Source organism: Odontesthes bonariensis, chromosome 4 (genome assembly GCF_027942865.1).
Source record: "Odontesthes bonariensis isolate fOdoBon6 chromosome 4, fOdoBon6.hap1, whole genome shotgun sequence".
In the NCBI taxonomy this organism is placed as follows: domain Eukaryota; kingdom Metazoa; phylum Chordata; class Actinopteri; order Atheriniformes; family Atherinopsidae; genus Odontesthes; species Odontesthes bonariensis.
The window spans coordinates 23962637-24076913 of record NC_134509.1 but is presented as its reverse complement, the minus strand read 5'-3'; the positions used below and the strand labels follow the sequence as shown (position 1 = coordinate 24076913).

At 41.2% G+C, this 114277-nt stretch overlaps 10 protein-coding genes and 1 pseudogene across 13 annotated transcripts; 4 read left to right on the top strand and 7 right to left on the bottom strand.

The window, feature by feature from the left end:
- The first annotated feature begins 10913 nt into the window (after window positions 1-10913).
- On the top strand, window positions 10914-16859 carry LOC142379346 (uncharacterized). The gene is made up of 3 exons (XM_075464490.1): window positions 10914-11546; window positions 12209-12490; window positions 14837-16859. Exons 1-3 carry the CDS (start codon window positions 10994-10996, stop codon window positions 15412-15414), a joined length of 1413 nt encoding a protein of 470 aa, XP_075320605.1. The 5' UTR covers window positions 10914-10993; the 3' UTR covers window positions 15415-16859.
- Window positions 16860-18766: 1907 nt separating this feature from the next.
- Window positions 18767-31178, top strand: zfyve27 (zinc finger, FYVE domain containing 27). 3 transcript variants are annotated; one of them, XM_075463553.1, is made up of 14 exons: window positions 18767-19063; window positions 20289-20526; window positions 20637-20707; window positions 20816-21002; window positions 22049-22144; window positions 25292-25404; window positions 25494-25612; window positions 26071-26142; window positions 26629-26649; window positions 26874-26894; window positions 28982-29123; window positions 29276-29322; window positions 29442-29523; window positions 29642-31178. In XM_075463553.1, exons 2-14 carry the CDS (start codon window positions 20297-20299, stop codon window positions 29710-29712), a joined length of 1272 nt encoding a protein of 423 aa, XP_075319668.1. In that variant the 5' UTR covers window positions 18767-19063; window positions 20289-20296; the 3' UTR covers window positions 29713-31178. The 3 variants fall into 3 exon arrangements, with proteins under 3 accessions (XP_075319668.1, XP_075319669.1, XP_075319670.1); XM_075463554.1 differs by lacking the exon at window positions 26874-26894; XM_075463555.1 differs by lacking the exons at window positions 26629-26649; window positions 26874-26894.
- A 1457-nt stretch (window positions 31179-32635) lies between these two features.
- golga7ba (golgin A7 family, member Ba) lies at window positions 32636-35807 on the top strand. Its single transcript, XM_075464489.1, has 5 exons — window positions 32636-32705; window positions 33715-33840; window positions 34218-34370; window positions 34477-34578; window positions 34658-35807. The coding sequence occupies exons 1-5, from the start codon at window positions 32658-32660 to the stop codon at window positions 34739-34741; spliced, it is 513 nt and encodes a 170-aa protein (XP_075320604.1). The 5' UTR covers window positions 32636-32657; the 3' UTR covers window positions 34742-35807.
- Window positions 35808-39019: 3212 nt separating this feature from the next.
- crtac1a (cartilage acidic protein 1a) lies at window positions 39020-44004 on the bottom strand. The gene is made up of 14 exons (XM_075463571.1): window positions 43809-44004; window positions 43074-43279; window positions 42767-42963; window positions 42525-42661; window positions 42268-42424; window positions 42048-42182; window positions 41269-41405; window positions 41038-41174; window positions 40850-40932; window positions 40650-40750; window positions 40372-40540; window positions 39623-39768; window positions 39354-39393; window positions 39020-39219 (listed from the first exon to the last, which is right to left on the bottom strand). The coding sequence occupies exons 2-14, from the start codon at window positions 43268-43270 to the stop codon at window positions 39212-39214; spliced, it is 1644 nt and encodes a 547-aa protein (XP_075319686.1). The 5' UTR covers window positions 43271-43279; window positions 43809-44004; the 3' UTR covers window positions 39020-39211.
- Window positions 44005-44209: 205 nt separating this feature from the next.
- Window positions 44210-51357, top strand: r3hcc1l (R3H domain and coiled-coil containing 1-like). 2 transcript variants are annotated; one of them, XM_075463578.1, is made up of 7 exons: window positions 44210-44324; window positions 44676-45198; window positions 46267-46460; window positions 47062-47132; window positions 47460-47555; window positions 47879-48019; window positions 50225-51357. In XM_075463578.1, the coding sequence occupies exons 2-7, from the start codon at window positions 44686-44688 to the stop codon at window positions 50275-50277; spliced, it is 1068 nt and encodes a 355-aa protein (XP_075319693.1). In that variant the 5' UTR covers window positions 44210-44324; window positions 44676-44685; the 3' UTR covers window positions 50278-51357. The 2 variants fall into 2 exon arrangements, with proteins under 2 accessions (XP_075319693.1, XP_075319694.1); XM_075463579.1 differs by having other exon boundaries at window positions 44319-44398.
- Window positions 51358-56770: 5413 nt separating this feature from the next.
- On the bottom strand, window positions 56771-78461 carry LOC142378722 (lysyl oxidase homolog 4-like). Its single transcript, XM_075463552.1, has 15 exons — window positions 78362-78461; window positions 77216-77492; window positions 76457-77127; window positions 75534-75745; window positions 68109-68147; window positions 67796-68003; window positions 67179-67359; window positions 65609-65763; window positions 65347-65514; window positions 64665-64827; window positions 63297-63540; window positions 62058-62173; window positions 61620-61756; window positions 57971-58082; window positions 56771-57847 (listed from the first exon to the last, which is right to left on the bottom strand). Exons 2-15 carry the CDS (start codon window positions 77481-77483, stop codon window positions 57777-57779), a joined length of 2745 nt encoding a protein of 914 aa, XP_075319667.1. The 5' UTR covers window positions 77484-77492; window positions 78362-78461; the 3' UTR covers window positions 56771-57776.
- A 1242-nt stretch (window positions 78462-79703) lies between these two features.
- tekt4 (tektin 4) lies at window positions 79704-83570 on the bottom strand. The gene is made up of 7 exons (XM_075463574.1): window positions 82962-83570; window positions 82359-82429; window positions 82111-82254; window positions 81925-82011; window positions 81706-81841; window positions 81478-81632; window positions 79704-81398 (listed from the first exon to the last, which is right to left on the bottom strand). The coding sequence occupies exons 1-7, from the start codon at window positions 83487-83489 to the stop codon at window positions 81185-81187; spliced, it is 1335 nt and encodes a 444-aa protein (XP_075319689.1). The 5' UTR covers window positions 83490-83570; the 3' UTR covers window positions 79704-81184.
- Window positions 83571-90577: 7007 nt separating this feature from the next.
- LOC142378721 (CMRF35-like molecule 3) lies at window positions 90578-92488 on the bottom strand. Its single transcript, XM_075463551.1, has 3 exons — window positions 91684-92488; window positions 91205-91531; window positions 90578-90609 (listed from the first exon to the last, which is right to left on the bottom strand). Exons 1-3 carry the CDS (start codon window positions 91718-91720, stop codon window positions 90578-90580), a joined length of 396 nt encoding a protein of 131 aa, XP_075319666.1. The 5' UTR covers window positions 91721-92488.
- A 31-nt stretch (window positions 92489-92519) lies between these two features.
- Window positions 92520-92672, bottom strand: LOC142379560 (U2 spliceosomal RNA; annotated as a pseudogene).
- LOC142378720 (polymeric immunoglobulin receptor-like) lies at window positions 92565-98226 on the bottom strand. The gene is made up of 9 exons (XM_075463550.1): window positions 98114-98226; window positions 97943-98031; window positions 96283-96609; window positions 95744-96061; window positions 95313-95606; window positions 95027-95101; window positions 94580-94657; window positions 94306-94419; window positions 92565-94027 (listed from the first exon to the last, which is right to left on the bottom strand). Exons 2-8 carry the CDS (start codon window positions 97977-97979, stop codon window positions 94352-94354), a joined length of 1197 nt encoding a protein of 398 aa, XP_075319665.1. The 5' UTR covers window positions 97980-98031; window positions 98114-98226; the 3' UTR covers window positions 92565-94027; window positions 94306-94351.
- On the bottom strand, window positions 98121-105671 carry LOC142379125 (CMRF35-like molecule 1). Its single transcript, XM_075464262.1, has 6 exons — window positions 105630-105671; window positions 105141-105470; window positions 103337-103408; window positions 103176-103228; window positions 102348-102369; window positions 98121-98218 (listed from the first exon to the last, which is right to left on the bottom strand). Exons 1-6 carry the CDS (start codon window positions 105667-105669, stop codon window positions 98121-98123), a joined length of 615 nt encoding a protein of 204 aa, XP_075320377.1. The 5' UTR covers window positions 105670-105671.
- Window positions 105672-114277: the final 8606 nt, after the last annotated feature.

Genomic DNA, 114277 nt, shown 5'->3' with positions numbered 1-114277 from the left:
GGAAATTTGACTTTATTAGTAAAATGAAATGGGTTTTAGAAACGGTTATCTCATGTAGGAACACTGGTAATAAAAGTTAGTATGTATGAAAAAGCTTTTTCTGCCCTGTCCTCCACGACTCAGTCTATTTAGCCAAAACATGGTGGGACCTCTCATTCATTACAGTGTGTGATAAAACCAAATAAATACATTTGAGGATTTCAGAGCTGGAAGAGAGGTCGCCTGCCAATCGGAAAGACAATGGATCAGCTTCCCCAACATTGCCTCTGATGCGTCCATCTGCATGTCAATGTGTGTCATAGAGAAAAAGCACTTCAAAGTCTGTAACACTGTATGGGGTGAGTATTGTACAGAAGAGTATTAGGGCCAGGCATAAGAAGAAATATTTATATTTTGCCTGTCGAGATTAAAGTCCACATGTCGAGAATAAAGTAATTAGATGATGGACCAGAGGAGTTGACTTTTTTCTCAAAAATTCGACTTTATTCTCAACATGTTGACTTTATTCTCGACAGGCAAAATATTATTATTTTTTATTATGCCTGGCCCTAATACTCTTCCGTGGTGGTATTGAATAAAAATCTAAAGTGGGCTGGGATGAAAATCAAACCTACTAAGTCTAGAAGTATCTCAATAATTAGAGGGAAATTAAGTGATAGAAAGTTTGTAATAGATGAAGAAAGCATTCCAATAATTAGGGAAAAGGCAGTAAAGAGTTTAGGCAGGTGGTACCAGGCAGACATGAATGATGGAAAGCAGTCAGTGCAGTTTCGGGAAGATGTTGCTGAGGGACTGGATAGAATAGATAAATCAGTGCTTCCAGGAAAGTTGAAGCTGTGGTGTCTGCAGTTTGGATTGTTTCCTAGGTTGATGTGGCCACTGTCTGTGTATGAGATTCCATTATCTGTTGTAGAAAAAATGGAAAGATTAGTTAGCTTTTATATTAGGAAGTGGCTAGGTGTTCCTAGATGTTTAAGTACTGTGGTACTGTATGGGAAAGGCATACTCCAGCTCCCAGTATCTAGTCTAGTAGAGGAGTTTAAATGTACTAAAGTTAGGACAGAGCTCCTGTTAGCTGGGAGTAAAGATGTGGTAGTCAGTAAGGTGGTTCCAAACCCAACCAAGGGGAGGAAGTGGAAACCAAGATTGGCAGCTCAGGAGGCAGAAGCAACTCTTAGACATACAGAGATTGTGGGTAATGTGCAAATAGGCCGGGGAGGCTTGGGGCTTGGCCCCGGCAAACCAGTGTGGAGTAGAGCAGGTCCCAAGGAGAAGAGAAAGCTAGTTGTTGAGCAGATTCGTAGACAGGAAGAAATGTTAAGGGGTGCAAAGGCAGTGGCTCAGGCTAAGCAGGGACGGTGGGTGAATTGGGAAGGTGTAGAAAAGAAAAAGCTTAGTTGGAAAGAACTGTGGAGTATGGAGGAAAGGAGTATTAGATTTTTGATAGGGGCAACATATGATGTATTGCCAACTCCCCAGAACCTAAAACTCTGGGTAAATGGAGACCCGTTATGTTCGTTATGTTCAGGTACTGCAACTCTAAAGCATATTTTGTCAGGTTGTAAGGTTATTCTGTCACAAGGCCGATATACATGGCGACATGACCAAGTATTAAGAAGTTTAGCTGCAGGTATTGAAGATAAACGAAGGCAGGTAAACTTAGGAGGGTCCAAGGTACAGAGAGTTGCAAGGAGTAGAATGAGAGTCTATTTCATAGAGCTGACTGTTCCTTGGGAGGAATTAGTAGCGGAAGCATATGAAAGGAAAAAGCTTAGATATGTGGAGTTGGGGGCAGAAGCAGAGCAGCGAGGATGGAAGGTTAGAATCTGTCCAGTGGAAGTAGGATGTAGAGGATTTGTTGCAAAGTCTGTTGTCTCATTGTTGAGGGAGCTGGGTGTAAGTGGACAGAGTGTGAGGAAAATAGTGCAGGAGGTTTCAGATAAAGCAGTAAAATCCAGCCAGTGGATTTGGATTAGAAGATGCAATAGCAGCTGGGGGGCCCAGCAGGGGGGGCACTTAGGGTAAACAGAATTTTGAAAAAGCAAAGAAGAAGTTCAAGCTATTTAAGTGGAGGGTTTGGCACATGTGATCCTTTTGAAACCAGGCGGCCATTTTGGGTGAGTTGGCTTGGAGTGAATTGGCTTGGAGTGAGTTGTATGGATTTGTTTTTGCTGGCATTGTTAGTGATTATAGGATTGTTTAGGTGAGTTTGTCTGCTGAATCTGCTAGTGTGTCTTGTCCTTCCTCCACCTCTGGCACCCTCTATACTTTCATTACCCCTACCCGAACCAGGGTTTGAATCCCATTCCTGCTTTTCTTACCTCTTTTATTTCTTCCCCTACCCGAACCAGGGTTTGCATCCCCACCCCGCTGTAACTGGTGTGCAGTTGGTGAGAGGCTGAGGTAGATTATGGTTGTTGTGGTGTGAGGGGCAGTGTTGGTTGGCATTAGGGGGGTGACTCTGGGACGCCAGTGGTCATTGTCTAGCCTCCTGGAGGTGTCGTGGGCCCAACTAGACGAAACACTGATGAAAGGAGGTTCCCACCTGATGACCCCAATGATATGTTGGTCAGCACTGCTCATTGATCTATATAATACGGAGTGTAGGGAATTATTCACTGAGTCTGGTCCTTTATTTTATTTTATTTTAATTTTCTTTAGCACAAGTTTCTTGTGTTTATATTGAAGTGGTCAACTAAAGTAGAAAAAAGCTACATAAATACAGTTAATTTACCCTTTCTTTGTGATATAGTGAAACTCACCATTCTCATGAAGCCTGCTGATGCCATGATGTTGGTGGAAGATTGCTTAATCACATCATCAAGCCAACCACCTTGTTCAAAAAAGGGTTAAAAAGCCAGTGAATACAGGTTTGAAGATTTTTTTAATTGTTTCATTGTTTTAACATTTAAATTCTAAGTAAAGGACATCAGAGGCTCTGAATGCTCTAAAAACGTTAATTGCTTTAAAACCTAAAAGCGTAAAAGCTTTAACTTTAAATATGTTATGGTAATCCTTTCTTTTTTGTAATGATAATGTATCACAAATTCAGAAGCTTCACGTCACGGCTTTCGAGCTACTCTTTTAATGCTGCACATCCAAAACAGGAAACGATTTGTACACCAACAGTTTAAGCTCAGGGTCACACAACAGGCAATTTCTGTCAAACACAACTGGTTTGATTTTGTTGTCACTCACAGTTCGAAGCACACTTAAATTTCCTGCAACAGTTTGTCGAATTATCGCAAAGCAGAATCCCAGCACAAACACAGGCATATGCATGACAGCAGAAGCTCCAAACAGCAGTGATGCAGCATGTCCTTTTTCATGCAAAACCTTTTTTCTTTAGAATGCCAAGTCTTCAAATTCATTTCATCGTCCTCAAGTGTGTGTAATTTTCAGTGGAGGATGCGGTGAAGGTAACGGTCAGAGTCCCTGGCACCCTCCAGCCTGACGCCCAACCTCCATGATGATGGTTTGAAGGGGTTTTGATTCTCTGGAATGTCTTCCTTAGTCGGCAAATGAAATTCCTCCAGACTTTTTGTGAGATCAACCTCCTCATCTTCAAGAGTGTAGCCAGATAGAGGCTCTTCAACCCTAGAGACAGAGAAGTTACCCTAGTTTAGATGAACTAATGCCAGCTTACACATCAAGCCACAGTTTAAGCATATTAACACATTTTTCAAATAAAGATGGTTGTGTAATTGGATCAGTACAAAGTCACAGATGCTCCTTTATGGTCCTAATTTCCTTAATGTAGAGCTTGTGGTCAGAGATGGATGTGTCTGACCTCCATTACGTCATACAGCAATAAGAACCTCATGATTTAAAGCTGCAGTCTGCAACTCTTTTTCAAGCATAATGCCTGGAACTGTCCGGGGATTCTGAAAGTAGTACATTAAATACCCCAATACAAAAAAAAATGAGTTCTCTAGGTCCCCTATATGTCCCGCTAGGTCCCTCCAAAGCCAGCAGGTTTGTTTACAAAATTGCAGACCGGACCGGTAAAAGGTAACCAATCAGGTTTACGAGCTGGGCTCTGCTGCCTGTCAATCACCGATTGTGCACGCGCGATACAAGGTAGGCTCGTCCCCACGCTTATTTATCTAGACTATTGAACTTCATTACGGGCTAGTCTACTTACTGTGTCTTCCATGATCGCAAATGACAGGTGAGTTGATGAATGAGGAGTCGTGTAGGCGCATCTGGCGTGCACGTCTACGTGCACGAGTTCTCATGTGTTTTGAAGGGGCGGGACAGGAAGTTGAATAACTTTTTATTTTTCGGTAAAAAAATAAGCATTTCTTGCATTTTGCGACTATGGAGGTCACCGTTTTCAACTTCAAGCGTTCTGATAGATCATGTAAACTTTTAAAATGCCAAAAAGTAGGACTTTACATATGACAACAACAAATCTTGCAGACTGCAGCTTTAAGACAGGGCAATCGTATAGAGCAAAGAACCAGTGGGCCTCATAGATGCAACATTAGGAAGCTAAACAAAACTTTAATCATAACTTTACCATGGTATACTGTAAGAAAGCAGAACTAAATTATAGATGTCACAATTTTATTTTGTTTTTCAGGAGCCCATCTGTATGTTCAAACAGAGCTTTAATTCACAGTCAAAGAAATAAGCTGAATAATTTTGGATCTGAAGCAGTTTTTGTAGATGTGAGAATAGTCTGAAATATGCTAAGGCTGCGGCTACACGAAAACGTTTTTCACTGTAAACGATACTTTTTCTTATCGTTTCGCTGTCGCGGCCACACGGAGCCGGCGTTCCCACTACCCCAAAACGATAGTTTTTGAAAACGGGTTCCAGAGTGGGAAAGTTTGAAAACGGCCTCGTTTCGTTTCCATTGTTACAGCTAAAACGTTTTTGCGTCAGTCACACGTTGACGCTGTGAGCCAATTTTAATACTTCTCTATTGTCTCACAGCGTGGCGTGACACAGTGGCGTGTGTACTGCATCGTTTCATCGTTTTCATCCGTTTTCGTCTGGACCTGAGTCTTTACAGCAGCGCGTTTCCGTGTGGTCGCAAGAATTTTCGTACCCGTTTTAAAAAAAAAACCTCGTTTCGTTTTCGTGTAGCCGTAAGTTGTTGTTCCTGAGTAAGATGGCGGAGACTTTTTAAAATGTCTGTAAAGGCTTTTTTTCCTCTTCTTCTTTTTTTTATTTTAAATCAAGTGTTCAAATCTAATCTAATCTCCTACTTTAAAGTACCGGGTAGGCTAAGTCTACTTTACCAACTTGTAAAATTTTGGCCTGATAATAGTGGTACATTAAATAAGTGTTTTTATGTAGGAACAAATTTAATAACAATTCAATAGTTGCTGAGATCTTTCAGTGTATGATCCAAATAAACCTCTCGAACAGACTGACTAGCCCACATTCCTCCCAAGTTGTGCTGCGACAGTAGCATAGCAAGAAAAACTGAGCTGTACACTGCTGTTAATGCTGCTCCGTCTTGTAGACGCACTACAACTACACAGCGGCACTTCATCACAACTCCAACAAGACTAACTTCATCTAAGTGAGGAATGTGGAGAGTGAGCGTGACACTTGTGTGTGTGGTCTTGATTTTGTTACCTCATTAGGACCTTTTCTGGTATAATCACTGACCTTGTCGGTACCACTTGTCCTTATGGGAACCAAAGTTTAGTTTCAATGAAGTCTTTTGTGGGGCTAGGATAAGGGTTGAGGCTAATGTAGTGAGTTGAAGTAAGGGTAGGACGTAAACTGGTAATGGGTATGATTAGAATTAGGTCAGGTTTAAGCTGTACACAGTGAATGGAAAACAATGTGTTGTTCCATTAAGGACAGCCGCACAAGCTTGTGTGTGTTATGGTGTGCAGCGTGAGGAGGACACGGTCTTGTGAGGGCATTGTGAGTTTGTCAGGGACTTAAGAGTTTGCACACTGCATTTCAAGACACAAACTCTGAGCCCATTCTAATACCATCCCACTTTCACATACCTGAGATATTCCGATGCTCTGTGCCACTTGTGCTCTCCGTGTCCCTCCACCCTGACTCCTGCCTTTTTCCTCGCTCGGACTCTCAGCCCCACCAAAGCCTGGGCCAGCCGTATTTCATCCTCCACCTCCTCCTCTTCCTTCTCCTTTTCATCGTCTGCTCCTTCCACATCTACATCCATCCTTTGCCACACCAGCTTTGCCCTATGTTCAGCATTTCTGTCCCCTGCTGTTCTGAATAGCCTGTGCAGCTGATGCAGGTTCACCCCTGAAAAGATGTTGGAGTACCCAGACTTCCTGCTGCATCGACTGGAGGATTTCCACTGCAGCTCGTCCTCAGTAGAGCTGGGTTTCAGGGCCTCTGCCATGCCACGGAGTCAGAGAATTCGGATAACAATAGGTGTTGAGGATTGCAGTATGAAGGGACGTTAGAAGTAACCTGGAAGGTTAGATGAAAACAAATTGATCAACCAAAATGTATAGTCATCTTTTCAAGAATGTGAACAAAAAAAACTAATTCCAAAAGCCATTTTTTCTCATGTGGCACAGCTTGTGCTAGGTCCACTATAATAAATAATTTAATCAGCTTGGAGAGATGCATGTGCAGTGATGCATGCTGTCATGACAATGCAACTGCTAATGCTGCATTTTTCAGTTTTAAGTCATATTAAAAAAGGATTAACTTTGTCTCATTTAACCTTAAACTAACATTTCCACTGATTAAAATTCCTTATCCTAGTCAACATTGTCTAAAAATATTAAAAAATAAGTTCAGTTTCTGCTATGAATTATTTTAAAAATGTAGTATGTAGTATAATTATAGTGCTTACCTTGAATGAGACAAGTTTAAACTTGTATTATAGTCAGACAGACAAACGGATTACTGAGCCAGCATCCAGAATGCAACTCTCACACCAGCTAATGCCGAGTCGACCCACTTCTAACTGCAACATCAGTGGAGCGCAAAGCCTCAGGGGGAGGGAAGACGAATCCATTTTTTGACGTCAGTGCCGAGGTTCTCCCCTCAAAGAGTCAGTCTGGCTGTTTGGTTGTTTTTGTCTTAGTTTGGCTGTTGCTCTGCAGAGGACTTTTGGTCGCACTTGTGTTTGAAAGTTATAGCTATATAAATAAAGTTGAGTTGAGTCATAAAGTCAGCACGGCAGGATAAAAGATTTTAAAAAGAAGAAAAATAATACACTGAAGTAATAGTAAGACCTTTGGGAGAAAGGAGCACTCATCCTCGAGCTGTAGGACAGGTATGGAGAAAATAGAAGCACAGAATGTCCCATTATTACAATACATATATATGTAATATATACTTTGTATATCCAAAGTAATCAGCTGCAACAAATAAAAAACAAACAATCAGATAAATATAATTGGGTATAGAAAATTAGATTTATTTTTAGATGTATTTGTGAAGAGTTATTTCCTGGCATTCCTCCTGACAATTTTTCCAATCTACGATTCAAACTCTTCAACTGAATACTTTTTCTGTGACTAGTCGTCTTTATATCTCTGTCTTTCAAACTCCAAGTAGTAAGAAATTCGATTAATAAAGTCGAGGCATTCGGGTACAGCGAGCATCTGCCAAATTATTCACTGTATCACTGTGAGGATGGGCATGTAGCGACTGGATATGCAAGGTAGGAGGCTTGAGGCAGAGGTCGTGCTGAACCAACCGGGTGTTTTATTCACCAACATTTATATCAGACAGACTTGGACATAGACACATACTCCGGTCCAGGAGCACTGTGGTCCTAGCAGCATTACTAACAATTGGGAAGCTCTCTCGAGTGTGGTACAACTGGCCGCCTTATATTTTACTCAGGCTCTACCACCGAAACCCCTAGGGGATTCCTGCTCCTCCCATTATACATCCCCATAAAACAACACACAAAAACCTTAAAATACATTTCCCTCTATTATAAAAAACAATTAATTATACTTCCTAGTATGTTGAAACCATAGGACTAAATCAATCAATTATACTTCCTATCATTGATTCTGGTGCACTCCCCCCTACACCAATCAGCACATGGTATGACCCGGATCGTACAAATGCTGCAGACTGCTGCAGGGACTCTTGCCCGAGCACCCTGGAGAGGAGACATAGGTGAGTGACTTACACACATTTCAATTACAAGACAGCATATTCACAGTTTCACATCCGTCAGCTAAATGTATACTCATTAGAACCTTCAGGCTACTAACAAACTGGATGTTTCCCTTTTACAGGCCTGGCCCCCCCTCCTTCCCTGCTGAGGGCAACACAGGACCTGCACACCCACATGTTGTCAATATACATATTCAATAAAACATGACAATTTGTTTGTGCCTCGTTATTTACACATTACTCATGTGACCCAAAGTCAGTAATGAACATTCCCTTCATTACAATCACTCAATCTCAACCAAAACAGACGACTTCTTTTTGCAGCTGAAAGCCCTTCTCAGATCCTTGTATCCAGTTTCTGTTGAACTTTAGATTGAATTATGAATGATGTGCAAAGGCGGCCACCACGGGATCTAGTTTGTTTTGGTTTAAAGCTGAGAAGTGCTTTGCAAAAGTGGACATAAAGGCACAACACTGACTATGGTAGGTGTTTGGCATTTGGGTTAATATGGTGGAAGTCTAGGTTGATCAGTAGGATGGTCGCTGGTGGAACAAAGAAGGTTGGCATACAAGGTGGATCTTGGCAGAGAGAAAAGCGGATTAGTACTACAATCCTTGGCAAAGAATATAGACTCGCTGCTCTTGGAGCAAGTTTACTCAGCTGTTTTGTAACATTCTGAATTTTGTAAAACATACCTGAAAAAAAAGTAATAAAGCTGTTGTGATTAATGAATCTTTTCAGATCAAGCACATGAAAAAACGTTGGAACCATGAACCCAAAAAAAGTCATTTTTTATTGCAACTCCTCTTACATTTCTGACAGTTTTAATTATTTGATGACTTTACGAATAAAAAAAACTTTTTTCTTCATCAATCAGGTTCCAACTTTCTTGCATAACAGCTGACAGATCAGCTTTGCAGGATGGGACTCTTTGTTGGCCATGTCACTGGGATGTCTTTACACAAGAAAAGTTTTGAACACTCTTTGGCAATTGAATTATTATCTTTAAAAATGCCCAAAGCATCAGCAAACCTTCTTTTAATTAATTGACAATAACTCGATATGATCAATGACTGTGGAAATATGCTTGTTTTCTTTCGACAGTTGTCTTTCTTTTGTTTGAGCTGTACCAAGTTCCAGCATCATGTCCTTGTCTAATGCAGATTGATTCGTCACTAAAGATCACTTTCATCCAATCATCCACAGTCCATGACTGCTTCTCTTTAGCCCACCGTAACCTTGTTTTCTTTTCTTTAACCCACCGTAGCCTTGTTTTCTTCTCTTTAACCCACCGTAGCCTTCTTTTCTTTTCTTTAACCCTCTGTAACCTTGCTTTCTTCTCTTTAGGTGTTTCTTTTCATTTGGTTTCTTAGAAAAAGCTGACTGGGAACAACCAACATCGTTTACCACATGTTGAATTACCTTCTTGATGGAATTTTACAGTAATTTCCATTGTTTCAACCATAAATTTTATATATATATATATATATATATATATATTCCCTACAAAATGAAAGCTGCATTTTCCAAGAGGGTTAGTTCTATTTCAATTTTAATTCTATGGTCTATTTGATTTTATATGAATAATTTCAGCAATTAAAATTCACAGTTTTTTCTGTGCTCTGTCAGCATTATCATGGATAATGTAACAACACTGCCCACCTTCAGAAGAGAAAAGCAACAATTCTATTATCATTTAAATACTTAAGAGCTTTATTTTGCTCTGAAAATCACAAAATGACACCAGTTAAAATTTCTATTGACCACATTTATTACATTTAAGTCATTCAGACCTACAATAACACCACAGTACGGCTCAAAATAACTCAGGACATTCAGTCAAAACAACATCAACAACAAAAAAAAAACTCTAAATGACTTCTTATAACTGCCATTATTACCAAGAGACCAAAAATATCACACTGCCCCCATAACGTTTTTGTCCTGTGCCACCTGAAGGCAGTGTAGCCTAATCAGAATCAGGTGTGGGAGCCAATTTAAAGCGCGCGCAGGTCCCACTTGGCTCCATTTCACGTGTTTTCTCTTTAACCACAGACCAACATGCCTGGACTTTTTGTTGGATTGCTGAAAACTCGATGGGCTCAATTTTCCAGAATTTGTGTTCAACAACGAGCAGCGTACATCCGTGACAAGCCACCCAAAGATAAAATAGGCGGCGCGGTGAGTTAAATGTTAATATATTATTATTACAATATGTTGTTTTAAATTAGATGCTGGGAAATGTTGAGAAAAAGCACGCCATTAGCCCCCGACGTATTTCTTAATAAGATTGTAACTGAAGTGTCATGCTGTCCTGCAGGAATCCGGGTTCGTCCTCACTGTGATGTTTCTGACCATTCTCGGACCCTCTGGTTGGATCCTCTCTCAGTTGGACCATTATAAAGGCCAACAGTGATGGATGAAGGGCCGCCATGCATCATTTAGGCTACAACCAGTCCGCCTGCTGCTAAATGTGCCAGTTGAACCACTTCAGATGTTCCGTTTATATAATAAAACTTGAGTTGATCTTCTTTGTTTACGTTTGATATCTTTTAATTTATCTGGACTGTTGCTTGTTTTAAATTAATTTAAATTATTTTATTTGTTTCTCTTTATATTCTTTTATGTATTTTTAATGCTTCTTATACTCCCTTCTGCAATGCTTTTATTTTATCTGAAGTACTTTGAATTGTTTTGTACATGAAATGTGCTACTGTAGCCTATACAAATCAATTTGATTTTGATTTATTAACTGGTGTAGTTCAACTTGCACACCAGTAGGTGTCGCGTGTTGTCGCCGGAAGTGAAACCATTCAGTTTGCAAACAAACAGCGTCGACGTAAGGTGTCCACTGATGAGGAAGCTTAAAATCAGCAGATAATTGCATCCACCTAAAGCACCATGAAGCCTCAGCTGACCGGGACGCGGAAGGAACCGTGGGTGACCAAAGCATCCGGAGCTGAGGCTGCGCTGTCTTTCCAGGAGGAGCTTGTGGCTGTGATCCATGGAGCTTTTGAAGTAGCTGTAGAGATCGCAGTTCGGGAGGTGAAAACGCTGGTAGGGCACGCAACGAGTGACATTTGCGGAGACCTGCAGCGAGAGAACGAGTCTCTTAAAGAAAAGCTACGGAGAGCAGAGGCTGTGCTGGGCTCTGTGCGCAAGGGGGAAAGGGAGGGTGGCTCTACTCCGATTGGACTCTCCAAAGCTTTAAAGCATAGCAATGAACCTCTCCACCACAAATGTAGTCAAAGAAACCCGAATCCTGAGAGGCGCAGCGTGGATAGCGCCGGAGTCAGAGGTGATCTTCCCAGTTGTAGCGGCGCTAATCCTGACCTCCAGGATAAATACGTGAGGGGAAGTGAAGAGCGCGAATCGAGCCGTGACGCGTTGACACAATGTGACAATTCTGCAGCGTCAGAGCCGGTGAAAGAACGAAATAATGGATGCTCTGAAGGTGTGTGACGGTTACATTTACTGTTCTTTAAACCACAACGCCTTGAAGCTCACATAGTGCAGAAGAGTGTTAAAAATCTAGTTACAAAACCGCAGCCAGCTGTTGGTTCATGAACTGTTTTCACACAGGGAGATGTGAAAGTAACATGACTCACTGATTGCAACAACCAGCGTTTTACAAACCTCGCACATTAAACCAAAGTTTCAAATGCATTCAATCTCCTTTTTCCCATTTTCAGTTTGCACGTTTTTGATCTATAATGTACTCATCTGCAGCTGAATGTAATTAAAAAAAAAAAAAAAAAAAATCAAACGTCAACTTCATCCAATGGCACAAATGGATAAGAATGACCCCCTTCTTGCACATTCAGTCTGCATAATATTTCCTGTGATTTTAACCGGTTTAATTTTTACTTTGGAATTCTGAGTGTCTGAACAGCTTTCCACATTAATGCCATTCCTACAGCAGATTTAAAGGAACATTTTTTTTTTTAAGATTGCCTTTGGTTGGTCTCTTAGGGTAAAAGACACTTAAATGTGCTCAAGATTCTAGAATTGATAATGCACTATTTAGATAATACTTCTGAGGTTGTAGTAAATGTTAAAGATATAAACTTATTTTTAAAGGAACATATTCCCGTGCTTGCTTTGTTTCATTTACAGAAGTCACTGAAGAGATTTCCAGTGTGTGTGCAGTGAAGGCAGAAGGCATGAAGCCCGTATGTCGAGACCCACTTGCTCAAGACTCGACACCGCCTTCCATGATTGACGAGTCTTCCTTGCAGCAGGTCGCTGTAAAGCAGGAGGCTCCAGAGGAGGAAACGGATGCCACATCTTGCTGTCTGGACTTTATTAAAGAGGAGGATGTATGCTTGGAGGGCATGAAGTGGACACCAGAAGTGGCAGAGATTCAGAGCCAAGATTCAAAGACTCGCCTGGATCAGGGTATGTAATAAAAGATGAGGCCCGGCAAACCACTCCGACTATAAATATTCCATGTTCAGGTATTTGTATGTCGTGGAAATTCTTTGAAAAGCATTTTGGCTGTGTCAAAAAATCGTAGACGATTCAAAAGCACAAAGCAGGTTTGTAAATACACTATAGACAATACTACTATGAACTGTACTTGAACTGTAAGGCCTTCAGTAGTGTTAGTTACAACACAGTTTGTCTTTCACTTGACATCACTAAGAATTTACCCTATAGACATTTGAAACCAGGAGTCTTAAGTACACAGTCAGTTTTGCTCAAAGTGATGTTGACAGTCTGTGAAGGTTCATCCAGAAAAATGTTTTCAGGAGTTTCTTTCCTGGAAAATTTGGACGAGAGGGCCAATTTCAATCATCTCTGCAAGATCTTCCCAGCTCTCCTTTCTCTTTTTCCCCCCTCAATGGGATTCTCATCAGTGAATCGATTAAGCTGGACTTTATCAAACCTAACAAATCATTTATCAATGGGGTTGGCTTGGCTGACAGGTCGACTTTGAATGCAGCATTTTGATTGTAAAAGGTTTTGACCATATGAAGCAGAATATTTCAACCCAAACCTTTTTTATAAAAAAAAAAAAATCAGTTTAACAAGTTCATTGTTGTCTTATGAATATGTTCATCGCTCATTGCTAACATTCGGCTTCTGTGCCACTTTGCAATAACAATATTTCCAAGGTATAAACAACCGTTATTCCAGTTTTCTTTTGTATAATGAACTGGACTACATTTGGTTTTAAATAAAGAAATCGAGGTTAGGTTCATTGATAAAATCTTTTTGTAAACTTTCACGGTGAGCTAGAAGTTTTAAACACAAAATAAAGCGTGGCTTTTTATTTTAGCCAGTGGAGGAAACGAATCGGGGACCCAGCAGTTGCAGTGGTACAGCTGGGATGTCTGAATGTTATTGTGAGCTGAGCATTCATCAATCCCCTCTAATAGTTTCAAAAAGAAATGTTGACCCTCTATAATAAGAAACACAAGCATTATCTGTTGCAGGAAACGCAAGAATTTTAAAATCATGTTGGTTTTTTTTCTTGCCCATACTGTCTCACTATACTTGAAGGTCAGCTGTGTAGGATGTAGTGAATTCTAGCAGTGCCTTTTCACGCTCCATCCTTCCCATTAAAATTAGTTCAAAGTCACCACAGCCCATCCCCACATTCAAACTGTCTGGAGGAAATCAATCCTGGAATTCCATCTGTACTTACTAGTAGGTTTTGGGGTTTTTCTAACGATTAAGATCAACATGTTTCTAGAATCGACCAAGTATTTTGTTATACAGTTGCTGCACCGTTTTTAGATCTTCTATTTAAAGCTCATGTTTTGTTGTTCAAATGCAAGTTTTAATGACTTGAACAGGTCAGAACAGGTTCCTTACAGCTGCAGCTATGAGGAATCCTCCCAGGCAGAGAGAGCTATCAAAGACTTTCTAGAAAAGGCACCAAGCAGGAGTCAAAACTGGCGGGGAAACATAGAGAAGTCAGCGAGGGCCATTAAAGAGCAAGTTGTACTGCAACAAGACAGGTGTGGAAGAGGCACACTTTGTAAAATGTAAATGAAAACAAGACAATTCTTTACAGATATCACAAACCAATCATTTATCACAGTTGAACATAGAAAACATGTCAAATGTCGAGTGCAAAACATTCCACTATTTGATGAAAAATAATGAGTCATCTTAATTAGATGGCATCAGCATGTCCCCAAACAATTTGTGACGGGGCCATGTTTACCACTATGCAGCATCCCCTCTTCTTTTTAAACAATGTGGAAACTGATGAGACCAGATGCTGGACCTCTGGAAGAGGAATCTTGTCCCACTTATGTCTGAAATAGGATTCTAGTTTACCTTCTGTTTATATTTGCTGGGTGTGTTTGGCTTAATGTTGCTGAAATTACGGCAGCGACCATGAGCAAACGATCAGAAACTTCCATGTGGAAGAAAAAAATGGATCAATTTCGTGCTTTCAGGTTCTGCAGTTGTTGCTTCTGGACTTCCAACACCAGTACAATCTCATAGCATTCTGAATGGCATTAAACTACTTTAGTTATTATAGATATGATAATGTCCAAATTTACTGCATTAGATGCTTGATATTGTAATTTAGTTCAGTTTCAATGTATTCACACACAAACACACATCAATGAATTACAGTATGTATGCAGTATAAATTGAACTCCTTTATGTCTTGTTTACACAAAAATGTTTTGTGATTAAAGGCAAAGTCACTAAAAAGCCAAAAAGGGGAATGTTTTTCCTATTTTTGCAAAGTCTAACCAAACCCTATGTATTATTCAACAGCTCATCTTCCAAACCCGATCACGAGTGTCCCGCCACCCACAGATCTTCAGTCTGTCTCCTCAGAGTTTCCAAACATTTTCCAGTTGGCAGAACCACTTGTCATATCACAAGCCCCTCCACAAGTCTACGGAGTCCAGGTCCGCGCTAGCCGCCCCGTCGCCACCCTCCACACCTGTAAGTTCTGCAGTCAGAACTTCCACCTGCCCAGCTTGCTGCGGCGGCACTACGGTCAATGCCAGCAGAGGCTTCAGCAACGATGTCCGCAGCCCGTAGCAGGAAGCAAAAAGGCCAGACTGCAGATTTACCCACCGGGCTGCAGCCCCTACCGCTGCACAGTGTGCAGCCGAGAGTTCAACCGCATGGAGAATCTGAAGACCCACCTTCGCATCCACACAGGAGAGAGACCTTACACCTGCTCTGTCTGCTCCAAGTGTTTCCGTCACTCTGGAGCATTAACTCGGCACTTCCGCATCCACACTGGAGAGAAGCCGTACATCTGCGGACAGTGTGGGAAGTCTTTCAGAAACTGTGGTGGGCTCAAATTCCACCAGCGTTCTCATAGTAAGCAGCTGCAGTGATGTTTCAGTTCCTCATGTGTAACAATATCAGTGCTTTTATTTTTTAAGGAGTATCCACAATGTTTAAAAGCAGGCCTTTTTTTTATGTAAAATAGGCACAAAAAAAAAACAACAACTCTATTTGCCATTTAGTAGAGTTTAGTGGAGAATTTTCCTTATTCATAGCTGGACCTCTGGCACTGGACATGAGTAAAAGATTACATAAGTCTGAAAAAATCCTCCCGAGGATCAGTTCTCAACATTTCTGAGTGATGGCTAATATAAGAGTGATTTCATATAAATACATTTACCAAAGTATTTCCTTGGGAGTTGTACTGTCTTAAAATCACAGCAGCATTTTAACAAATTAATGGAACTATCATGAAGTTATCCTAACTGCCTACCAATAAGTCGCTTAAACATAAACTTAAATCAGCACTTGCCAAACAATAAAACACTCTGTGGCTGGACTATATTAGAACAGCTTTAGATTAGAAGATGAACAATGAGTTGTGATACTTAGTAACAATTACTGAACAGTATTTATGACACCTCGTGACATTCAGTGTGTGGAGCCTTTCAACGTCATTCCAAATGCCCTTTTTTCTTTTTAAATTGTTGGTTTTTTCAATTTAAATAAAATCACTAGATGAGCCATTTTGGGTTTCTTTTTCTAGCCATTTTTGAATAGATAATGTTTTACTTGTACAAATAGGTGTAAATGAGCTAAATAATAAGCTTTCATGATGCATGGGTATTGATGCTGGCAGAAAAGGACCTCCTGGATATCTCATAAACAATTATCATAGCTGAACTATGAAAAGTAACATGAGTGGGTCAATAAAATGCCTGGATTCCATGGAAAACTATGAATTTACTGATTAAATGATCAAGAAGAAGATTCATTCAAACTGTGCGTGATCATCTTTTTAAATAACTTCATCTCATCAAGCATAAAAATAAAGATGGCTTCGAGACGTTCAGGTTCCCATTAGAGGACGATAAAGAATATACAGTGACACTGGGAATGGACATCAACAAAAATCTTGTAACCAAAGACTTGTAGGTGCTGTGCAGTCAACTGTACTGTATGTTTAACACAAACAAAACATATTCTTGTGTTGAAATACAGTTCTTTCAACTATAAATGTAGCTCACAAGATGATTATTGTCAGTCAAAAACATTTGTTTCTGACGTGTTCTTTTATCATTCGCCTGGCTGTCCCCATCAACAAGTTTAGATTGAATAAAGACTTCCAGTGCTGTGCAAAAGAAAATGTGGATCTTTGCCGAATTGTTTTTCATACGTAGACACCATACTGGTTTATTTCTTGAGTTTTAAATATCTTGGATCAAAAAAGTAAAGAAATAAAGAGTGACTCAAGGCTTTTGCTCAGTACTGTAGGTGTGAAAAACGCATTAAATACGCACACTACATAATTTTGAACTTACTTGTCTGGTTAATCTATAATAAAACTTCCTTTCTGCATTACTAAACAACACACTTGCATCGTTGTGTCATCAAACACATCGCACTTAAGACAACATGTACCTGTACTTCCCTCTGTAAGTACTCTATATATCAGTTGCTGTAGCTGCTAAAAATTTGATTTAATACTTAACTGAATCATTCCAGTATCTAAATAGATAGTCATGCCTCATCACACCCAACTTATCTGGTGTTGATAAGAAGGAAGGCCAATGTAGGAAGGGGGCCGATGTGTCATGATGTGCTGTTGGCTAAATCTCACTGAAGTGAGAACACTATGTTCAAGGATCAGGGAGCACAGTACAACAAAGTACATCAAAGCCTTTGCTCCCAAGTAGCAGTTGTGTGTTAATTGATAGTCTACTTCTAAGTGCTCTCCTCCATTTCCTCCAATAATTCCATCTTAGTGGTTCTTCCTCTTCTCATTTTGTTTCTTTGTGTTTGTTCTAATATAAATACAAAGCTCAGCTTTCGTCCAGAGGAACACAACTGTTTGATCACCGCTGTGAGAACAGACTTACTCAACAGATCGTTAACAGCTGATTATTACATTAGATGCCACTAACACTGACTTCAGTTCCCCTGCTGCCTTCTCGTCTTGGTATAGAGTTACTTGATGGAGTTCCTTCTTTACAGACAGACAGACAGCAGTGTACACTCCTTCCATTTCTCATCATCTTATTTGCAAATAGAGGACTCTGACCTCTCAGTGTGATAAGCAGATCAATATGAACTGATTTGTGTGTTAAATGAGTAATGTCATTTTGTAAAAAAATGCAAATTTGACAAGATAATCCTTGATTTTCATATTCAAGCACATAATTTCAGAAAGTTTGTTATTCCTGCAAAGGGGACATCAAAACTCTTACAATATCTTACAATCAAATCTTACAATAAGTATTTTTCAAGTCTGTTTTCTCAACATCGATTTTTTTTCACCTCATACTTTGAGCCACATATGAACACCAAACTTTCCAGTTTTAATCCCAAATTCCCCAAACTTCTGAAGATTTACTCTTGTGTCATTCAAACCCTGATTCATATCACATTTCATCAACAATTAATATTCACGGGCTATTGAAAGTCTTTTCCACTGTTCTGAAAATGTACAAAACTCCATGTTTTCAAAAGTAAATGCATTATCTGGATAAACAAGGGTAAAGAGCAACGTTTAATCAGATGATCACGCCTGTTCTGCTGCACACACTCGAAGTGTTTGTACCTGAGAATAACCATAATCAGAAAAATAAGCATTTGCATTATTCAAGTACATTAGAAAGTTAACAAATCAACAAATACAACAAACAATTTGGGAAAATACACATTTTGTATTGCTGTTAAAAAGAGAACGAGCATGACTTTCATATAGTAACTAAGATAAGTTGTCGGATGTATGACTGTTCATATGAGGTGTACAAAAGTAAAGTTTATAAGTCATCTTGATTTGTTTGTGTGAAAAAAAAAAGTGAATTAATGTGGCTTGAACAAAAAAATTGGTGAACAGGACTGCTGACCGGAGGCCTAAAGACCAGTTCACAAAGAAGTGAGATGTTGTTTTGTGACATCCATGTTGAGTTTAAATAGAAATATTTATTTTCCCCATCTGAACAGGTAACAAGAGACAAAGGAAAAAAATATGGGATTTCAGGTTAGCTGACCGAAGAATCCCAAAGGCTCTTGGAAGAAACTAGACAGAATTGGTAATTTATGTGATAATCACTATGTTGGGGATGGATATAATAAGCTCTTGAATGTGCAAATATTGACATCTTTATTGGTATTATCTATCTATCTATCTATCTATCTATCTATCTGGATGATGATCCTCCCACTCTGGGATCCACTGTCTTGGACTTGTTCCCCTTCTCTGCTATCAACTGTTCGTCCTGGATTAGACAAGGAAGCCGACGTTCTCCGAAGAAGACATTGCTAGCGGAGATTTCTTGTTCCATAAGCAAACCAGCTGGTGTTTTCTCTGCAGATTAGCCGCTCTGTTTGGACAGGTTACTGCACACGCAGGGAGGGAGGCTGCGGTCATGTTGACCGAGCCGGCCACATCTGAGGGCTCTTCCTTCCTGCAGGCTTATGATGTCGGTGGGACTCGCTAGTTTTGCCTGATCGTCTCTCAGCTCCTCCGCTGCTACATTAAGTTTGGCTGTTGTTGGACTCTCTCTGCTCGGAGTAAGTTGTCTTCTTCGCCTCCGGACGCTAATTTTCGCAGGACTGCGGTTTCTGTGGATGTACAGTATGTGCAGGGGTCTGGCTCTGCTGTTTGGCAGCAGCTCTTAGGCCACAGTGGTGATTAGCACCAGCTGGAGGAGGCTTCTTCCAGCTGTGGCTATTCGTGGTTAGTTATATTTCCTATTTCACTACAAAGTGAGACCTTGAAGAGGATTAACTGACTTAGAAGTTAGCTATTCAAATAGTAACACAACGTTGAGAATGGATTAACTTAAACAAAACCAATATATTGTGTAATCAGAACAGTCCCTTGTGAAATGGTTGCTTTCTTCTTTCTTCTTCTTTCTTTAAAGAAAACTCTTCTATTCGCTACTCTTGACTTTGATCATCAGATGTGCTGATATATTTAGCTGATGCTTAATACTTGGGCTGATTTTTGGGCTGACTTGGCTTCTTTAAGGACATCTCAAAGCTCTTCTTTGGATTACGGCTGCCTTTAGTTCCGTTCTCTGTCAGGATGATCCCACACTGCTTCAGTAATGTTGAGGTCCGGGCTCTGGGGAGGATTCATCCTTCCATGAGACCTGTTGCCACTGATTTTCAGTCCACTTCTTGTGTCATTTGGCATGGCTCAGCCTTTTCTCAAGAACTGGACTGAAAATGAGGAAAAAAGCAGCCAATGTCCAGAAAGCCTGGAGAACTGTAAGCCTTGACATAGCTCATTCTTTTCAAGGGCTGGACTGAAAGTGAGTGACTTTAAAATACCTTCTGAAAGCCTGGAGAACCATTGCTCAAGACCACTTTATTTCCAAAAAAAAGCAAAATCCCTCCTTGAAAGCAAAATATAAAGGAAAAAAAACGAGGTGCTTAAAAGACATTTTTGCACTGTGTATGTTCCATGTAACATATTCCAACAAAACTAAATGTTCTGTATGCTGGTGCTGTGGTACATCTCCACTTCTCAAATAATCCATTTGAGAGTGATTTGTAATAGCATACATACATTGTATATGATCTGTGCCTGAAAATGGATTAGAAATTAGCATAACATCGCATAAGGTTACATTGCTTTTGCTCGTTTGAAGGCTTTAAGTGCTGAACTCTACTATAAGAAAGTACATCTCCTCAGTGCGTGGGTGACATTTACAAGTCAAGTTTTTTTTTTTTAGCCTTTTAAATTGCTTCAGCTTTTGAATCCTCTGCTGTCTTTTTCTCACTGTGTCAGGGATCACGATGCACAATACCGGAGCCTTCCAAGATCCTACCCAGGGTTCAGGTGAACGGGGTGAGCTGGTCCATTCGTTATCTAAAGAGACAACTGGGTCTCCAGATGCCTCTGAGTTGGGGAGTCCTCGCTGTGCACCGAACTTTGACCTCTTCAACATGGTCATGTCCTACAAGAGAATGGCTCTGTTCCTCGAACCAGTTGTAGATGCAGTGGAGCTCATTCGCTACTTGCTCGGGTGTGTATGCGTGTTCGTCGCTTGTGTGACCATCTTGTGATTTCCATATTTACACTGAAGTATTCATAGTCTTCTGCTTTTTTTTTTTTTCTTTTTTTAAAATCACTCAGATGGAAGATGCCACTGTGCTCTCTGCTCGTTTGCATAGTCCTTAATGTCTTCTTTTGCACAGTCACTGAAGGTACGAGTAGCCATTAGGCATCAGTATAGATGCAGCTGTCTTCTAATGTTCTAAAAGACTTGTGAATAATTAATTAACTTGTTGCTCTGCTTGCCTGTCTGGCAACAGTTGGGTGGTTCACAGTGGGTGCGGTTGCCGTATCGGCGCCTGCTGCCCTGGGTTACCTGCAGGACAGGTGTGGGGGCAGAGCCTCAGAAGCTGAGCTCCAGAGGAGGCGCTATCATGCTGTGCACCGCCGAGACCTGCAGACGGTCCATCTCACCAAACAGGAGGCCATGCTGGAAGTCAAAGACCTGTAAGATGAAAGCTGCTGGCTTTTATTAATCCTTTGCTGATGATCTTCTCAAAAAAAAAAAAAAAAATATGTCGGTGACATCAGGGCAAGTTCAGTCAGCTATTACCTTAATGGCCTTAATGTTTCAGCGCTAATGTACTAAGAAAGCTGCCCGTTTATGTGTGCACTCATCTTTGAGGCTTTCTTTTAGCTGAAGACCGTTCACATTTGAAATGTAACTCCTCTTTGTCTCCTAGAAGACAAGCTTGTAGACCAAGTTCTTAATTATCTGCTTCTTTACGATCTGTCATCACCACCGCACAGTAAAATAAAAGAAAAAAAGCCATGTTTGGTGCGGGGCCTCAAACACTATCCGCTGTTGCCAACATATACACGTGCTTTAAAGCATTTATGTGCAAGACTCACCGGTTTTCTAAGGCTTTTACTTGCACCTTTTGTGGAGAATTCAATCTGTAATTATCTAATTGAAAAAATCTGTCAAAGTCTTTTAACAAAGACAACATTACTACTTATCCTTGTTTTTGGCTGGACTGTAGTTTTCTGTCCAGCACCATAAATTCAGTTGTCACTGATAAAGTGATGAAGTTACACGCCAGCTGAGTTTTGGCCATTTTCCACTGGCTCCTGCTCTTTCAAACTATTTTGGTGTGCACTCTCAGCAAGCACACATGCAGAGCCACTATGATATGATAATCTTGGTGAGTTCTAAACACTCAAAATTATTAGTCCACTGCGCAGTGGTGAAGCTGACATTGCGCAGCGTCTACACATGCAACACATGCATACAACTGTGAATACCTCTAGTGTACCAGATGCAGGTGGAGAAATTCAGGATTTCACTTTTCAGGCTCTTGACAGGCCCAGTAACAAATTTCTCGCACATCCACAGTCCTGCAATATGCTTAAAGTTCAGCGTTTTGCTTGGTTTTACTTGTGTGCCTGCCTGTGCATGCATATATAACATTTCTACATGGTATTTGTTCATGTGCTGGTGAAATACATCTTACATGGTTGTTCTTACACTGTGTGTGTTTTTGTGTCTTCAGGTTGAAGCACCTGGATGACATGCTGTCCTCTGCTTGTCGGTCAGCAGAAGCTGTTTACAAGGTTGTGTATTGGGATAATCACAGCACGTCATCAAGGTCTGAATGTACACACACACATGCACAAAAAAAGACTAGTGTATGTTTTTATATCCCTATGGGGATTCTCTATTGACACAATGTGTTCCCTAGCTCCTTGCAGGGGTGTTTTGCAGGGTATTCAGGGGTATATAGATTATACCCACTTATAAATCTCCTCTTATGTACAGCTCATTGCTAAAAGTAAATTTTTGTTTTGACCTGCCTGCCTTTGCATTTTATTGGATACCATTTCAATTGATGGGTTTATTAGGTTTACACATTTAGGCCACTAATTTTGTGCTGATACTTGAATGATTTTTGGTTGAACTCATTGGTTGTTATCATTTGTAACAGGTGCTGCTTGAAAAAATTAGAAAGTATTGTAGAGAATACCCACCTCCTCTAGGCACCACTACACCACTGCCTGAACATAACTATAACCAAGTTTTAACCCTCAAACTTAACTTCAAACATGCGGGGAGTGCCATGGGGAAACCATGACATATATACACTGTGATACCACGAGGGGCAAGTTATCAGCAGGGCAGTTCAAGTAGTGCGAGGACACCAGTTTTCAAATAAATTTCACGTTTTAATTTTGTACTTGGGGAAGTTAACAAAGGGTATCAAAGTTCAGAACTTAAAACAAAGGTCTTCTTTGTAAACATTCAACATAAATCTTGGCCCGTGGCTCTTTAAAGGGGAACTTAAATGAATCTTCTTCAAACCAAAAGTCTTTTCAATAGAAATCTTCAATTGCTCAGTCTCTCTGGCAGTGTTCAACAAAGGCACTCACACGTATTTCCAGGTAAGTAATTCCCAGGCATTCCACTGTGAAAGAAACAGTCCATAAGAGTTTCCACAGTGGAAGGATCCGTCCACAAGCAAATCTCTCCCCCCTTGAGCTCAAGCAATCATCAGCCCTTAGTGGCCACAACTGTGTTGAGATGCCTTGTGGAGAGGGGTGCAGTTCTCAACTCCACCATCAGATGGAGCCATGGCGAGTTGTGGTTGGAGCCATCTCACTGGAACGTAGCACCCATCCACGATGCAGCCTCTCGTGACATCACAACACACACACACACACACACACACACGCACGGGCAAAACCCGGTGCTGGTGCCGCCCAACCCCGCCCTCACCCTCTTTTTTTTTTTTTTTTGTACCCCACCCCCCCCCCCCCCCCCGCGATGCCGGCCCGGGCGCCTGCACCTCTGTGGCCGAAACGCAGTCGCGGTCCGACACTGAGGCTGGCGCCCCCAACCCCCCTACTGCTCACAGAGACATGTTGGACTTCACTGTGCGTTGTGGTGGGAGCATCGGTGTAATGTAGTGTTAGGTTAGCAGACTGACCTGTCATTATTTCCTTCTCTGTCCGTTTTCACCCGTTTGGTCCATCACCACCTGTAGCCTAATACTGTGCTGCCTCATTCTGTCTTCTTCACTTTCCCATTAGTACTATTATTGATACCACGTTCGTCGCCCTCTGGCACAGAAACACCTCCAATATCTTTCTGTCCGTATCCATCAGGAGAACGAGCCCAGTACAAATGTTTTGGTCAAAATCCTCACTTTAGGTCCACCAAAGGCATGAATATGCAGCGTAAATGTTGCTGCATCGAAATAACACGATGTTTCTTTGCGTAATTAATTATTTCCATCCACACGACACGAAATGCCATCAAACATCCTGTTTTCTGTGTTTATTTGAAAGCCGCACGCATTCATCCCCCTCACTAAACATGTCCCGTTTCAGCAGTCAGGTTGCTGGGTGATTTCTACAACAGCTTCAGCCAATGATGGCCAGGCCCTGCGTAAAGCGCTTCCCCTCGCTCCATCGCATTTCTTTCCTATTGGTCAACGGAGCCCAGCTCAAAGAGAGGCTTCCTTCAAGCCATGAGGAAAAGGCTCATGTGTAGTTTTTCCTGTAGAATAATCTACAGTGATCGTTTAAGAAAAAGTGCAGTTTGCAGGCGTTGCTTCAGGCAAATCACCAGGAATGCTAAGGGGTTAAGGCAGTTAAAATACAATCAGGTGCTACGGTAAAGTACAAACATTCAAGAACAAATCATAGATATATATATATTTTTTAATACTTTATTGTGTCATAATGATTACACTTGACACTTTTTTTTGTTATCACCCTGTGAGTGAATGAAAGGCTTGAAATCACAAATGACCGACCAAGCAGTAGCGGCTCGTGGTCTGGAAAATAGGCGGGGCAGATGATCTGCGTTATCAAAATGCAAGCTTTTATGGAGCATACGCAATAGGCCAATAGTCTATGCAACCATACGTAGGGGGCGAGGGGGGTGCGCACTCGCATAAAAGTCTGCCATACAACACAAACAAAAGCCACGAAGCTGTCAACACATTGTTTACTGTCTCAACATTGCTTTGCTCATCAAGCTAAGATATTTCATTAAATCACTCCCAGTTTCCCATTTTGCAAAGACTTCGTTCACAATCACTTAAACTTTGTAAGATAGCAACTATAAAGTAAAATCTTTACCTGCCACAAACGTGAATCCGGATTAAACAGCCAATATCCTTCATCAAATCCGACATAGTTATCCGTTTTATCCAACAAGTTTGTAGGGGAATTTGGCGGCACTGAAGTTCCTACTGGCTAGATGGGCGGAGTAATATATTTCTTAAACCCTTTGAGTCCTTTCCATGTCCAGGGAAAGTCATACATCATATCAGGGCAGATCATACACCTGCACCAATAGCATCTATACAGGCGCGCTAAATGTAACATGATATTATGCTACGTAGGGGCCTACAGTGATTCTGATTGGTAGAATGTGCTCGAGAGTTCGGCGGGGCCGGGCTTAGCTGAGAGCAGACCAGGCATCTGCCCTGGCCAGTGGCCATAGATCTAACGTTAAGCAGCCACACTGGAGGTAGGCTATATTTCAGCGAAAATAAAAACAGATTCCACTCGCAAAGTCCGTCACAAGCCACAATATGGTGTAATACGATTCCCACTGTGATTGAAGTTGAAATAAATATTTTAATTATCTTTTTTTTTTTTTTTTTTTTTTTTCACTCCCCCGCGATGCCCACAAGTATAGTGGGCTCCTCTTTTTGGACTTTATCAATATCTAAATATACCACAGGCTAATCATTCCCTTACGTGGTCTGGATGTGTCTCTCTTCCAGGTTCTACGGGGGCATGCTGATAGTGGCGTGTCTGCTCTACATCGCTCCTGTGGGCTGGGTGTTCGCTGGGCTCAACAGCGCCATCTTCCTGTGGAACAAAGACTTCTACAGAGGTTTGTTCCTTTTGTCTCAAACAAGATTAAAAGTAACAGTTGTCTCCTAGAACAGAGTGGAGTTTCTCATGTGCTGTCCTGCTCTCCAGTTTTATTGGACCTGAGGAAGCTGTTCCACATGGGTCAGACCCACTCCTCAGAGGGGGTGAGTGAAGAACAGGAACAGGGCAACTTGCTGGACAGGACCCCTACACCTATTAGCCTGGAGGTAAGAGAAATGACCGCGGTGGAGGCAAACGTGGATGTGAGTTTCCATGCTAAAAAATTCATCTGTTGTGATTCACATTAAAACCAACGACAGCTGTAAGCCTCTTACTCCATTTATCCCATGAGCTGAACTCTGCATTTATAGCAGTATAAATCCATGTGTGGACTTGTTCCTCTCATCTGTGGTACCACTGTCTTTGTTATGACTTTATTTTCCATCAAAGAGCTGGACAGGGGCTCAATTTAGTCCGGCTTAATGTGTGACAGCAAGGCAACAGTAAACTGAAAGCCTTACTGTTCACATTTATTTGTGATTTTGGTTTTAGATTGTTTGTTCAATATCCCAGTTGTTTCCATGACTGCTGTCCAGGGTGCTGATTCTGGGACCAACAGGTTTTTGTGAGCTGTTTGGCTTGCACTTGAGTATTCATGTATGAATCTGTGTTTATTTGATAACAGGACTTATCTCCTGGCAGCGTAGAAGAAGCTGAGGAGGCTGAGCCAGATGATGAATTTAAGGATGCCATTGAGGTAAATAAAGGCCTAAAATTTGATAAATTTTGTTATCAAATCTGTTAGATATTCATAGTCACAGACCCCCTGCCTTAATCTATAATTCCTTAGTCTGACCGTACAAGCCAAATTAATTCATCTTGAAGTTCTCAGCTAATTTTTTACAGGGTGTAATGAGCAGGTAAAGCTTGAATTGCCCCAGCAAAGTGCCTTTATGTCGCTCCTCTAACTGGATCAACCCTGCCTGTAACTCCCTGAAGTCGTTCTTTCTTTTCAAGCTAATGTCATTTCTTCCAAATGGTGTGATGGTAATTACAGAAATGTATTTTTTTAGATGACTGATAAGTGATTTTTGCAAACAACGTCGCTCGAATGCTACATTACACATTTAAAAGACTGTTGTTTACCCATCACAGTATTGGAAAATAAAGCCACTCTATGTTGATGATACACCTCCCGTTTTATATATCTATATTTTTCCCTTCTGCTGTCGTCCGAACTCAGGAAAATCCAGTTTCCCTGCAGGTGAGTTTTGATTAGTGGAGGCGGTGAATTTGCACTTTACTTTCACTACTTTACAACTACTTGACACATGAACTTCATGTGTTGTAAGCTAGCGTGTGGTTACCTTGTAGTGTGGTTTCTTTGCTTTTTGAAGCATGGTTATGTGTATTTTCATGGACAGTCATCCCAAATGTCGGTCCTTGTGTGTAATATTGTTCTTGTGTGTTGTTTTGTTTCCTGACAAGGAAACCCCTTTGGTCTTATTGGTAAGTGGATTCTCTCCATCAATCCATCCATTCATCTTTAGGTTTTGAATTAGTGAAATCAGCTTTTGCTTCCTTGACCCCTTTCTAGTAAGGTGTCCTCATTAAGGATTCTTTGTGTTAGTGTGTTTTGATTGAGAGCATGTTGTGAGGTTTCACTTTTTGAATCATAGCATGTGGATAGATTACTTGGAGCACAAAAACAAACATATTTCTAAGGTTTTACATATCAGGACATGATGAATAAAATCATCTGGTGCTTACCAGGTCTTAAGTGAGATCCATCCAACCTCAGATGAACAACAATACATATACAACAATAATAATAATAATACATTTTACACTTTAATGAACAAAAACTAAGCCAAAATACAGAAGTTGTGTGGGAAAAACTAAGTAACCCCATGATTCAGTAAGTTGTAGAAACTGCCTTTAGAAGCAGTAACTTGAAGTAATATTCTTCTGTATGACGTTATCAGTCTCTCACATCGTTGTCGGAATTCTGACCCACTCTTCTTTAAAACGTTGTTTCAGTTCTTGAGGTTTGCAGCATCAGTTGATGCCCTTTTTCACACATTCTGTAGATCTGCTTGCTGTGTTTGGGACCATTGTCCTGTTGATGACCCAGTTTCAGCCAAGCTTTAGCTGTCAGACAGATGGCCTCACATTTGTCTCTAGAACACTTTGGTATACTGAGGAGTTCATGGTGCACTCAATGACTGCAAGGTGCCCAGGTCCTGTGGCTGCAGAACAAGCCCAGATCATCAGCCCTCCACCACCGTGCTTGACAGCTGGTATGAGGTGTTTGTGCTGATATGCTGTGTTTGGTTTTCTCCAAACGTGCTGCTGTGCATTATGAGCAAACATCTCCACTTTGGTCTGGTCTGTCCAAAGGACATTGTTCCAGAAGTCTTGTGGTTTGTTCAGATGCAGCTTTGCAAACCTAAGCTGTGCTGCCATGTTCTTTTAAGAGAGAAGAGGCTAACTGAGGCCTGTAGAGTCTGAGATGTAGCTCTTGGGTTTTTGACCTTGCGGTGAACTTGCTGGGACGTCCACTCCTGGGAAGATTGAAAGCTGTCTTGAATGTTTTCCACCTGTGAATAATCTTTCTCTCTGTAGAATGATGGACTCCAAATAGTTTGGAAATGGCCTTATAACCCTTCCCAGATTGATGGGCAGCAACAGCTGCTTCTCTAAGATCATTGCTGATGTCTTTCTCCTTGGCATTGTGTTAACACACCCGAATGCTGCAGACCAACAAACTGCTTTTATAGAGGTGTTCAGACCTCACACACAGCCTTGGTCTTTTGGCTTATTTTTTGTGAAATAAATATTGACACATGGTCTAATATGCCAAATGTTGTTGTTTTGTAGTTAACCTTGTAAGGACCAGATGATGTGTTTAATAACGAACCATACCCGATAATGGGCGTTACTGAACTAACCATTTATTGAAGCTTCATGTGTAAAAGTCAGATAAGAGTAACTTCTCATCTGTCTGACAGCAAGAAAATTAATTAATTTCTGTCCCAAACTGTCACATTCTTCATTTCAGTACAACAAACATAAACTGGTTATCTTGTTCTCCACAAGCCCAGTTTGTTGAGGTGGTTTTCTCCTTTTATGTCCCCATACCTTCTGGTCCTTTTGTGTGACATTTTTGTTTCAAATACAGTTGTAGATGTGCCTTTTTAATGAGTTATGTTGTACAAACCCGACTGCCTTGCCTTGGTTGACAAAAAGTTAGTATAAACCTTCACTAAATCCTGTTTTTGGTACGTATTTGTTGTTAAAGAGATCAAGACGAAGCAAATTAAATAAGGGAGGCTGGTGGCCTTGTTGGCTGTTAGATAATGTCTCACTGTCTGTCCTGCTCCTCTCTGATCATCGCATTAGTAGACATAGTACTTAGGGTCACCTTAGTCAATTTATACCTACAGTATCTAAAAAGTTCAGCATTGGTAATCAGGTTTAGATCGGTTTCAATCCTGAGTTCCAAACCCCAAAAGATAATCTCAGATTTCCTGAGGAGTTTGTAACCACCTTTTCTTTTGTTTGTACCTCTCCTCCCTCCTCTTTCTCTCCCTAAGGAGGATGACGATGGGCCTCTCGGTGCTCCAGAGTATGACACCATCTCTGAAAATGGTCTCCTGAGTCGCAACGAACCAATACGCAGCAAAGTGTCCAAACTGACAGAGAAACTGCGTAAACGCTACCCGACGGTCAGCACGGGTCAGTCTGCTCTCACTCATCCACTGATTTCATCCTTTTTTTAAAAATTATTTTTAAGCCTCAGTGATAAAGCAAATTTTTCTGTATGTTTTCTATCTTATTCTCCACATTTTTCCATCTCTCTTGGTTCAGCTCTCTGTTTGTCTCCACAGGCAACTGTTCTAGCTGCAATGCCGTCTTCTCAGTTCTGAAGAAGAGGGTGAGACTGAAAACACATTACAAGAATTTGGAATATATTCACACATCACCTGAGTATCAAATTCAATTTTAGCTTTTTTAATGGCACCAGCTACAGACAGTTTTCTCTTTGTGTTGCAGAGGAACTGCAGTAACTGTGGCAACAGCTTCTGTTCCCGATGCTGTTCCTTCAAGGTGCTGAGATCTTGCATGGGGGCAACGGGTAAGAATGATTTGTTGATGTGGATTGATGAAATTGCTTTAGAGCAGCATAATGTAACATCATACTCGTTATTTCTTGGAGTTGTGGTCCCATTTTCTCATTTTTGTTTCCTCCTCAGCCCCAGAAGCACAGAGAGAGACTGTGTTTGTGTGTGCTACATGTAATGCCTCTCTTAGCAAGTTACAGTGAGATGGCATGTTAATTTTCTCCCAAGAGCCCTTCACTGAAACCCAAACCCACCTGCATTCAAGTAAAGGCACACACATCTGTCAAGATTTCACCCACACGGAACTCCAAACCTCCTCCTGCCTTTACCAGCCGCATCCCTCATCCGCCTCTCTTGTGGGATTTCTGCTGTAATGTGTTAGATATTTCCTGTTTGAACTGTCAGTGACTGGACCTTTTGAATCAGGGAGGTTTAATACAGAACAGAAAAAAAAACAATCAAAGGACCTGCTTTCTTTCCCCTCTCTGAGCAGAGAGAAGTACAAATCCTGCACAGTGGAGTCCCGGACTGAGCCAGTTGTGTTTGGTATAAACGTAACGGATGTCAGTACCTCAGCACAAAAAATCTGTTCCATCTTGTGCGGCAGATAAATTGTACAAAGGAATTCTCTAAGAGAAAAAAACTTAAGGCTCCTCTGTAAATTTGACATACTTTTAGATTGTTGCTGAGGTGAAGGTGTACCCCAATTTAAACAAGTTGAGTTTTGCACTTGGCCTTTTTCCAGCCAAATGAGTCAAAATGTTTGCACAAGTTTACTGTCCTAACACATTGTGACTTTGAGCTGTCAACGGTGTCAGGTTATCAGGTTACTTCAACTATCTGACTTCCATTTGGTTTGTAGACTAATATTTGACATTTGCGACCGGAATACTCCCCCCGGTGACTCGAACTGTGCTTTATCCCTGCCTGTGTTCTTGCGAGCTGAAGGAGCAGATATGCAGAATAAACATGTAAAAAATAAAAAGTTAAAAAGCACGAGCTGCTGTGAATTACATGGAAGACAAGAAGACGGTTATCTAAAAGTCAAATTGTTGAATCTTTCCGTTTGTCATATTTGCTGTGTGAACGATTAATCTTATTGGAGTACCGTGGCAGCCCAGATGTCTAAAGGTCCCAGATGCTTCTCCTCTAACTGGATAAAATGGTTTGAATGGACAGAAACCAGCTGAAACTGTCTTAACAATCTCACTCTCTTGCAAGCAGGACTTGACTTGAAGAAGCGATTTGGAGGCATTCAAACCCAGGAAGTTGATCCTGGTGGCAAAGTCATTTTAATCATGATTCAGACACAGATGATTGTAACTGTTTGCTTTGCTTTTATGGTAATCTTGTATTCACTGTCCCTGTAAATTGTTCTAACTGTTGTATATCAAATATATTTAATTTTAATCTCCATAAAGTGCAAGTTATCATTTGACATGGTGATTATTTCTGTATATACAGGCTCTTATGTTAAAGTTTAAAAAGTTCCGCAATTGAAATAAACTGAAGATTTAATGTACTGAAAGTGAGGAGATAAGTATTGTCTTTTTGACATAGCAAGAATTTTATAAGCAACTAAAAACACAATTGTAACCACATTTTAATGCTTTTTTTTATTTTATTTTAAATTTTAATTTGATAACCTCTCATAAAAGTTTATTTTGAATTCTGTTTTCAAAGTATTTCTTTTTTCCCTAACTGAGCATGGACATGATACATCCGGTCAATAATTTAGTCTTGATGGCTTGTTTTTGGCAGCTTATATGTGCAGGGGGCACACATATGTGATGTTAGTTTATGAAACCTAAAGTAAGTAACTTCAGTGTTTTATTTTGGTCAAGTTCGTAGTGCAGGTTCAATCTTTAAAGCTTTGGTATGTCTATTAAGTTATTAACAATTGATACATTATCATTGTGTAATGGGAAGTAGGTAAATCCTAATGATGAACCCAGAGAGAATTATCCGCTGACACTGCAGGTCTTTTGCTGTCTTCAGAGGGTTTTACGTCTCTTTATTTCAGACCTACTCTGCTGATCCCTCACAGGGGCGTGGCAGGAAACCACGTGAAGAGGGGAACAAACCTTCACAGCAGACCATCTTGAGTTGGTGGGAGAAACACAAATATAATGAATACTACTAAATACCTCGGTGTTATGTTGGCTTAACTCTCAATTGAGAAAGCTGTTAAAACAAAATCTTCAAAGAAATATTTAAGTTTTATTGACAAATACACATTAAGCTGCTTATTTTTTTTACACATAATATTAAACAATTTCTCAAAGCTCATCACCTGTATACAACTGTATACTTGTTGATATGATCTAAATTTCTCTTTCGATTGACTATTTCCATGTCTCATTGGACCTGCACCAAACAAAAGTTCCAGCATCATCTCCTTGTCCTGTGTAGATTGCTGAGTAAGCGCTGAATATCACTTCCATCTAATCATCCACAGTCCATGACTGCTTCTCTTTAGCCCGCTGTAACCTTGTTTCCTTCTGTTTAGTTGATGGTTTATGTTGAATTTATTCCTTCAGCCAGTTTCTAATATTTTGGTTACAAACATTGACTCCTGTTTCTGTTAGTTGGTTTTTCATGTCTTTTGTTGTGCATTTCTTTTCTTTTCCGTCCCGATCCTTTGACCTCTTCCGTGGTCTCCCTGCATGTCTCCCTTTTACAATCTTCCCATTTTGTTTGTACTTGCTGGGACTGGGAACAACCCTCAACTTTTGCCACACTCCAGGATGAATTGCCTTGTTGAAGGAGTTTTTATAATTCTTTCTATTGTTCCGGCTGACAGCTCTTTGATTGGGACCCTGTTTCTTGCCAATCAACCTGGTGCAACAGCTCCATAAGCTGTTTTTTTTCCCCAAGAAAAACAAACTTTTACAGAGCGAACATGTCCAGCGGATAAAATAATTTTGTTCATATCTATGAGTGATGGTTTCATACTTTTGGCAGAAGATATAACAAGTGTGATTTTCCTGCCGTGTAGGGTTAATATTTTTTGCTATGATAAATTAGTCCCTCCTCACTTTGAGCCTGTAAAAAAGCTGTACGATCGTAAGCCCCGCCCATCCGGCTCATCCACCAATTTAACCCCGCCCTCCCCCTCCTCCTTGTCCCACTAAAGCGATTTCATTGCATGCAGGGACTCTCCCCCACGGCCACGGATGGCAACATGGCGACAGAGGTAAGACCAACATTCCTGCCTGTTTTATTCCTCACCCATGTTTCGGTGCCCAGCCTGAACAGTACCATTATCATTAAAAGAGAAACAGAAAAACCGGCGCGGGTGCAGTTAACACGGTCAGTGAGGGCATCGAGCCTGTGTCACCATTCAGTTCCTCCCCCCGTGAACGTGGATTGACCGTGCCCTACATTTTCAGGGCTAGTAGTTTTCTCACTCTTTTTTTTTTTTTTTTTTTTTAAATGAGAAAAAACAGTACATTTGGGATCTTGAAAGTCAGGTGCGCGACATGAAGGCAGAAATGAATCAGAAACTGCAAATCGACGCGCAGCCCCCCCACTCCCGCGATGTTAAGCTGTTTTGGTGAAAGCAGATCTGTTTTTGTCTGTTGATCGTTAATCTGCTGACAGGCCACCGTTTGACCACCGTCCACACACAGGCACGCGCAGGAAAAGCTTTCAGCACCATGGACAGAAGCCACGCCGCCGGCCTCTTTTGCCTTCATTGATGCTAAATGAATTTTTAATGCACTACTCTGGTTCAGCCAACACACCCCCTGATATAATCAAGAACAGCAGCATATTTGTTAGTAATCTGTAATGTTTGGATGACCTCCATCAGTCTGCCTCATCTTGTTTCCCCTCATCGATCGGTTGTGAGCTGTAGTGAAATGCAGGTAATTCTTCCCTCTAAGACCAGAGAGAAAGAAGAGAAATAATCTACGTGTGTGTGTTTGCATAAGATACTATGTCTACTACTGGGCTCTGCTCCAACAGTCAACAAGGCAGGAACAATTGTAGACACTGAGCCACAAAGTGATTGATCACATTCTGTCTGCTCCCACTCGATCATCCTACACCTCCAAATCAGCTTCAGTTTGTACACATTACAAGTGAACAGGAGCTCAGAGATGTGCATCAAGGGATAGAAGTCTCTCTCTGAGGGCTTATTACACAGACACTGTATTTACCCTTGCTGTGTCATTTCCTTGTGTTTGATTTGTCCTCCTCAGTTTCACAACCTGCAGGATTTGAGGCACAGTGCATCTCTGGCCAATAAAGTATTCATCCAGAGAGACTACAGCGAAGGAACAGCATGCAAGTTTCAGACAAAGTTTCCCTCTGAGCTGGAGAGCAGGGTGAGGAACCCCCTGTGTTTTTTTTTCATCCATGCTACCTCCTCTTAGTATCTATTTTTCTCTGGTAGAAGTGCATCCACAGATTGGAAAGTAATGTTTTCCCCACTGCCATCTATGGAAATCAAAGTTAGACACGATCAAAAGTGGCATAATCATCCTTTGGATAACAGATATCCCCTTTTGTAATGTTGCTCATGTGTGTCTCACAATGACTCTGCAGTGACATCCATTCTCATTTACTGTAACAGATCAAACCGTATACAAATATTACTGAACTTGCAGCCGAAATAAAGCTCTATGGCATGCACCTCTCCCCAGATAGTTTCTGTTGTTTCACATCCCTCTGTTTATGATTGTTTGTCTTTTTGTGTCTCCAGATTGAGCGAACTCTGTTTGAGGACACTGTGAAGACACTGAATAACTACTATGCAGAGGCAGAAAAGATCGGGGGACAGTCCTACCTGGAGGGCTGTCTGGCCTGTGCCACAGCGTATCTTATATTCCTCTGCATGGAGACGCGTTACGAGAAGGTCAGACTGCTCGTCTTGGATTGAACATAGTTTGAAGATCCAGGAACGATTGGCTCGACTTGGATTCCATTATATTCCCATTTTATTTGTCTTCTCTGTGTGTCAGGTGTTGAAGAAGATTGCCAAGTACATTCAGGAGCAGAATGAGAAGATCTATGCTCCAAGAGGTCTGCTCATCACGGACCCCATAGAAAGGGGAATGCGTGTTGTATCCTTACTCATTTTCTGCATTTGCAGTTATGTTTTCTGTGCAATTCGCATTATTGGTCCTGAACTGCATTCACCAGATCGAGATATCTATTTATGAAGACCGGGGTTCAAGTGGGTCCAGCTCAGGCAGCAGCTCTGTTTCCGGCAGCACTGCCCGATGACTGGATACTTGCTAAAAGTCCCCTTGAAGAAGAACTTAGGACAATGATAACTCTCATTTTCCAACAGGCTATACACCTCGCAGCTATGTTCACACACAGGACCCACCAGCTTTTTAAGATTCTTTTGCTCCTGACCTGTCATCACAAGCTTTTTTTTTACATTAGATGCTAAAAACATGCACTTTAATAGTTTGTTGCACAGACATGTGCAAGCCATCAATGTTCAGGAGACATTTCTATATGCAGCTAGATGTACTTGGTGTGATCATACCTTTTTCGTTCCTTTTTGTTCTTTTTGATTTTAAAAGAGGGGGAGGAGGAAGGTGCTGGGACAAAAGTGAAAACCACAGCCTTCACCAAACCTCATACCTCAACCAACACAGCTGCACCACACGGTCCAGATCACAGCAGAACCCTGACCAACCAGGAGACATACACAAACTAATTCCCATTGACACTGCAAATTAGACACTGGCATATTATTGTTATCTGTTGCTTAACGTGAATGTTCAGATTTTAGAGAATGATATAAGGTCACACAAAAGTTCACCTGCCATAACCTGAAATAAACAGTATTAAGCACCTCTTCCTCTTTCACCTCTGCTGTAAATCACACTGTTGGTTGCAGATGAATGTTATTCGACCCATTTAAGTTTATAATGTAGCAGATCTCTCATATTTCTCACATGAAGCCGCTATTTGATTTGTTAGGCATGTAGACACCTGCAAAAACCTAAATACCAACCTCTTGGTTTTACGGCGTGAGACCAATGCTTCCTAAATTTTGATTATGCAAAGACTCACTGTGCATCACATGCAGCAGTAAGTAGAGAAAGGATGGATCAAAAGTCTTCCTGAATTCTGACTGTAGTATTTTAAAACACACCAACCCTTCCTTGATTCATGGATAAACTTCCAAAGAATAGTAACTGCCAAAAACTGGCTCACAAATGTGAATGTGACTTATTTAGGTGACATTTTGTGCAAGAACAAATTTTCATACTGCTTGTTTGATACACGTGGCAATGAGGTATATACTGTACAACTGGTGTCAAATAAACAGTTTCATCACAGCTATCATTTATCATTAGTTATTGTTCTGTTACTTGATTGAACTGGTGTTTCTACTGGCATTCAATTAGTCACATCGCAGCAGGACCAATGCACTTCATTCTGGCTAGTTGGATGAAACCAGAAACCTCCTTTTTTTTAAATCCTTAAATATGCTGAGTTTGACTTTCTTTGTCTAGATAATTTTACTTGTTGCGAGCAATCAAGTCTAACACTACAGTTTAATCAGACCTTTAGTAATGATGACAATGACCTTTGTGGTATTTAAATATGTAAGGAAGCCATGACACTTACCCTACCTGCACTGTAACAGGGCTGCTAAATGGAATGCAGCCAATATTACAGTTGCCATGGCGGTCATTTTCATATAAATGACTGCATGTAACGTGACAGTCGAATAATCTATACCGCCCTTCATTTTAGCTCTTAATTTTCCATTTAGCGGATAAGGTCCAGCCAGCAGGGGAATAAATGATTTTACGTTACATTTGTCAGTTGGCCAGAAAGTTGACAACAAGTTACTGACAGAACTGTCGTGCAGTGGCTGAGTCGTGGAGTTATTTTAGCACCTTTAATCTGCAATCAAAAAGAAACGGGTCCACAATAAAAAAATTAAAAAAATAGATTTGAGAACTAAAGTATAGACAGAACACCAAAACATGTTTTGATGCAAGTAAAATAAGTTTGTGATTAAAAACTGAATCCAAGCTTGCTTGTGAATCTCAAAGTTTTTCCTGCTGTAGAGCTGACTCTTACTGGTGGGGTTTATGCTAAAGTTCATTCTAAGTTGACAGTAATGATTTGTTTGAAATGGTTCCCTTTGGACTGCTTTTACAGTCTGTGATGTTAAAAATGTGGCTCATTTAAATGTTGGTGTTTGGGAATAACAAGGCCTTAGCATGATGTTCCCATGTTAAGCAAGTACCTGGCAAATTAAGCTAAGATTGCAGCTACAGTATACTAAAAGGAAAGCAGCTCAGATCAATAGTAAGTAACCAGCTACATGCAGTGACACAAACATAACAATCTTGCTATTGCTAAGATGGAAGTTGTGTGCTAACACAATTGCGATCCTTCTTCTCCATTCTCCATGGGGTGGTTCGTGGCTCAGTGGTTAGTCGGTCGTCCAATAACCGGAAAGTTGGCGGATCGATTCTCGACACTCAAGAAAGACTCTTTGTCACAGCCGAGGTGCCCTTGAGCAAGGCACCGTACCCTCATGCTCCCTGGGCGCTGTGAATGGCTGCCCAGATTGGCATCTGTCTCTATGAGTGTGTGACCCTGTGAATGTGTGTGTCAACAGGTCCCAACCTGAATGGGTTAAAAGCGGAGGATAAATTTTGTGTGTATGCATGACCAATAAATCTAATCTAATCTAAAAAATCATGGTCTCCTTCCATAAACTGGATGTTGCCAAGATGTAACTTCAGTCAAAATGGGTGAAATAAAAAATTGTGTATGTAAAAAAAAAGACAACATTCACACATTTTATTTGACCTTTCACTTACTATAAATGGGCACATTTTAATAAAACCATGAGACATTTACAAGAAATTGGAACAAGGATATTTATACCTGTAGCAAACACTTTGTTACCATAGAAGGAAAAACAAAGGTGAAAAAATAAAAATAAAATCATGATTCATTGATAACATGTATTTGCATCATTCCAGCATTCTGGTATTGAACATACGAGTTCACTGAAACATATTCATGGTTTATTGGGACATGTGTTGAAAACTAATTACTAGGGATGCACAGATATATTGGCCTGACATTGGTATTGGTCCATATTCAGCTTGTTGACTGCAATTAGCTTGTCAACAAACAGGGTCAAATCAAACTGATGGCAGTCGCCGATGTTTATTTGATGTCACATTCGCTTTGCCCTGAAACTGACAGGATTTGCCCGCAGCTGCCGATTCAGCACATATCCATAAGGTGTCAGTCTAATTCCACAGCAGGCTCTGGCAGGACACTGGCATGAGGAGGGAGGGTTCTGTCTGTTTCATCCCCCCCCCCCCCTTTTTCTATAAAAAAAACCCCTACAAAAACCTAAAAATGTCAGTCATGTATTCCTCTGTTTCTGAGGAAGATACGTGATTATAGTCTGTAAGACACGCTCAAGTAAAATTTAGGCACTACATTACAACTCATAATAAAGGCTGGCAAATACATTTGCATAAAACAATTGCGCTCTTTCAAAGATAGTGCGATGAAGAGCTGGAATACTGTTTTTTTTGTTTCACTGATATCAAACAATCAGTATCTGCCCACAATTTCACAATCAGCACATTCCTTGTAATTTTTTTTTTCTATAAGTGACTAATTAAAGTTTTTGCTGTGCTGAAAGCTTTCTGTACATAATGTACACTCACTGCATGCAATATTAGTACAATGTTGTAACAAACTGTGTTGATGCAAAGTCCCCTATATTTGCATTCATGCTACACGAATGGCTGAAAAAACATCTTTGGTCAACCACATCATCAATTCGCCACCACAAAAACAACTTCAGCCCATTAAAGTAAATTGGAAACATACACAAAGAAGGATGTCAAATATGTCTGACCGTAGATCCTTTAGGCTGATGTTTGTTCTAAGCGTGTGATGTTGGAGGACAAACTGTCCTTTTTACCCTGAAGGCAACTCTCACCTCTGATCAGTCAGTGCAAACAGCACTGTGACACACAGTAGGGAAAATGTGTTTAAACAGGAAGCTTCGACCGTTGAGACTGAAGAACGAACACCATAGTAAAATGGAGCCAATGCTGCATGGATGGAGGGAGAGAACAAGAGAACAACAGAAATGGTGGATGAATCGATGAATCGACAGACTGATATCAGATTACACCAAAACAGTGTGAGTGGTCCACACTGAAAACAAGATCATCCGTGTGGAGTGAAGACGAAGAAATGCAGAAGAAGCGTGCTCAGGGGAACAACTCAATTTGTGTCTTTTGCAAAAAACTGTGATTCTTGCCGATATGTTTTCACTGAGTCTGCATCAGTCAAATTCTAATAGGTTTTGTTTCAGCAGGTCTAGGAGCAAACTCAGCATACATTCCATTACTTTTGCTGCTGTTGTCGGTCTAAATCATTGTAAATGACAAGGTAGTAAGAGAGAGCAAAGACCAGAAGCTCACAGTGCAGAAGACACATACGACCTATGTGTATCCATGAAATGATAATCTGACTCAGCCAGCGTATTGATATCAAACAAGTTTATTTAAGGTAGTGAAAATGAAAAGTTAGTTAAAATAAACTACTCATAGAGTAAAGAAAACAAGAAGGCCCCTCTTCCAAAACACAAATGAAAAGAAAAGAATTGAAAGCCTTGTTCTTTGTAGCAGTATTTCATACCACAGCAAGTCTTTATGGCATTTCATGCGACCTTCCTCAAATACCTGTTGAAACATAAAACTAAAGTAAATTTCAGAATACTGTAAAATCATGAAAATAAATTAAAATAAGACTAATTAATTATAGATCTTAAATAGTTGCATTAATCTTTCAGGCTTTTTATTTTAAAAAGACTCACCTGCACAGCGACCTTCCTTGACAGTGAACCCACTACCACACTGAAAAAAATACAAATAAAAATAAAAAACAGCTTATTTAAGTCAAATATATGGAGCAAATTGCAGTTTTTTCAGATTTTTTGTTGTAAAACAGTTTCTAAATTAAGTGTGATAACAGTGTAACAGAAGGAGAGGGATACAGATTGTGATGTCAATTGATGTCACTTACAGACATTGATGGGAATAATTCAAATGCTCATAATTCATGCCGTGAGTCCGTGCTGTGTACCTGCGTGTCATTGGCAAGTACAGAAACCTCCCCTTCTTTAGGATAAGCTATTTCCACCACAGAGTTCATTTCACCAGTCACAAGAGCTCGGGTGAAGGTAGTGCCATCTGGCCAGGAGACCTCCAGTACCTTTACCTCGTCCGATCCTGGGAATCATGGGTGAAAAAAGGGAGGTAGAAAATATCACTTTTAAAAGCTAATTCTAAGTTAAATACAAGTTGATTGCATGTGCACAAAGTCAGGCCTGTTTCCCACTGATTCCAATTCTTCTTCTAAGCTAACCGAACTGCATGCTGGCAGTCACTACATTTGGTTTATTCTTCTATTAGCAGAAACTCAAAATAACTTGAACTCTTTTTGTGTGTTTTTTATTATCTTGGAACAAGCTATTTATTTTGGCAATGAGAAGAAATAAGAATTTTTAATCATGGTAATTTGCATGATTGTGAAGTTGACTGTGATATATTGGCATTTATTTACATATTATGGTGTATAAAGACCCAGGTGATGCAAAGTTATGACGTTGACTCGAATTTTCTGACTAACTGCAGAGTTTCTCTAAAATCTATAAGCTATGAGTCAAAGAAACAGTAGTTAGGAGAGGTGGTTTCTGGAAATTCTACAATAAAAACGCTGCTACATTCTAGACACTGGACCTTTAATATGCTGACATGACAACTGTGGCAATGAACACTATTGTTTAGTTGATATAACTCCCCTCAGTATATTTAACACGTAAAGAAACGCACCTAAACCAAAGTGGGCAACAGGTTCCATCTCACACAGGTACCCGGAGCCTCCATCAATGATGCGAGTGAGAGCACCGCTCTGACCGGTGAAGGCCGTTACCTTGGCACCACGAGCGAAGGCTCCAAACCGGGTACGAGGAATGACTCGCAGCCAGCTGTTGGACAAGCCCTGCCAACAAGGATGATAAGTTAGGTTGTGAGTAATGAGAGCCAAGTTATTATGAACAAACACACACATGCATAAGTACACACACACACACACACACACACACACACACCTGTGTGACCTTGAAGACAGAGATTGGCTGCTGGGCGCTCTCGCCATGTGCCAGCAGCAGGTCCAGCTTTCCGTCTCCATCGAAATCTGTCACGGTGCCGCCTGTCCAAAACACACACAGTGCTTTACTCCAACAACTGAAACAACACGCAAATAAAGGTTTTATGTTACAGCTACCTGATCAAGAAGCTGACAGCCTACCTGTTCCTCTCCCCTCGGGCTCAGCAGCATCTCCCACATTAAGTTCCTGGATCAGAGGGTCTGCGTTAGTCCTCCTTGAAACCCTGCAAACAAAACAAGCTTTTCAAAAATTCTGATGTCAAAATCTATTCACAGCCATTTACAGCCATTTGTCAGGGTGTGTATTCAAATAACAATTGAAAGATTACCTAAACAGCCTGTTAGGGGCGTTTCCTCTGTAGGCAATATTGTTAAAAAACACATCCAACTCCTTGTCATTATCAAAGTCAGCAGCGATGACAGTGCGGATAGGCGAGGGTGCAGCAAATCCCCCAGTAGCAATATTCTGCACAAGACAAAATTCAACCGTCAAGCCATGCTTCATAAAATTTAAAAAAAAAAAAAACCTTTAATCACACCAATTTCTTCGCTTTTCTTACCCGAAATTTAGAGTCGCTGGTCTGCAGGTAAAGTCTGTGTGGGCCGTTCCAGTTGCCATAGACAATGTCTGTCTTTCCATCGCCATTGAAGTCAGCTAGTGCCACTCCTCTGCCATGCTGGTACTGGTCCTCCACACCTTTGTGGTGGGCATGACGAAACCACATAACTCTTTTTAATAAAATTCAGCAATGAAAGACTAATGCCTTCATACTATTAATCCAGTCACATTCTTACTCAAGCCTGTAATGTATAAATGAAAACTTGTGGTGTAGACATTGTGAGGTTGTCATATAACGAGTGGCAACTTTGTCATAGGTCAAGCAAACAGGATGCTTGAGAAAGCAGACACGAGAGTGGTTTCAACCTGCAAGTCAGTCCAATGTACTTAAATGGTCGCATTTTGTAGAAAGTGCATTATCTGGATAATGTTTTTTCTGGCATACACAGCTCATCTCCTATATTTGCCAATAATTCATAGCACCAGCATGATATGGCCAGCAGCAGCCAGAATATGTTGCAAAGGAACCCAAGACAATGTCATTAGAGGGAAAACAGATAAATAGATGGATATTTGATTTTACAACAGCAGTGTTACATTTCACAACTGTAGGGAGAACCAAAAAAGTATTTTTGTTATCTTAAAGTGTTGCTTTAAGATGACTGTTAAAGACACTTAAAACTAGGACCTTAAAATACATCAAATTACTACAAAATATAGAGACACAGTTAGTTCTATTCCAATCACACATGATTTTGTCTTCTCCTGTCTTTTTCCCACCTGCCTGTCGTGCCATGTCCACAAAAGTCCCATCTCCTTTATTCTTAAACAGGAAGTTGGGTCCGTTCTCATTGTCGCAGAACACGTCAGACTTCGCTTGGTTCAGGATTGGTCCGACAACCACACCACGACCACCTGAAAGGCATGACGACCGTAAAGGCTTCAGGTGCTTTTAATTCCTTCACAACATGGCACGTTTCAGTTCTGCGGGACTTCTAACCTGTGAGCTTGTTGACGCCAGCCTCAGCAGCTACATTAGACAGAGCAATGACTCCCTTGGACAAGTCACTAGCGGTCTCGTCCATTTCGAGGAGAACGTGGGGGCCGATGCTGCCTTGGGCGTAGTTGGCCACGTAGATGGCATAACGACCTGTTCCCTGCAGAACAGCAATAGTTTTAATGGAGGGAAAATTCATTTCTAAAATACAGAGGGTGAAATGTGTAGAATCCAACGATGAATAATGTGGGTTTACTGACCTTTCTGTCGATACATGCAACTGAACGTCCTGCCATGTGATTAGCAACACCACGACGTATATTGAGTTCATCACCGAGCAGATCCTCATAACGACCATTACGAAACTTAAATAGCTTGTCTGAGTAGGTTGCCCGCCCTGCACAAAAAGTCATATTTTATGAGGAGAAATCATTCAGTCATCTGAAATTATTTACAGGAAATTGTCATTGTTGTGCCCTGTTACTGAGAATACTATATTTACCAGAGTAGGCATTGTTCGTATTGAGGAAATAGATCTCCTCGCGTCCATCTCCATCCACATCACAGGCAGTAACTCCAATAGCATTTCCTCCTCGGTCCCTCAGTGCATAGTACGGTGAGTTACTGTCATCAATAGCAATGTTTACCAGCTTGTTTTGGGTGCGGTCGTACTTCAGCACCAGGTTGGGTCCGTTGTACCTGAGAGCAAACATCACATATGTTTGTTTGACCCGCATGGTTTTGTGTTGAATAATAGAATTAAAAAATAAAAATGACATGAGTCATGATTTAACGATTTTAGCACTCACCCTGCCACCACCACTTCCAAGTCACCATCACCATCCACGTCTGTCACAGCCATGCCATAGTTGAGTTGGGTGGGATTGTGCACACTGTCAGGTGGAAGCATAGTCTGTGTGACGACCTTGAGCATGGGCTCAGAGTTCTGGGCATCAGACTGATACCAGAGTGTGACCAGGAGGAGCAGCAAACCTGAGCCCCACATGACTGCAACCTGATTAGACACAGAAGAAAACCTGTCAGTGCAACTCAGCTCAATATGCAACCTCTCTTGTGCCAAACTGGTCTGATACTTTGTAAATGAGTAAATCACAATTTACACAGAATTTGTGAAACTGTGAGGCATGTGAGGTTATAAGATGGAGAGGAAATAAAGTTCAAATCAAAGGATAAGCACCAGTTATCATTTTAGGCTTGCATCTATTTTTGTTATCAGTCCATCAATAAATGTCATAACTTTCCAATTGTAAGAAAGCAATCCTCTCAAATTTCTACATTTTGTAATGACACGAAAATCAACATTTCTGCAGCTGCACTATGAGCACACAGCGTCGTTTTTAATGCGAATTTCAAATTGTATTTTCTATATTACTGTTTATCAATAAAGAAATAATGGTGATGCAAGAAATGGTCTATAACTTGATCTCCGTAGTTTGCACAACATCCAGCTTTACCGTATGTGCCCACTGTGCAGAGTCGCACGCAAGTTTTTTACTCCATCACGATGATTATTACCCTCTTACCGTGTCAGTGAATAAAGATGCAACCGATCGGATTTCCCCGCAATAGAGTCAGTCCTCACGGTGATGGTTTATATAATCTGGCAAAGGGATTCCACCTTACACAACTCGTTAGATAAAAATTTATGAAACAGCTTGTGTAATGTGGAGGATTCTAGCCAATCAGCAAGAAACTAGCCGAATAATTAGAATGTAGTCCAATGTGTAAACTGATCATGTATGTGGGTGTATCCCTGAGACCGAGAGGTTCCTCCATGTGATTGCTGTCGAAACAGATACCATCGTCAGAGAATGAATAACTTCTACCGTATGTTATTATGTCACAATGTTCGAGACATTGACTTGGAAAGCCAAAAAACATTTAAAAAAAAAAAAAAGTCAAGACACAAATGTACTTCTCGTTTAGAGTGATTCAGCTTTACTGCCGTGAAAGGATACCATCTCCCACAATGCTGTGCGCCGTCGTTCACTTACGTCAGTTGCGCGACAAAAAGCTGTTGTTAAACAAACTGAACACGGGTAAGCTGAAATAAAAAAATAACTAAGGTTGACGTAGTTTGAATGGAAGTACATGGATGCAAATACATTTAATGGTGAATTTAATCTATTTTGTATTGTGTTATGCATAAACAATTATTACTGGCTAAATGAGAGCAGATTTAGTTAGCGAAACAAGTAAGCTAGCTGTAGCTAACCCATTCTGTTAAATTTTGTGTATGTAATGTACTACCCGACACGTTTTTTTGTTCATAATTCAATTTCAGTTATTAAAGATTCTTGTTTATCTATTTAGTTCCGGTAAGATTAGTTTTTAAATTAAATGAATGTAGAGGAAGTGTTATGAAAATGAATGCTTCTCGTTGTATCAAGTTGTTTTGCCATGGAGGAAGAACAGCCAAAGGAACAGCTAGAAGAACAGCTAGAGGAACAGCTAGAGGAACAGCCAAAGGAAGACTGTGCTACGACCCAGCCAACACCAACACCCCACTCTCAGTCAAAGAGGCCAAATCAGGCGCTGTACGTCCCCAAACAACGACTTCAAACCTCAAAAGACAAACCTCAAGCTCAGGGAGAAGTTAAACCAAGACCCAGACCTCGGTACACGGACAAGGCACGAAAGAACGCTAAAAACAGGAAGGACAAAGCTGGTGGAGCAGAGAAGGCAGCGCCTGTTGGAGGAGATGGAGATGATGCTCAGAACAATGACGTCCAATCTCTTGTGAAGGAGAAGCAGTTACAGGATGCAGAGGTTAATGGGCAGTCCGGCTTAAACAAGTCGGAGGAAGAGGCTTCTTCACAGCTGAAACAAGATGAGGAGGAGCAGGAGGAGGAGAGTTGGGACACCTTGTTCAATGATGATGGAGACTGTTTGGATCCACATCTACTTGAAGAGGTGAGAACTTGGTGTGGATTCTGGTGTTATTCAACCTGCCTTGAGATTCGTAGATACTTAGTTTCCAATATATTCACGTTTAGCTAGAAATGCAGTGTATAGAACTACTGTTCAACGTCATCACAAAGGGGGAGTCCACAACTAGGGAGCATTAGGCAGTGTTCATTATGCTTTGAAGGGAAGTGATGGCCTCTTGAGTAAAGTTGACAAGTAAGGAAACTGTTTCCACTTCAAAAAATCTAGAAACTTACAATTTTACCAAGGGTTAATATCTCTTTGGCAAGAGCAGAAGAAGATGTTGTGTCAAGGCAAACAAAAGAGCAGACTGGAGCACCACAAGTCCCAAAGCAGTGACATGTCACGTCATATCTTAAATTACAACAGTTTAATTTTTTATAATATGTCTTCATTTCTAGTAACTGCACTAATGAATTAATTGTGAATCTTAAGATTTGTTGCATTCTGATTTTCCTTTGTAAAAACACTGGGCTCGTCTAACCCTTTGTTGTCAAAAGCATTGTCAAGATCGGGTGACTTCTTATCATATTTAATAAGAATTTTTTAGTATAATCAGTGTTTCGACCTCATATACCAGTTCCAACCGCTATCCCAGAAAAATTTAGCAGCCACTCGTGCCTAACACAGCATGACAGTAGGTGCAAATTCAGAAATGAGTAACACTAACTTCAGCACCAAGGTGAGGATGTTCTCCGATGAGGAGAGCAAAACAAACACACAAACCGCATTAAAACCAGGTAAGAATTTAGATATTCTACAAGTCTATATTAAAACTCTGAACTGTGGTATAGCATTTTATGATTGAGAAATTGAACTATTCAGAAAACAAGAATTTAATGATGATGAAATTGTGTGTTTGTTAAAGAAGTTTATTACAGTGTCGGGGCAGCCAACTGCAGCTCCTCTCCATGGATCCAGTGCACATCCAGTAATGTTTGCTAGAAACAGGTCGAAACAACTCAAGACAAAGGCAATACAAAATTGTTATTCAAGTTTAAAATTTCTCATTCTCTTCCTTCTGTTGTCAATCCTACTGCTGTACCTCTCCAGCTGGCTTTAAAGGAGGGTAGGAAGAAGAGGTCGATCCAGGGACCTAGGTTCAATTACTACAATATGGACAGAGACGACGACGATGATGAGGACATTGACCTCACAGAGGATGAACTTTCTCATATTGTAGAGATCTACGACTTTCCTCCGGAGTTCAAGATTGATGACCTTCTCAAGTTATTTCAGAGCTACCAGTATGTATAGGTCAATCTAATGTCTACCAAGTGTATCAGAAACACCTATAGCTGTTGAAATCAAGTCATGATTGTTTGTGAATAATTTAGTAGCGCTAAGGCAGGATTCACATAAACTCATTTCAGCTTCAGCTGTTTTGCTTCTCATTCAGTTTGAATGACAAAGGAAAGTCTGATTCTGTCACTGAGAAAAGTTAAACTTTTTGAAGTAGCTGTGCAGGCCCCAGCCAGACAGTTTCAATGATCAGGTGCACCTGCCAGCAAGCACTAACGCATCATCTAAGTGAGAATCCAGGCCAACTCCCGCATTCTTTTCATTCCCGCAGTATACTCTTGTTTTTGTCCTCGTACAATAAAATCTCAAAACCATCATCTGATTCACAGCAACACAGCCAAACTCATAAAATCCAAAAAAAGAGTCAATTTGCTCCCAGTCCCATAAGAGAGTAATTTTTCCAAATTTTAATGATCAATTTTAAGGCTGTAGAAGGTTCGCCACGGGATGGAGTGGTGAGATCTCTGATGGCGCCTTTTTGTACCTGAAAGGTGTCAGTTGTTAAATAATCTGTTCTGACTTGATGTGACTGCGGACTTTTTTCAGACAAAGAGGCTTTGACATTAAGTGGATTGATGACACACATGCCCTTGGCCTCTTCTCAAGCCCCATAGCAGGTTAGTGAAACTTTGCAAAGGATTTGATATAATTACATGATGTAATAGTAAGTTTGCCAGAAATTGTATTTAATTGCTGAATGATTTTGCCACAACACTAAAGAGTTGTTTAGTATAGAGAATCACTAGATATTAACTGATCCCTAATTATAAACTCAACACTGATAATATTGAGTAATTATTTGCTCCTAAGCTTTTATGTTATGTTTAAAACTATCATCTGTAAACTGAGTAAACAAATTTGAACATGTTCTTAATTTTGTCTTACAAATGTGTGCTTTACAGTTGTGATCAGATACTGAACAACCTGTTCTTTTCCATTTTTAGCTCGTGAAGCTCTAAGATCCAAACATCCACTCATGAAGCTCAGACCACTCTCCAAGTCATCCCCTGCCACAAAGGCCCAAGCCCGTAGCTGCTCAGGTACCGGTGTACCCATCTTTCTTTTAAGAATTTATTTAATAACTTCTTTTCTGTTGTACAGTGGAAAAAAGGAGGATGCTTTCAAAAGTCTTTTCACAAATGCTTTTTTTTTTTTTATCAGTTCCCTTCAGTCACAGTAAAGTCAACACATCTTTTCAGTTTTTCTGTAGATTCTGTGCACTTCACCCATCTCTGCTCAATGCTGCCTTTTTTCTTTTACTCTTATAGGATGAATATCATTATCCAGTGTGCTGTTATCTTTCACATGTAAATACTGATATGAAGTGGGTCCCCCGTTTATTCTTTCTTCCTCGTATCCACAGACTACCTCCTGCCTGCTAAAGAGAGACCTCAGACGAGTGCAGCACTGGCTCGGCAGCTCGTGATTGGTGCCCTTGGTGTTAGAAGCAACCAGACGAAGGAGCAACGTGAGGCAGAGAGGAAGAAACTCCAGGAGGCAAAAGGTACGCTATACGCATTATGCTCCGCTTATGATAATGGCGTGTCGTCAGCAGAAAAAAATGTTCCTCCTTCTCAGGGTTTTCTCTTTCTTCTTCGATTCCTAGTTGTGCTCCACTTGTGTAGTGATAATGACAATGATAACAAGGTTTTATTTTAGGTGTGGGCTGCTGCTGAATCATAAATGAGAAACACGCAAGGTGCCCAGTCAACCTGAAATCAGCCCTGAAATAAAAAATGAATGAAATGCATAGTGGCCCATATCTGACAGTCCTAGTGTTCATGTCCCAAGAGTTCCACCACAAGTGGGAGCTGTTTGCATTTCTTTACAGAAGGAAATGGAAAGTTGCAAACTGATGCCAAGAGAAGTCCATCCATTGCTGAGCACATCATAGCAGGTCTATAATCAGTACAGCAGCCATTTCCCTTCACAGAGAGAACATAAGTATATAGGCACAGAAAACCACAACTGCTGTCCACTGAACAGTCAGTCCAGGAAGTCAGAGAGCTTTGACAGACTAAAAACAGCTCCTTTGTTCTTAGCATAGACACGCTGCTGTGCTCTTATGTAAGATCCCTGCACACTCAGTAAATGCAAGCGTAGAAGTGCATCATGTGCTAAACCTTGTGTTCTTGGAAGAGATGCCACACGCAAAGATTTATTTTGCCGCTGGCTCTTCTGTTTGCTGCATTTTCAAGCAGCCACATAAACTTAAAAAGGAGACATTACTCAAGTTTACACATTTTCCTAAGATGTTCATGAAATGTCTGTAAAGTGATCTAAATTCTAAAAGGTTACTGTAGCACAGTAACAGTTTTAGGGGGCTGGAGTAAGCTGGACTACTCTTCACTTTTGTCTTCCATGGGGTGTGCCACTTTTGAGATTGATATACAGTTTTATGAAGCCATGAAAATGTATTTCTTAAACTAATTCCCCATAATAACCCTTGAATCATGCTTTTACCATATGAGAGAGTATACACTACAGCTCACACTACCACACTCCAAACTGATAGACAAACACTTGACTGGCAGTTTCCTTCTCAAATGCTTACATTTCCCTCATCTGTAGTCCTTTAGGCACAGTGTTGTTGTGATTCATGTGTTAAACTGCCCGAGTTTAGAGAAACATGACACCACAGATTGATTCAGATTGTCACAGTTATACAGGTACAACACGCAGTGAAATGTATGTGGTGTGGAAGGCTGAAGAAACAGTCGGCTGTTCAGATTTCCTAAGTCACATAACAGCTTGATAAACCCTGAGCTTCGCTGTCAGTTCATCCCCTCTATGTTAAGCTTAATTTTTGAGTGTTCCACTAAAAACTGTTGCGTGAATGCCTACGACAAAGCCAAAAACACACCGGCGGCGCACTGCTGTGGGTAAGTCGTACGATATGTTAATTATTTATGTTTTTAAGTGCCACAGCAGATATGATCACACAAATAGTGAGCTGTGGTGACTTTTATTTTACATTCCAGATCGTAGTGACAGAGAGTAGGTAGGCTACCTTAAGCCAATTATTTTCTCACACAGAGCCTAAACTTACTGGGATATTCCTACATTTTAACTAACAAAAGTGGAGGTACCGGTTGACGTCAGCGGGTGGCATAGTTGTACCATTGAGTGGGACTTAATACGAACTTAAACTATAAAACACTTTTACAATAGGCCTACTAAAATTATTTGTATTAAATCATAAAACGTCTACCACATAAATGTTTTCAGCCAGATTCAGACATTAGTTTACGCTTCTGTTTGGATGCACACTACCTAAACTTGGATTCTTACCTCAGGAGGAATATGTGTCTGATGGAATTTAATGGAGGTAGGTCGTATAGTTCTGGTTATTTCTCGACTTCAATAGTTCCTTATAAATAAATAATAATAAAAAAAACAAAGTTTGACACATGACAGTGCTGCTTAAAAGCAGAAAGGTCTTAGTAAAAAAAACTCCTAAAGCACCATAGAAGAGCTGCAACTGGATGGGATCAGGATGTGCTTGCATGGAGTGGCTATAGTGTTTTTTCAGGAGTGGTGATGCTTGAAAATAGGACGGAGGTAAAAAGGGATGCAGAGTGGCGCGTGCGGCATGCCACCGCCAATTTTGGAGATTATAATTGAAAATGATAGGAGTAGCTGTTGGGTTGCTTCTGTGTCCTTTCCCTCACTCATGTGTTGAACTATCTTTGTGTGATTTATCTTTTAGAACAAAAACGTCTGGCAGCCAAGCAGAAGGAAGACGCTTGGGAAGGGAAGTGAATGGAAGCACTTTTTTTTTTCTTTTCTTTGAAGACTACTTGATGCAGCAGAAGCTCAAGATTTCTGTTTCTTCCCCGAATTCTCCGTTTTGACCACTCCCTCCTTCTACCACAGTGAAATAAATGGATCCCCTCCACTTTTTTTTTTTTTTTTTTTAAACCTTCATGCTACAGTCTGTCTCATCACTCATTGCCCAGAAGCCTGCGGTGTTAGATTAGGTCACAGCATCCCAGTACCCCCCCCCCCCCCCCCCACACACACACACACACACACACACCGGTACTCGGTGCGGTCCACGCAGAGACAGACTCATGCCAGAGCTTATACCACAGCTTTCTTTCATAAGGATGCTCTGTATCGAAGGACCGAAGCTTAGGATTTTCAAATGTATTTACTGAAAGAATTGTTTTCTGTAGTCATTCAGAGGGCCACATGTATGGCTTTAAATGGATTAATTTGAATGTTTCTAAAGATGAGCCATGATGACGCAAACCCTCCCCGTATTCTGTATGAAGGCATCGTTGAGACTTAAATCTGTTTGACTGGTTGAATCATGTTTTCACTTTAAAATAACACTGCAAAGTTTTTAATTTTTAATGCATTATGTCAGGTGGTGTGCAGTGTTTAAACTCATGTTTATGAATAATTTTTTAATCGGAGCCTCTGCTGTTGTGCTTGTCCAGTGGACAGACTTCGGTCTGGTAAAACCTAAAAGCTTATGATGCATTATCATGGAGGTTTTTGATGTATTCTGAGGCAAAACGTTGAAAACAAAGTTGTGTAAGCTTTGATAGAGACACTCATCACTGTTGTCCCAACCAGTTGACAGAAACGGTCATCTAAAATGAAATCTCAAAAATTAAAGTCCACGTCAAGCACCACGTCGGTTTATAGATCTTTTTAAAAGATTATGCTGGCAGAAAAAAAGATTATTGGATATTCAAGAGGCTGCATAACTCATCCCCTCTGTTTTGTGGAATTGTCTGTTAACATTTTTCAGTTCTTCACAGTTTAGTTTGTTGTACTGATGTATTATTATTAGTAATAAATGATTTAAATAAAGGCACAATTACAAGTTTATGGTGATATGTTTTCACTTTTTGCTGAAATGAATTGCTGACACAACTTTGTCAAAGTGTAGATTAAAGAAAATGCTTTATGTCAGTGTAATCTGATTGAACTTCCTCAGATTCTGGCTCAGCTTTCCTGTTTGAGCTTACTCAGACGCACACTAACATCTCAGTGTCAGGAGGCTTTTCTGGCAGCTGCAAGCAGTCGCCCCTCTGTGGCTTCACCCTGCTGACCACAGACCATGTGGCACTGTGACTCATTCACTTCCTGAGCCAATAATCACACCACACTCAGCCAGCCAGCTTATAATAGGAGCTGCAAATGTGTTATTTGTTCTTAACCTTCATATCAAACTCAAATTTGGTTTCAAATTTTTGCCTTGTTTGGACCCGACTACTGGAGAAAATGGAAACAAAAATACATCAAATAGTTCTGAACCTAAATGCTTAAAACATAATGGTACCTAGGGTCAATTATTTAACCAGAATGACTGAGTTGAATTCAGTCAAACATCAAATTAGCTTGTGTGAGAAAGCTGCTTTCGTCGCAGTTCGTTGGCCCGGAGCGACATAGCCGCTCTGTAGTTGTGCCACGTAGCTCTTTGAGAGCTAATTGAAGTGCTGCAACCGCAGAGGAGGCATCACTGCATCTTCTTTTAAAATCTGTGGTTTTAAATGAGTGCTGAGGAATTCATGTTCATCATGAGATTCCCTGTTTCCAAAGATATTTTTGTGCAGCGGGATCAGTTAATTCAGCGTTCTGAATGATTCATCTAAGTTGTTATCTGTCAGAAAGAGAGCGCACAGTGCTGAGTAAAGCAGAGGAAAATGCTTTTATTTCTTTTGAGGGTTCCCATGACAAAACAACACAAGATTTCAGTTTTTGAGAAAAGTCTTGCTTACCTTCAATGAGACTGTTTCCCTCTTTGTTGTCGTCTTTAATGATGATGCAGCATTTGTTTGGGTATAATTTGCCCAAAAAAACTTAACAATGACATCAAAGTGTAAAATAAAACCGAAGAAGTGGAATGATTTAATGATAGTTTTGATCTTAATTTCAGAATCTTATCTTTGTAAAGTTATCTTTGGTCATTTGATTTTTCTTCTAATTGCAAGACAAAAGACATGGGGTTTGATCATGTGATCTGACGGCTATAAACCTGTCTTATTCATTTAAAAGGTACTTGCATTTTTAGATCAGCACAAACCTTTTCTTATGTTCTATAACTGATGAGTAAACAGCAGACTGTGTGTTGATGCGTCATCATTAAGCAAGTGAAACTTTATTGGAGCGGCTAGGCCTCTGTTACACATGTGGCCTCTTCTTTCATAACTACCTCACAAACTTCCAGTGTGGGATTGCTGCAAATGTAGACAAATTTTCACAGACGACCTCCCCGTGTGTCGTTGTCCCTGCAGCTGAGCTGCATACGGAGCCTGTAGCTGTGCTTTACCGTCATCGTGTGAGATCTGAGCCCTGCCCATAATCTCATGCTTTTCTGTGGCTTCACAAGGAGCTGATGTACCGCAGAGCAGCCTACTGGGAGCCCCATACACAATCATTAGATTAACAACACAAACATAAACCACTACTGAGCAAGTGGTGGTTCAAAGTGTCAACTCTATTGCATAGACACGCTGCACAGAAACACTTGATGTTATGGAGCAAATGAAGTTTAGGGCACGGTCCAAATGAAGGAATAATCTAATGTCCCAACACAATAAAGGACCGCAATAAAGATGGTGGGGAATGGTGTGTATCCTAGCAGCAAAAACTGTCAGAAAACATACCTTACGTCAACCTCCTCCCTTTGACTTTGCCTACTTTTATTTATCCATTCATCCATTCATTCATTAATTTAAACAGCAAATAAAAGCTGTTAAGAATTTAAATCTGTTTTCCAAGAGTGTGCTTTCTTTTCCAGGAGAAGCAGCATCTGAGGTCACAGCAAGAAAGAGAAACAAACATATGCATGGGAAATATATAACAACACAAGTTAAAACAACAAAAACTAAGAAAATGTAATCACGGTCATCACAGGCTTAATGGGTGCAGAATGGTCAATCACAGCATTTACAACCAGACATATCAGCTTTTAACTGTCATGGTCCGTGGATGTTCGGTCCTTTGGGTTCTTAGTCTTGTTCTTTGGTTTAATCATTTTCAGAGTCTTTGTTTACTCTCTGTTCTTTGTTCTTGGTTGGAATTTTGTTTGTGCTTATCCATTGTACTCTGTTTTAGTTCCAGTCCTCAGTGTTTAGATTCTTGTTTCTTTTCATTACCCCTACTTGACCTCAGTTCCCCTGTTTGGTCCTCAGCTCTTCAATCATCTTGTTTGTTGTCAGTCAGTCACAGCTGCAGCCACTCGTTAGTTCCCCACAGTATATATGCTCCTTTGTTTTAATTTTGTTCCGCCCTGATCTGGGGCCCGTTGCACAAAAGTAGGATTTAGACATCCAGGATGAATTACTTAGTCAGGTTCAAGGAATCCAAAACATGGGCGCCCAGGCTTAGTTGGTTGCACAAAGGCCAAGCCAGGATGAGCAGACACGGATTCATTAAGCCAGTGAAACCGATCCCGGATAAGTGCTGCACACGGCTTGCTTAAATAGACCCCACGATCGATCATAGATTCACTGATTCACCATGGCAACAAGGGCGGCGTATTTCTCCCCAGCGGAGCAAGAATTATTAATGGAAACCTATGAAGAGGTGAAGGAGAAAATAAAACAAAAAGGAAATACTGCCACAGTTAAAAAACTAAGAGAGCAAGCGTGGCAAACCATTGCTGAACCGCCTGAATGCGTAAGTAGTGCACAAATCACACTCACCACTCCGCTGAAACTATCACAATTAGGCGCCTATCACAAGGTGAGCCACAGAACCTCTATTGACAACCACTTTTAACATAATGGCTGTGTTAAGAATGTCACTACTTATGAGGTTGTGATGGTAACATTTTGTATTCACAGGTGAATTCCTGGGTGTATTGCTGGGTGACAGAGGGTATGCCTGCCAGCCTTTTCTGCTCACTCCATTTGCAGACCCTCTGGAGGCACAACTGGCATACAACCATGCCCATGCCAGAACAAGGGCCCGGATAGAAATGACATTTGGCCTACTGAAGGCACGCTTTCAGTGTCTGAACCACCTGAGGATCAGCCCAGACAGGGCATGTGATATCATTGTGGCCTGTGCTGTCCTCCAGAATGTGGCCTGCCTGAGAAAGGAGAGGGCCCCCAGAGTGCCAGCTCTCATAGACTGGGACAATCCTGCCATCTTCCCGGATGACGACTGTGGTCGGCTGGTCAGAGACCAATATGTGTTAAATTATTTTAATTAATATTGCATGTTTATTTAAGTTGGGCCTGCAATGGCAGAGGAATTTTTGTTAGGTTTTTGTGCTGTTTAGGCAAGGCAATTTTATTTGTATAGCCCATTTTTACAAACAGTTTGTCTCAAACTGCATGCTTTGATTCTGTGCTTTTTGTCTTGTAGAGCACTGTGTGACTTCAGTTTTGAAAGGAGCTGATGGTTTACTTGCTTTGATTCGTCCTTGTTCAACAAAGGAACATCATGGTACTCTCTAATGTGTATTTATATTTATATGGTGATGTACTTTATGTGTAGTCTGTGGGAAACTATATTATCTAGTGGTTCATCTAAAATCATCAGTTATCTAAAATGATTGTAATTAATGATCACAAATGTTTCAATAATGATAGTGGGTATAGTTAAATATTTTAACAATATGTTCTAGGCAGTGGAATAAATATTGGTTTCCATTTGTGGCGACCGCTGACTGAGATAAGGAATGAGATTAAATAGATCCTGGAACTTAGCCTGGTCTGGAGCAGGCTAGCTTCACAGAATAAATCTCCATGGTAACTTACGTCTGAACATATCCCACTTCCCTCTATCCCACTTTTGTGCAACCGGATCACGGATAAGTTGATCCAGGATAGCCAACATATCCCGGCTTAATCCCTCATCCTACTTTTGTGCAATGGGCCCCTGATTATCTCCCTGCCTGGTTGTTCTATTATTCAGTCCCAGTTTAGTTCATGGTTTCCCAGCTCAGCCGTGCTTTTGGTTATTGTTAAATAAAGACTGAAGCGCCGTCATCCGTTGGCCTCCGGAGTGCTGATCCCTGAATCTGTATCGTCCATAACTTTCCTCCTCTTACACCATTACACTAATATTTTTAGACTTGTTTGAATTTGTTCGGTGAAAACAGCTCCTTAAGCTTTTGATGATTTTGCAATTTATTCCCAGGAACAGGAGAAGCATACTGAAAAGCTTTATTTTTTTTCATGATTCAATATTGGCATTGGAAATAGATAACAGGAGTAGGTCAAAGGAACAAAGTTTTATGAACAAGAATATACCAATGTTTGAGTCCATGGGAGGACAAAGCAGAACATCCAACCAGAGCATACCATATGGAGTGGTGTGTAAGGGTTTAAAAGTTTGTTATGAGCCTTGGTGCTCCACGATACATGTAAATGACCTCGCCATAATCGTCTACAGACAGAAAAGTGGCAGCAACAAGCCTCTCTTAGACTTGATTCTAAAGAAAGATCCTAGTTTTGACATCAGATTTTATTTTACCATTTGATGATTTTTAGGTTCTAAAGTAAGAGAACCATCAAATACGAATCCAGAGATTTGTATTTGTAAACTGACTGAATCTCATGGCCCTGACAGACAGTGACAGACTCACCACCAGCTGAATAATCAGTGGGCATTATAAAAGAAGTAAGAATAGTTTATATCTTTAAGGAAAGAGTTGAGGTATGTGATCATTTCCTTCTGTTTGTTGGCTTGCTTCTCAGTGAGACTACACAAAGACCAGGCTAAATTTAATTGAACTTGGTAGACAAAAACAAACAAACAAAAAACCTCCATTAGGTTTAGGCCAAGATCCAAATAATTTCTTTTGAAAATGAAATGGCACTGGCATTGATGGAGGAAACAGTCTTTCCGTCTTGGTACCGTGATTATTTATCTCTCAAGAGCAAAAACGGAAAAGCAAAAGTAAGCTCACCATTATGGAGCAAGTTACCAATAGACAAATGATAGGTCTAATAAAAGGAGGCGGCCCTCACAAGCACGACATGTTCAAGGAATTATTTGTCACCTCAAGAAAGTTTCTAAAATTTACCAACAAGTAATTGCATTAATGACCAGAAAAGAACAGATGAGTATTGTGATAACTGACAGCAGAGGCTTAAGCCTTTTACTGTGACTGAAACTTTAAGTCCACAAACTCAATATTTGACTTCAATATGTCAGTCTCCTTAGCTCAGGTTCATGAGGAAAAAATATGAAGCTCAGTCACTTCAATCTTTCTAGATCTTCCTTTTAAATCTGCTGGAGAAACTCAAGGAGTTCCGATGTAATCAGCCTGCCAAATTTGCAGATGGCACAGAGTAAAGAAAAGGAAATTCTTTTAGCTGATAAGCAGATCTCCTGAATCCTCTGCAGAAACTGTAACTTTAGTCATTGTTTCTCTTTGATATCTGCGTTTGAAAAGTCTAAAGTCAAATAACCATTCCTCAAATGACCAGTTTGTCAATCTGACTTTATTCTTCCATTACCGTTACCAAGTACTGTTAAGCGCAACGTTGTAGTACAACCAGATCTCATCTATTTTTACCGATGTTTAACAGGTAAAGCACAAACAAAATAGAAGAAGTTATGATAAAAATGAACAATACAAACATGTTTCATCTTCAAAGTACATTAAAATTCTGCATAAATTAGAGACCTGAAGAACAATATTCCAGAGAGGTAATATATAAAACTGTACATGACAATACATGTGCAATACAATACAATATTTATTTAAAAAAAAGGCAAAATAGCACCATGAGAATAAAAAAAAAATCTGATTCAAAACCAAAAAAACCCACAGTTTTGACAGTAAATACTGCATTTTGTAATGTGGACAGTAAAAGCAAAGAAGGCATGTACAGAGTTTTGTACATAATTTACCTGTGTTAGTATTACACATGGACAGTCTGGTGATGCACTGTAAAAGTTCTTCTCTTTTCTGCCTTCATGTCATTACGTTTAACTGTGATTATGTTTTAAACAAATTTGTTAAAAGAAAAAGAAAAAAATCAAGACAAGTTTTATGAATTGTAAACTACTCTACGTTTCGTAAATCATGGTGACAGGATGCTTCCTCTTTTATTTTCTCTCCGTTGCAAGAAAAGCTGATCACAATCAGCCACAGGATCCTAATAAGACATTTTTGCATCAAGTCCCTCCACCCCTCTCAAACTTTCTCACTTTTTTTGCCCTTCTCTGACCCATATTTCATTATCTGTTGGCATGCCATTGTCATTCACTCTCCCTCCCCTGACGTTTTGAGGTGTGGTGAGGAGTTGTACAGTTGCTCTTAAATCTAGGTGCTCCTTAATTCACAGGAAGTTGCTGGAAATCTGACGCTGGTGGTCAAACAGGTCCTCCACCTCAGCGCTGTAAGCATCACCTGATGGGAACAGATGAAGACATAAGACAGGAAAAATAACCACAGAAACAGACAGGTTGAGTAATCGTAAGTTGTAGAAACTGAGAGGATTTGTGTGCACCGAAAAAAAACGCGCAACGGTACCTGCATGGCAACCGAAGAGGTAAACCCGTGCTCCATCGTACTTGCACCGGCAGCGCATCACATTGTTCTGGAAATCGGACTCAGCCATGTCTAAGGAAGGATTGACCTCCACCTGTACAGGAGTAGAAACAAAATATAAGATGAAGCAAGGTTAGCAAGTTACTCCTTTCTGAATCAGATTTTATTGAGAAAGACACGTAAAGACATTTTATGTAATAAATACAAAAAAATATTTGATTTCCCCTCTAAAATTACTTTAACATACTACAAGAGCTTGTGTATTAATAGGCACCTCAGTGACCAGCTATCATTCATCCATGACTAGAAGTTCTACTCACAGCTAACCTCTCTGGCAACCTTCTCAAGCTTTTTTAGGGGAATATTGAAGCATTCTTGGTCTGTCCCTGGTTAGTAAAAAATCCAAAATCCAAAGCATGACTGACTCGTACATGGTGGCGTTTCTGACTGTCAGTCTCCCACTCTAACTCCTCTGCAACTCATGAGTAAAACCCCATCATACTCCAGAGTAGATGTTATTTTTCATTCCAGCTGCACCCTACTGCAAATAGACTCAGTGCAAGCTGGAGGTCACAGCTCTACGATGGAAACAGGATCATATAATCTACAAAGAAACAGTTACACTAAGCTATCCACCATCTGCCACTTTAACTTGATGTTCTCTCCAAAAAAGTTAAGAAATAAATCAGTGACCGAGGCACTGATTGAGGCAGGCTTGGTGGCTTGGTTCAACATCCAGTGGTAATAAGTCTGGCTTAAGTGATCCAATACAAACCAAACTCAATCATTGAATACGGTGGGCCCTACAACCCATGTTCCCACAGCATCCAGAGAGACCATAACCTAAATGTAGACTAGATCCCAAACCTCTCTCTTTCATTTTCCCTGTTTATGTAGACAAGTCTCTCCAGACATAACAAAGGCAAACATTTAATTTTTCTGAAAGTCATTGATGTTTCATTTTATTTATCAAAGTTAAAAATGAAAATGTAAATCCTCAAGGCTTATATTTCAAAACCATCCAAGTGGATGAAAAGTGGATGTTTGAGAGGGACTATTTCTTGTCTTCCTGGAGGCTCCTGGCAGTAGTAGAAAGTGCAGTAACTTTCAGTCTGGGCTAAAAACTCTGCAGAGGGTGTCTTTTAATGAAAAGAAAAAAACTTTTTTCAGACAGTTATGAAATAACGTTTTTTCCATGGGACCCAACTAAGAACCCACATGCCTATTCTTTTCTCTTCTGCTATATGATCCATTATGTTTAAATTCAAGCAATGTATGACATCAGTTTCCACTGTTATCTGTGTGCAGAGGAAAAAAAAACTCAGAGATGCAGATGACAGTTTGGGGTTTGGAGCCTATCATTAGACTGTTGCCATGGTTTGTTGTTTTCCACCCTGTCTGTCTGCCTGCCATATATAAGAAAAGCACACAAATGAATTTTCCTTATGCACACATCAAACAGATAACTGGACCACATATTCAATAAAGCAACCCAGTTTCATTTTGTACATACTGTTTAAGTTTTGTGGTTCCAATTATATTTACAGCCAAAGATTTAAGATGAAAAATATTAATAACTGTGATTCTTTTTCATTACATTTTAGGCCAAATTTAGTATCAGAAACTTCTCCTATATTTTTAAACTGTAACTTGAGAGTAGCAAGTGATTTCAGCCTACTTTATAGTCCCGGTGTAAAACATCACATTAACTTGGTGGCAGCTGATGCCCTCTTAAAAACTCTTGTAATAATGTGAAACAAAGGGCGCACGGTTGGTTTTACAGAACAATGAAAGGCTGTCACTGTCATGTAAAAGTCTGTGAGGTTATGCAGCGGATTTTTTGATGCAATCAGAGGCAATCAAGCTGAGCTGGACGTGACTCATCAGCCTTAATGTATGGTCCTAAAAATGGCTGCCTCCCTGCGATGCGAAGACACAGAAACGCCCAGCAGCATGCAAGGAATACAAGGATCTACGCCCGCTTTCAGCCTCTCACTTCTTACAACAGTTTATGAAAAGCTCATCTACTGTTACACCACAATCATGACCACAAAGTGCTGCTGGGTCACCATGTCTTGGCTATGCATGACGATATGCATATCACATGTCGACAGGCTCATACAGTGAAGCCATACCACTCCTGTATGTTGTGTAAATACAGTCCACGTAGGCACGCGAGTCAAACATAAACATTTTGATTTCATGTAAACACTCAGAAAATAATTAGAAACTGTAAACACTATCGTGTTGCTGCCATCAGGCTGACAGGAATAAATAGAACAAATGACAGAGAGGGAGGACAGATGAGAAGATCACAGCATGTTGGATATCCTGGAACAGGCAGGACGTGGACAAGTTAGGCTTTTAAACAGAAAAGTTGTGCAAATGCAAAGGGCTGACAGGACTTTTCCACTGCCAACAGGTCGCACTCTGAAAGGGTGACTAATAGCAGGTCTACTTCCTATATAAATCCAGACTAAATTCACTTTCCTTAAATACCCACACACCCTTGAAACTACATACATACTATACACCTGAATGACTGGAAATACAGCCAAGGGCCATTTAGCTAAAATTACAGTCGTTTATCACAGCTTTTATCTCATGTGTGCTTTCAGATGTTGAAACAACCCCTGAATTTACTGCTCTTTGCTTCAATTCCTGATCTAAGAAGTTGAAACCAAGAGCAATGGTATTACTTCACCATGAAGACTAAATTAGAATTACCTATTTTCTGCTTTTTTTTCTTAGCTAAACTAACAGCAACGTGACTGCGTTTAGATAGCTGAAAGCTCAGTCTCACGAGAAAATGTGTGATAGGTACAAATGTAAGAGTAGTGTCACAATAAAAGGGAAGAAATCGTCAGATGGCAACGTATTCGTTTTGTATAGGTACATGATACAACTAGATCTGTGCTTTTATTAATATTCAAGCTTAACCATGTGTTTTTTAACCCTAACCATGTTTTTATAATAATCCCAACCAACCACTACTGACCACAAAGTAAAAAAGTAAAAAGTCATTGTCCAGTCTTGTATTGGATTGGGCTCAAACTTGGTTCTGTTGAAACAACAGTCTGCTTTATAACTCCACCATCTACACTGTCCTACATCCCTGTAGTTCTGTGATATCACTTTTGTTACACTCTCTAACATTTTTAAATTAAAACAGAAAATAAAGTTATTACGGATTCTTAAATAATAAGTTACAGTTTTCACATAATGCCATCTGTAGACCGACGGGCTGTCATGTTACTATTGTGATATCAATATCAGGCTTGAAAATAAGATTTATTTCTATCAGACTACTTTCTCTTTTATTTGTGGATGTTTTTGTCTGATCTTTTTAGAGCGACTAAATTACACTCCAAGTCAGAAACAAGGAACTTTGAATATTTTTACACGTTTTGATTTATTAGCTGAAATCAAATCATAGTATTATCATATGTGTCTAATCAACATGTGTCCCGTATATCAGGACACTCCTAGTAGGCTTGTTGAAAGTGTAGTAATTTAGTTTTTTTGTGAAACTGCTATGTTTACACTGTGGATCATCATAGTTGTTACACATTCAGATGTTAAACTGCATTGATGATTTACTTTATTTGACATTTTTTTGTAATAAACTGACCTGAAAGATGTATTCACCGGGTCGCACGTCTGTGACGTCGATCCACTGACAGTCAATGTCATGACGGTAAGTGTCCCAGCAGCCAACTGAGATACCCTGTTGTCCCATGTTGTAGCAGGAATATCGCTTGTGTATACCTGGAGGTACAAAACAGTTTGAAGCATATGAGTGGACATAAAAAAGCACAGTCTGTGGTGTGTACATATTGATCTAAATTTCTACCATGGTCAAAATAATTAGAAAAACTGGTCTTTTTGGATTTTTTTTAAATGAATATATCCCTTATGTATTCATTTATATATATATATTCATCCATGGTGAATTTACAGTAATACACTGAGTGTTCATTAAAAAGATTTCACTTTTGCATTTTCATGTTATAAGTCTGTTCTCATTTACAGTACTGACTTGTATACTTCATGTATAATCACGTCTTACCCTCGGGACAGTAGGTGTCCTCCAAGCAGAAGCTGGCTTTGTGACCTTCAGCCACCTTTGTCCCATTGAGGGTGAGCAGATCATAGTGGGTGAAGACCTCAATGCTGTGGTAGTGTCTGAAAATAATGCATGAAAAAAAGCATGAGAAAGATTTCCATCCAGCACGCTGCTGTTTTTGTCTTCATCTGCATCACATTCTCAAGAAAAAGACTGTGTTTATTTGAAATACAGTGTCCATAAATCCTGTTATGGTTCTATGAAGGCATCAGGCAGACACAGTCAACAACTGAGAAAGCCCAGGGGAACACATAGATCAGTTTGGTGTTGCTCTTTCCCTCATCATAGAACCTTTCCCAGAACAAACACCACCAAATGAAAGTCAAACCATGTGTTTGCTGGTTGACGAGGTAGTGATTGGGTTGTGGCTGTGCTTCTTGATCGAGGACACAGAACCACAACCGCTGAGATAAGAAGCCAGGTTGCTCAGACAACAGTCATGGTTCTGACAGTAACGACTGGGTAACCAGTGAGGAGGATGTTTATTGTAAACTTCAGTTTGGAGTTGTGTTTATTGTGTTGAAGAACAGACTTTTATATGTGTCTGACTATTTATAGCCAAGACCTAAAAAAATATTAGTTCTCCATGCTGCTCTGAGGGGTCTTATTTCACTCCCCATATCTTAAGATGCCATTCATCTTGGGCTGCAGATATTCAACATTTTAACCCCTGTAAGCATCTGAAATGCGTTTATATATTGTGCCACCACATAAGAGTCCTGTGACATGGATGTTTCGTTTTTGACCAAACCCTGCAGCTCTTAAAATCACCACATCTGGTCTTAAAAGAGCAGCTGCTGATTTAGAGTGCCAGTGTTTAGCATTTACAACAATGTGAAGAATCATTGTGTTTTTATTATCTTAGAATGACTGATTTATATTCACTGTCAGCATGGGTCACCGAGTCTGCCATGTTGCAAGGACATATTCTACAATATCCCAGTATGGACAAAACAAACCCTAGCTTAAAAGGAGGCCTTTCACATTTTAGTGGCCACCATTGTTTCTCCTACATGCAAGAGTAAGAAGAAGATTTTTTTCAGGGTTTTCCAATCTCAGCTGCACTAAATTCTTCATATTGCTCCTTTCAGTGAAAACTTCAAAGCTCTGCTAAGAGAAGCAACAGCCTCAAGGAAAAACTGTAAATATCTGTTTCAGGTTATGGAACCTTCCCAGTCTCACCTGTGACACTGATGCCATGTCCAGCTTTCCCTGGTGGCCCGAGGTCGGAAGTCAGCGCGACCCATGTTCATGATGCGGGAAGAGAAGCGCAACAGGCGGCGGTGCCCATAGGGCCAGTTCATTCTTGCAGCAGAGGAAGACAGGCAATTCTCCTCGTTAGCGCAAGTCAGCAGGTGGAGAGGTCGATCCTCCAGGTATGCGGTCTCTTGGACAAGCTGAGCATCCAACACAAGGTCAGGAGCAGCTGCAAGAGTCAGAGTTTAAGTAAAGGAATATCTTTCCAATCTTGTGTTCAGCTCATTTAAAACTGTTCTGGGAAACAAAAAAAAAAAACATTTTGAATTCCATACATTATACTTGCTTGTTTTTCTGAGGTCTTCATCATTTAACCTAACCGTGTTTCCATTTACAAGTAAAGCAAATCTGTGTATTTTGACAAGTGGCAAAAAATGTAAATCAGATACTTCCACACAGACTGGTTTAAAGTGAATAAACTAGACTGCGTACTGTTGCCAGAGGGTGATGATGTAGGCTCATGCTTGTAATTCATTAGAAGAACTAGTTACTCTAACAGGAAACAAATTTAGAGGATGAAAAAACATCTGCGGTGGACATCCACAAGAGGAAAATGGAAAGAGCTTTTTCATCAGAAATTACTTTAATTTCTGAAAATATTTGAGATGATATTTCATATCTGGGTAGGCACAACTCATTCACATCATGTTATCATTTGCTGGCTCAAACTGAAATCCATTTCTTTTGAATTTTTGCCAGGGCAGACACGATTGGCAAAAATGCTTCCAAAAGCACATCAAGCCTTCTGTGAAACAGACCAAAACCACCTTTAGAGCATAAACTTTTTTGTACATTAGTGATAAACATCGTATAAATGGCAATAGAAGCAAGTCCTCCGTGACTCAAATACAGCTTATTCCAGCTGCAGCTATAGCTATAGCTCAGCTGCTAAACTTCAACAGAGAGAAGTGGGGTACAAAAGTCTTATAAACTCTATAGCCTACTGTCTAACTCTATAGCCCTGATTTTTTTTCACTTTCAAAACATTCAAGTTTCCTAACTGATACTAACAAGCTGCATTGCGACAACTGACAGACATGTCTGGAAATGTCACGTCTTAGGGTTGTCCATGACTAAATTTTATGTTTACTTCAACTATCAGATGAAAAGGTTAGATTTTCATCCTATTTTTGCAGCTTCACTGGCTGGTGGAGATCAACAACCACAAGGTGTTAGTACTGGTTTCATGTAGTAGTAGTTCTCCCAAACACGTGTACACACCTGTAGTTCCCTTTTACAATCACCATGTAGCATAAACAGTCATTTCAGTATGTTTGCTGGTTTCGGACTTACTCTCCACACACGTGACTCCTGCAGCTCTGCCTTCTCCTCCTCTGGGACAGTAGACTTGTGTGTTTTTGCGACACTGTTGGATAGACATCTCAGTGCCAATGCAGTGAGTCCCACTCAACACCACTTCACTGGCATCTGAAGATCCTGGCCAGTACCAGGTCTCCTGTGCAGAAAAGCAAGAGGAAAACACATTTGTACACAAAATCATTGGGCTTATTTTTGTTTTAAACCCTTCTGGCATTACATGAAGTCATCCTGTAAAAAAAGAACAGAGCTGAGGGCCTATAGCAGCCTGTAAACACTAAATCTATTTTTTTATAGTCACTATCAGTACACATTATCACATTTTCCACTCTTATTCACAATTTTAAAACTGCTTGTTAAATGCTCCCAGCAGCCCCCCTGAAAACACTCAAGCTGCCTTTTCCATGCACCATTCTATTTTCAGTTTGTTTGCACTGTGAATTTCCCCCGAGCTCTCTTCGCCTCACTTTCCCTCTTTTATTTTCGGCGCACTGGAAGTGGACGTTTGAGAAGCCTGTAATTACCTCAGGCCTCGGTAATAACACAGCACAGACATACAAATGGCAGGATGGAGAGAGTGGAGGAAATACAAGAGCACAAAGAACAAAAGTTCAGACACAGAAAAAGACAGAAAAACATGGTGAATCCTGTTTTTTACCTGATGAGGTGTTGAGGCGAAGCCCAAGCCAAGCTGACGACAGACCACCATGGCTTCATTCAAGCCCCAGTTCTCACTGCATACCGAGCCCCAGCGCTTCACTCCTCCCACCTCCATCAGCACCTCCACACGGCCCTCTCCAGGGTCTCTGCCTCCTGCCAGACGCACCTGAATGTGTAGGGAAGAAACGATGTTCCTGTGTCAGTGCAAGAATATTCCTGTACTGTGGCTACAGAAGTGTGTTTTTGTGTGTATTTCTCACAGTGGCCTTCATGCCAGTGATGGGCACGTTGCAACGGACTGCCACATCTTGGTTGTGCTTGCAGCTGTAAAGTGGCACTGGTTTGTAGATACACTCTGTAATTGACTTCTCCCTGCCTGTACATTGGACACTGTTCATGTGGATGGGACCAGTACCTGCAGAGAGAGAGTATGGAGCAGCACTTGACTAATTGCCAGTGAGAGCCCACATGCAAACAGTGATACCCACACAAGCTTGCATAAAAACCTGTTGGCTCTGCAGCCACAAATGTCCACAGAAAGGAACTGAAGGCCCAGATGTGGACCTCTGATGTGGCTCAGCCATAGAGCTTTCTGCTTTATAGACCAAAATAGATTGCAAAATAGAGAAAAACCTTTCAACACATGTATGTTTGCGTAGGTGTACGAAGCCCAGGCTGAAGCCCGTTAAAGCCCAATAATTTGGCCTTAAATAGCTAATGATGTCATCACGCTTCAGGTTGTCTTCTCTGACTGCAAAAGTCATGAGCTTCTACATTATACGTTCACACAACTCATAAACTGGCTTGAGACATTTAAAACTCCCTTCTGACACTCGACCATGTTCTTTATTCAGACCATATCACCTAGTGTAATAGAACCCTAAAAGTAACACTGAAATTCTTTCTGCAAATTTCTTAATTAAGAAAAGTAGAGAGAAGGAAGTGCACCCACCATTAAAGGACGTGCTATGTGCTTATTTGGGTAGAAAGATAATGGGAGGAAATTAACATGATTATAGAGTTACTGCTGAGGTATGGCAAGAAAAAAACGAGAGTAAGAGAATGTAAGAAAGTGGGGGTCCATGTTTTTTTCTAGGAAAATGTTTACTGTAACTGTACACTTCCTGGTTCAGAAGCTATATTTTCTCACCAACACCAAAAGCATTTCCATAACAATTACATCTGAATGTTTGCTCCTACTCAGTACTGATTGCCTGACATCCTGGTTTCAAAGCAGAGCAACGTTTCTCATTCAACAAGTTTATTTGGACAGCAACACATGTTATTGTTTTGTTCGCTGGACTTTCTTAGCGTTGTGTACACTTTTGGTCATTTGGTCATGGGTAGAGTTCCTTGATTATCAGCTGCTGTGATAGAAGCAAAAGTGAGGTTGTTATCATTTTCTCTGAGTTTATTTGTCTACTCAAGTCCATGGAGTTGGAGTGCTGCCCTCAGGAACAGCATTTAGGCTGAGAGGTGTTTAGTCTAAAGGAATGACTGCATTAAACTGATCATACTTTGGATGCATGGTGAAGTCAGGCATTGGATCAAAGTCTGTAACCTTTAGCACTTAGCCGGTTATCAAATCAGTGGCTAATGGTCTTTTCTATACTGTGTATGCTTTATGAATGAGGTTGTCTTCAAACTTGGGCCAAAAAAACACAACCTCGTTATAACTTTGTTGAAACACATAAGTATATCCCACAGTGACCTCCCAAAACATTAAGAGCTAAAATCTAAATTCAACTCTGGAAAGCACATGAAAGACTTCAAAGTGCAATCTGACTGTGTGCCCACTATGTGTGTGGCTTTGTTTGTGTCCTATCTTACCCTGTCCCAGCTGAGCCCTGTTGATAGCCTCTTTAGCCGTCCCAAAACCCAGTTCTCTGCAGACCACACTGGCAGCGCTCAAGTCCCACAGATGGTCGCACACGGTGCCCCACTTGCCCTCTTTAAGCACTTCGACCCGACCCTCTCCAAGACGGGGCCCGGACTTCAGACGGACAACAGGCTGAGAAACAAAAGGAGGAGTTTAGGTGAGAAAAGCAAGTTTGGGAAATGATGTGGAAGTCTCACACTTGGTACTCTTGTTCAGACTCATATGCTTGAAATTTAACGATCAAACTGCTTAACAAACAATATTTAATTCCTAATATTTGTTACAGGATATACATTTTTGTTTGTTATAATTCTACAGCAGGTTTTACTTTTTTCTTTAAAATATTCTGCTCTTTGTGTGAACATCTGTACCAGATGTTTCTAGCTTGACACAAAGATTGGAAACGGGTGGAAAATAACCTTGCCTTGCTCAGTGAATATTTTTGTACTGATCAAACAAAGACAATATGAAATGTTAATTAATTAGTTAGAGAAAAAATGTCCATCTGTGATTTTAAATGGAACAGTATATATAGTGTTGAGCAAATAGTTCACGATGCCACACTTACTGGGACAGCAGGTGGAGGAGGTACTCTGCCAAAATGTGTGAACTGGGATCCGGGGACACAGCGGACTACTGCGTGCATGCCCCCCTTACATGGAACATCCCCCCTGGGGAAGGACAGCTGGGCATGACACTGCGATAGTGATGCCTCCACACCCTGACACTTCACCTTCTCCACCCAGTAAGCCTTCTTACTGATCTGTGTCCTCAGCCTGGGAAGGGAATGTTGTTGAAGAATGAGCAGAGTGACAGTACACAGGTTTTTGATTTGTCACATTAGTCACTAGATTAAGTTAAAAAGCAGATATTGCTTTTACCTTGATGAAGGATCAGCTAATTTAGAGTCCCAAAGTTTCCTGAAAGACAGAAAACATCAAAGTCAGGATTTTTAGATTGGAGTAACAACACTACACTGAGTAGACTAAACAACCAGCTGTTCTATACATTCCCACAGTCTGGACAGTCTGAAATTCCCACCCCACCACTCGGTCTATCAAAGTTAAAGTAAACAAAGTGAAACTGCAAATATGAAGGACCCACAAGATGCTGAGAAAGGCGTCTGTGCCTCAATTGATCTCAGCCCTCAGAGACAAAAAGTGAGAAGGAAAGTAAGATTTACAATATTGGATCACAAAACTCTTTTTCTTCTTTTTTCTCGTCCTTGTCGAACCATATCCTTCGTTTCATGTCATTTTTAGATCTTCCAGTTCTATATTCATGTGTATTTCTGTTTTACTGTTTGTCTTTGAGTCTACATTGAACGTCTGGCTTGTGGCATCCATGTGGAAAAACATACGAATAAAGGATGAATAGACTACTATACATTAATCCCCGCAAAAAGCCTTATTGAGGTCTGCCAACTCCAACTGGGTTGTCTAAACTGTGTCTAGTTTAATTTGTATTACCTTAAACTAGAGTCGCATCCAAAGGGGAAATGGTGTTTATACATAAAATGAGGCCCCTTAAGCCTGGACACTACTCCCATGCATGCACACATGCGAGCTGACCACTTGCATCAGCCAGTGTGACCACAGACAGGTGCAGTGTGACTGACGCCCTTTATGAATGAGCCTGAATAAAATGAGTCAGAACGTCGATTATAGAAAAGAGGAAAGTTTATTGTGCAACCAGATTCATGATGCAATTAAATATTTGGGAAACTAAAATAAGAGATGTATTCTTGCCAGGAAAACCAATTTCACTGATTATTTTTCAAATGTCTTTGAGACTGGAAGAACTTACAATGAAAACAGAAAAGGAATCCTGAGCCAGATAAACTACCGTACAGAACATGTGCATCACAAGTTGTTCATAATCTAACAAACAAACCGTGAGGAGTTGTTGAACAGCACAGCAATGTCCCCATCACCTATAGGCGAGTACTATCACATTTTGTTTTCTGATTTCTGCTCCAATCCAGCAGTGACAAAATTAAATTTACAGTCTGGCGGATTTAACCATTTACCTGCATTTGATGAAGAGAGTCAAAGCGGCAAAGAAACAACAAATCCTTGATTCTCTTTGGATTGTAGCTGCACATAAATAGTCCAATCTTACCTAATGGCAATTTGTAAAACAGTTAAGCTGACCGGCTGTGTTGGCACAAACATGTCAAACCTAGAAGTATTTTGCTATGAAAAGACAAACCAAATTTATAGTTTTTCCTTTCTGGAACATGTTACTGGCCCAGAATTTTGTTTCCGTGTGATCATCCCCTACCAAGACAACCACGGATACGTAGCCTATAATCTTAGTGTTTTTAAGTACTATGGCAACATACTTAAGTGTGTGTCTTATCAGCCAGGAAAGATGTGAACCGATCTCATATCACAAAGTGATCACAAATTGTTGAAGTTGCACTTTTCGTTTCGTTTCCTCACTCAGTTACAGAGCTGCAGTTTACTTTTCGATTCATCAGCACGTTGACGTTCAAAGTGCCGATACGTCTCCCGTACATAATGATGTCAACTTTTCACTCCTCGCTAGTGTCCATATGGCAGCAAATGCTTAGAAGGTGGAAGGAAAGAAAGCCAGATGGTTCTTATCTATGAACCCGCATGAAATCATCTGAGATTTTTTCGTAATCCTTTCAATAATTCTACTTCCCCTCCCACTTGCTATTCCATTCTTTTCTTTTCTACTGAAGGTTTCTCACCTGTGAGTGTACATGGTTAGATCTAAATGTAACAATGGTTACAGAGTTACAAAAATCACAGTGACATGGTTATGCCTTGTAGACTTTACAATTTATGGGTCATGATTTCATGTCACACTACCCTTCAAAGAAACAACACCTTAGGGATCTGGTGCTATCTCACAATTTACAACCATAGATTGTGACACTGTCACATTTTTAATCATGTGTAAACGTGCATATAACAGGTTTTGTTCTGTGAGACTGGGCTGCACACAGCCTTAATCTGGAGGTTGAAGGAGTAGGAGTGGATAAAGTCAGCCTGCGTGTTTCTCACAAAACACCTTAATGTGATGACATGGCAGTGACAATGGGCCTTTCTAACTGCAAAATGCTGAGATTACGTTTTAATCATAGTATGCTGCTTTTGTTATGTTACGAACATTACAGGATTTTTTCTTGGGATTTCACATCTTTTCCCTCATTCATTTTTTTTTTTTTGAGGGGGGGGTAACCTTTAATTACCATCACTGATTAAATTAAATTTGTCTGTGGTTGTTCAGCTGGATGGGACACAAAATTTGATGTGACATTGAAAATGTAATTTGGGCTATTTCCTTCCTTTTTCCGTCCCTCTTTTTTTTCACATACTTTTTAAAAATTCTCCCAATTATTTGCTTGTGACTGTCCTCTTGTTTGTGAGAGTTGATCTCTCTGTGTGTGTGTGTGTTACACTATTTAAAGTGTTATATAACACAGTGGTAAATCAAAATGAGAGAGACAGACCGTGAGGGGGTGTTAGTTCATGGTTTGGAGGCGGAGGGGAGGAGGGGTGAGAGTGCTACCCATATAATTGCCTGCTCTGCTTGGCAGTGTCTGCTTTGCGGTTCAGCAGTAGCATGTTGGTTCACACACACCAGACATGAAAATATGCACGTACATATCTACTTTCCCTGCCTTGTCTCTGTAAAAACAGAGCTCTTTAAACCCAGTGCCGTTACCCAACGTTATGAGTGCATGCTGGGAAACACGGAATGAGTGATGTAAGACTGGTGTCTCCAACTTTTATGAGATTTACTCAACTTCATGGGAAGAAAAAAAGAAGTTTTTTTTTTTGGTTTTCAGATACATTTCAGTCAAAAGGTAAGGTGTGTAACATTTACTGTCAGGTTGGAAATCAGATTAAAAGCTGTGATCACAGAACTGCTGCTAAATAATTTTAAGCAAGCAAAAACCTTTCTTTCATAGCATCTTCAGCTGGATGCTAGGTTTCTTTATGCAACTCGAACTACACAATACCAAAACCCACATTGAAAAAAGGAGCTGACAGTGAGGAAAGCAGAGATAACCTGTTATTAAAGGCTACTGCATGAATGCAGAGCTGCTTGAGTGGAACAATTGGGAGAAAGCGAGCTGCCATACTGACTCTACAACAACCGCTAGACTGTCCTATCAACCTCCATGAAACGAGGAAATCTCAAAGGGGTCGTAATGATGTACTTTCCATGAAAAGTGGGTTTTAGTATAACTGTCATAAATGCATTAAACAGGGTCTTTAAAAAGGCTGTAACTGAGGAGGGGAGGAAGAAGGAGCAGGGGGTGAAAGTAAATTGGAGGAACTGAAGAAGTTACTGTCAGCCTCAAAGAGAATGAATGTGATGAAACAATGGAACTGGAAAATGAATTTAGCACTTGCCTTTTGTACTCGCTGCAAAGTGGGGGAGTGTTTAAACATCTGTAAAAGTGCACAGAGCAACTTAACAGGCAGAGACAAAGGCAGTCACTCTAAAAGAAGAAAATAAAAAAGCAAAAACACACGGACGGAGAGCGAAGTGCTGAATCAGCTTAGGGTGTGCGACAGGTTCAGCAAAGAGAATATTCTAGGTCTGGGGATTTCTCAGACCATAATTACAGCTGTTTAAGTGCACAGAACAGATCAACAGACTGTGCAGTGGATTCCACAAGAAAGATGTGATGGGATGCAACACAGCAGGACAGTTATGAAACTGTTATGAAATGCACTGGTTGTATTGGTTCATATTCTTGCAAATTTTCTTTTAGAAATGATTCTATATTAAGATAGTTTTAGAAATAGAACTTCTGTATCCACTGCTGTTGGTCCATTTGTATGTGGCAATAGAGATTTTAACACAGATTTTTTTTGAAAATACCAAGGTAAACCAAGACATAACACAACTAATGTCTAAAATGAATCTATTTTGGAGTTATTTTGTCAAAAACTGGATACATCTGAAGACTAAAATGATGGTGATTCTTAATTAAAATCAAAGGGTTCTTTATATTCACTGTATTCCAACAAAAATGAAACTAGAAAACTAGGAAACTATATTATGTTTTCTTTGCTGTAACAAAACATGTGTGGCCCCCTTCCACTTTGAAAAATATATATTTTTATTTTTTCAAACTACTGGACATGAAAGTAACTGCACTGAGGAATACAGTCGGAGGGCATTTCACATCGTTGTTACAAAAAGACTATTTATAACATTTAAAAACTGAAGAAGTCTGCATTTGGAGGCTGGTTGGGTTTGGTGTTGGAGCTACAAACCAGACAGAAGAAAATCTGACTTCTAATTGGTGTTCTTTAATTATTTACCAGTAGGATGTTGGAAGAAATTTGTCATCAAATGCACCATCAGTGCACCACCGGTAACATTAAACAGTTTCTAATGTTGGCTGCTAAAAACGTAAATATTTTGTGTCAATCTATGTAAAAAAAAACCTTTCCTTTTTAACATCAAAACATAAATTTGGCTGATTATCAGATGACCCTGTGGAACAGATCACCCTGTGGAAATAAGAAATTTCAGAGTGATTTAAGATCTCTGTTAATCAAACTGCAACTATGGCGTCAGAAGTTAAGACTATTGTGCGTCTATGTCCATGAAAAATATTGCGTTCAACTTGAACCAGTCCGTCTAACAAGTCTATTTCTTTAGTCTTGACCAAAGAGTTTGGCCAACATTGCCATCCCTATTGAGTGACACTGCTAGTATGGCCAATCAAAATATCAGACTAACATGAAACTACTGGTCCTGTTCTGCAAAAAAAAATTCTTTCTACACTCCTTCATCTGTTTACTATTGGACAGAAATATCAGCTTCCGTCACCTCCCACATAGCTGGGTGGAGGTTGGCAAAAGACAAACATTCCTGGCCTTGTTCAGTCTTTACACAGGTTGCTGGCTAGGTTCTCGGCAAAGAAATGTGATGTTTCTCCAGACGACTCTGAGGTGTTTTTCAAGGTTGTTGTTGTCTATGTTAGCATTGGATTTGGTTTTCATGATGGAAAACCAAACAAGGCCATATTTTTAATATTAACCCCACCATTGACCTGAAAGGGCCGTTGGCTAACCTAAAAGGACCCAGTCAAATAAAAATGGATAAAGATTTCTCACAAAGCTACATCTAACCCTGACAGCTGTGAAGAAATCCTAGGAAGTAAGACACTAGTAAAATTATTACTGCTTGATGGGGCAGCTGAGGAGAAGAGGCTTGTATCCTGCCGCTGAGCAGATTATAGCAGATTGGTGACTTAGACGCTACAGAATCGACCAGTGATCAGTACAGTCATCCTCTTAGTCGAGCCCTAAAAAGACTTCTGTGGTTAGACAGACGGACACCTGGGGGGTTGTGTTTGCATGAATACTTGTGTGTGCAAGGATTCTGGACGTAGTGTGGGATGCATTGGTTTGTGATGACACGCTTGTAAGAACTTTGAAGGTTTGTGGACATTCTTCAGTGGGTGTTTATTTCCAAAGTTAGCATATTAGTAGTTGCGTCCTTACAAGTCAACATAAACATCTGGCATTATTAGTAGCGCAAAGGATTTCTGTTTGAGTGCAGTGAAACAATTGAAAATATAATTAACAGAAGGTTCAAATACCATCTTTTCTACTCGTCTGTGCAAGCAAATCAGCTGATCATCAGCAGCATCATCATTGGCGTTTTGTTTTATTTAATGAAACAAGGGTACTTACGATTTTTTTCTCTCTAGTTAAGCTGAATTCAACATGCTTCCTGAGTTTAAGGAGCACAGAGCATGCGTCTTTAGTTTCAGAAAGCTAACAAATGAATGAGGAATTTATGTTGATAAGTTGGTCAACTGTTGAAATTTTACTACTAGTACAGAAGTTAGCCCCTATGTTTTTTTTTAACTCTACACCAGCTGATGTTTTGTCCACCTAGGGGCAGCAAAAACAAGCTATGAACACGGCTGACATATTTACTTTGTGTTCCACTTTGATGGACGCTGGAACTCACACACTAAACACAAAATGTCAATTAATCAAACAATAGAAAAAATGGTCTTTTAGCCTTTTTACCCTCCCTAAAGGGCAGCCAAACAAATTTTGAGGTAGTCATACTTTTTTACTTGGTGCATCAAGCACACAAAGGTAATAAAGTGTACTTCAGATTTTTTGTGGTCCAAACTCCAATTTCTAAGGCGCACCACAATGACTCCTGTAATACCTTTAAAGCTGATCTGGCAAACATCTTAGCAAATGCTACTTCTTAGTAATAAATACGGTGAAGGCTTCTGCAAACAATACATATTCTAATACAAAGCATCATTAGCTTTTGTTTGGAGTCATGTTTTTGACCACCTGAGAAATATAGAACCAGTGTTCACTCTTTTAGTTCTGGTTTTGTACCCAGTCCCGACACTTCAGCTGCAGTTACCGATGCTCTTACATGGTGCTGTTACTAGGTGTAAAATATAAGGATTATAGCAGATTGAAAACATCTATGGGAAGAAATGCAGAGTATTTAGACATCCATCCATCCATCCATCCATCCATCCATCCATTTTCTATACCCCCCTTACCCTATTCAGGGTCGCAGGGGGATGTTTTTTACAAAGTTTATACGATATCATGGATACCAGTGAAAGATAAGACAACTAAAGCCTTAGTTCGTATTTTTTCTATATGACATGAATCCTGATAAATTGAATGCTTGGTACAAAATCAATTACAAATGTAATTTGTTTTCAATGATCCATCGTCAGGTAACAGTTTTGACAGAGCTGCACTCAGAAGTTGAAACGCCTCATTGGTAAATATACTGAAGATCAATAGAAGTGAGGTCTTAGTCTTTGTAACACATCATCCCCCTTAGAAAATGCTGCTGCACACAGTTTTAATGGCAGGTTTCTAAATGACATACGATTAGAAGCTATGTACTGTAAGGAAGGTTTCATGCAAAGACACACCATGACGATGATGATAATCTTGTAGTCTGGATCTGACATTAATAACATATTCTTCAGGACTATTTTAAAGCTCTGAGTTGCGGCCCACTCGGCCAATGGGGGAGACAGACGTTTTGGATAGCCCGACTTGAGTAATGCCAACGTGGAAATGCTATGCCAAGTGTGGTTAGAGTAATGACTGCTGTTTTGGTTAACCTCTACTACAGGTGGGCTGGAACAGCAATCCAGGTTGCCTAACACGTGAAGGATTATGTTGTCCACTACACTCTTTTATCCCTTTCATAAAGACACACACACAAGACACAAACACTATTTAACACTCCTTTTGATGGCCTCCTCTTTTAGTGGAGCCCATCCACTCTCACACACTTACCTGTAAGCGGTTTGGTCAAACTGTTCTGCCGCAGGAAATCCCAGCATGCCACAGACGACATGGCTGCTGCTCAGGTCCCATCCCTGGTCGCACACATGACGCCACTTCCCAGCGTGCTTCACTTCCAGCACTCCCTCCGTCACCAGAGCCCTATGGTTGCTGGACAGTACGGGGCGAAGACGTGCTTCCTCTAAGGGAACCCTCTCAGATCCCTGTCCATGAGAAAACATTTTCTTTTTAAGAGATTAGTAACACACGACAACCCTACTGTTTTATCTTTGAAGATCATCTTTATTCATATTGTAGAATTTTGCACCAACAAATGGGTTGACAGGGGTTTTCTTCAAGCTTTTTGAAGACTTGTGCTTCAACCCTTCAGAAGCTTTTTTGATGTACGCTGCAGGATTAATGTGAGTTAATAAACATGACGTTATCTCTCAACACATTGTCACATAGTTTAAATAAACAGCAGCAGACAGCACGCAATCGAGACAAGAATAACACGGAAAGATAACACCCTTTAATCATCACACTCTCTAATCATCCACATTTCGTGTCGTAGGCAGCAGGAAGGAAACTAAAAGCAAATACGGTGTTTCTTGAATATGTCAGGATGATTAGAAAATTGTTAGAAAATGTGACATCTATAAGTTGAAAAGAAAACAAAGGAAAACACAAGTGGTCTCAATTTCCTCTAATCTGAGATGTTTCCTTTGGGAAAGGAGCCACTGGTGGTTAAACTAAACTTCAGGCCCTGTTGGTGCAGAAGGACTGAATCTAGAAATGCTCCGGTTTTAGGAACATCTTTAATTATACATGCCCACTGGCCTGTGGCTCCACAGATGACATTTCTGTACCAGTACAAAACCAGATTGGGTGTGTTAGATGGTTTTGTGTGTCTATTTGTGTGTGTTTTTTTTTACCTGTGTGTATTGAGCATCAGTCTCCAGTCCCATGTCTGGATTTACTGGGTCTGGTTCAACATGGTTCCCGCTGAGCTGCTGATGCCTGTTGCTCCTCCTCCTGTCAGATTCGAGTTGAGGTTGAGGTTCCCTGTCCACCTGCCGCTCTTCCTCCCGTCTCAACGCCTGAGGACTGCTCCTTGCGTTCTCCTGTCTCGGCCTGTAGGATGCACCATTTGCCAGGCGTGAGGGCAGCTGGTGACCTCGAGGCGAAGCTGGGTTGGGCTGCTGGTTCGCTCCAGAGCCGCCTCGACTCCGTCGCAAGATCTGGATCTCATGGCCATTCTCTTGTGGGGAGATGTTGCTGCGGCGGGAGGTGGTTGGGTTGCGATGAAGAGCAATTTCATGGCCTCTTGCAGAGTAAGATGGGCTATGGACTGGTGGTGCAGGTGGAGCTGGAGGGGGGACAGACTGCGATGAATTCATTTGTCTTTGTTGGCTTGGCTGTTGTCTTGAGGATGAAGGTTCATCCTCTAAAGTGGCAGCGGGGAAGCCAGGTCTCCTTTCTGGGCTGCAAATGACCCCCAGATCCTCACTGTGGGTGCAATCATTGATTCCCCAACCGTTGGAGTGACAGTTTGCAACAGAGAGCTCTGTGCCCTTACAGCGCACATTGTCTAACCAGATAAGACCTATGACGAGAAAGGGTTAATCAAGAGTTAATCAATCAAGAAACAATAAAAATCAGTGAGCGATTTGGGTGCTCTTGGCTGGACGTACCTTGTCCCTGGCCAAACTTGGCACTGTGCGCCCAGGTATAGCTGCGTTGAAAGCCCAACTGCCGGCATAACACATTGGCAAGGTTAAGATTCACCTCATCATCACACACTGTGCCCCACGCTCCATTATAAAACACCTCCACACGTCCCTCATTTGCACCACGTCGACCTACGCCTGCGAGACGCACTCGCACCTCCTGCGCAGACAGCTGAGGGGGGTAGAGGAGAAGCAGGGCGAGGAGTGTAGACAGGGAGCTGAGAGAGAGCATCCTGGAAGGCTGCAAAAGCAGAACGGGGAATGAAGGAGGTCTGATGGAAATGTGGCATTCAACGAAAGTAAAACAAAGAAACTACCGAAGCTGGAGACCCCAAATAAATATGCAAGTTACCACAAAAATCCCAACAATCACGTACAGCCATGGGACTTAACATTCTTCACTGTGGCAAACATATAATTACAAACTTCTCTTCAAACCCTCATGGAACACTATGTAGTAAATGAATGATTGGCGCCTGTTTTTATACTTTAATATAATCAGTCTTATAAAGGACAGTCAGAGGCCTGAGACAGTCCAGACCTTTTGGGGTAAAAAGGAGTAATAACCAAAGCTAAAAGTAGCCTTTTCATCTAGCCAACGGAAACTCTGGTTTTCCACAAACCATTAAGCTTAGCTGCCTGTATTTATCCAAAAGACAAAAAAGCAAATAAACACTGTCATAAAAAAGGATCTCACTCATAAATAAAGTAGTAGGTCTATGACAAATAGTTTGGTTGACGAGCAATGTTTAATTCAGCCACAGTCTACATCCAAAATCTTTAACTTCTAACTGAGAGGAGAAAGCTGAGATGAGGAGCATTCTGAGGAAGAGGAGATCTGGAGGATGCTAGAGGCAGTTTCAATTGCATCCATTTAGAGGTTAATCATATTCGGCTTTGCATATGTTTTACTGCAAAACAAATATGTGCAAGTAAAGTCTGTACCTCAGACTAATGAGGTCTGAAGTGAGGTTAGTTAGAGAAGAGGTGAGTTAAGATAAATCTAAGCAGCTGCAAGGATCAACTCTTGCCTGCAGAAGGAAAAAAACAACTGTGAAACAAAAGGTGAAGCAAAGTGTTGAAAGTGAAAACTGCTGAGGTGGAACTCACCTATCTGTTGATCTCAGCCTGGAGTCACTGGGAGAAAGAAGGGAGAGCAAACTGGGAGTTTGGTCCTGCTTTCTCTCTATTCTCCTCTTCTCCCTCCCTTTTTCTTATTCTGTCACTCCCTCAGATCTGCTACTTCATCAATCCCTCCCATTTTATTCATTTTAGTGGCTTTTTTTTCTTCTTTTTTATCTGGTCACGTTTCTACTTTACATCACCAACTGCCCTTCAAAGAAATTTCTGGAAAAGGGAAATAGACCAGGGAAATCCATAAAAACACACAACAATAATCCGGATTTAAAAAAAAGATTGAGCTATTATCCTCTGAGTGTCAACATTTATGTGATTGAGCAATAATTAGAGCATCTCAGTTAAAACTTGTCAGCATGTACCCTGCAGCAGGGGGATGACCTTCTACACCAGCTACGTCTTGGCTGGTTACATATCTGAATCCATGGAACACATGAGACTTAATAAAAGACATGATATTATAAGGATCGGTCCGTATTCTGTCCTTATTAGCTCTGGACAAACCAATAAATGGATGTTAGTTTATTTGGGTTTCTAAGTCCGACCCAGTCTTTACAATCTTACAATCAGTCACAATCTTTAACGTGAAAAACGTGCTTTCCCCTTAAAGCTTCTGAGCTCTTTTATTCCACCCAATGATTAAATTGTCTTAAACATACACTCATGCACAAAGATGCATGCACACACACACACAGCCCTGGCACGTCACTGTGCCCACAGATAGTGGTGTCATAAGACAAAATACCACGTGCCCTGCAATGAAACTACATGTCTGAACCGTGCGTCTTCGCATGAAGCTGAGTTTCATAACATCTTCAGTCGTGGCACCTCCTAACTTGAAGCAAGTTCTGTCTAAGAATAGAGACGAATGGTGGCTCAGTGAGTTCTTGAGAGAGAGAGAGAGAGAGAGAGAGAGAGAGCAGATCCTCCCAATAATGAGGCCTCAAAGCTTTACTTGTTCGTGAACTATATCCAGAATTAAAGTTTCGGTAAAAAAGATAAAAGTATGGAATTTATTTACACAATTTGTTGGAAATGTAGAGTATCCTTAAAAGTTTAATTGAATTATTCTGTTTCATTTTCGTAAACCAGAATTGACTCATCCCTCCCTCCCAAATAAAAAAGAAAAAACAATAACAATATAAATGTGCATATTGTGGTGGTTTTATTACAGATTAACATAACCAATAGACAAATCAGTTAGAAACAAAAGCTGTTCTTTTAAACCAATTTCATACACAAATCAACATCAACAAATGCACATAACCTCCTACCACAGCTTACCTTTTATTTTACATTTAGCTGCTACCTCGGACTTGTATGCTGTTTTTCTAGCTGAAAACACGTTGCTGTAAGGACGTCTGACAAGATGGAAGATATTAAGGCTCGAGAGCCCCCTCTAGTGGGGCAAAGCATCACTGGACACATGCACCATAGTGTCAACTGTCAATTTTTATAGCTGCTGCTATGCACTGTGTACAAGTAAGCAATTCAACCATTTGAAAATATAGAGCTTTCAGTGGGCTACATATATGTGTGAAAAGGTAGATTCATAAGAAGTCCCCCCACTTGGCCCCATTCCTTGGCTTGGCCCCCAATGCCCCAGCTGAAAGGTTGAATGATCTCTACTTCTTGATCCTCAAAAGAAAGGTACGCTTTATCTCTGCAAAACAGAGGATGGGCCAAAGAGCGGAATTTCTATTAAGATAGCTAGTTAACTTAGGATGAACCTATTTGTTGGACTGTGGAAGGAATTAGTCACATCCTGCACCATCATGCAACCTGCATCATAAAGAGGAAAAAACAAACAGTTATCTATAATGACAAAAATTCTCTTGACGGCCACTATCTCTGATTAGCTTTGCACGAATGTGGAGAAATGACAAAATGAGGAACATGAAACACTTCTGCTGAAGGGTGTCTGCAGACATGTCATGCTATTTCTGTTTTAGTAGATGCGGGGTATGTGACACTGCTGGAGAGATGTTTTAGGAAGTGCATATCTTTACTCTTTATTCATTTGTGATTTCATCATTTCATCCTCAATAGCGCTACTTCTTCAACTGCCAGCAGCTTAAGTCATGGTTTATAAATGCTAGTGTTTTCCTTGTTTTCCTACCTTTATAAGTATGCAGTATTAAACTGTCCCCTGTCACCTACCATAATCATCATAAGTAAATGTCTAGCCTTAAATTACTTGTAACTCTTAAAACAAGCTTTTGACCCACTAACACAAACAAAGTTTTCAAAAACTTGAAAAAATATAGAAGAACATGTACATACACACGGGTACACAGATAATATTTATATGTGGGCCTTATGACGGTTATAAACGGGCTGAAAAGTGACCCCCAAATGAGATTGTCCATAGTAATTATAATGTTAATTGACCAGATTGGTTATGCTCGGGTAAATGGGTACTGAACGGGGATGTGTCCAAAATCTTATGTGGGGTCCATTTTTCTGCCCATTTTTAAACCCCATGGACCCCATATGAATGTTGGCTGGGTACTGTCATGCAATGTTTTCTGTGCTGCTTCAGCGGCTGAGGTCAGCATGAAGAGAAATGGTTGAAACACAAGAGGAAGTATTCGTGTTTCATCTCAAGTCAGTGTCACTTGTCAGTCTTATGAAACATAAGACTGACAAGTGAGGTGATGTTTCTAACTATTACATTTGAGGCTTTCTTGTTTACTCTGATCATAACGACACAGAACAAAAAGATAAAAGAACAATCCCAAATTTTAAAGTTAGAAAAATAAAACCAAGATCAGTTTCATAGGCACTCAAAGTTGTTCAGAAGCCTGACAATGCTGAGACAGTTGGGTATCTTTTGCGGTGAGTCATGCACTTGTCCCTATCGATGAATAATGAATGGCTTTTACACTTTATGTCCTTCTTAAGTACCATCTGTGACTCCTCCAGGTGGGACAGGGAGCTTCTGGCTTTGCTCAGCTTCTGGTTCAGTGACGCCAGGAAGGCATCAATTTGTCTCACCTCTCCTTCCAAACTGCCAAGACAAGTCACAGATGATCACATAATAAAAGAGAAACAGGATATAGAGGTTTTTGTGTTTTGTTTATGCATACCTAAGCTGGGGTTGATCCCTGCAGAGCTCCATGTTGGGTCTGAGGGAGCGAAGGTAAAGTCTGGACTGAGCTACTCGCAGTGGAGCCTCTTTGTTGTGGATGGCCTGCTGTAGAGCAACGATGTTCCTCTCCTGGGCTCCGATTTGTTCCAAAATCTTCACACACAGTAATACAAACAATCATCAATCATCTTTCGACCTCTTTCTTTTTTTTTGCCAGCTTGCCTACCTGAGTGAGCTTCATGTCCAGCTGAGTTTTGGCCTCACTAAGCTCCACACAGCGCTGGCTGAAGGCTTGATCCACACTGGAGCACTGTACTCTCAGATCTTCAGTGGTGTCCTGCAGCATTCGCTCCACCAGCACCCTGACACACAAACAAGATTTACAAAAGTCGTTTTCAGACTTTATTACAGCTTAAAAACAATCTGAACCGGCATGTTCTCTGACCTGAGGCTGTTTGTGGCTTGTTCCTCCTGCATGGCCTTGGACAGGTTGTCCTGTGTATATTTGGTCCATGATGAGGGGTTACACACACTGCAGCAGAACAGAAGGCACAGTACATAGTAAGGTTAAGTACAAAGATTACCAGCAGAGTCTCTCCTTCATTTGATGCTTCCATACACTCAGACTTACTGCTCCTGCATGGCGGCTGAGCTGGGGTGCTGCTGTGTATCTGGACTTGTGTTACAGTGCCTACCACCGTGGTCATCAAAGCTGTAGGCCTGGTACTTATCAGACCAGTCCAACTCCAGTGTCTGCTTGGCCTCTCTGTTCATCCTGACACACATAAATGGAGGATGATGCAGTTCTCCACAGAGCTTTGACATTATTGTAATGAACACCATTCACGAACAAGCCAATAAGCAAAGTTTTGTACTCACTTGATTTGACTGACAACCTGAGCTGTAGTTCTCTTCAGAAGAGCCTGGACACTCCTGATCAAGTCCACCTCCTGCAAACAGACAGGCTTACAGTATGGGTGGTCTGCTGAGATTGTGTTACTGTTAGATACCTGATCCTGAAACTATTGTTATTAGAGCAAAAATGAGTCAGGCGCTACATGGTGGTGTGGTGGTTAGCACTGTCGCCTCACAGCAAAATGGTTCCTGGTTCAAATCCCAGCTGGGGTCTTTCTGTGTGGAGTTTGCATGTTCTCCCTGTGTATGTGGCTTCTCTCTGGGTACTCTGGCTTCCTCCCACTGCCCAAAAAACATGCATTTTAGGTTAATTTTTGTCTCTAAATTGACCCTGGGAGTAAGTGTGAGCGTGCATGATTGTTTGTCTCTGTGATGGTCTGCCAACTTCTCCAGGGTGTAGCCTACCCTGCTTTTTGCCCAACGACAGCCGTGACCCTGAGTTGGATTAAGTAGGTATAAAAAATAGATGGAATGGATGGATGGAAAAATTAGTCAGTGTTTCACAGGGCTACAATCAATGACTATTTTCACTAGCAGTTAATTTACTGATTACATCCAGTGTTTCACCTTCAGCAGCTCCTCTTCCACGGTGTCTCTGACAAGGTCTGGTCCCAGTCTTCTCGCCCTGCAGTTCAGATTATCAGTGGCGATGGCATAAGGAGTCTCAGTGGCATCCAGCGCCCTCTCCAGCCGCGTCTTTAAGGCCAGCAGTGACTCTGTGTCGGCCTGCAGCTGCTCAATGTGCCGCTGCAGCTCTGACTTCCAGTAGTGGATCTCTTGTAGTCTCTCTCCCAGAAGACAAGTTCCCTTGGTCTGGGTCTTGAAAGTGGCTGCTTCTGTGTCCTGGTTCAAAGTTCTGGACTGTCGCTGGATGCTCTCAGATTCGTGATGGTCGGTACCAGCCTGTTCTAGTATGGTTTGGTAGTTGGAGAACCATTCAGCTGGCATGTATTTTGCTGAGCGGTACCCTGCGGTGGCTGAGCCTGAGGACAGCTGAGGGATGTCTGGCTCCACAGGTGGACCTTCCTTTTGGACTCCTTGAGCTACAGCTCTGCTGTCGTAGTGCGGCCGTGACACTATAACTTCGGAACTCATTTTTTCTGATAGTTCAGTTGAAAGAAAAACTACAAATCAGCTGATCGAAGCAAGTTTAGACTGAAAATTTAATTGATTGAGTTTCTTTAGCTTCAACTGTCCAGGCCGAGCTGCAGGCTTATGTTTGTTTGCTGTTGCTTAGTTACACAGTCAGCTGAGCAGTTTTGGCTCAGCTGACTGGCTCACTTCTCAAAGAATGAGATGGGGCGTGAATGGCAGTTTGACTCATCAGACAGACAGAGGAGAATACAGTCTAAAGGGAAAATCATTAATAATTTAAACCTTTGGTATTGGCATAAACTCAAATTATATAAATTCAATATAGATACCAGGAAAAACCTCAATATTAAGGTACACATTATACAGCCATTTTAACCTCCACTTGCATTTATTAGCCATCTATGAGTGTCCAATTACGTCACAGGCAGGAAAATGGGATTATTGAAAGTCAGACCTCATATCTGCAGACTAAAGGTTCAGTTGTAGTGATACTAACGTTACAGTACAACATAAATCAGAGCTGTTGGAAAACTCAATGATCTCATGAAAGAGAAAGCACAGCATTTACTTTAGTTTTTCATTTTGCTATAGGTTGACGTATTGTGCTTTTATGCTACACGTTTATCCAGAATATTCTCTACAGAATGTGAGTCAATAGCTGGTCCAGGGGTAAAAACAATACTGCTATAGGAGAATAAAAACAATTCATATCTATTACACATTTTATGGTATGAGATTTTTACAAAATTCCAGCGTGGTTTTAATCTGATAGTGGAACCTTTGGGCCTTTGTGGTGCATGTTGCAAATAGAGAATTTATAAGTCTGCAAGTTGTTATCATAATCATGCAAATGTTTCAATTTGTTATTGCTTTCATTCTGGTGGTGACCTGTAATTATCACTCAGCTGCATTACATTACAAGACATCCTGCCTTTAGCGCACTAACCATGACGATTTTCAGACATCTTACGGGAAAAATATACATAAAAGGGGGATATCAGAGTGTTCAGTAACATTTGGCAATAAGATAAAAATGCATTATGTAAACAGTGAAATATAATTTCACGACGATGAACCAAAACTTTATTGAAGCAAACCAAAGACACTGCCACAGCAGGAGGTCCAAGGAACAAAAATCTAAACGAACAAACTAAGCAGAGGTTAAAACACAAGCCTCACTATTATCAGGGAGCAACGAAGAGGATCTGGCTCTGAACAAAGAAAACCTCTAAGTATCTATGCAGAGGAAGCCGATGACAAACAAAGGGCAGGTGAGGTAACTGGACAGTAGAGTCCTGGTGTGCAGGAAGACTAATAAAAGAATGATCTTTTTCCTTGACCTCATTGGAAAATGTTACGAGAAAAGAAATTCTTAAAATCTTAGTAAAAGATGACTGTGCTACGATGAGATTCTGACCATGCTTGCACTGAACTGTGATGTGTGTCGGCCACAGCAAAACTACATTTGTTCAACGAATTAATCCAAAAAGTGTTTGAGATACTTATTTAATGGAATATTATCAGGTTGTTATACAGAGGCATGATCATGTTAGCAAAATAAGACTTTATCATCAAGGCATATAATTATGGTATGAAAAAAAGGGCAGAAAAGTGAAATACATTGTTGTCACAGGTTGTTCTACACTCACCCTCCTGTCCTCATATTTATCTACACAAATCCCAGTTGGTATGACTGTATAAATATAACTGAATATCGTTTTGAATGTTGCAATAGCAAGGAAATGTGGGCCGGACTGATCCGGCTTTCCTCTCAAAAAGGGGGGTTTAGTGTTTCCTATGCTAAAGGAGATACGAAAGGAAGCACTGAAGATCATTTCCTTAGTATTTAGAGAATTCAAACAGCTTTTATCATGCCTGCTATTTAAATACCTCCAGGTCATTTCACTCCAGAAGGAACCTTCCTAACCCCAAAAAAAACTATTATTAAACCTGACCCAGAGACAATTCAAGGAACAGACTGTGGATATAAAACAGGAATATGGTCATGAAACTAAATAGACAAGCCAAGATAAACTCAACACAACATGGAAATGACAACAACACAGTAACACCAAAACAGAGCAAAAAAAACAGCAAAGTTATTTGTAGGCCTGCAGGAAGATGAGCTTTTATCAGCAGCATCATTTACAAGCCAAAAAACACCAAACACATCCTAAAAAGGATGTGCCTTTTTGCCATCAGACCTCTGGAGCTGGTTCAGAAAGCTGCTGCTCGTCTGGTGTTCAACCTCTCCAAGTTCTCCCACACCACTCCCCTTCTCCGCTCTCTACACTGGCTCCCTGTAGCTGCTCGCATCCAGTTTAAGACTCTGGTGCTAGCCTACAGGGCAGTGGAAGGAAAAGCTCCTTCATACCTCCAGGCCCTACACCCCCGTCCGACCACTTCGCTCTGCGGCCTCCAGGCGCCTGGCTGCCCCGTCACTCAGGGGTCCCTGTGCACGATCGACACGGTCACGGCTTTTCTCTGTTCTGGCACCCCGATGGTGGAACGATCTCCCGACTGATGTCAGGACAGCTGAGTTGCTGCCCATCTTTCGCCGCAGGCTGAAAACCCATCTCTTCAGGAAACACCACCCTGATCCGCCCTCTTAGGACATCACCTGCTCCGTCCTAGTTCCTTACGCACTTATTGTTTCCTCCACCACTGGCACCCTCTATATTTTCATTACCCCCTACCCGAACCAGGGTTTGAATCCCATTCCTGCTTTTCTTACCTCTTTTAATTCTTCCCCTACCCGAACCAGGGTTTGCATCCCCACCCCACTGTGACTGGTGTGTAGTTGGTGAGAGGCTGAGGTAGATTATGGTGGTTGTGGTGTGAGGGGCAGTGTTGGCTGGCATTAGGGGGGTGACTCTGGGACGCCAGTGGTCATTGTCTAGCCTCCTGGAGGTGTCGTGGGCCCAACTAGACGAAACACTGATGGAAGGAGGTTCCCACCTGATGACCCAATGATTCCTTTATTTTATTTTAATTTTTTATTTTCTTTAGCACAAGTTTCTTGTGTTTATATTGAATCCTAAATTGTCTTTGTTTTCTAAATAGTCTTCCCATCTGTCTAGGTACCTGACTTATTGCACTTACTCTAGCACTAGTTTTGCTCTTAGCTGTTTGGTTTTGGAAGGAAATGCACTTATGATTTCTTGTGACCTGAAGTTCTTTTGCCTACCGATGTTGAACGCATTTATTGTAAGTCGCTTTGGTTAAAAGCGTCTGCAAAATGACCATATTGTAATGTCTAAGTGCCAGTATCAGACAGTGATTGGTCTGAATATTTGTTGTTTTGATAGCTTGGAGCCTAGCAAGATGAATCATCGTGTGAAAATGATATTGCACATACACAATAGGAAACCAGTTTCCTAAAAATGTAACCTTTATTAAGTTTACTGAACTTAACGTCTCAATTTCTTATGTTAGTCTCAGAGGATAGACTTTACATTTGGAGTCCCACTAACAGCTAAATCATCAATCCTACATTTGCATTGCTAAGTGTAAAGCACATGAGGTCCTCAAATCTTAAAATATCCACTCTTTAATTAGCTGTAGCTATTGGGTGAGAAGTGAGGTACACTCTGAACAGATCACCAGTCTGATCTGACAGCTGAGACGTTTCAAACTCTCTTCAGATGGTATCAAAAAGTTACAGATGTTCAGTTGTGATGAAGTTAAGTTAGATAGGTGAAGTAGATATCAGGATTCAAGTTGCTCTGCGCACTGGAAGAGTTCATGTTTGGTAGCTCATCTTAGATGCCATAAGTCTGAAAAGAATGAGACACACAATAAATATCAATTACAGTGTAGGCAGCTTGAAAAGTTTTGGACTTGCAGCCTTGTTTACGTATATCATTAACTGTCATCTCCCTTCCTGAATCAGCAGCGTTCATTGGTTTCATTGTGACACCACCTACTGAAACAATGAAATAAACGATGTTGCTTTTGTAGTTTTCTCAGAGTTTCTATGTGTGTGTGAGTGTGTGTGAGTGTGGTCACATGTTCTCACATGTAGAATTTACCTTGCAACTTTCTTAGATTTTTTTTAAAAACCATCAGAAGGACAAATGCTAGGATCAACAGTAGAACCAGGACTGCAGGTAGAACATAAAATAAAGTCATATCTAGAAAGAGGAAAATACAAAACACCATAAGTATACACAGCACACTTTACAAACACACATACACACACAGTGGTAGAATGCATGGTGCACAAGAAATTACACCAAACATGTGGCCTATACTCTATAGGCCTGCAGTCTAACACACATACACACTGTGTCTGTCACATGACAGTAACAATGATAGGGAACTGAAAAAAACAAAAAAAAGAGGAAATATAAGTACTATACAGATGTAGGACGACTCAAGTGACACGACTGCTGTTTAAAGGCCATACTGCTCCTGAGTATAGTTAAGGGGGTTTAATTGATGTAATTGGAATGAAAAAAAACCCTGTTAGCAGTCAAAACAACGACTCTATGTTCAAAATAATGGCAAAACTTCTTGTAAGCTACTTATGAAACGATCGACTGGGCTACACTCAACAGGGAAAACTTGTTATGGCTAAATGACAAATTCAGCATCACAGAGCTTCAGGGTCTGTTTACAGACATGTACTCTGGACATGACTGAAATATTTAGGGACCGAGCAGTGAAACTGCAAGGACCCTATTGTATCTGTAAGGTTTATTATTATTTTTATTTTTCTCCATTATTCTTATTCTTTGCAAAAGGTATGCGAAACTCAGGAAATTTCGCGAGCGCCACGTGCCAGTCGACGACATGAAAGAATCTAAACTTTATATTTTTGGGAGTCGCTCATTGACTCTGTAGCGCCCCCTTCGATGCTTAAAAATGGTCCCCGCATTGGGGTTACTTTTGCGTTGGACGACGAAATTCGGTACACTCAATCATCATGCCCAGACGCACAAAAAAGTGTCATGCCGCCATGGTCCCATGTCCACAGGAAGGCGGCCATTTTGGATGGAAAGTGCATTTTCGTGCCATTTTTGACCGATTCTACGCCTTGCATAAGATTGAACTTGTCCTACAGATTTCGTGCTACAGACTTCAAACTTGGCCAGGTTACTCCTAAGACATGGGGGGGAAATTCATGGAGAAACTTTTTCAAAGCTTCAAACTTTGCCAGGTAATTCCTAAGACATGGGGGGATAAAATCATGGAAAAACTTTTTCAAACCTCAAAGGGCGTGGCAATGGCGACGCCTCAAATTTATGACTCGCCATGAAAAATTAAGTCGCTTATAACTCCCACATACATTATCCAATCTGTCCCAAACTTCATACGGTGATTGCTGGACCCAGCCTGAACGCGCACATATAGAATTGTGATATCCACCTACAGCGCCACCTAATGGTAGTCGGAAATGTCTTTTTTTTCCACACCTCACATTTTATCAAACTCCTCCTACAAATGTAATGCTACAAGCTTCAAACTTAGCCAGGTTACTCTTAAGACATGGGGGCAAAACTTCATGGAAATACTTTTCCAAAATCTGAACAGTGTGGGCGTGGCCAGGCGGTGAAAATCGTGTGATGGCGTTTGTGATTTGAAAGCCTCATCATCATTGCAAGGTCATGAAACTTGGCATACACGTCCACCTTGACGACCTCGTACGTATTTAAAGGGTATTGTGTGTGGGCGGAGCAAAATGGCTCAGTGGCGCCCCCTAGAAATGTTCAAAAACCCCTCCGCATTGGGGTTATTATGTGCTCGTACGTACGCAGAGGGTATCGTGCGTGTGGGCAGAGCTGCAGCTCCAGCGTCCAGCCTATGCCCCAACGTACACACATCCCAACGTACGCACACCTCGGTCCCGCTCACAGCTGCTTGCAGCTTTCTAGTTTATACTTGTAACTCATGTTCATTAATTCAGATCATATCCAAGCAATACATGTTACCCCTGCTCATCTGCACATACCCGGCAGTGGCTCTTTGGGGACTCATCCTCTCAGGCTGAGAGCCACTGGCATCAACTCAACCTTAAATCAACTCTGCATATAAGATTAGATAGTTTACATTAGGGACTTCATTTTTGATCCTCCTTACAGAGGTGTAACAAAACAACTAATTCTAATAAACACACAAATGTGAAATGAATTTACTTGGGACATTTTGTGATGGAGATGTAACCCCTCCAGCAGTTGTGGTCAGGATCACTGTCAGAGAAAAGTATTACACCAAATTGACTTTTAATATCTCAGAATAATAATATATTCTGTTTATTTCACTTAAAATGCATCAGGACACAAGTCTTTGGATCAAAGTTTGAACCTATAATTCTACAGTCTCATTTATTGTTTTTTTACTCATATTTTTTATTATTTTCTAATTATCTTACCCTGTGACAAGTGAATCTTGGTGTAGTTTCCAAAACTCCACTGTGAGTCTGAGCCACACCAGTACGTTCCAGCATCACCTGCTTCCAGCTCTGCGATGGTCACTGAGAAAGAGTTGGAGGAGGCATTGTGAAGTGTGAACCTGCTTTGACTCGTCATGTCTCTGCAGTTGTTGCGTTGGTCTCCTTTACAGAGGAACTTCCTGTTTTTCTGGTGTTGAGGTGGATAGGGACACTGCAAAGTTACTGGATGTCCCACAATGCCTCTGACTTCACACAGCACCATTCTGATAGACAGAGAGATTATCTATTACTAAAACTGAAATATTCAGAGAGATAACGAATGTCTGGATAACAATTTCACTCGAAGCTCTTTGTTCTTTTAGCTCATTTGCATACTGTGATGTGTAATTATGACCTCTCACCTCTGACTTCCAAGTGAACAGCAGAGAAATCATCCAGTCCTGTGTTTCTGTGAACACCACAAAGGTACAACCCAGAATCTTCTAGAGTCAGACTGCTAATGTTCACTGTGAATCTTGATACGTTGTCATCAGTGAGCCTGAATCGTCTTTTTCGTGTGTTGTCAGAGGTGATTACTGCCTGCTGCAGACATGTGGAGGACTGGTTTCCTCTGCAGATGTACTTCAGGTTGTTGGTATACTGAGACTCATAGGGACAACTGATGGACATTGAACCTACGAGGAAGGTTCAAACCTTAGAGTTTAATCACATCTTCACAGCAGCTGTCTGTTCAGAAAATAAACACTCACAGAAGATGTTACAGCTGAATAAAGGTGTCCCAAAAGACATTTCTACTTTATGTTTGATGTTTATATTTCCTTCACATACAACAATGTTACACATCTGAACTCTAGGAAGTTCACTTCCGTGTCTGTTTTGCTATAGCTTTATTTGTCCCAAGTGTAATTTCACAGTCTGGTTCTGGACCATCGGATCTGTTCACAAACAGTGAAACAGTGTCTCATGTCAGGCTGCATCTTTCTACATTTGTATGGATCTTCTTCACTTAAATTAAAATTTTACAAACAGAAATTAACATGTTTTGTTTTAATTTCACTCTATACAGTACTCAGGACTGTGTTGTCTGTGATTATCGTTTTTATTTGTGTGTTTTTTGCAACTACATTACATGCAGTAATAGATGCTGAAAATGATCTACTTAACAGAGCAGAGGTGTGGTGGTCTGTTGTGGCGAGAGTGCAAATCCTGTCCCGGTCCTAGTTTTATAGCACTTCCACCTCTTGTATTTATTAATCCCTTACATTTGAATTTTACTCAACAACAAACCAGAAATTAAGTTGTAGAAACTTTTATGAATTACCTTTTGTTGTTTCTAGTTGTACTTCGGTGTAAAAATCCTTTCCAGTCTTTGTCACCCCACACCAGTATTTCCCAGCATCGATAGAACGAAGATCAGAGATGGTCGTTGTGAAGATTCTTGTCTTCTTGTCATCATAGATGGAGTATTTGGTTTTATTTCTCTCAGATGTTGTAAGAAGAACATCACTGTTGCCACAGTTGTTCTTACACAGGTACTTCTCATAATCCTCATAACCAGACTCATAGGAGCAGGAAACCTGAACATCTCTGCCCTCATATCCAAACACATGGATCACTCCTGCTGCACTGGTCACACAACTCAGAAGAGCTGGAAAGAGAAAGAGAAGACAACATTAATTTATTATCTATACTTATTAGTTTGAATATCAAGTCCTTAGAACCAAATTTTCATGAAAGTTGCATTTATTCACGATCGGTCCTGATCTGTGGAAATTAAAAGTTAAACAAGATGTAACTCACTGCAGAGGATGGACAGAAGGTTTTGAAAACTCCACATCTTCTCGTTCCTAAAGACGACATATAAACTAAAGTACAGTCGATGGGGTTTGAAGCCGCTGTGTCAAACATTTTGAGGAAATAACAGTTTGCGTAATCTGAAAACAATCGGTGTGTAAATTTAACACCAACAGCACGTGTGAAAGTTCCGCTTGTGTAAATCATCACTTTTGAACCTTTTTATGATAAATATAAAAATTGAGTTGTGTGTACATACATACACATGCACATTAGAAAATGCTTAAATAATAGCCGGTAGAGCTCAGTTAGAAAATAAATGTAGAAGTTTAGTCAAGAAGCTGATACTCCAGGAAGTCGTCTCACAGCGAAAGGGAACGTACATCTTCTTTCTGCACTCTGTGTTCTTTTTCAATGAAATATATAAAAAATATTACAAGATAACCAGTGAGCTGTAGTTGTTTTTTAATTCATTTATCTGTTTACGTTTTCAACCGTTGGACAGCCTCTAATTGATCCCTCCTCCTTAGAGCAAATAAGTACATTTTCCAAAATGACGAACCCCTTCTTTAAAGGGACACTAAGTAATAAATAAAGTAAAGTCATTTATTAGCTCAAATCAATATATTCATTCATAAATTAGTCCTCATTGGTGTAAAATTATCTCTGTCAACAATCTCAATTATCCTCCTGAGTGAAGAATAACTTGTCTGTATCTACATAGAGCGGGCGAGCTCTATAGAGGCTTCCGGTCTATGAAAAACGACGAAGTGCCGAGAGGGACATAAAGCACTTCGAATCGCCTTTTTTTTTTTTTTTTTTTTTTTTTTTTTTTTTTTTTTTTTTAGTGCACCGTTCCTGGAGATACTGCAATACCAGGTCGATGCGTGGAGTGGACGGAGCAAACCCTCATTTCTTCTCCCTGTTCCAAAAATCAATTTAATATATGGTCCCCGGGTAGGGGACGTATCCCCAACGCCAGGCCTGGAAGCGGAAATGACGTCATTTTGACGTCACGTCCGCTACCGGCGCTAATGGTAAATAGATTTTATCTCGTAAATTATCCCACTAATAATGCATTGATTGTTACCAAACTTCTGCCGTAGTACACATAGGCTCTTAACTCACAAAACGAGGCATTAGAAAGTTTGTAAGTTTACCGGGAGTTTATTTAAAAGAACATCCAGATAGCAACTACACACTGCTGCTAACGCTACCGCTGCGTCAACGTCACTTCCGGTAACTCCCGGAATATGATTTGCACACCAAAGGCTATGTCAACTTATGTTATCTGACATGTTATCTGTCATCTGTATTTATAGTGTTGTTGTATGTGTGTTATGTAATCCCTTGTACTGTGTGTCTTGATGTCTTTTTGTTTGTATGGACCTTGAGTCTGAAGCTATAGCTTCTTGAATCTTGACACATACCGCCTGCCGTAGTTCAAGAAGTTGCAACGCACATTTGAAAATGTGAGGCGCTAGAGAGCAAATTCATTCGACTTTGCAAAATAAAATTGCACCACTAGATGGGGGAAGAAATTACATAATGTCCCTTTAAATAGCAGTTTTAATAGCATAACATTGTAATTTGAAACAGTAGGCCTATGTTGACTCATATTTCATTCACGTTTCATCCCTCCATCTGACTATTTTCTTTAAAGTAATACTATGTAACATTTCTACCTTAAAATAACAGCTTGAAAAAAATTGTGCGGCTAGAATGAGTTTTAATATTACGATTGGCCCGTCTCCTATGCCCTGCGGGGGTCTGAGTTGGAATAACTGCGCTATGTAACTTTGCTGGACCGGCCCGGGAGCTGAGCGGAAGTACTTCGACTTGCTTTCTGGCACACCTACCGCAAAAACAAATAGACCCCTCTCACGCTCCCAGGTATAAGGCTAAGCTAGCGCAACATTGTCAGTACGATCATCATGGCAGAGGCACCGAAGAAACACAAGAAGACGTTGACTGATGAAGCAAGGAAGAGAAAGAGAGAGGCTGACAAAGCAAGAGACCGGATTAGAGTTGCTCTCGGAACAGCCTGTAGGGGGAGCTCCATAATGGGCTTTTTTAGAAGTTGCATTGTATTGCTTTAATAAAATACACATGAATACAGCTGAAGTACATCGTGTTGATTTATCCACAAAATATTAAATGTTAGGATCTGTTGTATTAAAATAGTAACATATCTAAGGTATAAGCAGATATTAGAATTTAAAAACATATATTTCACTGTTGTTACTAGTAACAAGAGAAGACATTATCTGTTGCTGGGAGATTCAGCTGCTTCATCTTCGTGACAGGTGATCTGCTTTGATGGAGCTACACCTTCTGGATTTTCACAAATCTAAAAAAAAACAAAAAAAAAACATGATGATGGAGCAAACAGCAACAGTTACAAAAACTATCATATTCTATATCTTTATACAATATGCCAAAGTAAGTTTGTGTCTTATATCTTATGTCAATGTTTCAAAAACGATGAAGCCTTAGCTTCTAAGTTGCTTCCGCTGTGTTTAATGAATTAAAATTAACTCCACCTTCTGAAACAATACAAAAACCCACATTATTGTTTATTAGTAACTGTGTACCCATCTCTGTATACATGTTCTGTGTACAACGTACCTTGCAATCTTTTGCGTTTGTTTTTCCGAACCATCACAATGACAATTTAAAGGATCAGCAGTGGAATCAAAACTGCTGGCAGGACGTAAACCAAGATTATGAAGTGAGTTACGTCTGAAAAGTTGAGAATACACATTACAATAACATGTTTTCCTGTTTCATGGTCTGCTTGTATTTATAGTGATGCAAACACACACACTTGTTCCTCCTTAAAGAAGCAATGGTGGACAACAGGAGTAATTCAAAGAAACACATAAAGGTGTAATACGCTCACTGGCTTCATTTGGCGATGGTGCTGTAACCCATGCAGAAGCAGAGATCAGAGTCACAGTCTCGGTTTCCTGTGGAAAGACTGTCAGATAAAAAATATTCTCAGAACATGCAATGAACCTTTTAAATCTCAGAAAAATATTTTTGCTTTCAGTGACCTGCAGATTTGGAATAATAACACGATCAGTCCTGGCCCAGCCGCTGGTTTTTATGTCAAAAGTTGGGCTACAGTAATTTGTTGTTGTCTGACTTCTTTTATCGTGACAAAATGCACCAGGACATAACTCTTCACACAAGTTCATTCTATTCAGTTGTTTTTTGACTCTTAGTTTCCTAAATTCCACTGTGACACTAACATTTTATTGATTTTGTTTTAGAAATAACTAAGTCCACAACAGTTGTGGAGACTGACCATAGACTAATTCGACGTGCACACACACATATACACTACCTGTAATAGGTTTGACAGTACCATGTGGTAAATTGGTAATGCCAGTCCCTACAGAGCTGGTCTGCTGCTGATAAACTGTTGAAGGAGAAGACAGTTAGTACAGCTCATCATTTATACTGTCTGCAGTGTTTGTCAGAAAGTTGGTTGGTCTTAAATGTGTCAGCAGCTGTCAAACAGATAAGAGAAATATTTGTGTTGGTGTTGTTCTCAGACGACGATCAACTGACTGTCGTTCTGGTCACAAATATTTTCTATTTATTGGTGTCCATAGGTATGATTTTCATACCTACTAACAAGTGAATCTTGGTGTAGTTTCCAAAACTCCACTGTGAGTCTGAGCCACACCAGTACGTTCCAGCATCACCTGCTTCCAGCTCTGCGATGGTCACTGAGAAAGAGTTGGAGGAGGCATTGTGCAGTGTGAACCTGCTTTGACTCGTCATGTCTGTGCAGTTGTTGCGTTGGTCTCCTTTACAGAGGAACTTCCTGTTTTTCTGGTGTTGAGGTGGATAGGGACACTGCAAAGTTACTGGATGTCCCACAATGCCGCTCATGGCCTCTGACTTCACACAGCACCATTCTGATAGACAGGGAGATTATCTATTACTAAAACTGAAATATTCAGAGAGATAATGCTGTCTGGATAAAAATTTCACTCGAAGCTCTTTGTTCTTTTAGCTCATTTGCATACTGTGATGTGTAATTATGACCTCTCACCTCTGACTTCCAGGTGTACAGCAGAGAAATCATCCAGTCCTGTGTTTCTGTGAACACCACAAAGGTACAACCCAGAATCTTCTAGAGTCAGACTGCTAATGTTCACTGTGAATCTTGACACGTTGTCATCAGTGAGCCCGAATCGTCTTTTTTGTGTGTTGTCAGAGGTGATTACTGCCTGCTGCAGACATGTGGAGGACTGGTTTCCTCTGCAGATGTACTTCAGGTTGTCGGTATACTGAGACTCATAGGGACAACTGATGGACACTGAACTTTCCTCGTAACCTTGGAGTTTAATCACATCTTCACAGCAGCTGTCTGTCATTGAGTTTTGAGCAAAGAGAAAAATGTTCTCTTGGTTTTGAATGCAATCTCATGTTTTGTTGGAAAATATTTGCTGATAAGACCTCTATAGCTACATTCTTATAACTTGAAATAAAGAAATGGTGCAGTTTTATATTCAGCACTTTGGTTAATTTTTTACAGTATATTTGATTTCAATGTTTAAAGTGAGTTGTGGAAAGACTTTATTTACGTACCTCTACTCAGTTCCAGCTTTACTTCAGTGTAAACATCCTTTCCAGTCTTGTCCACCCCACACCAGTATTTCCCAGCATCGATAGAACGAAGATCAGAGATGGACGTTGTGAAGATTCTTGTCTTCTTGTCATCATAGATGGAGTATTTGGTTTTATTTCTCTCTGATGTTCTAATAAGAACATCACTGTTGCCACAGTCGTTCTTACACAGGTACTTCTCATAATCCTCATAACCAGACTCATAGGAGCAGGAAACCTGAACATCTCTGCCCTCATATCCAAACACATGGATCACACCTGCTGCACTGGTCACACAACTCAGAGCAGCTGGAAAGAGAAGGAGAAGACAACATTAATTTACTCTTTATACTGTATTTTCCTAACAGAGGACTTCTTTCTCTGACTGTAGGTTTACTTGTGGTTCCCAGAGGTTCTAAAAGTAGAATGAGAGGCAGAGCCTTCAGTTATCTGTTCCTTCTCTTTTGGAACCAGCTGCCAGTTTGGATTCAGGAAGCAGACACCCTCTCTACCTTTAATATATTAACATTTATAGGGGCGGTTAGGGGTGGTTCAGGTGTCCCTGAAACATCCCATAGTTACGCTGATATAGTCTAGACCAGAGGTCTTCAACAGGGGGTCCGCGGAGGTACTGCAGGGGGGTCGCGAAATCTTTGGTTGATTAGACGATTTTTAACTTTTTTTTTTTTTTTTAAACAGTTTCTTTTAAACAGTTTTTTCTCACAAATTGTGTGCAAACATGTGCCATCCACAGATGGTTTGAGGATTCATTGTCCCATCTACATGCATGTTTAAAGTTAAAATCTGTGGATTATTTGAATAGCTCAGTGTTGTATGCAAGATGTTTGTTTATAAATGGCAGTGGCACGGCCACCCTGTACCTTGCACACGTTTAAAATAAAAACATGAATATATTAACCTGTGTATTATTTGAATAGCTTAGTATTGAATGTACAATAACAGAGTAGCTACACGGCACTAGGCCCCGTTAAATATAAAACACAATTGTATGCCATATAAATAGTAGGGGGGTCCCTGCTCCAACTCTCCATCAGTTTGGGGGTCCCTGGCCTGAAAAACGTGGAAGACCCCTGGTCTAGACTGCTGGCCCTTTTCTTCATTCTGCTCTATTTACTCTCCATGTATCATTGCTGTCATTAGCTTGTGTTTCTCTTTCTCAGCAGGTATCCCTGGCCTGGTGTTACGGCGTTTGTTGTCCCCTCTTTTCTGTCCTATTAAACCCCAGCCGGACGAGGCAGATGGCCACCCTCCCTGAGTGTGCTTCTGCTGGAGGTTTCTTCCTGTTAAAAGGAAGATGATGGGGATTTAAAATTTTTTTTATTTTGTATGAATTTGTCTAATTTGGATTGGGGTTGTATTACAATGAATTGGATTGTAATGGACTATCTTTGAAGTACCTTAAATATCAAGATATGTTATCTAGCATTGAGATAACTATTTTTATAATCACAATCCCGAAGATATGCACACATTTGTTTCTTACTTTTTGTATTTTTTTAAACTTATGTTACGTAACTAAAGTCACTAGTCAGGTTTGTTACTGAAAATATTCACAACAAAGAACTAAAGCAGACTGCCATAGACAAGTTGTGTTTGCCCAGAATCAAATGGTATAACTTACTGTAGAGGATAAGCAGCAAGTTGTGAAAGCTCCACATCTTCAAGTTCCACAAGAAAACAGAAGCTCTGATATTTGTGCTTTATACAGTGCTGTGTGGAATAAGTAGAGGAAACACTGTGTTTAATGCTGAGAACATGGGTATGTTTGATTGTACAACAACAAAATGCGTACCTTTGTTTTATGACCCTTCCAGTGCTGCCTGCTCCTTCAACTCTGCCTCTTGTCTTGAGGTTCTCTCGTTGCACTTTCTTGCTCCTTCGTCCTTCTGCCTGTGACCTGGAAAAGGATTGTCAGAAGCAAAACAAAGGATGTGATCCTTTCTGACATGTGGGAGGAGAGAGGATTGAGACTTTGGGAGGCTTGTCGGAGGAGCTTTGAATGAGGATAAACAGACGTATCCTTTGTGGAAGTTGTGTGTCGCATAATGTCACCCAGTGAGTTGAATTAAAAAGTTAATAAAGAAGTTGTAAAGAACATGTTTATGCTCATTTGGAAGATATCATACAATGTAGCAAGAAAATTCTAACAAAACAATGTGTAGATGATGCTGCTTTGCCGCAAAATATATTCAAACGAGCAGAACATGAGGAAAGGAATTGAGGATAACTAACTCTGGGAATAGGATATGGGTTGGGTGGGGTTGAGTGATTCAGTTGCTATTGGTTATGTTGTCAGCAACAGGGCTAAACTTCTAAAAATCTATCCTTGGGGTTATTAGTAGTTTTTGCCCATCCATGGTGAGGTAGTCTTTAATAGTATTTGGTGCCCTCATGTGGCAAATTGGTGTCATAGCTTCAGTTGAAGACTATTCAGTATCCAAGAGTTTGTGAGTGTGAACAACTAGTGCTTCTGATGTAGCTTCTAAGCGGTCAGGATCTGACCTACCCCCTTTCTGATGACCTTACCTCTCTGTGAGCTGGGTTAACATTTCAACAACTCAATATAAGATTTACATGTTGGATTTTTTCAAAGAAGCCCTGTTTTGCTTTAATAAAAGCTTTTATTACTCTTAATTCTTGCCTCATTGCGCTGTTGAAAAGGTTACCATTGAACAAAGAACAGACAGAACAGTGTGTCTCTCATGCTTGTGATATTTGAGATCTTTTTCTTTTTTGATATCTTTAATTCTGAACCCACAGACTGAAAGTGAAGCCAAGAGAATCCTCAAATCCAGCAGCCTGTGTGCATCAGATGAAAATAATCTACCTCTACCTGATTGGTGTCAGTGATGTGAAGTTACCAGGCGTGGGAGATGATAAACTATCACTTACCTATTGGTGTAGAGCAGGGTTTACACAGGTGTACCCACTTGTTTTTCAGTCAGCACTGAGCATTCTTATGTTACTTGTATAAACAGGATCGAGGGAGGCCTCTCCCCGTCTCAAAGGCCTAGTAAGCTTTGACTGGTCAGCTCCAAAGATCTTATCAGGAACTATTCATCATCTGACATTTATTATTTGACCATATATTCTTTATGAAGAGCTATGAAATCTGACATCAAACCATCCCTTTCTCGGCAAAATCCTAGAAAAAGTGTTTTTCCAACAGTGGAACCAATTCTTGACACAGAACAACAGTTTTGACATCTTCCAGTCATGGCTCCATCTAAACTACAGCACTGAGACAACACTTGTAATAAATGGCATCCAATTAAGCACTGGCAAGGTTTTTGTCTTAGTTTCACTGCTGCATAAATGTCTTTGTGTCTACTGTAGGTAATCACACTTCAAATGGTATGTGGTCCCCAGGGTTGAATTCTGGGGCCCCTTTTTATTCAATATACATGCTCTGACTGGCTCAGGTTATGCAAAGCAACAAAATGTGTTACCACAGTTATGGGGACCACACAAAATCTATCCAGGGGATCATAATCCCCTTCAAACACTCATTAAGTGCCTCAAACAAATAAATAACTGGATGCTTCATAATTTCTTTCAATTAAACAAAGACAAAACAGAGGTCATTGTTTTTAAGGTCAACGGAGAATGGTAAAAAGTCTGTGCTCTAGGGCCTATAATTGTGCTATCAGAATAAATTTCCCTTGCCTTCCCCAGGTAATTGGATGCAAAATTAGCATATACTCTGTCGTACAGAATTAGTCATCAACATATTCAATTTTTTTCAAATCTATTGGATCCATCCATCCATAAATCACTGTTTTTCTTTGTCATTGTTGGACAAAATACTGATCCAATAATAAATCAATACATTTTGAGGCACACAGAAAAGCACTTTAACATTAAATTTGATTTAAAAGGGGGAACTAACTCTGCACACCCTTTATTTGAAAATAACTTATGAAACCTTTTAGGACTTTAAGGCTTGTTAAATTCTGGCATTATCACCTTAGATTTTTATAGTTATCATAATTATTATTTCTATTATTATCATTTGTTAAAGTAAATATTAATTTAAGCTTTTGAATTGGCAGAATACTGTGTGCTACTATTTGAACATTTAATACGTGTGGTTTAAGTAATGAACAAACTCACATGATTGCATTTACATTTAAAACACACACACACACACACACACACATACACAAGCATGGGTAGAATATGTGAACCCCATCCAGACTCGCACCACAGAATCAGTTTTTTCCAAATCCCTGATGTGGACTGCCATGCCGATCATCTTTAATTCAAAACTGCAACAAAAAACACAACGTATGGAACAAAGTGCTGGAGTGGGGCAAACACAAATAAAAGGTGGCTACAGAGTGCTTGAGGAGCTTGTACTACAAAGCAGGATTAATGGCTTTCCAAGAGGACTTGTAGCAAGTTCACTTCCTACAGAGGTGTCCCATTACTTCTGCAGTTAGCTGATATTGATACAGAAAATGAACAAATGCAAGAGCTGTTCTTTTAATGCCACAAGAATTTAACATGGAATCATATTTACAGCCATGCCTACGGATTACTGATGAGACAGAGCTGAGTCCATTCATTTCCACATTTATAGTCACATTTTTCTTGAACGAGCTTTCCTTCCCTGCAGCGATTCCATCTGTTGGCATTTAAATGACTCCTACTCGTTCAGGACGTGAGTTACAGTAGAACTTAGAGGACAAAAGGCCAGCCCCAAGTTCTGAAAATTTGTGAATGGTCAAGTTGTACCTGCGCCAGCAGCTTTACACAAATGTGTTTGAGTCAGAAAACCTGTGAAAACTTGTCGAGTTGATAACTATCATCATGAAACTGCTTCTAAGTGCTATACTTTTCCCATGATAGTCTAAAGCTCCTGTAGGGTGCGCAAATTGTAAATATCATCATCAGAGAGAGTTTGCAAGGCTCTCTGTGGATACAGGGCAACTTGTTATGACTGCAAGGACTTGGATTTTCTGGGTGCATACATGGCATAACTTTCATAGATGTCTATCTAATGGAACATGGTCCTGTATCAGAATCCGTATGAGGAACAAGTATATAATCATACATTTGGTGCAAAAATTGTCCCTGTGGAAGCAACTACAGTGGGGCTTATACAGTACATGACCTAAATTTTTTGAATTTGTAAAGCCAAATAATAAAAGATAACATGATTGTTAAACCTTCTCCGGAATACACGCCCTTGGTAAGTTAAACAAAACTCCATATAAGGATTAATGCAAAAAAAATTACATTAAGGCAAGAAATATTAAAAAAACAGAACCGAAATAAAAAATCTACAGGAACACAAACAGGCTGGAAATCCTGGTTGGGAAAGTGATAAAGGAAAGCAGGAGAGTCAACATTTCATATAACAGGGCCTGATGGGTAAACAGGTTGTAACACTCAGACCAATACAGACGTGCAAAAAGATGGAGCAGAGCAGTACACCTTGGCCCATTTGAGTCTAGTTTAGTATATACATGCAGGAATTAACTGCAATATCTGGGTGTGTTTGTCAGCTTTTAAAAGCTTTCAGCTTCATATGATTATAATCAGACTAACATGTTTACAGGCATTTAAAAGTCCAATTTTGGCAGACTAATACAATGATCCTGTTTTTCTACTGTCATATAAATGGACTGATCAAAGTCATATCTGTGTGACAGATCCCAGTTCATGTGAACAGTGTTTTGGTCCATATAATATTTATGGGGTTTCACATGGTTCTGAATTCAAACTACTTCTGTTCTCTCTCTATAGGATTCATTTGGGAGATGTAATCAGAAAACATGACTTACATTTATGCTGATGACACCAAGTTACATTTAACTATGGAAACTTGGTTCCGGAAGTTATAAGATTGTCTTTGATTTTGATTAATTTTCTACTTTTGAACACAAGCAAAACTAAGTTTTTAAACTATTGTTTTCAAGTCCAGCTACATTCTTACTCCTGATGGCATTACCTTGGTTTCCAGTGCTAATGACAGGAACCTTTGACCAGGATTTATCCTTTATCCCTTAGATGAAACAGACCTCCAGAGTGGCTGTCTTTCACCTGCGAAATATTACCAAAACCAGTACATTGCCTTACATCATGGTTAGATGTGTAAAGTCATTCCTATATTTCCTTCTCATTTCCCTTAATCATCTGTTTATCTCTCTTGTTTCTTGCAAATTACTTTGCAAGTGTTGTTTTTTCTAATCTTTTATGTGTTTATGTGTATGTGTTTATATACATTTTTTGTTATACTTGTGTTCTGTAAAGCACTGTGGGTTGTACTTTGAAATAAAAAAAAGTGCTATATGAATAAAGTTAAAGTTATAATCTCTTATTCATTACTTTCACTTAGTACTGAAAAATGTTGGACACCATAATGGGAAAAAGTCCATCACTAAATAACAAATATACCAACTGTACTGTACTTCTTATGTTGTAACTACTGACAGACAGAGTAGATTTCTTCTGATGAAGTGAGGCTTTGGTACACATTTTCTTGCATTTCATTGCGACTGATGCTCTGTTGGTTTGGGTCAGCTGCATCTGCTGCATTTTGACGGATCTAAAGAAATGAATATGTAGATAAATAAACAATCACATATGTATAGATGAAAGTTAGATATCCAATAGGGAAGGGCCTATAGGATGGAGTGACTACAGTTGGTCACTGCATGCCACACTTTTGTATCAGTGAGTTCAAAGAACAGTGTTGGAGTCACTGATGAGGCTGTTTTTAGATGATGGTACATGTAACATGTAACAAATGTAGTCTTTTTGTAGTTTTGGTGGCGAGGTCCTCTGAATTAGAAGCTTGGCTCCGCACTGTTGAAAACCAAGATTTTTTTTAAATGTGTCACACCTACCATTTTGAAAGCCTCTAACTTTCTCATCTCCTTATTAGTGCTGGCTTCAGATCCTGGAGACACACATTTACACAACCATGCACATGTCAAAACATGATGGCTCATAAAAATAATATGGTGTATCAATTTGTGTAGTTTTGCATGCAGTAGGTAATGCATACTTTTCCTTTTGCATTTGAAAATGATAATCAAAGCAATTGAAAGTAATATCAGCAGGAGAACAGGAACAATTTAAAGCAACATCTTAAGAAGCAGAACACCTGAAAAGAAAAAAAAAGGAGAGAAAACTAATTTTGCACACATCTGTTGTCAGATACTCAACTGATTCAGTTTGTACTCTCATCTTTACTTTTGTGAAGACCACATTGGAAATTAAATTAATGGGAACATGCATCAGTATATCTTTGTGTTGGGTAGGTGCTGATGTTGATCTGATTGTTTTTGCAGTGCTGGTCTGCAGTGGCCAAACTAAAGAAAACAAACAAAAAAGGATTCAGTCGTATGACTTTGCTGTGTATTGACTTTGATTTTTTTTCCACACTGAAAGGATGAGTCTTTGAAATAATACTTTCTTCACAGGATATGAAGAGACATAGTTAAAGCTTTGAATGGAGCTATTTTCAGGCACTTGGGTTGCAGATAAATCACTTGAACTTGGTAAACATCATCCCTGTTATAATGGGAACATGAATCACATGGCTTTCATATTCTGTGAAAGTTTATTCCTGACTCTTCTAGCCAACTTCCTCACTGAATAATGCTGACCCAACTTTTAAATGACTTTTCTTCCCTTGTGCTGGTAACAGAAAAAAGAAGAAATCTTGTCAGATCTCATCTAATCTTACCTACTGACAGCTGAATTTTGGTGTAGTTTCCAAAACTCAACTGTGAGTGTGAGCGACACCAGTATGTCCCAGTATCACCTACTTCCAGCTCTGTGATCATCACTGAGAAAGAGCTGGAGGAAACGTCATCTTGCAGCGTGAACCTGCTTCCACTTGTCATCACGTCTGTGCAGTTGTTGGGGTGGTCCCCCTTGCAGAGGGATTTCCTGTTATTCTGGTGTTTTGATGGATAAGGACACCGCAAAGGAAAGGGATTTCCCACAGTGCTGCTCGTGCTTTTTGTCTTTACACAGCACCACTCTGTCAGACAGAAGATGAAAATTCATTTCATGATCTAAGTACACTGCAGCCTCAGTTTAGTTTGATTAGAGAGCAATGCTTAAGTGGTTCTACTTTTCTCTACATGTTCTTTATCTGCTTTTCACCCCCCCACCACTCCAGCGTCCACCTGTAGGCTCACTCATCGCTCCAAAATCACACAGAGAAAATATACGCAGAAGGCGTGATAGGGTTGGAGCCTAGACCCAAACTTCAATCATATGTTTTAATAAAAGTTTATCAACCTTCACACATAAGTTGTCTGACTGAAATCCTGTGGTGGGACTGTAGGAGAGCTGTGTATGAATAAACCCCGCTAACCTCTACGATTTGAGCTAAAGTTAAAACGAAGAAAGGAACCATGGTCCTCCAGAAAGATGTGAGTGACTGATAACATCATACAGAAGCCATCTGAACTGTTTTTTTGGTCACATTGGACAAGCCACTGTCTGACAGTGAAACAAATAAACAAGAGACTCCAACAACAACCACTGATGGGAATGCAAAAAACATTTTACCTTTAAGAAAATACATAACAATGTCTTACATCAAGTTATCCTTTAATGACCCCTTCACACTATCAGTTGACCTATCAAATTCAAATAACCAGGATTTCTAACAAAATCGGTCTTAGTTGTGTTTTCACAGTTGGAAAAAACATCAGCATAAATAGCATGGCAACAATTAAAGCTCACAGCTATCAGAGTTTCAACAACTGACCTCACAATACGATACTATTTGATGTTAATCTATCATCTGGCATTTGTAATTACTTTGTAATTATTTGCAAATGTTTAATTACCTTGCCCTACTTTTAGCAGTACTTCAGTGAGGATATCATATCCAGTCCTACTAATCCCACACTGGTATTTTCCAGCATCCACAGTACGTAGATCAGAGATGCTCACTGTGAAGATTTGTTTCTCCTCATTATCACGGATGGTGTATCTGCCTTTTTTTGCTTGCGTAGTCGTGATGATAACATCTTCATCGTAGTCACAGCTGTCCTTGCACAGGTACTTCTCATATGACTGATAACCCTGAGGATAGGTGCAGGACACATTCACATCTCTTCCCTCATACCCAGAGACTTCGATCACCTGTGCCGCAGTGGTCACACAACTTAGAGCAACTGCAAAGAGAAGACAACATGAAATCAAAAGCAGAACTATAAACTAGTGCTCATTTGACACAAGTTGTGGATATACATGGCTTCCAAGTTCATTAAATGACTAATAGGTCAAAGACCTCTATCCAAAGCCCTTTTTTTCATTAATTTAACTGAACTTACTGCAGAGGGGGAACAGCAGGTTTCGCTGGCTCTGTTTCATCTTTCTTTTGCAAAGGATCTGAAAATAAAGCTGTTTTTTTTTATATATATGCCACCGTGAGAAAAAAGAGGAAATTGGGGGTTAGAAACATTATGTGTCAACATCTTGGGTTTAAACTGCTGAGTTCCTCTTTTGCGTAGGCTTTGTTTATATCAACAAAACTTTTGTCTTGTGATTTTGCATTTATCTTAGAAGCATGCAATGCTTTAAGGCTGGTTAAATGAAGTAACATTTTTTATTATTTACACAGAATAATGACAGATGTCCAGAGAAATTCTCCTCTGCTATGATATGCTTGCCATTGCAGAATTTTAGGAAGTCTTTTCCAGGAACAATTTCTTTTTTTTTTTTTTTGTTTCTTTTTTTTTTTATGTTAAAAAGTTAAAGTAGTGATGCTGAACTGAAATGACAGTGGCTAACAACAGAGCAAGTTGTTAGCCATGCTGCATGCTCCATGCTCATGATATAGTAAATGAATTATGGAATGATTATTGATTGAATCTGTTCCCCCTCCATAAAATTTGAATTAATTAATTTACCAGCAAGTCCTTAACTGTGTTTGTTCCTCTCATCATGGACAACAAATCCTGTGAATTTGAAAACATTTGCACTTTATTTGCCAAAGTAACCAGCGGGGAACCAAATATTTCAGCTGTCTGAAATAATCTGTTCCCCCTACATAACATGGTAACACATTAATTTACCAGCAAGTCCTTAACTGTGTTCGTTCCTGTCATCATGCACAACAAATCTTGTGAATTTGAAAACATTTGCACGTTATTTGCTAAAGTTACCGTGGAGAAAAAGTTCAGCTAATATTGTCAAACATAAAATAAAAAAATAAAGACTTTTGCATTTGTTGATTTTTATCAAATAAATCTCCTGTGTAAATGTTGACATGTTAATTTACAAGTATTGTCCCAGAAATTAAATATAACAGAGTTTAATAATATAACGACATATATGCTGCTTTCTGGAAAGTCAAAAAAATCACTTGATGTTATTCCTTCAATCAATTATGCAAATGTGTAAGACCGCTAAGTGTTGGTCATAACTTGCTGATGTGTCCCATGTATAATCTTTAATCAAGTTGACATCTGTCATAAATATGGAGAGTGTGGATATTTGCCTTTAACTATAAAGTTAAAGGCAAATATCCACAGCATTCAACAAAACAACAAAAATATGGCATTCTAAGGAAAGCTTCTCCATACGACATTGAAGGTAAGCATCTTTAGCTTTCAGATACCCATTAGTTTAATATATAGCTAATACATTGTGAAATGCATAAATTATCTAAACACAGTTAGGTAAAATGTGTTCTATTTCATCCTTACTGACCGCCAGAGGCGGTGCTTTCAAGCACTGGATGATACATCTTGCGCATGCGCAGGTCGAGTGTTAATACCAACAACGTCACTCGTGACCCCCTGCTGACCCCGGAGAGCCTATATACTTCCGGCAACATCAGCAGGTCAGTCCTTTTTCATCTTCTCGCTGCGCAAGGTAAGTACTGCGTCTGCATATGAGACGATTTCTGAAACCAATTCTACTTCATCGTTCGCTGCTGGTGGTCTCGCGACGTCCCGTCGAGGCTGCGAGCTGCTCGCCCTTCAGAGACCGCGGCGAACTGCCGAGAGGTATGTAACCTTTTTTTCCCTCGGCTGATGAAGTTTACTGACCAGCTGTTACAAGCGCCGGTCTAGGTAGCATGCTCGCTCCTTCTCCCGGTGCTGTGCGCTGCACGTGAGTAACAGTCTGTTTATAGTTGCATTGTCGGTGAAGCTACATTGCTAGCCCTCTCCCGGCATCTGTAACCTACTTATGTTAAGCGGCCAACTCGGTTGTGCCGGTTCTTTGATTTTGTTGCTGCTATTGTTCTGCCCCTCTCCTGGTGCACGGCGGCGTGTGCGCCCCCCGCTCCCAGAACAGGTGGCCTATAGTGGTTGTCGGTGAAGGCACCGTGTGCGGCTCCCGCTCCCGGCATCCAGCTATAGCTAATAGAACTTGCACTAGCCCCTCTTCTGGTGTAAGGCGGCGTGTGCGCCCCCCGCTCCCAGCACAGGCGGCCTATAGTGGTTGTCGGCGAAGGCACCGTTTGCGGCTCCCGCTCCCGGCATCCACCTATAGACGGTGTATAAATACAGCAATAGCCCCTCTCCTGGTGTAAGGCGGCGTGTGCGCCCCCCGCTCCCAGCACAGGTGGCCTATAGTGGTTGTCAGTGAAGGCACCGTGTGCGGCTCCCGCTCCCGGCATCCAACTATAGACAGTGTATAATTACAGCAATTGCCCCTCTCCTGGTGCACGGCGGCGTGTGCGCCCCCCGCTCCCAGAACAGGCGGCCTATAGTTGATTGTTGGCGAAGGCACCGTTTACGGCTCCCTCTCCCAGCATTCATCTATGAGTACAGGATTTTCTTTTGTAAAAAAAAAAAAAAAATCTATAAGTGAATGACTTTCTTTTGAGAAAAAAAAAAAAAAAAAACCTTCACTTGCCCCTCTCCAAGGGGCCTATAGTCGTTTGTTGGCGAAGGCACCGTTTTCGGCTCCCTCTCCCAGCATTCATCTATAACTAAGAAGAAGAAATATATGAATAAGAATTCATAAATACGTACTATCGTCAAATACACTGTGTGTGTGTATATATATATATAGAGCTAGAGGTGGTCCCGACATGGATCACAACCACTCCTGCTCGGCCTGTATGACTCCTCTACAGCTTGAGGATGGCCATGATCTGTGTCCTTCGTGCCTCGGCCTCGGACATCTGAGGCAGGGTCTCTCAGACGAGTCCTGCATGAATTGTGGCATTTTGCCTCATGCTGTCAGGGCTGCAAGGCTGGCCGAGGTAGAGCGCCTGTTGGGCCCTCCCTTGTCTCCTCAGTTGACCCCTGACCAGCGGCTGGCCCCGTCTCGGTCTAGCCGACCACGGCGTCGGCCTGCTGAGACTGCAGGCCCCACCTCCGGGAAGAGGGCCAAGGGGTCCGGGCTTACTTCTAGAGTGGATCAGCTTGACAGCATGAAGTCCCTCCTCCTGGCTCTCCAGCCTGGGGCTGGAGCAACCCAGCCAGGTGCCCTTGTTCCTCCAGCGGCCTCCTTCGGGCCGGAGGAGGATGCGTTTTCCATAGCAGCTTCGGCTACTATGTTTCAGGACTACGCTTCGGACGTGCTCCTGGGAGACGAAGCCTCCCGTCCTTCTGCAGCGGGCTCCCTTTCTTCAGCCCGTGGCTCTTGGTAGTGAGGACGGCTCTGTGGGAGCCGCCATCCGTACGGCTCTAGCCAGGCTACAGCTGGACGTGCCGCAGGCTCAGCCAGCTTCGGCCAGTGCCTTTTTCAGGCGCTCCTCAACCCCCGCTGAACTAACTGTACCTCCATCAGAAGAGTATCTGAGGGAATTACAGAAGTTCTGGAGGGACCCTAGGGCCCCTGCCCGTCCGACAGCTGATGCTCGGACCCTGGCAGCCATGCAGGACGCCTCCAAGTTCGGCCTGGACCGCATGCCAGCGGTTGAGCCCACTATAGCCGCCCTGATCGTCTCACCCAATGAGGCTCTGAGACAGGAGGCGAGGTGTCCTCGCCCCCAGTGCCGGGTTACGGATGAATTGCTGTCGAAGGCCTATGAGGCGGCAGCACGTATGGCTCGCATGGGTAATTCCATGTCCCACCTGCTGCTCGCCCTGTCGTCATCCCTGCAGGAGACTGAGCTGGACACTTCTGTCCACGGTGTTACTGACGCCTCTCTACAGGCCTTTGCACTGATGTCCAGGGAGTTGGGACGAGTAATGGCTACTCTCGTACAGGCTCGCCGCCAGGTTTGGTTGGCGCAGTCCCCTCTCTCGGAGGCCTGCAGGAGAACCCTCCGCAGTGTTCCGGTGGAACCGGGGGAGCTGTTTGGTTCCGCGGTTCTGGAAGCCCTCGAGCGCACGGTCCAAGCTGGGAAGACCCGACAGCTTCACAGAAGCGCGCCGCCGCCTGGCAACCCTAGGGGTCGTCCAGCTGCCCCGCAGCGCGGCACCCACTCACGGGCCAGGGGCCTCCTTCGGCCCCAGTACTCACGCCCACAGCCTGCTCAGCGGCAGGTGCAGCCCTTTCGGGCACCTGAGCAACTGCCCCCTGGGCGACCTCAGGTCTCACGTACCGACCGTCGTGCCCCTGGAGCCTCTAGAGGTCGGGGGGCCCGACGCTGAGGCCACGGGGCCGACCGTCGGCGTTTTTTCCCAGCAGCAGCTCAGCTACTGGGCTGCTTCCACCAGGGACCCGTGGGTTCTTTCCACCTTGACCCACGGGTACAAACTTCAGTCCCGACGTCGGCCCCCGACCCATGGCCGAGTCAGGATGACTGTCATCCGCGACCCGGCGAAAGCCCGAGCCCTCGCCCAGGGGCTGTTCGTCCTCCTGGGCTAGGGTGCCATCGAACCGGTAGACCCCCAGGTGCACCCCGGGGGGTTCTACTCGACTTACTTTCTGGTAGCAAAGAAAGATGGTGGATTCCGGCCTATCCTCGACCTCAAGAACCTCAACAGGTTCCTGAAGGTCTTGAGGTTCCATATGTTGACCACTGCAGAGGTTCTGCGTACGGTCTCCAGAGGGGAGTGGTTTACCTCCATAGACCTGGAGGATGCCTACTTTCACGTTCCTGTGGCGCCACACCATCGGCAGTTTCTGCGATTCGCCTTTCAGGGGCGTCGTTTCCAGTTCAGGGTGCTCCCGTTTGGTCTCTCCCTCTCCCCACGGGTGTTCACCAGGTGTGTGACGGCAGCCCTCTCGCACCTACAGTTGCGGGGCATGGAGATCTTGCCGTATCTGGACGACTGGCTCGTCTGTGCGCCGTCCCAGTCTCGGGTGGCCCTCGACACGACGTGTCTTCTTTCCCATGTGGCCCGTTTGGGCCTCAGGGTGAATTTTACAAAGAGTGGCCTGGTCCCATCACAGAGCACAGTTTTTCTTGGGGTGACCCTCGATGCGGTCACCATGATGGCCTGCCCGTCGCCACGGCGGGTGGACGACATCCTCCGCCACCTCCTCCCGTTTCGGGAAGGCAGGCGGTTCCACTACGTGGAGTTCTTACGTTAGGATTGCTGTCGCTGCGTCCCCTCCAGAGGTGGTTGCACAGCTTTCACCTGGACGCCACAAGACACCGGCACAGGAGGCTCGCGGTGTCCCACCGTTGCCTTCTTGCCCTGGCCCCATGGAGGAAGCGTTCGTTTCTCCTCCAGGGCATGCCCATGGGCTCCATTGCATCCCGTCGCGAGGCAGTCACGACGGACGCCTCCCTCTCGGGGTGGGGCGCCGTGTGGCAGAACCGGACAGCTCAGGGGCTGTGGCCGGCACGGGAGCGCTCACAGCACATCAACGCACTAGAGCTGCGGGCTGTACACAGGGCGTTGCAGGCTTTCCTCCCTTTCTTGAGGGGCCGACATGTACTCGTGCGGTCGGACAATGTTTCGGCCGTCTCCCACATAAACCACCAAGGTGGCACCAGGTCTGCACTGCTGCTGCAGGCATCCCGGGACCTCCTGCGGTGGGCAGCACCACGCTTAGCCAGCCTAAGAGCAATGTATTTCCCCGACAGGAGGGATCTCCTGTCTCAGTGGCAGGGTCGGATCTGGCATCCCGACCCGTCCCGCCTGCAGCTGTGGGTCTGGCCACTGCAGGGCCCGACCCGATGCTGACTGAGTGCTCTGGCGAGGTCTGCCATACCATCCTGAACGCGAGGGCGCCTTCTACCCGGGCGCTTTACGAACAGAGGTGGCGGCTGTTCACTACATGGTGCTTGGACAGGGGTGAGGACCCTGTGCACTGTCCTGTCCCTAGGATTCTGGAGTTCCTCCAGTCACTCCTGGATGACGGCAGGTCCCCCGCTACCCTGAGGGTGTATGTGGCGGCCATTTCCTCTCGGCATGCTCGAGTGGATAACGGCACGGTGGGGGGCCACAGGTTGGTGTCCCTTTTCCTGAAAGGTGCGCGGCGGCTGCGCCCCCCACGGGTGCGGCGCACCCCGCCATGGGATCTGCACCTGGTGCTCGGCGCCCTGTGCTCGCCTCCCTTTGAACCCCTTGCTCAGGCAGGGCTGAGGTGGGTCTCCGCTAAGACCGCCTTTCTACATGCTATCGCATCAGCGAAGCGCGTCGGGGAGCCGCATGCTCTGTCGGTGAGCGACTCCTGCATGAGGTGGAACTCGGATGGCTCAGGGGTTTCCCTATGGCCAAACTCCGCTTTTCTCCCGAAGGTGCTGTCTTCATCAAACCTCAACAGACCTATCCACCTGGCACAGTTTGTTCCCCCGGAGGGGGAGGACAGGTTACGCCTACTGTGCCCTGTGCGGGCTCTGAGAGCCTACGTGGCCGCGACTGCCGGTATCAGGCAGTCGGACCAGCTCTTCCTCTGCTACGGTGGCCCTCGGAGAGGCTGTGCGCTCTCTAAACAGCGACTGTCTCACTGGGTGGTGGACGCCATCACCCAGGCATATGAGGGAAGTGGGCGCCCCCAGCCAGCTGGGGTGAGCTGCCACTCCACCAGAGCTGTCTCGACCTCATGGGCAGCCCTACGGGGCGTTCCCCTGGAAGACATCTGTGAGGCAGCGTCATGGGCGTCACCGAGTACCTTCTCCAGGTTCTATCGGGTGAATGTTGCCACTCCCAACCCGTTGGCTGTGGTCCTGCTGCCCGACTCTGCTGCTTCCTCTCAATAAAGTGAGTAGGTGCTGGATTCCTCGTGACTTTTCTGGTATTAGTCATCCAGTGCTTGAAAGCACCGCCTCTGGCGGTCAGTAAGGATGAAATAGAACGAAAGTTACGTATGTAACTACGGTTCTATGAATCCTGGATGACCGCCAGAGCATTCTGTCACTCGGAATCCTCGTATACTCGCGAGAAGATTCTGTAAGGACTGACCTGCTGATGTTGCCGGAAGTATATAGGCTCTCCGGGGTCAGCAGGGGGTCACGAGTGACGTTGTTGGTATTAACACTCGACCTGCGCATGCGCAAGATGTATCATCCAGTGCTTGAAAGCACCGCCTCTGGCGGTCATCCAGGATTCATAGAACCGTAGTTACATACGTAACTTTCGATTTATTTCATTATAGTATTACTGTATTAAATTTTGATTAATATGCTTGCTCACACGAACGTTATTCTTAGTTATAATGCTGAAGTGACGCACAATGTTCTTGACCTCCATTATTATTCATGGGAATTATAGTTATATTTAATTTTTTCTTTTCAATTGTGTGGGATTTTCTTGAAGAAAATTTCTGTACAGCTACATTAATCTATATCAGAAACAACATCCAGAAGAGTGCACAATTTTGAAGCAAAATTCTTACCTAAAACCAATTAAAAGGCTTTACTCCTTCAAATAAGCACTATTTGTTTCCAAAAGTAAAGTTTTGAAATAAATATGCATTTCATGTCTTTCAGTATGTTTTGTTTTTTTGCATGCTTATTATTTCAACTGGTATACTACTCAAGTCTTCATACAGTACACATTTGTATATTTTTGGAAAATGTAAATGAATTTCAAACATAGATTTGTATGTTTAAATCCAATTTTTTTTTTTCCCCTTGTCCTGTCCAGCATTATGGCAGCAGAATTGTAATCTGAATACCTTTTATGCTAAACACATTTGCTATACCAAGGGAAGCTTTATGAATGTAAAGCTCCCCTTGACGCCCATCAACTCCTCATTTTTATTTATAATTTTTTGTTACAATATTTAACATGATATGATAAGAGACAGAGAGAGAGGGAAAGCGAAGAAGAGAAAAAAAGAACAGAAACATGAAGAGACAAACATAAAAAACAATGAAAAATCCGACAACCAGCTGCTACACCTGTAAAAACAAAACTGAAGACGATTCACGGCTTTTGTGGGGAATCCAACCTTAGAAGCACCAGGAGCACCTGTAAGCAGACAAGCAGAGAACAAACACACAAACAAAAAAAACACAAGCAGCAGCAATCTCATATAATACACAGGTGACCTTAAACCACAGGACAGCACAACAACTGCTTAGTGAGCATAGTGAGCATGCTACTGGGCTAATGAATGTGTGTGTGTGAGTGTGAGTGTGTGTGTGCATGAACATGCAATACACATAGATGGTCCCACATAATAACTATGCTTAAATATCAGTGTATAGTGTCACAATCCCCCCCCCCCCCCCCAGCAATCAGAAGCAGGCCGAGAGGGCCCCCAGACCCAGGCCACCAACAGCCCCCAAGGAGCACAGAACCCGGGAAGCCCATCAGGAACACTTTCAATAGGTCACATTTTGTGGGAGTTTCAGAAAATGCTGTGAAGCCTTGTTGAAACAGTTTACGAGAGAGTGGAACAACTAACTCCTGAGTGATTCAGGAATGTGTAACCAAACAGTTAAAATGTATTTGTCCTCTAAGTAATACTGTATTTGACCACTTATACTGCATGTCTGCACATTGATATCTGGTGTGCTCTATAATCTGCCGTGACTGCAGTGAAGACAAAATACTGTATCTGCTGATCCTGTATATATGAAGATTTAAGCTCTTTAATATTCTGCAGCATAATGAGTGTGTAATGCATTGAGTGTAACATGGAAACAGCACCAGCTGAAGGCTCAGCGTGG

Bases quoted from the DNA above. Each gene is read 5' to 3' on its own strand.
- LOC142378720 (XM_075463550.1), bottom strand. From the start codon at position 97,979: ATGTGGAGCTTTCACAACTTGCTGCTTATCCTCTACA. The intron at 95,102-95,312 runs GTATGAAAATCA...CTCCTTCAACAG, and splicing joins CAAGATTCACTTGTTAGTAG to TTTATCAGCAGCAGACCAGC. The intron at 94,658-95,026 runs GTAGTGTATATG...TTTATCTGACAG, and splicing joins TACTGTCAAACCTATTACAG to TCTTTCCACAGGAAACCGAG.
- golga7ba (XM_075464489.1), top strand. From the start codon at position 32,658: ATGCAGGGACTCTCCCCCACGGCCACGGATGGCAACATGGCGACAGAG. The intron at 33,841-34,217 runs GTGAGGAACCCC...TTGTGTCTCCAG, and splicing joins CCTCTGAGCTGGAGAGCAGG to ATTGAGCGAACTCTGTTTGA. The intron at 34,579-34,657 runs GTATCCTTACTC...TGCATTCACCAG, and splicing joins TAGAAAGGGGAATGCGTGTT to ATCGAGATATCTATTTATGA.
- LOC142379125 (XM_075464262.1), bottom strand. From the start codon at position 105,669: ATGAAACAGAGCCAGCGAAACCTGCTGTTCCCCCTCTGCA. The intron at 105,471-105,629 runs GTAAGTTCAGTT...TTCTCTTTGCAG, and splicing joins CCTGCTGTTCCCCCTCTGCA to TTGCTCTAAGTTGTGTGACC. The intron at 103,229-103,336 runs GTATGCATTACC...GTGTGTCTCCAG, and splicing joins TTTCAAATGCAAAAGGAAAA to GATCTGAAGCCAGCACTAAT.
- LOC142379346 (XM_075464490.1), top strand. From the start codon at position 10,994: ATGAAGCCTCAGCTGACCGGGACGCGGAAGGAACCGTGGGTGACCAAA. The intron at 11,547-12,208 runs GTGTGTGACGGT...TTTCATTTACAG, and splicing joins AAATAATGGATGCTCTGAAG to AAGTCACTGAAGAGATTTCC. The intron at 12,491-14,836 runs GTATGTAATAAA...ATTATTCAACAG, and splicing joins AAAGACTCGCCTGGATCAGG to CTCATCTTCCAAACCCGATC.
- tekt4 (XM_075463574.1), bottom strand. From the start codon at position 83,489: ATGAGTTCCGAAGTTATAGTGTCACGGCCGCACTACGACAGCAGAGCT. The intron at 81,842-81,924 runs GTCAGAGAACAT...TTTGTGTGTCAG, and splicing joins CAAGCCACAAACAGCCTCAG to GGTGCTGGTGGAGCGAATGC. The intron at 81,399-81,477 runs GTATGCATAAAC...TTGTCTTGGCAG, and splicing joins AGGGATCAACCCCAGCTTAG to TTTGGAAGGAGAGGTGAGAC.
- crtac1a (XM_075463571.1), bottom strand. From the start codon at position 43,270: ATGTGGGGCTCAGGTTTGCTGCTCCTCCTGGTCACACTCTGGTATCAG. The intron at 42,425-42,524 runs GTCAGTAAACCC...GCTGTTCTGCAG, and splicing joins TTGCATGTATCGACAGAAAG to GGAACAGGTCGTTATGCCAT. The intron at 40,933-41,037 runs GTAATCTTTCAA...TTTTGTTTGCAG, and splicing joins GCCCCTAACAGGCTGTTTAG to GGTTTCAAGGAGGACTAACG.
- r3hcc1l (XM_075463578.1), top strand. From the start codon at position 44,686: ATGGAGGAAGAACAGCCAAAGGAACAGCTAGAAGAACAGCTAGAGGAA. The intron at 45,199-46,266 runs GTGAGAACTTGG...GTACCTCTCCAG, and splicing joins ATCCACATCTACTTGAAGAG to CTGGCTTTAAAGGAGGGTAG. The intron at 47,556-47,878 runs GTACCGGTGTAC...TCGTATCCACAG, and splicing joins CCAAGCCCGTAGCTGCTCAG to ACTACCTCCTGCCTGCTAAA.
- LOC142378722 (XM_075463552.1), bottom strand. From the start codon at position 77,483: ATGCTCTCTCTCAGCTCCCTGTCTACACTCCTCGCCCTGCTTCTCCTC. The intron at 77,128-77,215 runs GTACGTCCAGCC...TTCTCGTCATAG, and splicing joins CAAGTTTGGCCAGGGACAAG to GTCTTATCTGGTTAGACAAT. The intron at 67,360-67,795 runs GTAAGTGTGGCA...TTTGTTTCTCAG, and splicing joins CTCCTCCACCTGCTGTCCCA to CCTGTTGTCCGTCTGAAGTC.
- LOC142378721 (XM_075463551.1), bottom strand. From the start codon at position 91,720: ATGTGGAGTTTTCAAAACCTTCTGTCCATCCTCTGCA. The intron at 91,532-91,683 runs GTGAGTTACATC...TTCTCTTTCCAG, and splicing joins CCTTCTGTCCATCCTCTGCA to CTCTTCTGAGTTGTGTGACC. The intron at 90,610-91,204 runs GTAATTCATAAA...TTTTCTGAACAG, and splicing joins ACAACTAGAAACAACAAAAG to ACAGCTGCTGTGAAGATGTG.
- zfyve27 (XM_075463553.1), top strand. From the start codon at position 20,297: ATGCACAATACCGGAGCCTTCCAAGATCCTACCCAGGGTTCAGGTGAA. The intron at 25,405-25,493 runs GTTTGTTCCTTT...CCTGCTCTCCAG, and splicing joins GAACAAAGACTTCTACAGAG to TTTTATTGGACCTGAGGAAG. The intron at 29,323-29,441 runs GTGAGACTGAAA...TTTGTGTTGCAG, and splicing joins TCTCAGTTCTGAAGAAGAGG to AGGAACTGCAGTAACTGTGG.